Here is a 144,179-nt window from a genome sequence, read left to right on the forward strand (position 1 = left end):
TCCTGAGGAACAGCCACCATAACCCGTCACCTCCTGCGCTTCCCTCTTGCGTGTCTAGCACCTCAGCTGTCACCCCATCCGCCCATTTCCATTTCCTCAATTTGTTTTATTTGGTATCAAAATCATAATTTATTTCTCAGTTGCTTTAGAGCAGATACTTCTTCTTTGACTTTCTTTTTGGTCCAATGCTATCTGTTTTATCTTGATCTTGTGCCTTGCCTATATTAGGGACAGAGGAATAGAAAAACGTTAAATTTCACCAATCCTTAGGAGACCTCCTTGATGGCTGAGCTAACTTCTTGGAGAACAATTTTCAGTGACTTCAATTATTGATTTAACAGACTTGCCTTAGAGGTTACTTTGGCAACAATTTAAAAATAATTTGTGAAGTCAGAAAATGGAAATTTTACAAAAGAACAGAAAAATTGCATAGGCAACTTAATATCAAATTAAATAGATAAAAAATCAAGGACAAGGGGAAACAAATAATATACAAACTTTTATTCAAAGATAATTCAAGACAGACATGTTTTGGTCATTTTTAAAGTAAGATTAATTGAAGATCTCGGAAAAATTGTATCTGATCAACACACATCGCTACTCACAGAAAGTTCTGTCTTCTGTTAATAGCAGCTAAATTTATACACACAGAAAAAATTCTTAAGACCATGCAAATTCAGTTGAATTCCATACATTCATTATAATTCATCAAAACCCGCATTAATATTCATGCCAAAGTGTTACTTTAAGAAAAAATTAAAAATACACACCAAAACATGACCAAGATTAAACCAAAGAAAATAATAAATAAGCATAATTTATATTTTATTTAAAAAAGTTTGGCATCACACGTATTCAAGTGTGTTACACCATGTTCATTCCTCAGAAGTGGCATTTTAAGTGTTAAGCATTGTTAAATATCAAAAAATACAACTCTGTTTTACAATGTGTACTGGCATAATTCAAAGTACTGTGCCAATTATAAATAGTATAATCAAGTTTAAACATCTTTTCAAACATCTTTAAAGGAAAGCATATAGACACACATTTATATGCACACAATTTATTATACTCATGTAATCAAAGATATTTTATAAAAGCAAACAGTTTTATCCCTCAACTAGTTTGTATACTTAAATAGATTTTAATACCTGTTCAAAGATTTTCAGTTCCTGTGTATACAGATTTTCAGGAAAAGGAATAAAGATAAAACTAAATTTTACAAGAACACATATTACTTTATCCTCCTTCACAAAATAATCCATAGTCATTCAAGGTTGATAAGAACTAGTCTTTATGAAAACAACTGTTGTCTAAAGACTACAGAATAAGTACTGCAGTCCAGGTTGCTTATTAAAATTCAGTCAGCTGCTGCTCATTGCAGAAAAAGCCTACACAGTGCTTCTACCAAAAAATAATCTTCAGTATCTGAGGCCAAAAAGGCAGATGATCGTATCTTCTGCTGAGACTTAAAGTGCAGCTACAAGTGGAGAAGTGCTAGATTCTGAGTCACTTCAGAAATACTTGTGGAAGCCTGTTTCTCATGTGTAAATACGCTGAAAGTGTCCTTCGGGCTCATAATGGTTTATCAATAACCGTGACCCCTGAGCAGACAAATGAAGAAATCAAACAGAAGTCACAGGCAGCATTCTGTATCTCTGAGGAAATACTGAATTCTTTATTACTCAAGCAACAGGGACTGAACAAATCATGATGTTTCAAAATCTCTTTCTTAAACTTTAGTACTACTATCATTTTAATCTAAATGACCGTGAAATCTCTGTTTAGTTATGAAAGAAAACTACATCACACTATATAATCCAGAACTAGTCTTTTGCTCTTTGTAGTTATAATTAAGGCAAAATACCGTTACTCAGGAAATACCAAAATCCACTTAATACTCAAAAGGACACAAAGAAACTTTTGGGAGTGACAGATATATTCATTATCTTGATTGTGGTGATGGTTTCATGACTATATACATAAGTCAAAATTAATACAATTGTACACTTTAAATATATGCTATTTATTGTCAGTTATATCTCAATGAAACTATTAAAAAAATTCACCTAATTTTGAGTCACATTCTTCTGGGATTCTACTGTATATAGTTCTTTTATTAGTTGTTTTGGATGATACATAAACAACAGTGATGGTTAATTAGTATAAACTTTTTTCTCCACTATTGGATCAATATTAGAATGTTTCATTAACATTCTAATATTTAAAGCAATATAAAGATCTATCATCAGAATAATTAATATACAACACACAGTTTTAAAGACTCATCATTATACTTATTAAAGAGTATTACTATTTCTCTAAGAGAATGGACAAAAAATGATATTTTATAATTCAAGCAGTGGTATGCTTAAATAAGAAAAATTACTCCACAGCCTCACTATAATACTATCACATGGAACCCTGCCAGGGCAGATGTTGTAGGGGGGTCATAGTTCTTGGATATCTGAGTAATTAAGGACTTGACACATAACTGAACTTCACTCCACTGCATAGGAGCCATATTAAATTTTATTATACAACTCTGCACTGGAAAGATCTGGGATTTTGAATACAAATGATTGTAGAATGATAAAAGAATACTAGTGCTTTATTTCAGAATGTACACATTCAAAATTAATTATTTTAAGAATAAGAAATAAAACATACTTTGAGAAAAGATTTTCTTCTTATAACAGAAAAATATTCTTAATATAAAAATCATAATGATGTAAGTTTTGTATTATAATAGAAGACTGTAAGAAAATTACACATTACCTGCATAACTTCTCCCTGTGCTCATACAAGATGACACAACTGTCCATTTATCAGTTGTTGGGTTATAATATTCTACCGATGCCAAATTACAGGAACCATCATCCCCTCCAACTACATATAACAGACCATTAACTGCACAAACTCCTTAAAAAAAAATCACAGAAAGAAAACAATTATTTAAAAAATTTAGATGAATATGAACATCCCTATACATGTTTGCAGAGGTGATCCAGAGATGTTTATTTCCTTGAAAGGGAGCGAAAAGAGAAGATGGTGAACATAGAAATAATTCCTTTTATATGTGAGTCTAATACCACTTCTAAGCTCCTACTCACATCACTTATGCAGTAGTTGCTTAATAGATGCATTATTTCATTTAATCTTCATAATAACCTTTCTTATAGATTAGAAACTATTTTAATCCTCATTTTATTTAAAAAAAAAAAAAAAAGGAAGAAAAAAGAAAATTAAAGGTCAAAGAAGTTTAGTAACTCTCCCCAAGTCAGCTTCCTAGGGAATCCTAAGGAAAAAAATATATATTAGTAGAAGGTAAAAATGATTCTGAATTTTAATTATTACACTGAATAGTTAATTCTTTTATCTCCTTTAAAAGGGGAGAACAATATTATTTATTTCATTTTTAGAACTCATTTTCCTTGCAAAAATTCAAAACATCTAGAAAAAAATAAAGAAATAAAGATCACCTCTAACCCAAACCACTTAGAATAATGACTATTAAAATCTTGATCTCTACTCTTGCTGACTTTTTTCTATGCATATATACTCAGACATTTCTTTTTTCAATCCCAAAGAAGCTCATACTATACATGTTACATTATTACTCATCCACTCCCACCAAATAATATACCTTGGACATTTCCCCAAGTTAATAAATATAGATCTGCATCATTTTTAATGTCTGCATATGATAATATAATAATTTATTTGTCTTTTACTGATGGATATTTCCTTATTTTCAGTTCTTTTGCTCTTATCAACGATGTTGCAATGAACAAGGATCCCCTTGCATACTTTTTTACATACTTTTGCAACTATTTTCTTAATATAAATTTTTAGAAAGAAAATTGCTGAGTTAAAAGGTAAACACCTTTTAAAGGCTCTTTATTCAACTTAATTTTTTAAAGCATATTTAACATCCTTAAACAAGGTTCAGGGCTATTATAAATTGGTACTAGAGAGCATCAAAGAATCTAGAAGAATACTGCCCACACACTGATTTCTGTAATGTTGTAGATAGTTTTGCTAACATGATTAACAGATGCTTGCAGATTTTTAACAAAATAATGAGCCCAAATTTCTATACAGCATTTAAAAGTACACTAGCAAGAGTATCTTCTGTGCAAATGGAGTGGATCTTCTCTACTTAAATTCAATTGTGTTACTATCCTAGTCTCTTCACAGGCAGCAAACTCATACCATTTTACAGTAGTTCAAATACTTGAAAAGTAAGAGCCAAATAGCGCTGCCACACAAGCTTCCTAAAGCTGCTGCTTGTATAAGTATGCAGATCTCAATTCTACTCCACTGATAGATGACAAATGACTGTGTGGAAACAGAATGCATACCACCCCCACACCATGCCCAAAATGGCTCTGCTATCATGGAAGGGATAAGTAAGAGGGTTATGTTTTCCTAAAGAGCTTTCTCAGTTAGGGATACTAGAGGCTCCCAGACTAGAGGGCATGCCACTGCAGAGAAGGAGGCCAGTCCCCACATCCATTTGATACATATTAGATATACATTCAAAAGACTTCAACTCTATTAATCCACTGATGCACAACAACAAATTCCTTTTAGGCAGGTGGGAGCCAAATTACTCTGCCAAAAGGACCAATTTTCCCGCAGTGTTTGCTGATTCTAGTCCATTCAGTTTAATTCATCACAAATCAGATACATATTGAGAACCTATTACAGATGTGCTAAGTATTATAAGACTGTTTATAATCTAATTCAAATTTACTCCATTTTTCCTCCACTCTTGATATAACTTATCATACTTATGAAAAATTTTGAAATCTGACTTTTAAGTTGCTTGCTATTTCAACTTTGTGTGGACATTGTCAACTCTCTTCATTTAAAATTGAACACATATCCTCCTCTCTTTGCCAGCTTAACCCTTTCTTCCCAATTTAGGTGGTTGGATGAGGTCCTAGGACCATAAAAAGGAAGGGGTTGGATAGATCTTATCAGAAGTTTCAGATTATCAGAAATATGGAAGGAGGGTGACATTTTAAAATACTCTCTTATAAGCTTATATAAATAATTGAAAAGTAGTGTGTTCAGTAGGATTATCTTGTAAATTATAGAAGGAAATTATTCAAATTCCACTGTTTACATGGAAAATAAATATACATAACTTGTTGAGAAGGAAAAACAAACTACAGACTAAGCTTTCATATTTCCTTCTCTTCCTGATGATTACCAATGAAGAAAGCTCAATTAACTGTTGTCCTAATCAAAGTCTGAAATAACGTGTCAACAGAGACTTAGGAAAAGTCTCTTTCCTAAATCCTACGCTTTCCCACAAAATTTTCCAAAAAGCAGAACAATAGCTCTGAATATGCAAATTATCTCCTTATTCTTCTGGCTAGAAGTAATGAGCTAATTTTGATTTGAAAATAATAAAACATAGGTCCAGAAAAAAGATTATTTCAATTTTTAGGAAAATAATAATGGAAGTTCAAATTGCAAATAAATTTCCTAATCCAGGCAAGCACAAGCACATATTACTGTGGCTTTTCTAACTTACCATGTCCTGGGGTCAAGCACTTATTCTACTTGGGGCCCAGATCTGTGGGTCTTACCATGGCGCTGGACTATCCACAGCTGAGAGCTTTTTAGGACCTCACCAAATACAACTGATTGTATGAGGTGCAAAGTCGAGTAGAATTATAAATTCTGCTGTTGCTGACAGTCCTTGTAGTCCCATATACTTAGTCTCCCTTAGTAATCACATTTTAATTAAAGAGAAATTAAGAAGAGCATTGTGTGTGTGGGGGGGGGTCATCTTGTAACATCTCCCATGGTGTACAGAATCATCAGGAATGTATTGTGGACTATGGGAAATGGCATGAAGATAATGGCATTTTAAAGAAGACTAGCATTTCCTGAAAGACTGTCTAGCTATCCTGAATCTATCTTTCATTTGTATTTCCCTTCCATGGATCTTCTTTTCAAGCAGTTAGTTACCTAATCTTTAGGACCTCTGCTTTCTTAAAATTATTTGTTATTGTTATTGCTTTAGCTTTTCCATTTTCTAGAAATCCTGAACTGTAATAAATTAGGATTAGCTTATTCAGGCTTCCCTTTCAGATTCAGATAAACAACTAGCTTTTTAATCTGGTATAAATATTTACTCAACTAGACTAAATTCCCTGAGAACTGGGATCTCCAATAGGTGATACATGGTAGGCACTCAAAAACGTTTGTGGTAAGAATGAATGAATTCAAGCATCAAATAAAGAGGGCTCTTCCTCTAATTTAGTCTCCACACTCATTACCAAAAGGTAGCCACTAGTAGAAATTATAAGTTAACTGAAGTTAATAACAATAACAAGTTGTAACACCCTGCTATATTCCACACACTATGCCAGACATTCACTATATAGGATTATTACATAAATTTCTGCCTTTAAAGAGCTAGTCTATTAGGTAACCCAGATCAGTAAAAGAACAGTGGAAATACACAGTGATACTAGTAAAACTTTAAGTACAATTCAATATAAATTTCATAATCGTAAACTAGACAGATACCTGCATTTCTTCTGCACATGTTCATATCTGCAACCTGTCTCCATGCATTGCTGGTGGGATCATACACTTCAACACTTTTTCGTACTAAAGGGCCATCATGACCCCCTACAGCATACAATAAGTTGTTTAACACACCAACACCTAGAAAACACAGAAAACCTAACTATAGTAGAGTAAAAGTGACAAGAAATTTATAACATATTAGGTTTTATTCAAATGACTTGTAATGAATAATAGTTTAAAAAATTAAGTCGATATTAAAGCATACACCTAAGAAATGGAAATGAACAGAACTGACAGACAAGAATCTCAGTAAGAACTATTATTCTAAAAAAAGAGGCACGTGTTACATTTCAAATATATTCCATTAAAAAAAGAGGCATTTCAAATATAAAAAAAGTAATATGTAGTTGAAATACAGAGAGGGGAGTCCTTTAACACAATCTTTTTGAAAACAACTTTCATGATAAAAGCATACCAGGATTAAAGCACAAAATTTGTAAGAAATGGATATGAAGAGACTTCATTATTAAGCAAGTTCCCCAATTAGCACTAAAAACAAAAAACTAAAAGGAATGCCAAATACTATAAATAATTAAATGAAACAGAGAAAAAGTTTAATATAACACTTAGAAATTAAATTTTCAAAGTGAAATTTAAGTGCAGCTAACTAGCACTACATGTATAATTCAAGAGATATTTAAGTGTCATTAAAATCAGTATATAATACATTTTCTGATAATATAAGGAGATGCCAATGAGTCATTTCAGTTGTTTAATTCTTTTCCATCATTTTCGTGCTTCAATTGCTAAACAGGTTCCTATTTACCTGCTCCACTCCGTCTGGTGCTCATTTCCGCTATATAGGTCCACTCGTTTGCTGTAGCATTATAGCACTCCACCGTGCTGAGACACTGACGTGAAGCTCCATCATAACCCCCTACGGCATAGAGCAAACCTATACACGGAATCACAAAGAAAGCCAAATTCATAAAACGCTATTTTCTCAAGTCAGAAAATACTATATTTTCCTCCATGGTAGCAGAGTTTCCCTTTCAAGTGTTACTGATTTTTATGAACTATTAAGATCTTGCCTAATGGTGATAAGTGGAGTTACCAAATCACAGTACGAAGATCTGCAGGGTATATATAATGATATTAAGTTAACATTTTCATCAATAATCTGACTGATAGAACAGAAAATACACTCATTATAGTCAAAGAAGCCAATCACAAAAGACCACATACTGTATGATTCATTAATATGAAGTGTTCAGAAGTGGGCAATTTATATATAGAGAGAAAGTAGAGTAGTGGTTGCTGAGGGCTGGGGAGGATGGGGTTGACAGCTGAAGGGGAGCGAGGCTGGTTCTTGGGGTAATAAAAATGTTCTAAAATGAATTATGGTGATAGATGCACATTGAATTGTACACTTTAAATGGGTGACATGTATGGTGTGTGAATTATCTCTCAATAAAGCTTTTAAAAAAAAAGTGCAGAGAATTATACCCACAGTGGGGGAGGGGTGGGAACCCACAAATCTGCCCAAACAAATAAAAAAAAAAATCATACCAACTTATAGCTTTTCTTAAGCTCTGTTGGGGGACAAAGTAGGATAAAAATAAGTAACTGTAGCAACCCATTCCTTAAATGTTAAAGAGCCTTTCTCCAGATATAAAATCTTGCATATATGCCATATGATTTGTTCCCCAAACAACTGTAATAAGATCAGATAACAGCTCTATATAGGTTAGAGAGAGAGAGAGAGAGAGAGAAAGGGGAGGGAGAGAATGAGGGAGAGAGGGAGAGTGGCAGAATGGGAGAAGGGGCCTCCTTCTGACCTCTATATAGGTCAGTTTATATAGAAAGCTAATTTTTAAAAGAGGATAACTAAAATTTTATAGTAACTACTACTTTCCCTTTTTAAATGTCATCTGCCGGCCTATTTAGAAAACCGGTGTTTAGATTATCGGAAGACGCACTCCTAACAATCAAGAAGCCGTATGTACCTGGAAATGTTCACCTGAAAGAACTGTGAGCACCCACCTCCAACAACACCGACGCCAACACTGCTCCTCCTCGTGTTCATTGGAGCCACGTGAAACCACTCGTTAGACTTTATGTTATATGCTTCCACAGATGATAAACCTATAATAAAGTACAATGCTCTTCATTTCCTCCTCTAGAAAAAATTTAAGGTAATTGTCCTTTTATATACATTATTAGGGAAAAACACTTCAGGTATGTTAAATTGGGCTAACATTAAAAGGCGAAAATGATGGAATGTAAACATATCAATTACCTGATAAACAGAAATAGCTTCTTTTCAAGAGGGCTCATACCCAAGCCACTGACATTTATTAGCTTTTTAAACTTGGTAAGATGATTGATACTGATGCATGAGAAAGAAATATACTTAGCACTTACATCTGGATGGAATTTTTTAACTTATCTTTATAATACTTGTTAAAACACTCAAGTATCTCCTAATTTTGCCAAAATTTGTTCCATAAATGTGATTAATATATTAATTCTAACAGCTGTGTAAAAACAATGAAAAGAAAATTACCTGTACTCCCATCGAAGCCTCCTACAGCATATAACAATCCATTTAAAACAGCAGCCCCCAAAGTGCTTCTCCGGTCTCGCATGTTAGCAACGCTGGTCCACTGATCCTTCACAGGGTCATAGGAATCTACAGTGCGGACTCTTAAGGAGCCATTAAAGCCACCAACAGCAAAAACGAGCCCAGCCATGTAGACCATTCCTGCAAAAACAATTCAGCAGCTGATGAATATATGACTGAACCACCACCACTATCTAAAGACTGCTTTCCATAAGTCTACAGCTGTTGTCAGAATATAGGTTACTCTTAGGAGAATCCTGACTAAATAGGTCGTAGGCAACACTATTTATTAACAAGAATATACAAAGACTACATTGTCCTCCTTTCTAAGGTTAAAAAACACAGTGGCACAGGGTGACGTACTATTTTGACTCTTGGCTTTTTCAAATACTTATTTACAGACTTAAATAATAAGCCAATACTTTCTAACTAGTTGAACCTATATATATCTCCCATGGCTTTCAATTTTGGATTTTCTAATCTATAGGTTTATACTTAATTTGTATAATGTGCTCTTAGTTGATCATGTTAGTGGGCTAAACCACTAAGGGGTAGGTAAATTGCAGTGGCTATTTTTGTAGAATCCATGAGCTAAGAATGGTTTTTACATTTTTAAATGGTTAAAAAACAAATAAAAGATCAAGAATATTTCATGACATAAAAAAATTATATGAAATTCAAATTTCAGCATCCATAAATAAAGTTTTATTGGAACATATGCCCACCCATTCATTTATGTAGTGTCCATGGTTGCTTTCGCACTAGAGTGGCACTTGAGTAGTTGTGACAGAGACCATATAACCCACAAAGGCTAAAATACTGACTCTCTTATCCTTTAAGAAAAAGTTTGCTGACCCCTGAGCTAAGGAGATGTTAGGGGATCCCTGGACAGAGAAACAAGATTGCTAGACTCTAGGTTTCAACTACCTTTCTACTTTTCTGAGCTTTTTCATGCTGTTGTTCTGATATGAGAAGCTCCTCTCACCATCCACTCTGCTTTCCTCAAGTTTCAAGCCCCAATGAAAGTTCCACACTTTCTCTGATGCCTTCACTGAACCGCTTTAGCCTGAAACGATTACCTCTAGCTCCTGAACCCCTATAGCAAATAACACCTATTTTAAGGTTAATAAATCTTACATAGTCTGCAATATCATTGCTTTCAATTGTTCAACTTTTTGTTGTTCTTAAATCCTATAGTGTTTATGTCATTGCCCCAGCTTGAGGGCACACACTGTGCCGCACGATTTTCAGAATCCCAGCAGGGAGAACAGGAATCACCAGCTCAAGTGTTTGACTAGCTCAGCATTCATACGATGTTATCAGGTGAGGCGTGCACCACTACCCCCATCTCACTCTCTGATGCTGTATCCCCTCAGCCCCCAAAATATATATGGATGTGTAGTCCTTCATATGGCATCAAGACTCTACAGTTCAAATGAAGCTGCCTGTGTTGGCAGCTCCCCGTCAAGGAAAGGAATGATTTTTCAGTCCCTGATTCAATCAGGAAACAAATACTTAAGCTACGAGCTGGTAAATCCAGAGTGTCTGAGGAGAGCTGTAAGAATGAAGAATTTAAATAGGCAGAGAACCAGCAAATGATTAAGGGTAACCACTAGATTTCCTGAGCATCCCCGATAGAAGCGAATGTGGTAGATTTCTTGGGAGGGCCTGGGGGCCAGTGAGCAGTGACAAAGCAGGCACATATTTCAGCATGAAAATGTCCTGTATCCAAAATCATAAGTAACACTAGGGAATGTTCAGCGTGGGAATTTGGGCCATTGCAATGTTCGTTTTCTTTTTTCTACAAACACAACAAAAATCTATCATCTCATAGTCACAGTATAGTATGCTTACCAAGTATTAGGGTATTTCAGGAGACAAGGAAGAAAAAAATAAATGAATCAGTCTGTGATCAACTATCAATCTACGAGGTGAGATTTCTCCCAAACACTCTGGGCAGAGAGGGTTGAACTAAAAGAACTGATAACTTCCCCAAAGTTACAGGGAACCAAAGCACCCAGAAGTCTGAGTAGATTGGCCAAGATTACACAGTTAAAGGGCATCAGCTCTAATCTGAAGGAGATAGGGGGATGAGAGCACAATGAAGGAAAATTTACTCATGAACACTACACTCTGGAATGGACCCAATCCAATGACTTCTGGTGTAATGAAAAGGAAACTACCAGGAATCAGATATGAATTAAGAAACCAGTTATAAATATCATGGAAGATTCCATTCCCAACAGTAACAGTAAAGATAAAATACCTAAGAATAAACTTGCCAAGAAACATACAGAACCATGTGAAGAAAATGTTAAAAATCTACTAGAGGACATAAAAGAAGACATGGGTTCTATCCCTAGTCCTTTAACTAGTCCCATCGCGTATTAAAACATATTATAAAGCACGGTAATTAAAACTGTTCTGTTTTGATGCATGAGGCAAGACAAATCAATAGAATAGAACAGAAAATTTAGAATAAAACCAACTAAACGTAGAAATTTAGTACATGATAAAGGCCGCATTTCAAATGAGCAGAGACAGGTAGATTAGTCGATAAAAGGTGTTAGGCCAAATGGCTAGTCATTAAAAATACAAAATCCACACTTTACTTCTCATATCAAAAGAAAGTCCAAATGTTTTTGATATTAGTATAAAAACTAAAACTGTAAAGGTACTAGAAAAGTTCATATTTTTAAAATACAATTTTGTGGGCTGGCCCCGTGGCTTAGCGGTTAAGTGCGTGCGCTCTGATGCAGGCAGCCCGGGTTCGGATCCCGGGCGCGCACCGACGCACTGCTTCTCCGGCCACGCTGAGGCCGTGTCCCACATACAGCAACTAGAAGGATGTGCAACTATGACACACAACTATCTATCTACTGGGGCTTTGGGGGAAAAATAAATAAATAAATAAAATTAAAAAAAAAAAAATACAATTTTGTTCCAGGGGTGAAACCTAGCAGACACCACCTTAACCAAGTGATCAAGGTTAACATCACCAGAAATAATCATAATAGCCTCAATCTAATCGTGAGAAAACATCAAACCCAAAATTGAGAGAGATTCTTCAAAACACGTGACCAAGTACTCTTCAAAAGAATCAAGGGCATGAAAGACAAGGAAAGACTAAGGGAACTGTCACAGATCAGAAGAGACTAAGAAAATATGACAATGAAATGCAATGTGAGATCCTGAAACAGAATAAGGACATTAATGGAAAAATTGGTAACATATGAATGAAGTCTGTAATTTAGTTAATGGTAATGTACCAATGCTAATTTCTTAGTTTTGATAATTATATCACAGTTATGTAAGATATTAATATTAGGGGAAGAATATACCAGAACTCATTGTTGTATCTTTGCAACTCTTCTGTAAGTGTTAAATTATTTCAACATAGAACGTTTTTAAAAAACATAGGTATGTGTGTACACACACGCAAATAATTTTGGAGTAAGGCTTTTCTACCTAGGAAACAAATTCTTAAGTCCAAAGACAAAACTGATATACAGGACTGCATAAAAAGGTAAAACTTTTACAAGGCAAAAATAACACAAGTAAAATCAAAAGATACAAGATTAATACAAATAAATATTCATACCACATTATGACAGACAAAAAGGCTACTTTCCTTAACATATAAATACATCTGTCAAATCAATAAAACACTATAATAAAAAATGGCAAAAATCATGAACTGACAATTCAGAAAGATGTTTAACTTTCTTCATAATAAAAGACATACAAAGTGAGATGAGACAGCATTTTTCACTGACCAGATTGGCAAAACTCAAAACAGTCAATTACAAGGTGTTATCAGGAATATAGGGAAACTGGTACCTTCATATTTTACTGGTAGTGAAAGCAGTAATTGGTGTATCCCCTTAAGATACCCTTTGAATCAGTAATCCCAGTTCTAGAGTTTTATCCAACTAAAATATATTAGCATATGTATACAATGATGTATGTATACGGAATTCACTATAGCATTGTTTATAACATAATATTAAAAACAATTTTAACATTCAATTAAAAACTAGTAAAAATTATACTACATCCAGACTCCCCCGCAAAAAATATTAGACAGCTCTTAAAAAATGAAGTAACTCTATGCTGATATGTAACACTCTCCAAGATGTACTGTTAAAGTGCTACCATGATAGAAATGTTCCATTGCACTTAGAACTCATTTTGCTACGGGAGCTATGAATTATGGATCCACGTGTGAGTCCCAGGATGAATCCTTAGAGTTTGCAACTGCCTTCTCCCAGTGCAGTTTTAACCAAATAAGGTCTATTTCAACAAATGTTTGTAAAACGGATGCCTAGCAGAAGGCAACTGTAGCTTATAGCTAAGTCAGGAAATCTCCTAGGAGTCAGGATCCCAACTTAAATATTCTTTCTCAACACTTCAGCAAAGGTAACTAAGAAAATATCCAGCAAATCGCTAGCTCCTCCACCTGCTACTAGAGGATCCAAAAGCTACGTCAAGATGAAGGCAGAGCAGCTACTCCCATCAATGTCTTGTGAGTTGTACGAGATTCATGAATCATCATTTAACCACACAGCTATTTTAATCAAAGCTTTTCCGCTAAAGATTCTTCTAATTAATAAAATAAGACCTGAGAGAGAAGCTCCCAATGACCCAGCAGTGGGGAACTGACCATAGAGCATCATGCTTACCTGCCCTGCATCTCCTGGAAGGCAACTCTGCTACTTGGTGCCAACGCTCTTCTTTAAAGTCGTAGCATTCCACGCTTCGGATAGCCTTTGGTGCTTGGCCCCCAACCACCACCATCAACTGGAAGGGCAGAAATGTAAGCACTTGAACGAACAACTATTGCACAGTCAGGAATTTAAAATGTCTTACAAAGACACTGATGTGGAGAGTGTTAGAATGAAGATGGGAGGGTGAGCTGGGGAAACAACCAGCTAATCAACATTTAACAAACATCAACAAAGGGGGCACATGTTAGAACTACAATTCTATCATCTAGCACATTTAGTCCAAAATAAGGATTTCAGAAACTAAAATAAGTTTCTGATCCTTCAAGCAAAAGCAGTATTTAAGCCAAAAAACAGCAGGCAGTCAGCACTGGCAAGGCTGCAGTATGTCATAGGGCTTGCTATAAACTGGATCCTGGCTCTATAATGACCAGGGATTGGATCTCCACAATCTAGGAGAGCAGATAGAAGTGAAATTTATGTTAGTGGGGAGGTGAGGTGAAAAGGACAATAAGGTATTAAAGGAAAGATGGAAGAAGAAAAAAACATCCTATTAAAAAGGAGGAGCAAATGAATTGGAGTTCACAAGAGAGCACAGATTCCTGGATCTCAAGTAAAGAGAGCTCCCTTGATGCTCCATAAATAAAACAACCTAATAGGACAGATAATGGAGATACTAGGAATCATAAGAAATAAATGCACAATAGTCTAGTGCTGAGAATAAATGAGGTCTATAAATTTCTTCAATTTGACTCAATCCAACAACTATTTACTACGTATCATCTGTATTTGGCCAGAACTGTGCTAGGTGTTACACATAAGAAATATAAGACATGGTCTATACCCTTCAAGAACTTATAGATCTCACTAAGGAGACAAGACCCATGAAGTAATTCAAGAACAGTATGCAATTATATATGACCAAAAAGCTATGTGATTAGTATAGACGTTAATTGCTACTGCTGATCAGAAAATATAATGTCATAATTTAGTGAAAGCTTCCTGGAGGGGGTGGAACCTTTAGAGACAGATGGAATTTATCGGTCAATGTGTTTATCTTTGACTGAGTCCAAACGGGCACTCTCTGGCAACACTGAAAACACAGCCGTCAAATCAGAAAAACATAAAAGTTAATGACGTCGTGTATGGAAAACGGTAAAGAATGACAAAGACCTTGGGGGAAAGATGAGATGATGACAGGAAAAACAGATGTTCAAAAGAAACAAAAAATCAAAACAAACAGAAGATGGAATGACTCACATATACAAAAAGGGGAGGTTTGCAACCTTGACTGAGCAATGACCTACCTGTACTTAGAACCTTAGAAAGATGGGTACATAGAAAACACGACTCTTGAATCAGAGTAAATCCCAAGTTTCCAAAAAGAAGCTTATTTTAGTAATTTATTAACTGGAAGTAGAAGTAAATTTAAAGGTCTTAAAAAGAAGACTGAACATAGACCAATTATACGATTACTTTTTCAGATCTGCTACTCTTCTAGTATTAAATGCAAATAAATAAAAGGAAGAATTAAGAAAGAAAATATCCAATACCCTCCCCTCCCATCACCAAAGAAAACAAAGGGGATGGGGGCAAGGTTGTAAATTTATAGAGGTGGAATAGACAGTAATATCAACCCTGTATCTAGGGATTTATAAAAGATTGATCTGTATTTAAACTTCTAAACTCTGCCTAGCAGTTAGACAACAGCTGAAAGAGGCTTGGTTAACATCTCTGATGAAGATTAATTTAAAAAAAATCTCTGAAGGGAGCACTTTTCAAAAACTCCTCGAGAAACAATACTGGTTTATTAGATTTCATTATTCTCAAACTTTGAATCTCATGATTTCCATGTAACTGTTCACTTTTGCACATGAAAACGAGGATGGAAGGGAAAACATTCTACTGAGTACAGAGAAATGGCAGTAATATCTGTCCTTTCCTCACCCAAGAGAAGAAAAACAGGGTGAAGATCTGGGACTCCAGGAATCAGAGATAATGGAGACAAGGAAGAATGTATAATGGGAAGACAAGAGAGCAGGGATATTTGTAAGAGATCAAGAGACGGTGCTACTGTCACCAAAAGAGGTGCTCACGACTCTGACACCCCAGTTATTTGTAAAAGACACCTGACCTCATTTGAGAAACATCATACTAATTATGCTAATGGAAAAGAATAGAAAACTGGGAAGATCTTTTGAATGGAAAAGTTAAATGTGACATACTTAAGGCAAAGGATAGGAGTTAAACTAATTCAAGTGACCATCCTGAAGCGTAGGTCAACTAAACTTCGTTCTTTCTTTTTTTTCACCTTTTAAATATTTATTAAAAAGCTGTCTCCTGAGAAATCGAGTTTTATAATTTTCCAATTGGAAATCTCAACAAATATCTTGGGTAAAATATAGAAAAATATATACACAGAAATAACATGATAGCATTTGTAAAACTGCAGATTCCAAAGAGAAAAAGAGGCTAACAATAAAGTACAGCAGCAAAATATATAGTTTTTCGTTATGATGTCCAAATCAAAGTGGCTTCCACAATCCCAGTGCTGTTTACTGAAGATGCAAAACTAATGTTTGAGATATAAAAAGAATAATGCATGCAAATTTGTATGAGTCCACAGAATCAGAGCCTAATAAAAAAGTACTAAGAAACTGTCGTGGTAGAAATGTTATCAAAACATTATAATACTTTCCTCAGCACTACTAACACATTTTGTCTGATGTCACATATCATTGTTTTCATAAAACACATCATTACTATGAAATATGTGAGCATGAGAAATTTATCTTTGCCTTATTCTTGCCTACACACTTAGAATTAATCTTGACTATAACCACTCTAAAATGAGAAAACAGTGCCGTTGAAAGAGCACCTGACACAAGAGCCTTTTCAAAAATATGTGTAGATAAATAAACTTTGAGAAGGGACCATGCAAAGGCAAAGTCAAAGCAACAGTGTAGCTCACTGCTATCTGCCATGTCTGCTGCCTCTCCTCCCTAGCCACCCTGATAGAGCAGAATCAACAGAACCTTCATAGATCAGCATACACACCACAAAACAAAGGCTAAAGAATTAAGAAATCCCAAGTACAATACAGTTAGAAGGGCCACTCCAAAGTCACAACCAGAGAAGCCCAGAAACAATATCAACTGAACAGATGATCACAACACTACAAAAGAGAAAATAAAATACTTGATAGGATTTTACTAAGAACTTTTCACAAGGTTTTCAAAAGTGACAGGTTTATTCCAGAAATTAGAAAAGAATTAGTTTTCACTCTAAAGGTCTCTGCAGCATAGCTCAAGACAGCAAAGCTAAAGATGCCAGAAGAGGGAATACATAAATTAAGAAGAGATCTTTTACAAATGTGAACTGTTTAAAAAGTGTTAAAGATAAAACTATTCAGAAGGAAGCTGAAAAGACTAGCATAAAAGAAATAGTAGTTTAAATGAGCTAAGACTATGAACACTTTTTATAAATCTATTTTTCTGTAAGAACAAAAACTGACACCAAATAATATGGACAAATATGAAGTAATGAAGACTTATAAAGATGGCTACTTATAAAAGCAGGTAAAAGGGTATTTGGAAAATGTAAACATTTATAAAATCAGCAGACCCAGATGGCATGCATACTAAGGTGTTAAGGGAACTAGCTAATGTACTTACTGAGCCACTTACAATTATTTTTGAAAAATCTTGGAGAACTGAGGAGAGATCAGAAAATTTAAAAAAGGCAAATACCAATTTTCAAAACAGGATAAGAAGTGAATGCCTTGTAAATACCTTTTAAGTGATAATAATTCTCAGTAAAAATTTAGACTATGTTGAGAAAAGCATTTGAACTTCTAGAAGCCAACAAAATGATTAGTTACACGCAGAAAGATGTTTAAAAAAATCATGCCAAATTTGAATCTATCTGATCCCGAATCTCATCAGATGTTATACGCCAAATTACTTATTTTTGGCTTAGGTAATAAGCATAATCATATGGTCTGAAATTTTCTACAAATGGACAATGTCAGTGAGTGAGTATTTCTAATGAAGTGTCACCAGGGAGAGTGCTGAGGTCCATTCTAAATTATTTACTAATGATCTAGAAAAAAAGGAGTAAGTCGCACACTGGCAAAATCCACAGTTGGTTCTAAATTGAGAACTGTTGTTAACACTGGGCAAAACAGAAAAACAATACCAATACAGATTTGAAGCAATTAAAAATGTAGACTCCAAAAATAAAACTTGAAAAAACACTAAATAAAAGCATTAAAGTGAAAGAATTGAAAACACATAATTTAATGGAAAGGATAGAGTAATAACTAAAGATGATATAAGAAAACAATGGATAACAGATTCTTATTTCTTAATCCATCACTGCCCCAAACACACACAAGAGCTAAAAATAAATATGCAAATAAAAGCATTTTATTTTGGATCATTCTTATCAGACCATACACAAAATGGTGCTTAAGGTGTTGGTCGTCTAATACCATAAAGATGCAAACAGAGCAGAAGGAATTGCAAACAGAGAGACAGAAATGAGGGGTTACTCTGTAAGGAAAATTAAATCAGTAAAACATGAATGGCTTCAACTAAAAAGATAAAGATAGAATATGAACTTTCACACCGGAAAATATGAACATTGGAGATCTGGGAAGACATATGGGAAATCTACACTGAAATGGCTACATATGATGTGTGGGTGAACCATCAAATAGTGTTCAAAAGGGAAGAGGCAGGAAATGAACTGAACAAGCCAGTTATCATCCTTAGCTCTAACATGTAATTCTGCGAAACTACTCCGTTTTCAGTTATTATCTAAACATGTAGCACACAGAGAAATCTTTCCTAGCCTGATTTTCCTTTTTAAAATAACCAGAGCTAATAAAACTCAGAAGGGACAAAAACCAGTTGCCTTCTGTTCCAGAAGAGGGACGTCATGCAGTTTATAAGGATTAAACAATCCCCACTCTCCACAGACAAAATCAATCGAGAAGTTGAATTACATACACCACAATGAATTCCTAGGCACATTTTCTGTTGCAGGGAAACCAAAACAATAAAGCATGGAAATTCAGATGAGTAAAACTGTTAATAGCCTCACTAACGGGCTTTCAGATGAGGTAATAACAAGTATGAACAACAGATCCTACTTTGGGAAGGTTCATGGGTGTCCTCAGTCGGGTCCGGACACTCTTCATTAATATACGCTGCTCTGTTGGCAGCAAATGATACTTCATAGCTTCAATGAGGTAATCTTTGCACGCACTGCTGTTCTTGACCAGTGCCTCCTCTTCAACCCTCTGTAAGACGAAACCAGACACACCTCATGAGGGGACAGTTATTTCATGATAAAACTGACAAAGAAACAGAAGTAAAGAGGAGGAAAAAAGCAATAACTAGCCTCTCCAGTTCAGTCTGCAAGTTAACAGAGGAAAGTTTGTAGATATCACTAAGAGAAAAATAAATGAAGCAAAAATGCTCAAGTATCTGGTCTGCAGAGAAAAATATATATAAGTAGTAACGAGAAGAACTGCAATGAAAATTATATACTTCAACGTCAGCGATAGAATAATCTTTAGGTAGTATTGTATTCACCCATCTCTTATCTTTAAACATCAAGCCAAACGGTAAGTAAAGCAAGAAAAAAAATTTAGATAATGAGTCCTTCACGTGGGGTAGGCAATACTAATAAATTAAAGACACATTTTTCAAACACAAGGCAGCAAATAAAATATCTAGAAAAGGGATTCAAAATACTTTGTAACAGTGTGCCTACACCACAAATAATTCTTGTCCTTGCTATCCCTGACCTCAAACGCAGAAAAGGTTTTTTCTGTTCATTTTCTTAAGAGCAGAATACCAATGATTATACAGATGATAACAAATAATGAGGCTTTGAAAAATCCTAAAATGTTCAGATCTAATCTCTTAATAAAGAAATGTTTCCTTAGATGGTTTCAATTACAAAAATGTTGAAATGTTCCTAATAGGATGCTAATAATAAAAAAGTAAATTTAAAATTATTCAGACACTATTGAAGATCCATTAATTCCTATTTATTTTAAGTAACTCAGTTTCCCATAGCTTGGAAATAAAGACAGAAACCAAATGCATGCCACTGTGAAATTCTGAAATAGAATTACACAGTATTTAGATAGGACGTCGAAATTCCATTTCTGTAGGGCAATCCCAAGAGGCTATGAAAAGGAAAGCAGAGAAGATGCAGAGGAGTGACATAGAGCCACAGGTGCATTTATTTTTTATTTTTATTTTTTGTGAGGAAGATGAGCCCTGAGCTAACATCTGATGCCAATCCTCCTCTTTTTTCTGAGGAAGACTGGCCCTGAGCTAACATCCGTGCCCATCTTCCTCTACTTTATATGGGACGCTGCCACAGCATGGCTCCACAGGCAGTACGTCGGTGCGTGCCCGGGATCTGAACCAGCGAACCCTGGGCCGCCGCAGCAGAGCGTGCGCACTTAACCGTTTGCGCCACCAGGCCGGCCCTCACAGGTTCATTTATTTACACATACTGAAATGACCACAAATACCGCTTTGATAAGTTCTAGTACTTGCTTACCCAAATCAGAAATAGGGGGAAGCAAATTTCTAAGAATGGGGAGTAGCCTAAGAGGGAGCAGCTGCCAAGGACTGCAGGTGCCTTGACTGTCCTCTGTCCTGCGCCCCATGGATCTGTATTCCATAGCTCTCATTACTTTGTAACAGGGATCTACATATCATAAGCCCAGTGACACAGTGCTACATGCATTCGTGTGTTTTGCATATGCTTTTACCTGAACTAAATATTCTCGAGGAAGCAATGGTAACCGTACATGTTCCATCAGCCGAGCCATAAATTCTTGCCTTACATCCTTGTCATGGTTCACCCAAGCTATTACTGCTTCAAATACCTTACAAAAAAATATGGTGAAAAGAAAAATAAGTAATAAGTTATGTACTAAAGCATCTAAATAAAATATGATGAGACTATGTTTTATACACAACTCTTGCTAAGACACCCAAGTTTAATCCATGGCTCAAATTTTTTCAAAATCCTAACTTGTGACGTTCTTAAAAAGCCATTCACTCCATTTCTTTCTTTCTTTTTTTTTTCCATCTGGTATTCGGTAAGTACTTCATTTTTTTCCAGCTTGAGATACAATTTACAGATAACATTGTGTAAGTTTAAGGTGTACAATGAGTTGATCCGATATATTTACATACCGCAAAATGATTACCATCGTATCTTTAGTTAACACCTCCATCACGTCACATAATTACCATTTCTTTTTTGTGGTGAAAACATTTAGGATATACTCTCTTAGCAACTTTCAAGTATACAATACAGTATTGTTAACTATAATCACCATGTTGTACATTAAATCCCCAGAAGGTATTCATCTTATAACTGGAAGTTTGTACACTTTGACCAACATACTCCTACTTCCCCCACTCCCTAATCCCTTGTAACCACCACTCTCCTCTTTGAGTTCGGCTTATTTAGATTCCACATAAGTGATATTATACAGTATTTATCTTTCTTTGTCTGATTTATTTCACTTAGCATAATGCTCTCAAGGTCCATCTATGTTGTCACAAAAGGCAGTATTTCCTTCTTTCTCATGGTTCAATAACATTCCATTGTGTGTATATATATATGTACATAATATATATATATGTACATAAATATATACCACATCTTCTTTATCCATTCATCCGTTGACAGGCACTAGGTTCTTTCCAAATCTTGGCTGTTGTGAATAATGCTGCAATGAACATGGGAGACAGATATCTCTACAGTTTTCATTTCCATTTCTTTGGATATATACCCAGAAGTGGGATTGCTGGATCACATGGTAGTTCTACTTTCTTTTTTTTTGGTGAAGAAGATTAGCCCTAAGCTAACATCTGTGCTAATCCTCCTCTTTTTGCTGAGCAAGATTGGCCCTGGGCTAACATCCATGCCCATCTTCCTCTACTTTATATGTGGGACGCCTGCTACAGCATGGCTTGATAAGCAGTGCATAAGTCCACACCCGGGATCTGAACCTGCTAACTCCGGGTTGCCGAAGCAGAGAGCACAAACTTAACCACTATGCCACTGGGCCAGCCCCTGGTAGTTTCTACTTTTAATTTCATAAGTACTTTTATGTAATTAGTAAGTACTTTTCATTTGGTATTTACTAAGCATTTCACCAAGTACATTATCTAATCTTTTTGAACTTGAGTGGTAGCTGTGATAATCTGATGATATATAATCTAATTCACTGTTGATAACCTTTCCAAATCAAATTTGGTTCTACTTACCTAGATTTAAATCTCAAGTCCCTTTGGAATAAAACACCGAAAATAATAAAGCAAAGTAATATTCTGGAATGCAAATCATGTACCCTTATGAATAACTCATTCTTGGCCTTTTCTTTCAGTTTACAAACAAATGTTGGACCATACATTTCTAAATCGAGGGTCTGCAGAATAAATTAACTCCCTTTTTTTACAATAATAGAATATATTAAAATGTAATATTTTGAATTTTTTTAAAAAAACTAAATAATAAGGGCATTACAACTGACAACATATACATACCTATGAGAAAGCCAATAAGCTAATATGAAGACTGTATCTGACCACATAATATCCTTCGAGACTAATGAATATATAACCCAATAATCTTTAAAGGGTTTGTAGAAAATGTTTGATGATATGTAAATGGATTATTGGAAGCAAAAATCAGGTTATTTTGATGCAGGAATAGAGCAAGAAACTACAAAATAATCTACATTATAATTAACATGTCTCTTTAATTCAAGCCATCAACAAGTATTTACCAACTACCTCTAGGTACCAGGTGCTAAGGATAAAGAAGATCCTGTCAATTCTATCTACTGTTTCTCGGCTCTACCTTCTCTTCCCCCGTTTCTACCATCTTATATCAGCTCCTATTGCTCACTGGGTGACTTCACCATCCTCCTATCTGACCCTCACTCCACTTTTGGTCCATTCTGCACACCACCACTGTGACAGCTGGTCTCCAAAGATGGTCCCCTAATAAACCACATCTCCCAATATCCATACCTCATGAAGTAACCTGCCACAGGGAATCTAAGCTGGCCCTGTGTAACCAAGAGAATGTGGTGGCTGTAGTGCTGTGTGACTTCTGAGCTGGGTCATAAGAAGCCTTTCAGCTTCCACTCTGGCCTCTTGAAATGCTCATTTGAGGGAAGCCAGATATCATGTAAGAAGTCTGACTACTTGAGATCACCATACTATGAGAAACCGAAGCTAGCCCCAGAGGGGAAGAGAAGAGGAGGGGTGGAAGAGGGGCGGGGGAGAGGGAGAGAGAGATACCACCAACCCCCATCCCAGGAGCCAGACAAGTGTATGAAGGAGCCATCTTGGATATTCCAGACACACAAGATGCCACATGCAGAAGGACTGAAGCCCCAGATATATGGCTCCAGTAGAACCATGCCAGCTATCTCCAGCCACTGAAGCTACCCTAGCTGAAGCCCCAGACATTGTACGGCAGAGACAAGCTGGCCCTATACACCCTACATGAATTCTACCCACAAAACTGTGAACATAATAAAATGGTTATTATTTTATGTCACTACATTTTCAGGTGGCTTGTTATGTAGCAGTAGAAAACCAGAACAGCCTTAACAACATTTCTAAAATGCAGGTATTATCATGGCATTCTTCTACCATTTAAAATCCTTTAAAGGCTCTTCACCACCAGGATAAAGTCAATTGTCTTTAATATGGCTGAGAAGACATTTTATTATGTCATCTTCCCATCTTTTCTCCTACCACTCGGCCAAACATATTCTAAACTCTAATCATACTGAACCAACTGAATGCAATTATTCGTTCACTGCTCTTTACATTTGCTTACTCTGTTCCCTCTACCTGGAGCGCCCTTCCCATTCTCACTCAACCCTATTTCCCTGGCAAACTTTATACTCATTTTTAAAAACTTGGGTCATACATCCGAGCTAAGCTGAACTCCCACTGCCATCCCAGGAAAGACTGAATGCTCCTACAGTACCCTCTAAAGCATTCTGTAATCATTTATTTACCCCACTGGTTCTCCCTCTAGTTTCCAGTAAAGAATTCGATTTCGTTAATCTTCTTATATCTAGGACTCCATGGCGGTATCTGATTCCTGGCAAGCACTCAATACATGTCTATTAAACGTGAATAGTAATGCCTCTCTCTTCTCTATATTTCTGAAGTGCTAAGATTATACATCTCACAACTACTTTCACATATTTTTTCATATGGTAAATATTAGAGTAAATATGTCTTTCTACTCTCAAACAGAATGAATACCCTTGGGAATAGAATGCAAGTTTACACAATTTTAAATGCAAAGCACACAAAGGAAAAACTCAAGTTTCACTTCCTCCAAATGCAGCGTGTTCACAAGCTTCTGAGCCCTGACTCCTACGGGCTACAAAACCCACCCAAAGGAAGAAACCCACTACGCAAAGCTTCTCCCTCCAACTACACGAAAGGTGTAGGTGGGTGAGAAGGGCACGCCAAAACGTGGAGAGACAGAGGCTACACGCAGCTGCAGCAGCGGCACAGCGCTCTGGGAGGGAGGAAGGAAGCACCGGCAGGGGTGGGGGGTAAGCAGCAGGGGACGAATCTAAAGGAAGAGGACAATCAAGGATGTTCAGTCTGGAACCAGCTAAACTTTGCCCCCTGGGAAACTTCTTCCAACTGACATGATGGTGAAATCACTTTGGTCTGAGAAATATTGCATTTAGATCACAATTCTTATAGGCATCTGGCTGTGGGAAGAAATCCAGCCCCAAAGGACACTTGCTTCAGACAGTTTAATGTTGTAAGCTCTTGCTGGGGGGTCAAGTACACAACTCATCTAACAACTTAGGGAACCTCCTAAGGAGTGAAAAAACATTAATTTACATAGACAATCAACAAGTCAACTAGTCTTAACTTGAAGATCAAAGATTACCGGCTATCACTACGCATATGGGATCACAAAGCTACAAAACAACGTGAAATAAAGAAAGGAAAAATACTACATCACTGTACACTGGGAAAAGAAAAGTACACTTACCTTCTCTTCTGAGGAAATGGTAAGCTTGTCACTTGATATTAAGCTGCACACTTGTTCAATGCCGAGATTGAGAAATTCTTCACTAAGTACGACATCTGCAAAATGTTGCTCTGTTTGGAGGTTAAAAAGAAAATCCATTAACATCAACATTCCATTATCATAGTTTCAAACTGCTTAAAAAAGAGGCGTTTTTCTTAATCTAACCTAAGAATGAGAAAATTAACTGTACTTCCTCAAGGCAAGAACTAACAAGACATGCCCAAACAAGCTCACCTGGGGAAGTGGTCTTCCACTTCCAAATATACTCCTCTAAAGGGGGAAAAAAACCTATTAGTATAACCAATGACTTTAAAACTTAAAAAAAACTAATCAGGGCTGGCCCCGTGGCTCAGCGGTTAAGTGTGCGCTCCACCACTGGCGGCCCAGGTTTGGATCCCGGGCGCGCACGGATGCACTGCTTCTCCGGCCATGCTGAGGCCGCGTCCCACATACAGCAACTAGAAGGATGTGCAACTATGACATACAACTATCTACTGGGGCTTTGGGGAGAAAAAAGGAGGAGGATTGGCAATAGATGTTAGCTCAGAGCCGGTCTTCCTCAGCAAAAAAAAGAGAGGATTAGCATGGATGTTAGCTCAGGGCTGATATTCCTCACACACACACACAAAAAAAACTAATCATTTACAAAGTAACCTTTCCTGCAAACCCAGCTCTTGTTTATCAAGTATGAGCTCACAAGGAAATGCGGTGGTTTGGGCTTTGGAGTCAGACATTCAGGGGTCAAATCCCAGCTTTGCCATGTGATAGCCCGTAAAACTTTGGGGAAGTTAAGTAATTTCTCTAAGCCTTGGTTTCCTTATCTATAAAATGGGAACAATAAAAAGACTTTATCTAATAAAATTGTGAGGCTTAAATAAACTAACTGGTTTCCTTATCTATAAAATGGGAACAATAAAAACACTTTACCTAATAAAATTGTTGTGAGGCTTAAATAAACTAACGGTTTATAAAGCACCTACAACTGCGTGTGGTAGAAAGTAAGGATTCAATAATTTAGCTCTTACTGCATTGTGATCCCTAAGTTCTCAAGTAAAAATTTGCCAGGAAATCTAGCTATTTTCTAGATCTTTACAATTAATCATATTCTAATAGCAATTTTTTTTAAAAGGCTTTTCTAAGGCGAAATAAAGGATTCATTTCAAATATGTTTCAACATACCACACAAAAGATTAGTTGGCTTCCCTTCCAGAAACACTTGAAAAATAAAATCTGCATTTACATAAGCCCTATGAGTAACTATTCACTTTACAAAAGGTTCGTCACAAGATGACTTTAGAAATAACAAGCAGCTCTAGGATAATTATAAAATGATTAGATTTAGAAAAATCCCACAGACACACAATTTTTTGAAACTCAAAGTCTTGGTCAAGCAACGTACTGCACTGAAATAAATATGAAAATGAAGATAAAAATGAAAAATAATGAAAAAGACAAAAAGATCAATGGAACAGAATAGAGAGCCCAAAAATAGACCCAGACAAACACAGTCAACTGATCTTTGACAAAGGAACAAAGACAACTCAATAGAGAAAGGATAGTCTTTTCAACAAATGGAGTTGGAACTACTGGACATCCACATGCAAAAAAATAAATCTGGACACAGACCTTACCTCCTTCACAGAAATTAACTCAAAATGGACCACAGACCCAAATGTAAAACACACAACTACAAAACTCCTCAAAGATAACATAGGAGAAAAATCTAGGTGACCTTGGGGTTGGTGATGATTTTTTAGAGAGAACACCAAAAGCATGATCCATGAAAGAAAAAACTAGTAAGTTGGACTTCCTTAAAAAGTTCTGCTCTGGAAACAACACTTATAAGAAATGAAAAGATAAGCCACAGACTGGGAGAAAATTTTTGCAAAACACGTCTCTAATAAAGGACTGGTATCCAAAAAAGTTCTACAATAAGAAAATAAACAACCCAATCTAAAAATTGGCAGAGGATCTGAACAGACACCTCACCAAAAAGACATATACATGGCAAATAAGCATATGAAAAGATGCTCAACAACATACATCATTAGGGAACTGCATTTTTAACACATCAATGAGATACCACTACATACCTATCAGAATGGTTAAAATCCAAAATAATGACAACATCAAATGCTGAAAAGGATGCAGAGCAACAGGAACACTCACTCATTGCTGGTGGGGAGACAATTGGGTAGTTTCTTCCACAACTAAAAATACTCTTACCATATGACTCAGCAATCACACTCCTTGGTATTTACGCAAATTTCTATGTCCACATAAAAACCTACACATAAATATTTATAGCAGCTTTATTTATAATTGCCAAAACTTTGAAGCAACCAAGATGTCCTTCAATAAGTGAATGGATAAACAAACTGTGGTACAACCATACAATGGAATATTCCTCAGTGATAAAATGAAATGAGCTCTCAAGCCATGAAAAGACTGGAGGAACCTTAAATGCATACTACTAAGTGAAAGAAGCCAATCTGAAAAGGCTATATACTGCAGAATCCCGACTATACGACATTCTGGAAAAGGCAAAACTATGGAGATACTAAAAAGATCAGTAGTTGCCAGGAGTTTGCTGGGGGAAGGGAGGAGATGAGAGAGATGAATAGGTACAGCACAGGGGATTTTTAGGGCAGTGAAACTATTTTGTAAACAGTCAATACAGACTTCTGGTTTCTGGCTGCGCAAGTAAGGAGCTTGGAAGTCGACACTCTGTCCTAACAAATAAAAAGCTGAACACACTGAAAAATCAACAACTCTTCTAGGATCCATAAGAGAGGTGAGGACACAGGGCAAACCACTGTCCTCAAGACTGGAGACATCAATAGGTGAATACAGCAAGTAGTGGCTTCCTGGAGCAGAAACTTGGGAGCAGAAACTGCAGGGGGACCTGGAGGAGGAAAACCTGAACTGTAATTCACAAACTGCTGGAGGCTCAGTGTGGACAACTCTGAGAGTTAAAAACTCTAGGGGGACCCCCACAATATTTCAAAATTTACCTCCAGGAGCTCAACCAGGTTTCCACAGTAAATATCAGAGAAAAATCCCCTCGGGCTTCTGGAGGAGAAATGGAACATTTTGAAATACCTAGAGTACTCTGTTCTTAACAAGGCCTGCCCTCAGGAAAAACTAGTTAACCAGAGCCTCACCTGCTGGGGTATTATCAGAGCCTAACTGACCTGAGGAAGGGAAGTACCCACCTTCAGCCCACTCTTGCCATCCTGTCCCACCTAAGGAAGGAGAAAGACCTAGGAAATACTTGTGAAGTTCACAGTCCAGAGGCACAGGCTCACTAATAAACTGAGACCTAATTGTAGGACTAGAGAATGCTTCCCCACCCCTACACCTCTCCACCATATTACTAAAGCCCTATTACAACAGTTCCTTTCACTGGGTACATCACATCCATCTATCAAGAAAAAATTACAAGGTATTCCAAAAGGCAAAAAACACAATTTGAAGAGACAGAACAAGCATCAGAACCAGATATGGCAGAGATGCTGGAATTACCAGAAGGAATTCAAAACACAACTTAAACAACTATGATTAATATGCTAAGGACTCTCATGGATAGAGTATACAGCATGCAAGAATAGATGAGCAATGTAAACAGAGATGGAAATCCTAAGAAAGAACCAAAATAAATAAGTAAATAAAATGCTAGAGGTCAAAAACACTGTAACAGAAATGAAGAATGCCTTTGATAAGCTTATTAGTAAACTGGACACAGCTGAGGAAAGAATCTCTGCACTTAAGGATAATGGTGAATACACCTCATTACACGTTGCCAAAACCCACAGAAAGAACAACAGAGAGTGAACATGAAAACACACTATGGACTTTAGTCAATAATGTATCGATACCGGCTCATATATTGTAACACATGAACCACACTAATGCAAAATGTTAACAACAGGGGAAACTGTTGGGACAGGGGGCTGAACTTGGACTTCCTGCTCAATTTTTCTGTACACCTAAAACTGCTCTAACAAAGGTTATTAGTTAAAAAGAATGCACTGGGGCTGGCCCCATGGTGTAGTGGTTAAGTTCAGCATGCTCCACTTCAGTGGCCCAGGTTCTCGGATTCAGATCCCGGGCGCAGACCTACACCACTTGTCAGCCATGCTGTGGTGGCAACCCACATACAAAATAGAGGAAGACTGGCACAGATGTTAGCACAGGGCTAACCTTCCTCAAGCAAAAAAAGAGGAAGACTGGCAACAGATGTTAGCTCAGGGCAAATCTTCCTCAGCAAAAAAAAAAAACAAAAAAAGAACACACTAACAAAGAACAACATGAATGACAAATTGGTAATGAAACATGTAACTGATGGAAAGTCAAACTGGTAATTGAAAAAATACAAACTAAAGATTAAACTTAAATATCCACTTTTAAGAGATATCCAGTCCTTATGGCACAATATTACTTCACAATAGTACTTCAAAACCTAGAATGAATTTTTTAATAGGGTTAGGCTTTTAAGAAACTATCATGATTAATTACAAAGGTCCTTTTTATATCTAAAATACAATCCTATTATTTCCTGACCTCACAGGAAGTTCATATAAAAAATTATTTCAAAAATGTTTTATACATAAAGAAATAAGGAAAAACTTTTTCCAGTAATTGGATTTGCTTTTCAAAGAAGGGACATAAGAAAAGCATAAAGAGATTCTTTATATAAAAGTTCCAAAATGTTGAGAAATAAATTCATTTTAATGAAAATTTGGCAAACAGCATGTAAATTTTAAAATATGTATATACAGCAACTTGGAAATTCAACTAGGAAATAAACAGTAGCCACTCAACAAAAGAGAAGCTAATACAAACCTCTTTTTTCTAGTCATAAAAAATTTTCACCTCCAAACATATGTCTATAATGATTTTGTACCAAGCTTCTGTGAATTTTAAATCTGAATCAAAGTAAGAGATTTCTGGCCTCCTTATGCTTTTCATTTGGGGGAAAACCTCCCCAGTGGGAACCAACAGAACAGAGAGAACACAACTTTTCTATATCACGACTACACAAGTTATTCTGCCTCTGCTTCAGAGATCAAAGAAATGGACTTGCTGAAAAACAAACTTGGTGATTTTTTTAAATGAGAAATTACATAAACTGAGACATAAGGGCATTAGTAAACTCTGCCCAAAGTCAAGTTTGGGATCTGAATTCCTTGTGTACTCTTTACTAGTGTATCAAAGGAGGTTAAGAGGGCATGGAAAATAGTCAGCTATTACAACTTTATTGCTAAAACCATAACAGCTGTTAATCAAACAAAAGAACCCCACCTCCCACACCAAGTACAAAAAAACTGATCTAAAGGAAAAGTAAAGAAAGAAATGGTCAAATAAACTTTCATTGTAGACATACACATATTTTTAAATAGTTAGAGCTCTCACATACTTTCCACTTTAATATCTGGACAACCTCTCCTCCTTAGTAAAATCTTTCAGTATCTCATGTTTACACCTCCATATGGAGGTTTCTTTGGGAAGGGTGTGGGAAATACATAGAGCATCACTAAATATGGAGGGCAGTATTTGGCAACATCGGGGATAACTTAGTTTACTTTAGGGCCTACCTTTCCTCTATTTATACTGTCTGATTCTTCAAATATTGCCTAACTAATAGGCAATTTAATAGGATTGTTGCCTGTAACACACTCCCTGGGGACCCAGATGCACCAGATAACTGGCTGAGTCACTGTAGGGCACTCTAAGGCATGCGTGATATTTTGAACTTCTTTGGCTATGCAATTTGTCCTATGAATAATATTCTTGATTTAATGTCACCTAACTGGAGCATTTATCAGTCTTTCCCACTCAAACTGAAGATTCTACACACTTACCTACAACAACTCACACAATTTGTATAGCTTGACTCCATCCCACAAAGCAGCATGGCTCATGGATATTAGGGCCACCATCCCTGGCCCAACCCTCACTCCCTGTTTCCAGAATGGCTTGTAAGTTGATGCTGCCAACCATGTTTCTGATGCCAGGGTTTGCAGTTCCCTTTGTTCCTCATCAACCCGTGCTTGCTCCGCATGATTCTACCAACCTTAACACTTTAACCAATTCACTTAGTATCAACCTAAAAATATTAAAAATAGTATCCAAACCTATTATAGTATTTTCAAAAGCATCTATTATTTCTTCTCTTGTAACCCTTGTGCTATAAGAAAAAAGATTTAGTGAAAAACAGTTTGGTGACTTCTGGTAAACAAACACTACTGGAAACTGGGAATAGGGACGTGAATTAATTATTACTCAGTTAATGAAATATTTTTAATGAATAGCCAAGAAAATATATACAGCACAACTACACAACATATTAATAGACTCTTCTCTAAATGACAGAGTATTCTTTAATCTACTACCTTCACAATGGTCATTCTCAAACTTTATGCTGAACATGACAGTTCCACTGTTGCCATCAAACCACCCTGATTTTGATTTGGGGCTAGAATGGAACTACTGTGAGAAATATATAGAGTCATGTTCCAAAATGGATAAGATTCATTATCACAAGAAATAATTACACATTTGTGTACATGTACACACCCACGTGCACAGACACACGCATACAGTGGTCCCTCAGCATCCACAGGAGGATTGGCTCCAGGACCCTCCCATACCAAAATCCACAGATGCTCAAATCCCTTATATAAAATGGTGTAGTATTAGCATATAACCAAGGCACATCCTCCTGTATACTTGAAATCATTTCTAGATTACTTATAATATGCAATACAATATAAATGCTATGTAAATAGTTATGCTATATTGTTTAGGGAATAATAACAAGAAAAAAACCTCTGTGCATGTTCAGCACAGATGCAACCACCGTAGGCCTTTCAATCTGTGGTTGGTGAAACCAATAATAGCCAAGATACGGAAACAACCTAAGTATCTATCCTTGGATGAAAGGATAAAGAAGATGTGGTAAAAACATATATATAGTAAACATATACACATACAGATTCATATACACAATGTAATATTATTCAGCCATGAGAAGGAAATCCTGCCACTTGTGACAACATAGATGGACCATGAGGACATTACACTAAGTGAAATAAGGAAGACAGAGAAAGACAAATAGTATGTGATATCACTTATAGGTAAAATCTGGAAAAGCTGAGCTCATAGAAACAGAGAGCAGAGTGGTGGTTACCAGGGTTTGCGGGGTGGGGGAAATGGGATATGTTGGTCAAAGGGCACAAACTTGCACTTACAAAATGAGTAAGTCCCGGGGATCTAATGTACAGCATGATGATTATCATTAACCATGCTGTATTACCCAGTTGAAAGTTGCTAAGAGAGTAGATCTTAAATATTCTCACCACAAAAAAGTAATGGTAATTATGTTTTGCTATTGAATTGTATGAGTTCCTTATATATTTTGAATATTAACCCCTTATCAGATATACAATTTGCAAATATTTCTCCCATTTTGTAGGCTGCCTTTTCATTTTGCTGATTGCTTCTTTTGCTGTGTACGAGCTTTTTAGTTTTATGTAGCCCCACTTATTAATTTTTGCTTTTGTTGCTTTTGCTTTTGGTGTCATATCTGAAAAGTCATTACCAAGATCAATGTGAAGGAGTTTACCCTTTATGTTTCCCTTTAGGAGTTTTACAGTTTCAGGTCTTATGTTTAAGTCTTTAATCCATTTGAGTTAATTTTGGTGAGTGTTGTGAGATAGGGGTCCAATTTCATTCTTCTGCATGTGGTTATCCAGTTTTTCCAACATCATTTACTGAAGAGTCTACACTTCTCACACTGAATATTCTTTGCTCCCTTGTCAAATATTTGTTGATCGTGTATGCAGGGGGTTATTTCTGGGCTCTCAATTCTGTTCCATTCGTCTGTCTATTTTTATGTCAGTACCATCCTGTTTTCATTACTATAGCTTTGTAATATAGTCTGAAACAGATAGTGCGATGCCTACAGATTTGTTCTTCTTTCTCAGTATTCCTTGGGCTATTTGGGGTCTTTCGTAGTTCCACACAAATTTTAGGATTGTTTTTTCCATTTGTGTGAAAAACACCACTGGAATTTTGACAGGGATTGCACTGAATCTATAGATAGCTTTGGGTAGTATGGACATTTTAACAATATTAATTCTTCTAATCCATGAACATGGGATAACGTTCCATTCATTTATGTCTTTTTCAATTTCTTTCATCAGTCTTATAGTTTTCAGTATACAGCTCTTTTACCATCTTCTCGATTACATTCATTCCTAAGTATCTTATTGTTTTTCATGCTACTGTGAATGGGATTGTTTTATTTCTTTTTCAGATATTTCATTCTTTATGTATAAAAACTCAACTGATCTGTGTGCTGATTTTGTATCCCCTGTAACTTTACTGAATTTGTTGATTAGTTCTAACAGTTTTTCTTGGTGGAATCTTTAGGATTTTCTATACATAAGATATCATCACAAAGATAATTTTACTTCTTCCTTTCCGATTAGATGCCTTTACCTCTTTATCTTGACTTCTCTAAGACTTCCAGTACTATGCTGAATAGGAGTGCTGAGAGTGGGCACCCTTGTCTTGTTCCTGTTCTTACAGGAAAAGCTTCAACATTTCACTGCTGAATATGATGCTAGCTGTGGGCTTGTCATATATGGACTTTATTATGATAAGGTATGTTCCTTCTATACTCAATTTGTTGAGAATTTTTTCATGAAAGGATGCTGTATTTTGTCAAATGCTTTTCTGCATCTATTAAGATGATCATATGATTTTTATCTTTCCTTCTATTAATGTGTATACCACATTTATTGATTTGCAAATGTGGAACCACCCCTGAATCCTAGGGATAAATCCCACTTGATCATGGCATACAATCCTTTTAATGTGCTGTTGAATTTAGTTTGCTAATATTTTGTTGAGGATTTTTGCATCTATATTCATCAGGGATACTGGCCTGTAGTTTTCTTTTCTTATAATGTCCTTATCTGGCTTTGTTATGAGGGTAATGCTGGCCTCATAAAATGAGTTTAGCAGTATTCCCACCTGTTCTGTTTTTTGGGAGAGTTTGAGAAGCATTAGTGTTAATTCTTATTTAAATGTTTGATAGAATTCACCAGTGAAGACATATGGTCCTGGATTTTTCTTTGTTGGAAGGTTTTTGATTACTAATTTAATCTCTTTACTTGTTATTGGTCTGTTCAGATTTTATATTTCTTCATGGTTATATTTCTTCTTGGTAGGTTGTATGTTTCCAGGAATTTATCCATTTCTTCTAGGTTATGTTGGCATATAAATGTTCATAGTAGGGCCGGCCCCGTGGCTCAGCGGTTAAGTGGTCGAGCTCCGCTGCTGGTGGCCCAGGTTCGGATCCTGGGCGCGCACCGACGCACCGCTTCTCCAGCCATGCTGAGGCCGCGTCCCATGTACAGCAACTAGAAGGATGTGCACCTATGACATACAACTATCTCCTGGGGCTTTGGGGGATAAAATAAATTAAAAAATAAAAAATAAAAATAAATATTCATAGTAGGCTGTTACAATCCTTTGTATTTCTGTGGTATGAACTGTAATGTCTCCTCTTTCATTACTGATTTTATTTACCAGAGTTTTCTTTTTTCTTAGTTAGTCTAGCCAAAGGCTTGCCAATTTTGTTTATCTATTTAAAAAATCAGTTCTTGCTTTCAGATTGATTTTTTCTATTGTTCTTCTGGTCTCTATTTCATTTATTTCTGCTCTGACCTTTATTTCCTTCCTTCAGATAACTTTAGGCTTAGTTTGTTCTTCTTCTTCTATATCCTTGAGGTGTAAAGTTAGGTTGTTTATTTGAGATCTTTCTTTTTTCTTAATGTAGGCATTTATCACTGTAAACTTCACTCTTAGAATGCTTCTGCAAAAGCACTCCATAGGTTGTGGTATGGTGTGTTTCTGTTTTCATCTGTTTCAAAATATTTTTTTATTTCCTTTTTGATTTCTTCTTTGACCGACTGGTTGTTCAGGAGTGTGTTGTTTACTCGCCACCCATTTGTGAATTTTCCAGTTTCCTCCTGTTATTGCTTTCTAGTTTCATAACATTGTGGTCAGAAAAGATATTTGGTATATTCGGTATGTCGTCTTAAATTTTCTAAGACTTGCTTTATGACCTATTATATGATCTATCCTGGAGAATGTCCCTCGTGTACTTAAAAAGAAGGTGTATTCTGCTGCTGTTGGATAGAATGTTCTATACATGTCTGTTAAGTCCATTTGGTCTAAAGTATAGTTCAAGTCCAACATTTCCTTGTTCATTTTCTGTCTGGATGACCTATCCATTGTTGAAGGTGAGGTACTGAAGTCCCCTACTACTATTTTATTGCTGTCTATTTCTTCCTCCAGATCTGTTAATATTTCTTAATATATTTATATGCTCCAATGTTGGGTGCATATATATTTACGATTGTTATATCTTCTTGATGAATTGATCCCTTTATCATTATATAATGACCTACTTTATCCTTAGTTACCATTTTTGGCTAATGTTTCTTTTGTCTGATATAAGCATAGCTACCCCTGTTCTCTTTTGATTTCCAGTTGCATGGAATTTTTTTCTATCCCTTCACTTTGAGGCTATGTGTGCCCTTAAAGCTGAAGTGAGTCTCTTGTCCATATATTGGGTCTTGTTTCTTTAATCCATCCAGCCATTCTATGCCTTTTTATTGGAGAATTCAATCCATTTACATTTAGAGTATTATGGATAGGTAAGAACTTACTAATGCTGTCTTATTAATTGTTTTCTGGTTATTTTGTAGTTCCCTTGTTCCTTTCTTCCTCTCTTGCTGCCTTCCTTTATGAATTTCTGATTTTCCATAGTGGTATACTTTGATTCCCTTCTCCATTTTCTTTTGTGAATCTACTGTAGGTTTTTGCTTTGTGGTTACCGTGAAGCTTACATAAAACGTCTTAATAGATATAACAATCTATTTTGTGCTAATAACAACATAACTTCAACTGCATGCAAAAACTTCACCCTTTAACTCTCCCCACGTTTGATAGTTTTTGATGTCACAATTTACCTCGTTTTATATTGTGTATTCATTAACAAATTATTGTAGCTATAGTTATTTTTAATACTCTTGTCCTTTAACCTTATACTAGAGTTATTAACATCACCATATAACAGTATTATTCTTAATTTGACTATATACTTACCTTTACCAGTGTGTTGTATATTTTCATATGTTTTCATGTTACTAATCAGCATCCTTTCATTTCAACTTAGAGAATTTCTTTCACCATTTCTTGTAAGGCAGGTCTAGTGGTGATGATTCCCTCAGCTTTTGTTTGTCTGGGAAAGTCTTTCTCTCTCCTTCATTTCTGAAGGACAGCTTTGCCAGGTAAAGCATTCTTGGTTGGCACTATTTTTCTTTCAGCACTTTGAGTATATCATCCCACTCTCTCCTGGCCTCGAAGGTTTCTGCTAAGAAATCTGCTGATAACTTTATAGGAGTTCCCTTGTAAGTTACAAGCTTTTTTCCTCTTGCTGCTTTTAAGATTATCTCTTTGTCTTTGATTATTGACTGTTTATTACAATGCATCTTGGAGAGGATTTCTTTAAGTTGATTTTGTTTGGTGACCTATAAGCTTCATGAACTTGAATATCCAAATCTTTCCCCAGACTTGGGTAGTTCTCAGCCATTATTTCTTTAAATAAGCTTTCTGCCCCCTTCTCCCTCTCTTCTCTTCTGGAACTCCAATGATTTGCAAATTGGTCCTTTTGATGATATCCCATAGAGCACATAGTCTTTCTTCATTCTTTTTCATTCTTTTTTCCTTGTTTTCCTCTGACTGGATAGTTTCAAAGTTCCTGTCTTCAATCTCACTGATTCTTTCTTCTGCTTTATTAAGTCTGCTATTGATGCTCTCTATTGCATTTTTCATTTTCTTCATTGAATTCTTTAGCTCCAGAATTTCTGTTTGGTTCTTTTTTATGATTTCTATCTCTTCATTAAACTTCTCATTTATTCATGTATTGTTTTCCTGACTTCACTGAATTATCTTTCTGTGTTTTCTTGTAGTTCACTGAGTTTCCTTAAAACAGCTATTTTGAATTCTTTTTTTTGGTGAGGAAGATTAGCCCTGAGCTAATATCTGTTGCCAATCCTCCTCTTTTTGCTGAGGAAGATTGGCCCTGGGCTAACATATGTGTCCTTCTTCCTCTACTTTGTATGGGGGACGTCACCATAGCATGGCTTGATAAGCGGTATGCAGGTCTGCACCCAGGATCAAAGCCTGCGAACTTCACACCGCCAAAGTGGAGCACATGAACTTACCCACTACGCCACCAAGCTAGCCCCTTGAATTCTTTTTTTTTTTTCAGGTTTTTATTTAAAATTTATTGTAATTGGGTCTGCATAAAAGGAGGGGGTGAAAGGTGGGGAACATGCAGGGGACACAAGAACATGATGACATGGCCAGGGCCAGAACTTCTGTCGTGGGGCAGAAGGATGAAAAGAAAAGGCCAGGGCTGGAGCTGGGGTGGAAGAGGGAAGGGGAGACACTGCAGCTGCATTCTCCCCACCCCAGGAAGCACCTTTAGGCCCTGGATCCCCCCATTTACCCTGGCCCCCTAGGATTCCATCTCTTGTCCTGCCTCTGGCACTAGTGGCTCCTTTTTTTGCTCCCCTTGAATTCTTCATCATACATCTCTATGTCTTTGGGTTCAGTTACTGGAAGATTATTGTGACCTCTTGGTGGTATCATGTTACCTTGATTTTTCATGTTTCTTAGAGTTGTGTGTTGCTGTCTTCACATCTGAAGTAGCAGTCATCTCCTCCAGTTTTTACTGCCCTTTGAGGTTTTCTCAAAAAAGATGTATCTGGGCCGGCCCCGTGGCTTAGCGGTTAAGTGCGCACGCTCCGCTGCTGGCGGCCCGGGTTCGGATCCCAGGCGCGCACCGACGCACCGCTTGTGCGGCCATGCTGAGGCCACATCCCACATAAAGCAACTAGAAGGACGTGCAGCTATGACATACAACTATCTACTGGGGCTTTGGGGGAAAAAAATAAAATAAAATAAAAGGTGTATCCTTCTATGGATACACCTCCTCCATGTGTTTTGTTCCCTTTTGTGGCAGAATTCTTAAGCTTGTATGCCTTCTCTCAATTCTGCAATGCACCAAGCAGAGTGCTGACAGCCTCTCTTTTGTTTTCTCAAAAGTGGTGCTACAGCTGAAGCTTGTGGTCTCTACCTGGCCCACAGACTCAGGCTTGCTTTTTGCACATGCTCGTTTGCCACCTTCCAAAGCTTGCTCTCACTACCACCTTTGGAAGCACACACACAGAGCTAGCTGCACAGCTGGAGTGGGGTAGGCACGTGAGGACTGGGAGTGCCCATGGGCCAGCTGAGGGGATCCATAGGTGGAGCTTTCCCCCAGCTCATGGGCAGGCTTCTTGACAGAATCCATCATGCAGTTAGTAGGATCTGTGTCCCCTTAATGCTCTCTGAAAGTCCTATGTGCCGCTTTTCCAGACTCTTCCTGTTCCCCAGTCATGGAGCTCTCGATTTAGTACTTTGGATGGGGCCAGAGAGAACTGAGCCTCTTTGGCAGCATCCACACACCTGGGGAAACTGGTTGATCACTCATGTGCTCTCTCTTTCCCCCATAAGAGGAATCACAGGCTGAGAAAGATCTCTCTTGGTCCCATGCTATGCCGCCCTGGGGCAGGGGCAGTGCAGGTCAAGTCAAAGTGTTCCTCTTACCCACTTCAATGTGTCCCAACTCATATATACGTGTGTGTGTGTGTGTGTGTGTGTGTGTGTGTGTGTATATATTTTTTTTTTTGCTTAAATGAAGTACTGGATCGTATCCTCTAGAAACCTAGACTCCTACAAAGGCTCTCTAGTCCATGAGTGATCGTCTAGGTCAGTGCTCTCCAGGGGCTCCTAGACTGCAGTCAAGAGGAGCTGGAACTGGTTCATGGGTCACTTCAGGGTCCTCAGCTGGGACTGAGGTCTGTCTCCCTTTATCCAATGCATGGGTGGGCAAAGCTCCTTCCAAGTCTCTTGGCACATGGTGCTGGATCTCACAGCTCCCACAAAGGCACTTTGTTCACAGATGGATGCAAAGTATTTGTTGATGGCAGGAGGAGACAAAAACGAGGGACATCTTATGCCGCCATGATCAAAACAATGTTTTTAACCATATGAAAACAGCAATTAAAATTTTAAAAACAAAGAAAAAATAACAAAACTGGGCCAACTAGTTTCCTTCGCAATAAGAAAGAAAAATGTTGCTATAGAAAGTCAATGCATTTTATTGTCTTGATTTCAGTGGACAAATATCTGCTACGCTAGAAAAGAAAAGACCAATGGTTTACCCTCCCCATCTTGGGCCACTGATCTAACTTGCTGGTCTTCACACCAAACTTCTTTAGGGTAGATCTTAATACTGAAGCTTCTGCATTTTGATGCACACCCACATCTTTATCTGTCATAACATAGCCTCTGGCCTACCTATCCCCTGAAATTGTTCTTTGGAAGTCCTTTTCTTAGGATTAGTACTTCTCAATCCCTGTGCAGTGTTTAACTTTGATGACACCCTCTCCTAGTTTGGATTCTATAATACTTTTTTCTACCTTTCTGACCACTCAATCTGCCTCCTTCAGCTCCCTAAAACTGTGTATTTCCTATAGTCCTGCCTGCCCTGAGCCTCCTTTTCATTTTCTGCTTGTTCACCCTTAACTATCTCATCCACATTCATGTGTCCCCAGTTATCTTCAACTATCACCCCAGTGTGGTTGCTCCTAGACCCAACCTCTCTCCCAAACCCCAATACTTGGATTTCCAGCTATCTGTTAGTCTCCCTATGATCTAACCATCATGGCTTTCTTGAACAGACAGATCTACCCCCACACCACGCACCCAACAACACATACAAGCAGTCCTCTAGAACCCTCACATTGTTCACGGTCTTAGGCCACTTACCGTGGCCTGTTTTGAGCTCTATGGTCTGATTTTTTTTCATCATTGTGCATTTTTTCAATGATGGCTTGCTTCACTCCTTGGCTCGATACTTGACAAAGATTCTCTGGATGTGTCTGCTGATTATCTCCTTAAAATGAATCAAGTTCTTCCTCTGGCCAAGCTATCTTTGGCTATTGCTCATCATCTTGTCCAGCCTGAGAATCCCTAAATTGATACTGCACTTCACTGCTGGTTCTCCCTTGAGCAATCAAGACTAAGACCCACCCACATCCCAAATAGTGTCAGTGCCTTCCTCCAGACAACTGCTTGACCTCCTGTGTTCCTTTTTTGTCTTAATGGTTCTACTATCCACACTGATTTCAAGGCTAAATGAAGTCTTAGCCACAGCTGATTCTTTACTCCTTCCCTCTTTTTTGTTACTGTGGTAAAAACATACAACATAAAATTTACCACCTTAACTATTTTTAAGTATACAGTTTAGTAGCATTAAGAATAATTCACTGTTGAGAAACAGATCTCCACAACTTTTTCATCTTGCAAATCTGAAATTTTAGACCCATTAAACAACTGCCTTTTTAAACTCCCTCCGTCCCTTCCTTTCTAATAACTTCCTAAAATAAACTGTTTCACAAATCCTGTTGATTCGTTCTCAGTAATGCCATAGGAAATCATAAGATTTAGTGATGTAACGGATCTAAAAGGTCATCTAACACAACTTTTATCATATATAAGAGCAACCTCTAAAATTTTCATATCCAGTAGATATCTGGCTGCAGTTTGCACACATCAACAGATAGCAAGGCAGTCACATCATTCTTGAACACTCACTATAAGTTCCTCCTTATGTTGCACTAAAATCTTTCTTCCTCTTATTTTGTAGCATTGATGCTACTTCTGTCCACCACAGAACAAGATTAATCTCTCTCTCTCATGAAATTCCTTCAAACTTTTACAGAGGGCGATTACATTCTCCCGAATTTTCCTTCTATGGTCTATAAACTAAGTCTTTCAACCACTCCTTGTACAACTTGCTTTGAGGTTTTCATCATTATCATGGCTCTGAATTCAGGGCTTCAGTTCATCAGTCTCTCTCAAAACCTATAACCCGAAAATGAACTCAAATTCATAGATATGATGGTCTAACCAGGGCAGAACAGAATGAGATAATCACCTTACATCTTTCTAGACACAATTATATTATTGATTGCTATTAAATATACTATCAACTAAAACACTAACATCTTTGGATTGGTTTGGCCAAGAGAAGCCTAATACTTGTCACAAAGCCAAGATGAGAAATTCTTCCTTTTCACTAAATGCTTATTCAGCTTACTGTACCTCACTAAGGTACCGTAAAAATTAGCAGCTACTGCACACTGGCAATAAATATGCACACACTAAAATGTACCTACTAAGTATTTACCTAAAATGTAATGCTAAAGGGCAGATCATCTCAGAGTCTGTTTCCTCTACTCACATCCAGGGTCAGTTCCCATATCCACAATCTTGCTTCAGTCACCCCCTCTCTATCTTCATTTCCCTAGTCCTCATTCTGTTACCAACCTCAACTATTGTTTCCAATCCTTCACTCACATGTTGACAGATTATTCTGTTTATAGCACAGAGCTTTCATTGTGACACCAGTAATTTGCCTTTACTAGTTTACCACTGCCACCGAGTAAAGCCAACCTGGTTATACTGGCATTCAATAATCATTTCCTTCTCTCTGAATAAATCCCATAAGTGCAATAGGGCATAATTCCTAGTAGTAGAGACTATGCCATGAATATGCAATACACATTAAACACATATATTTTACATATATACTATACAGATGCATTCTTCCTTGTATATAAGGATTCTCTTCACTCTCTAGAGCAGCTGAACTTTCCTGTTTGCTTCTCTTCTGCAAATAAAATGACCTTATCAAGAAATGAAAAACAATCTCTAGAATTTGTAACGCCAGGTCGACAGAGTTCATCAGCTCAGGTCCTCATCCCAACTTAAGTCCAATGAAATCAACAAGAGAAGTCCAAAGTTTCACTTGTTTTGTTTTGAGCCCTGTGATAAGGTACAAAGTACCCTTTACATTTGATTTCTAAACACTAAGCACCTTTTTGATCAAACCTGAATGCCAGAGGGGTTCCTGTAACTCCTCTATCTAGTGCAGAATCCCGTCTGAGAGTGACGGTGAGTGCATGAATAACAACAGTATTTTAGACCCACAAACAGCTCATCCATGAGAAACAAAGTATTTTTGGGAAAATAAAAATATCTCTAGTCTTCATTTCCCTAATTAATAAAATGAAAGAGTTAGATGAGACAACTGGTAAGGTTCCCTACACGTACTAACACTGTGATTCTTTGATTTTGAATACTATTAGTCTCCAGGAAAAAATAACTTCACACATATATCTCCAGCAGTTCCATTAACACAGACAGTTTTGGTGAAACCAGAAAACATCTAACTCATGTCAGCTACAAAAACCATCAAAAACGCAGAGCAGAGATTACATGTAGTTTACTAGGTCATAAATGAGGACCATAATGAGTGCAAGAACATAAAAATGATTAATTCTTTTAACAAGTGTCATTTAAGGCGACATGAATTCAATCAGGAAGCGCTATACATAAATGCTTTCACAGTGCTCCAAAGGAAGAATCTTCTGTATCAGTAAATTAACATTGCAATAGACCCTTGAATAATCAGCATCTATTCTTTAGTATGCATATCACATAGTCAAGGCCAGTAATACCATTATTTTTTTTTTTTTTAAATCAGCCCAGCTTTCTTTTTTTTTTTTTTTTTTTTAAAGATTTTATTTATTTATTTTTTTCCCCCCAAAGCCCCAGCAGATAGTTGTATGTCATAGCTGCACATCCTTCTACTTGCTGTATGTGGGACGCGGCCTCAGCATGGCCGGAGAAGCGGCGCGTGCCCGGGATCCGAACCCGGGCCGCTAGCAGCGAAGCGCGTGCACTTAACCGCTAAGCCACAGGGCCGGCCCAGTAATACCATTATTAAAACCACCCTCTCAACATAAGTTTCTTTCAAGAGGGCAGCTTTCAAAATCATGGGCTTATTTTGACAGATGTTTACCCCAAGCAGTGATTCCTAGCCTAAATTATAGAAGGGTGAGCAAATGATTGAAGTAAATTGATTGCAGAAGAAAATGTTATGGGAACTGCTTTTACAGAGAATAAGCCATAATCTGGATACGCGAAATTTGGATGTGAGTTAACTATTACTGCCTATAAACTCCTTGTAAGCAGGGGTTAAGTTGTATTGAGCCTGTTATCACCCAAGCAGTTTGGGGAATGCCAGGCAGATAAAGACGGTAGCTTTAAAATGACTGACCACTGACTCTAAGGTGAACAGCCAACAGATGGCTGGGAGAACCAAGACCAGAGAGCACAGACTTATGAGGAAATACAAGAGCATGAAAAGGCAGGAATATGGTCAGCACCAAGGTTGAGACCTTGGAGTTTCAAATACCAACAAGATCCAACATGCCCTAGAATTGTGTTCTAAGGTGGCAAGTAGGTTTATGGAAGAAAGATGGTGGTCACAAGGAACTATGAACAGAGTCTCCAAGGAGCCAAAAGTTACAGATTTTGAAATCGCTGATGGCAGAAGAAACAAAGTATAGAGGGAAAAGACAATCTAGGTGTTCAAGACAGAAGTATGCCTGGAGGCCTAGAGAGAAAATGGGCTGCAGAGAGAACGCTACAGACCGACAGCCAGCCAATGCAGAATCAAGCACGGTGACTGTGACCGAACAATAGTCTGGAAGTCGTACCTTTCCATCCACCTTTCCAGTGAGTCAGGGGGAGTGGCCCCTTAAAAAGAAGTTTGCCCCCAACATGCAGGTCTGGGGGAAAAGCAAAGTAAGACAAAGGGAGATGGGACACACATGAAAACAGTTGGGCATATAAAAAAGTTTGACCATTGTACAAGCATAGAGGAAAGGCTAAAAGTAGGGCAGTGTCAGGGGCCTGGATAGGCCTAGGATGCATTGACAGATAACAGTTAAGAGCAAGAAGAGAATAAGAAATAAACTGAAAGCACGTCAGTGGCTGGAGAGGAGGACTTCTTCACAGGCAGTCCTGTTACTAGGAATGCTGAGTGTTTACCAGTCCCACAATTTCAGTAAGCACGGGCTTCAAATGACACTGCAAATTTCCCCAAAGGTCAGTTAGACCTGATATTAACAAGCTTCTTAGGGGCCGGCCCTGTGGCTTAGCAGTTAAGTGCGTGCACTCCGCTACTGGCGGCCCAGGTTCGGATCCCGGGCGCGCACCGAAGCACCGCTTCTCCGGCCATGCTGAGGAGGCATCCCACATACAGCAACTAGAAGGATGTGCAACTATGACATACAACTGTCTACTGGGGCTTTGGGGAAAAACAGGGGGAGGACTGGCAATAGATGTTAGCTCAGAGCCGGTCTTCCTCAGCAAAAACAGGAGGATTGGCATGGATGTTAGCTCAGGGCTGACCTTCCTCATAAAAAAATAAAAAAAAAAAAAGAAGCTTCTTAAATTTTTAGTGTGGGGAGTGGTGAGATGTAGGAATGACTAAGAATCTGACACCACTGTCTCCTTTAATTTGTTTGAAATTCTTGCACTTCAACCACTGACAACTCTTGGTTATCTATAAGGAAGGATAAATAAAATTTATATTTCAAGTTATAATTAAAATCTAACTTCCAAAAGAGTCTTTTGCTGGGACTATTAAAATGCATCTAAACTGATAAGTTTAGTTTTTATCTCCTCTATATTTTTAGCCTGGTGAAAATGCTAAAAACAGAGGTCTTAATGACTTGGGAAATGGTTAAAATATGGACACTACTCAAAACATGAGAAGGGAGAGAGTCCACAAACCAGCATTCTCCAAACAAGTCATCCACTTGGAGTCAAGTGTGAAAAATTTTACCTTTAGGTATGAGGCAAAAAATACTTTCATACAACTTTTAGCTAAGAAAATAATCATTCAAGAGCATAATAAAGACTGACTACAGTCCAGAACACCATGCCTCAACACACAAGTCATTTAACCTGGTTGGTCTGGTCGCCCACAGTTGTCACTGATTTGAAGCTGTTCACTACAGGCCCTGGAGAAGCAGTGTGGGCCGGTGTACAGGCTGTGACTGCCAGCACCACGCTGCTGAAGCCACGAAAACACCCCCGGATGAGCAGCATGGATTCCATGTGCTCCCTGCTCAGACTCTCTACCCTCCCCACTTGGTTTCTCACAATTTTACATTCTCTAAAGATGCTGATATTATGAAAAATAAGGACGAGTTCACAAAAGAGATTTCCATGGAATACCTTAATTCTCTGACTGCACCTGTACAATTTAATTTACTTGTAATGAATACTAGAGAGCTCATTTCCAATCTGCAAGAGAAAGGAATGAAGCAGATCTCATGTCCAGAATCTCGGGTGAGTTTTCAAAGGATAAGGAGTGCTCTAGTCTCTTAAGCACAGCCATACCTTGGATCAGGAAGTAGCCTGAGGTTATGCAAGCCTTCTTCCCTTTCCCATGCTTTCTCTCCCTCAGCCCCTCTTTCTCCCTCCCTTCTTCCCATGTATGTATGTACGTACGTGTGTATATGCGTGTGTGTACTAACTCTTCTATTACTATTTATTTCTTCCTTTCCTTCTTCCTTGCCTAAATAGGCCTGTCACAGGTCCTACTCAGCCCATTGCCTATGACAGCGAAAAGAAAAAGTAAAATATTAACTTTCTCTATCGCCACTGTCCCCCCTCACTTTCCCAGATCTTTTCACATGCTATGTGATTTAAACTTGAAAGTAATTTAGGAGTTTGGGTAGATTTTTCTGGAAACATAAAGTGCTTGAATTGTAAAAAAACAGAGAAAAAAGGGTGAGAAGGAGACAAAAATAAAATTATTTGTTTACAGCAGAAAAACAGAGCTATAGACATCTTCTTGCATGGACTCCTCACCTCTCCACCTGTTATTTGCTTAAGATAAAAAGAACAATCAGGGCCGGCCCCATGGCTTAGCGGTTAAGTGCGGGCGCTCCGCTGCTGGTGGCCCGGGTTCGGATCCCGGGCGCGCACCGACACACTGCTTCTCTGGCCATGTTGAGGCCACGTCCCACATACAGCAGCTAGAAGGATGTGCAGCTATGACATACAACTATCTACTAGGGCTTTGGGGGAAAAATAAAAAAAATTAAAAAATTAAAAAAAAACAACAATCAGATATTTTCACTATGAAGAACAATTTTTTTTTAGTATTATACTAGGTTATTTATTTTAGAAAGTTTGTTGGAACTAGTTATCAATGCAACAAAGATATGGAAATACGTTCATTACATGAGGTTGGTCACCATAATTTTATTTATTTAAAATTATAAGGATGAAATATACACATAAAATATTACGACAGAGTTGCTTCAAAATATTACAAGCGGATACAAAACTTCATTAAGCTGCAGACTTATGATTTGTGCACTATATGTAAATTAGACTTCATTAAAAAGTTTACATAGGGGCCAGCCCGGTGGCGCAAGCGGTTAAGTGCGCACGTTCTGCTGCGGCAGCCCGGGGTTCACTGGTTCGGATCCCGGGTGCGCACCGACGCACTGCTTGTTAAGCCATGCTGTGGCGGCATCCCATATAAAGTAGAGGAAGATGGGCATGGATGTTAGCCCAGGGCCAGTCTTCCTCAGCAAAAAGAGGAGGATTGGCATTGGATGTTAGCTCAGGGCTGGTCCTCCTCACAAAAAAAAAAAAAAAGTTTACATACAAAAAATAATAACAGAGGAGGGGGAAGTAAAGAGGGTCTAATTGAAACAAGATTATCCATGAGTTGACAATTCTTAAAGTTGGATGATTAGTATTATTCTGTGTGTTCAATTTTCCATAATAAAAGATGTAAAATGTTACTTAAAAACTTAAAAAACTCAAGCAAATAAAAGATTTAGAAGCATAGTATAAAAGCAGTGCATCCTTTAAAACCAGACTTTGATTTAAAATACAGTGCATTAAAAATGAAAACCAATTTTTCTTTATAATTTTGCTGAAAGTGACAATAATTTTTCCATGAAAAATTCTTGGCATAATTATGAAAACAGACTCTACAAACTAAGACATAGAGGTGTTTTAATTCCGGTGGAAAATTCTTCATATTTTGTAGTATACTACAATAAATTTAAGATTGTAAGAGAAAGAAAAAATCCGATTATCTCCTAAAAACACAGTAAATGAGCTAGTTCTGATACGAGTAAAACTAAGAGTTCTAGTACCTCATGTGAACTATGCATGAACAACTTTTGCACTAATCTTGCTTTATTCATTCTCTCCCAGCCCCTCTCTCTTAAGAGTCAGTAACATTTATCAAGTACTATGGAGACAAGCAGCAGCCCAAGAAAAATCTGTTAAATAGTGATTGCTTCATGCAGAAAAAAACTATCAAAAAATATACAAGCCTCCTTGGTTTTCCTAATATAAATCACTTATAACAGGCACATTATGTCTAGCAGTTAACGATCTTATGGATTTAGAAGGAATATTTTCTATTTAGCTGAAGAACAGAATTGGTTGCACTGGATCCAAATTTCTCTTTGGTTTTTCCTAAAATACTTCATCCCCCTCAAAAGGATTACCTGAATATCATTACACATTATAGGCATTCCCAACTTACAGAAAGGTTGTGTTCTAAAAGTTCATCCGTAAATAAGCTTTTGGGAACTCAGATCACATTTTCCCACTGAAACAATTTCATAAAGGGTAGTTAGGCCAATCAGGTGGCCCCAGAGAAATCTATGAAGCTCAAATTTACTGGACCTATTACATTTTACTGCAACACTGTGGGTTTTTTTTTTTTTCCAACTAGCCATCTTGTACCATTATTTCTTTGATAAATGCAATAGGGATTCTAGGAATGCTTCTCCTCTTTAACGCTCTGTGTGTGTGTGTGCATGTGCACACATACGCGCACACACACCTCGCCTACCCAGGTCTATGTGCCAATGCAGCAGAGTTTAGACGAAGGACTCTCGCATTTGAAGGCTGGAGGAAGATGGGATTCCAGAGCTTTTTAAGGGGCAGTGGTCATGGAAAGTTCTATAGTAACTGTTCCTAGTGGGTCTCACAAATACAGGACAGAGACAGTGGATTATAACTTCCACCAGGTTTATCTTCCAGAAAGATAGTATTAAAAACTATAAACGTCCTAATAATCACTTTTAATCTGTATTTTTTAAATGTTCATAAACTCAGAGCAAAATAAATTATAGGTTACTTTTGTGTACTTTAGCTACATCCAAAGTTATAACAAGAATCTCTCCTCCCCAACTGGAGAGATGGGGGATCTGAGGGTCCTAAGGAGCAACCAAAGTGATGGCTTCCTTACCAACAGCAGCAGGCCTTCCCTCTTCCACAGGGAGAGGATGCCAGCAGGAGGTGCCAGAACCCAGTGTCTAAGGAAAGGGCTGCCTATATTTGAGATCTACTTTTCTACTCCACCCAAAGGCATCTAGATTTCATTGCTTTGAAGATTTTTAAGCCACAAGATCGTTTTCATGGATGCAAGAAAAGGGTATAAAAAGCCACAAAGATAAAATGACAATTTCATATGCAAACACTTTCTCATATGCCTATTAATTTGGCAATTTGAAAGAAAAATACATAGGAATCCAATACTTGCATAAAACTACCTATTGGCCTAATACCCATTTATAGTTGTTTTTTTAAGTTTAGAACTTTATAAGCATGCTTTAACTATGCAGTGTTACCATTGTAAGACTGTAAATGTATCTTTATAAAGTCCAGATCCAGAAACATGACATGACTTCCAGAAATCACTATAGAATCATACCAGAACTCAAGAGTTCCAGATTCCTCCCTGTCTCAAACTCGGCCGAGGTCAATTCCACTTGCCTGCATAGGTGTTGGCCTTGTTCAGGAGGTCTGTGCATGCGTGCATATCAGCGAAAGCACGGATTCCTAAGCAGTTGACAGGGTGAAGCTGAGATTCCAAAAATTCACAGCAAGTCTTCTTCACATCCTGTAACTGTAACAGACCAGCTGCTGGGAGAAGTACCTGCAACATACCAGTAGGCAGGGTTAGGCAACTGGTTGGAAAAACACTGTCACTACTGACTGGTCTACATAGGGCACAAGAGGTCCAGCCATAGCTTACGATCTGCATCCAGACCCAAACATTCCATAGAAAAGTAATATGACAATTATTCGCAAAAAGAGTAATGCCTTCTCCCATTCCCCATAATCTCTATGGAATCTTGCAAAGGTCTTTCCTTGATCACAAGAATGTAATAGTTATCAGATCATATCAGATTAATGGTTCTTCTACAAGCATAAACAAAATGTTCCTTTGAATTTTAAGAACATAAATTATTCTATAGGTGCTATGGTTCAGTGAAAATGATTTTGTTCCTTTAGTTAAAGGAGTCGTGAGCTTCGATGATTTGTGGGGGAAGGGTGAGCCCAGAGTAATATGTACCACAACAAAGGCTCATTTTGTTCTTCTACTGTCTCAATAACACAACAAACTGCTTTCCTCAGGAGGTAGAACAATTTTAAATTCAATAGTCTGTAGCTATAAGTAGATAGTTTCTCTAAAATACAATATATGTGCTAAAAAGAAAAGCAAAAGGTACTTGCCTAATAATAATTTTAAATAACTTTTTAAGTGATATTTTTATTAGAATAACTCCAAGAAATTTTGTATTAATTATGGGTTATTCTCTGGAATTTAACCAGTATCTTCACTATAAATACCACGTCCAACACTACAACTGCTTTTCAAATTGGTAAATAATGGAAACATTTTTGCTTGTGAGTGCATTAGTATGATGCTATGTTAAGGACCATATTTGAAAGTCAAATTAAGGAGGAAAACTTGATAAAAAAGAAGTTCTCAAACATCTGCTGTTCTTTTATAAAAGCTAAAAGAAAAAAAAAAAACCTCAACTATTAGAACTATGGTCAATTTTAGAAAAGATTACATCAGCATAAAAAAATAAAGCCTAATTTCCTTCAGGAATTGACTTTCACATACGCCACGCTGTAGCCCAGAGAAAAGAGACAAGAAATAGTAGTTTTAAGTCTCTTTTACAATTTTTCTAAATCTCTATATAAGTCCTAAATGCGGAAGAGAAGGAGCATTCATGTCTTTCTGTAACACAAACTACTCTATTTTCTTAGAGGAACCACAGAAGCTGTAACTCTCAGATCTAAAGCTGTGTGCATATGCGCCCACATGTACACAATCAAATGGCCATGAATTAAGGACTAAGAGGATAACTTTTGGGGTTTTAGTCCAACTCCACCAATTGATATTAGTTTTCACTGAAAACATGGAAACGGTATCTAGAGATAAGGCCTTTTCCTTCTGAATTCAAGAAAAATAAAGTGCAAATAATGCTGTTTATAGCCAAACCTTTTGTTTAATATGGATAGTGTGTTTCATTATGTTATGAGAATGAATCTCCATGGAAGGCTTTAGTTGTTGATAATTTGCAAATTGGAGGTTTCTCTACACTGCTATAATTGTGCTCTAAAGTAATGTAAAGTACATTCCAAGATGCTTAACAGTGCAGCCATTTAATTCAGCAAATATATATAGTTAGAAAAGTGGTCTTCAGTGTAAGATTCAATCTCTGGGAAATTGTGCACAAATAGTAATGATCATCCACCTAATCAGCATTTTCCCAGAGACAACATAGTGTAGGATAGTAGTATTCAAATCAGTAAAACAGAAAGATAGGGATCCTTGGGGGAAAAAAATGGCTGAGCAGAAACAGCCTCACTCATGCATTGCTGGTGGGAGTGGATACTGGTTCAACCTCCATGCAGAGCAATCTGTCGACTTCAATCAAAATTATAAATGCACATATCCTCTGACCCAGCAATTTAACCTATAGATACACTAACATATGCACAAAATCTCACACGTACAAGACATTCATTAGAGCATTATTGTGGATAATAGCAGAAGTTAGAAAAAAGCCTCAATGTCCATCATAAGGAGACTGGTTAAATATTTATAAGCATTCATTCAATGGAATACTCTGTGTCATTCAAAAGAATGAGGGAACTATATGAATGCAACAATTTCTAAGATATATTCTTAAGTGAAAAAAATCAGTGACTGGGTCATACTATGCTAACATACACACTTGTGTACACATCCATCTAAAAAAGCAGCTACAGCAGACTTTAAAATTTTATTTTGCTTCATTGATTTCAACTTCATCACTACCAAGTCCAGATCTACCTTGTCAGGAGACTGAAACTCATAAAAATGTAGACTCTCAGACTTGGAACGAATATAACAAGTCATGTAGGCCAGGGATATAAAAGTTACTTCAATTGTAGGCCATGTGGCTAGAAATTCACATATAATTTTTTAATGATGTAATGATGAGTCAAGTGGTTCCATGCTTGGCAAACATATATTAAATATACCTTAGATATTAGTCAAATGTATAAAACGAATTTATTCATATTTTCCTTTTGTCAGCAAATCCTTCAAAAATGCCTTGGTTTTATGATGTAACTTTACTAGGACTAAACTTCAATAGCTCATAATTATGTAATTGACTACATACAGCTTCAAAAACAATTAATAATTGGCCCAGGCTTACTAACATGACCCCTGGTGACCATCAGTCACTCATGGTGAAAACAGAAAAGCGGCTGGGGCCACACCTGTCTAGATTACTTTGTGTATTAGTTAGATAGCCAGCTAAAACAAAGCGAAATAAAAAATGCTCAAATTTCAGATGAACCGTATCCCACAATCAGAACCACTAAACAGCTGGAAGCCTATGAGCTAGATGCCTTGGGATCTAATCAAATCAAACTTCCTAATTTGTTTGATGAAGAAACCAAATCCTAGAGAGGCCAAAAGACTTGACCAAGTCCTATAGCTGGTCAGTGGAGAGCTAGGGATATAATCAAATTCACCAACTCTGGTCTATTGTTCTTTCCACTACCTTGAGCCCCATCTCTAGGTGCAGAACGAGGTGTCCGTCTGATTTCTAAATCTCCAATACTGTTCTTTTCAGCAAGAGTAATAAAGACAATAATCACTTCAACAGCGCATTCTTGTAGTTGCTTCCATTTACTGAGTAATTACCACATGAGGCACTGTGCTAAGCACTTGGCAGGCAATAATATCTCATTATCCTCATCATACACAAGTGAATACAGAGGCTAGAGAAGATGAGTAACTTGCCCAAGATTACACACCTGGTATGGGATAAGTCGAGTCTGCTATGAGCACAGAATTAACCAAAGTGGGTATAACGCTTTTAGATGGCACACAAACACTCTCACGTTAATAGTTAGCAATATGTTTTTAAGTTACCTTCTATTTATTTCAATAATATAAATTCTTTCTTAAGTAAATTTATTTAAGCAAAAATTGAGTCAATGTAGAGAAAAACATTCAATATTCCACAGTATCAGCGGTACAGAATACAGCAAAATCATACAGGTGGCACACAAATTACTAAACTTGAGAAAACCCCGATTTGGGAGATCAGATTTATTATTCTAATCTTTCAATATTTGATATCATTCTGATTCCTGTGGTTTTTATATATATCACTGAAAAGAAAGAATGTGCTTTCATCTGGGGCTATCACAATCCCACGGCTTATTTTCTACAAGGTGGATAAACTGAACTACTATTAACAAATGTGGGAAACACCTAGAAATGTAAAGAGGTAGTTTCTTAATTTGTTATTTAGGTCACTAAAATATCTTGGGCATTGTAATTAAGAGGTCTGAAGAATAAATTTGTGTCTTTAAAACTAATTTTTCTGTGCTCTCTAGAGCAAAAGAGCAGTTGAATGGTGCTGCTTCTTGTATGAAGAGCAATTCTATTGATACAATAACCCCCCAGCCACATTTCCATTTGCTTCATTTTCCATATGCTTCACCAGTATTAACCCTGAGATTGATGAAAATAACCCTAAGGCACTCTAAGATCCTGAAGTGTATTCCAAAACATCAAAGAAAAAGCAATTATATTTGCTATATATTCTGAATGTTAATGATATATTCTAAGAATCTAAAAGTGATCAATTCCTACATAGTGTATATACTGAGGGAGGGCCACATTCCAAAAGCTAAAACATCTCTCTTGGGCATTTTGAGCCCTAAAAAATACATAAAGAAGGCAATTTGTCTGGGGGCCTCACCTCTCCTTTCTGCAGCTTCCTCCCTACATGTTTCTCCTCTAGTTCTATTCCATCAACCCCGAGCTTCTCCACTCAGAGCCGAGTGTTCTCACCATGATCTCGGTCCCTTTCAGGTCACTACTAACAGCATCGCTCCATTTCATTTGTTCATAACACTCACCACCATCAGAATTGATCTTATGTATCTGCCCCCATATTTACTGTCTCTCTCCCTGCTAAAGAATATTTGCTCTATGACAGTAGGGTCACATCTGTTTTACCCCCTGTTGAATCCTCAAGTACTAGAAGACTATGTAGGTACCCAATAAATGAATCAACCTGAATGTAAATTGATTTGTTACTCTCGCGACTATATATATTTTAAACAAGATACAATTTTGGATGTCCTTTGACCCAGAAATACAAACTCTATTTCTAGAATGTGTCTGCACGGGACACTCGTGTCCTACTGCAAATCCTCTCAGCCTCACCTCTTGCTCAAACCGCCACTGCAGCGACTAGATCCCAGCAGGCTTTGGTCACCTTGTGAAGATGTAATTTAACAGCACCTCACCCCAACCCCTACCATAATCTCTCTCTGGCTTCCTATGCCGGGAATGCACTCACACCTGCACAATCTGCAAGCACAGGGGGAACAACACCTGTGGGGACACCTTGCCCAATGGAGAATGGTCCAAAGGAAGATGATGGATAAATGTTTCCCACTTTTGTTCCCCAAGCAGACAGCTCGAAGACACATTTCATAAGTCTCCTCAAAAGGTCCTTGTGAGAATTAACATGTCACATTTAGCTGTGGCCAGATCTATACCACATTTTGAATGGGTTTTCCCTCCTTTCCAGTTCAGTTCCCCATTCACTCATTGTTGCTCCCTTAAAGGGAGCACTTTCCAAATAAAGTAACTGCATGAAAGCCTTGCTTTCAGGAGAACCCCAGGCTACTACATTACACATGGAACAAACTGTGAATGTGAATATAGTTAGTTATAAGAAAATTAATTATAGTGCTGCTTATAATAAAAATGGAAAAGAATTTAAATGTCCAATAACAAGAGATAGATGAAGTAAATTTTATATTATCAATAAAATTAAATGCTTTGTATAAGTATTAAAAGAGATATAGTAGATAAATATTTAATGACTTAGAAAAGTATTCCTAATACACTTAGTATAAAAAGGTAATTTCTAAACAGAATATACAGTACGATCTCCTTTTTTGTAAATACACATACACATAAACAGAGACAGTACTAGAGAAGTATACCACAATTGTTAATAGAGATTATCTCTGGTTAGTGGTACTACGGAGGCTTTTTATTTGTATTTTCTAAATTTTCAATAATGAATATGCACCATTTAAATGGTCACATATTATTTAAAAGAAAGTCAGGGAGAAGCAAGTAAAAGAATGCCTTTGTGGATCTTTAGAAGTCTAGCCAAGATAGCAATGGGTAAGGGGAGGCTATTTATTTAGTGACTATCGCCCACCACTCACCAGAGAGCCCCTCAGTTGGGCCTGTCCTCTGAGTACCACGAGTCTGAAAGGCCTTTGATCATCAAGCTAGTGTTTTGTAGAACTTAAGACTCTACACGTTACTCTTCTTGTTCATGTGAATAGCAATATCTTTAAATGTCTGGAGAAACATGAAGTAAAAGAACACGGCCAGCTGATTAAATAAACTTAACTTCAAATGCTATCATTTTGTTAAATAGAAACAAAATACCTACATCTAGATATCTTGGTTTCCAACATATGGAAACACATAAAAGCCTAACCATACTGTGATGTTTTCTGCAATAAACAAACAAGTGGGGGGAAAGCTGCCACTGATGAGCAAAGACAAGTAGAACACTAGACATGGAAGACACCCAAACCAAACAATTAGCATCCATATGACACTCTTACACCAGCTGCACATTTTAAAGGAAGATGCTTTCATCCCACTTCACGGTGTTTGACAAGCCAAATTACATGTAAGATGTTTCGCTTAGACAAGTACACTCCTTCTGCTTGGCTATTAGGATCTGTAGTTTATTTTCAGCTTGGGCATTGACTCCATAAGAGGAAATAATTTATGTAGTAAGCCTTTTAAATACCAAGCCACTAGCAGTGTGTTTGTTAGAAGAGACTACCAAGGGGTCTGACTGCTCCATACTCAACATTTCCAGGTGTCTGCGAAAACACGCAAACATGAAATTCACACCTCAGTCACTGTTAACTTTACAGTAAGTGCACTGCTAAAAAGCAGATTTTTATTAACTTCCCAGACATTTTACATTCATGGCAGAAACACCTGTTTATTAAAGTGCAAGAGGCTTGTGCGCCAGGAATGACATGAAAACAAAGAAACAGCTGTTCAAAGGGCATGGGCAGATGGAAGAAATTATTCCCAAACTTAAAGAAGCTGTATGCTGTTGGACTAAAAAAGTCTCATTATGAAATATAACCTATAACTTTCATTAACATACATCTTCTAAAATCTGCATTTAGTCCCCAATTTATAAATAAGTCACGTTCTACAAGTTTATTTTATTCAATTGGCTGCTTGATACTCATTGCACTTTATGCATAGAAATAGTAATAAATTATATTACTAAATTATTATACATAATATTACTACTTGACTGCTGTGAACTCAGGGGGTATTGGGTGCAGGAAAGAAGGAGGAAGAAGGCTTCCTTCCTCTTTCTGGGACGTAGGCCTGGCCCGGTACAGAGTTTTGAAACAGGAAATGTCTGTCCTTGGCATCCTGCCACCTCATTCGAACTTCTACCTCAAAGCCCTAGGCCTTGGCGACGGGGAGTCAGCCTTCTGCTCTGTGCACCCGGCTATGATTCTCCATCCAGATCTGCCTTTCTTGATTGCTAAGTGTTTCATCCTCTAAATACACCTATGTCCCCTCCCTCCTCCCAACACACCCCTAACTCAAGCTCCATCCCTCAGGATAGCTACTGCCAGCAGGGTCAAAAGGAAAGCCATCTTTTTATTAACTCACATTAATGGTTAATAACACAAGACCTTCCAGGACAAATCCTTCCAGAAGTATTTAAAGTTTTAAGAGAGGCTGACTCTTAAGCAGAATACATCTGTAATTAACGTCATTTCCAATGGTATAATAAACGGAGTGCAAAGAAAAGGTAGTACGGAAGAAGACATCTGGGGCCAATGTGACTGTTTGAGGCAGGCTGAAAGCCACCTCTCCTATACTATCCTTTTTACAGCCTCTTCTTCCATTATTTTTAACCCAAGGTTTCTCTAAAATTTGCAACTTATTCAACAGTGGCTCAAATGTATAATGAAGCAGCATCTACCTTGTAGAATTGTTGAAAAAATGAAGCAAGTTGGTCAACCAATCAACACAGTGCCTGGCACATGACTAGAGTAGCACATTAGCTCTAATTCAAGGCTGAACATTCAACCCCATTACAACAGAATGCCAGGATTTCCTCTCTCCCTCACAAGATGACGTTCTACACTGGATCATTCACAATAAGCCTGAGGTTGCTTTCTTTTTTGATCAAATATTCCAAAAGTAAAAGACATAATCAGGGACAATTTGGAAAAGAACAAACACCGCATACAAAAATGGGAAATATATTTGATACTTCACTAGTTATCAAATATAAATTAATGAGAGAGCACATTTTATGACTACTGATACAATTTTTTTTTTAACAACAAAGATTCGGGTCAAGGTATAGTAAGCCTTGACCCCTAACATATTTTCTGCTGTCACTGTATACTAGTCAACTCTGTCAGAAAGCAAATAGGCAACATTCATCAAGAGCTACCAAAAATATAAATTTTAAAGCCTTTGATTCTGGAAGTATGTTTCTCGGAATCTACCCCAAGAAAATAGTGTAAAAAATCGAATAGGCCACGTGAATTTTACTTTAGTATTATTTATAAGATAGGGAAAAAACAGAAACAACTAAAGAGTGAACAATATGGCAACAATTAAGTAAATTATGTTAAGCCCACATGATGAAAAATTATAACCAATGACAAGGAAGACTAATAATGGTTTAAAAAACCTAGTATTTCTAAAATATTTGCAATAACATACAATATTATAAAATTAGACACACAGCTATAATCTATAATCATATTAGAAAAACTTAATAGACATGAGACATCTCAAAAAACTCTGAGAGTAAGGCAATATTGACAGAGACAGAAACAACTAAATGTTTCCATACGATTTATTTTTTCTAACACATAGTGGACGCAAATAAAGAAAGTAGTCCACTGGTCTTAATGACAGCTTGGCTCCCTGCCCTTGCATCCATCAGTTTCCTAGCTGGCAGCACTGGGTCTGGATCTAATCCTGTCTTTAATCAGAGAGAATGTCTGAGCCTTAACTAAGCAGCTCAACCCAGCTGACTTCATGCCAATGCTGATGCGACCTCAGGCACTGCGATCCTCTGTTCCCCAGACCAAAATTCCAGCCCACTTGCCCCTTGCTGCCACTAACTAGGGCCCTTCTCCTAGTGGGCATCAGTAACCTGGCCCTACTTTGCTGTGCCCTGACCAGTTTTCCCAGAGGCTGAAATCCCGCCCCTGGTCCCTGCCCAGAAGATGTAGGGTGCTTGTTCCCAGGCTCCTCTCCTCCTGTCCCATTCCTGCCAGGAACTCCTGCCCGGCTCAGCTTCATCAAACAGGGCCTGCCTATCCTATGAGTGTTCCTCTATTATTTACTTAACAAATATTTATTGAGTGTCTAACGACTACCAATCACCAGTCTAGGTTCTAGGGATATGGCCATGAACAAAATGGACAAATATACCAGCCATCCTATAGCCTAGATTCTAAGAGGTGGCACTTCTATTCAGGAGGGCCATGTGCGGTTCCCATCATGCCAGCACTCCTGCCTTTCAAAGTGGTCTTGGGATCTCTAAGTCTAAAGTCCACAGGCACTGAAGGACTCAGCAGCTGTAGATATTAATCCCCGATCTGTCACCAAGTTCCTATAAAACCTCTGAGACAGAATAGAGTTAGTATGAAAAAACTGGCCACAAGCTCTAGAGTCAGAAAATTCTGGCCTTGAATCCTGGATATGCTTCATGCTCGCTGTGTGACCCTAGAAAATCACTTAGCCCCTCTGAGCTGCAATTCTCTAATTTGTAAAAAACAACCCTCTGTCCAGGATGTTGTGAAAACTAAATGAGGTCAGTACTTAGCAAAGTGACTGAAACACGGAAGGCAGGCAGGCCTTTCTTCCCAAATGAATACTTTATTCTATTTCTACTATCATTTACCAGAATTAATCCACCCTAATCTCTTCCCCTTTAGTACCTCCTCTTGAAAATCACCACAAATCAAAAACATGACCGCTGGTCTCTAGACTAACTGAACATGCCCTTTACGCCTATAGATCAAAATTTCCTTCAGCATCTCCACTGGATCCTCCAGGATTTTTCCTTTCCACAACCTCAGATTTTCAGGAATAAAGAACTGACTAACACACTATCACTGACCCCACACCCACCTTCCAAAAACAGAACTTAAACTGGTTAGATCAGGGTGGTGAGACCAAGTCATCAACCCACTGTCTAAAGAAGAAAACTGGGACCAACAAGTACCTTCGTAGGCTTCAAAAATATTTTTTAAAAAATTAAAATATAAGCAAGCAAGTTTAAGGGGCCAAGATTATCAGTTAACTTAAAGAACAGAGGTAAGATGTAAGTCTCTTCACACAAGGGACTAACGACAGCTCTGGCTTTGCAAAGGTACTGTGTGGATATATTTACAACTGTGGATGATAATCACCAAATCAACTGACAAATATAATTGTCAAAATAATTTATCATTGTCTCCTTTTTGTGGCAGTCAGTCCCTAGACTAGGGGAAGTCATGCAAACAGCTCCCCGGGGCACTGCATCCCTTTATCCCATACAACTCCCTCCTCTTCCTCTCCTCCCCTCGTGCTTTCCTCTCTTCTCTCTCCCTACCTCCTGCCTTTCCTTCTATGCCTCCTCCTTTTTCATCTTCTTTCTAAATTGATTTATATTGTGCAGAGGCCCCCACAGATTACCAAGTTTATTTCAATGGAGTTTTTTCAAGGCTGAACAGGTTGCAAATAATTTTTAAAGGTTTTTTTTGTTTTCTTAAATATAATGCCAAATCAAAACACACAGACAGGCATGCACGCACACACACACTCTCACACGGTTAACACATTCTTATGTCTTGGACAAACAGCTCTTTTTCAGTTGCATGTTATTTTTCACCAGAAATTATTTTATATTCTCTCCATCCAACTCTGTCTGTAATCAATATTCATACACTATCTCTTAACTTTGTTTCTCAAAGCCTAGGCTTGACATGAAAAAAAAAAAGCAATTAGAAGATAAGATCAAATTATTGCTGGAGAATAAAAAGTGAGAAAATACATGATAAGAAAGCACAGCTTAAGCAAAATAACAGTAAAATAAAATCATATTTAAAAAACAATTAAATAACTTGATCCATCTTACTTCTCATCTATCAAGCCTCTCCCTGACTCCAACTAGAGCTTAATTATAAAATATGTCTTGTTCTCAATGATCCTTATCAAAGTGCTTTAAGTCTTATTCATAACAGCCAAAAACTTTAAACACATGTCCATCAACAGGCTAAATCCACACAATGGAATACTCAGCAATAAAGAGGAACGAACTACTGAAACATGCTACAACACAGATGAATCTCAAAAACATTATGTTGTGCCAAAGAAGTCAGCCTCAAAAGAATACATTCTGCATGATTCTATTTATATGAAGCTCAACAACAGGCAAAACTCATCTATTTAATAGAAATCATATCAGTGGTTGCAGGGAGTAAGGCATGAACGATTTATTGGGAAGAGGCTTGAAGTTATAAACGCTGTTTCTTGATTTGGGTGTGGGTCAATGCGTGTATCCACTTGTTAAAACTTAGCAAACAGAACAGCTAAGATCTCTGGTATGTAAATTATACTCTACCAGGAAAAAAGAAAAATGAGTGCTTTAAGTCTACACTAAGAGATTAACCAGGGGCTGGCCCCGTGGCTGAGTGGTTAGGTGCATGCGTTCCACTACTGGCAGCCCGGGTTCGGATCCGGGCACGCACGGATGCACCGCTTGTCCGGCCATGCTGAGGCGGCATCCCACATAGAGCAACTAGAAGGAAGTGCAACTATGACATACAACTATCTACTGCGGCTTTGGGGAGAAAAAGGGAAAAAAAAAGAGGAGGAGGATTCGCAACAGATGTTAGCTCAGGGCCGGTCTTCCTCAGCAAAAAAAGAGGAGGATTGGCATGGATGTTAGCTCAGGGCTGATCTTCCTCACAAAAAAAAAAAAAAGAGAGAGAGAGAGATTAACCAGAGGTCAGAGGAAGGCATTTATAAATTATCAAACAAATTTTTTTAATGGAAAATAATCCTATCTGATAGAATCCAAAATAAGAAAGCAAATCAAAAAAAATCAAATGTATTTACACGGCCAAATTTCTACAGTAGTATGCATAAAGTTAATTTAAAATAGCAGCTTGTGAATATATGTCAATGATATAGCTATACTCTATTTCCACAAGAAATAGAGTTTTCATAAATTATATATCCTGTGGAAAGGCACAAGTACACTTAAACCAGATGATCAGAAGCACATAAATTTCACTAACCTGAAAATGGGATTAAAACATCAAGGTCCAAAATGTAATAATATTTTTAAAAATTGTATGTTAATAATGTTAGGGTTTATAAAACCTTTGGCTTATGTCAAACCAAATATGCCAGAACCACAGATAATTTAACAACTCTAGGCTCTCATCACCTAAACTGGTGTGGAGAGACAGACCCTCAACACTGGCAACAAGCCTGATGCAAACGTGCTACCCCCTACACAGGCTCCAGACCTCAACAACAGGAGGCAAAGACCTAACATGATGAAAATAAATCCACCTAATAAGGACTTTGATTTATTTCTAACTTTTCTCATCCCTGCCCAAATTACTACAAAGTTGCTTTTAAGATGCTAAGTCATAATCAGGAAAGAGTCATTTTTTGTTCATCGAGATAAATGCCTTTTATGTACCACATGAAGCTACTTAAAACATGAATTGCAAAAGGACTCAACCATGTGGACATCTTCAAAGATTTTATATTTTAATAATATAAAGCCACAACAAGTAACATAATTACCAATGCTTCTGGAGTACCTAGCTTTTCTCCAAACAAGAATTTAAAAAACCACTTCAAGTATGATATTCATCCAGTTTTATTAGATGTTCTTATAATAAAGCTTCTAGATTTTCTTAAACTAGCTAACTTCAATGGCTTCTTCCATACTAAACTTTAAATAAGCTTTTCATCTGTTTTGTACTTTTAACTTATATAGAGTAAAACATAAGTAACGCATGAGTGGAAAACGGATGTTCTATTCGGTCAAATATTTTGATTAAAATTATGAGGATTACCAAGTTCAGACTTAAAAATATAATAAAATACAATTAACATCAAAACTCAATTGCAAATAATTTAAAATTTTACAGTAATTATTAATGTAAAAGAAATTCATCATTTTGTGCCTCTGGATAATAATGATAAACTAAAATTATCACTATTCTGGTAAAGTGATAAAATACTAGGGTTAACAGATTTCTAGGTATTAGAATGTCAGATAAATTCACTCCAATGATAGGATTTCCCATTGCTATGCCATAAACACCACTAATCCTAAAGGTTTGAGTCAAGGCATTTTAATGTATTTTTTTAAGTTTTTACCTACTTTCCAAGCACATCATCTGCCAAACCCTTTTAGTTACAAAGGACTTACTCTCTGTCTCATAAAACAAACAGAACACGAATGGAAAAACGATAAGCCTTCCATAGACTCTACTGGGAGAAATATCACTTTTCCTCCAGCCATCACGTGTCAAACCAATGGAAAAGGATGATTATAAATCAAAGATATAAAATGGTACAGTAATCACCCCAGAGCACTGCCTCCACACTGACCCAAATACACAAGACTTGTTGGTTGCTGGGTGGAAAGAAATCTATAGCAAACTAAGAATCTTTTCTCTTTTTTTTTGGTCACAAATATATATCCTGATTCAGAATATGAAGAGTGAGGGAAAGGTTACATGAACCACTTTTTACCTAGGGATCCCAAACAATCTCCACGAGGTCTTCTTCTTCCTCATGCCCTCAAGTCTTTTTACACTGCCCCACTTCCTATTCCTGCCTAATACTCATAAGGGCACTTTAATATTTTTACAAGCTTTAACTGGTATATTTCACAGCATTTCTATGAGGTATCAAAGCATTACTAGCCTCAAATAATAGCTGCAAAATAGACAGCAAGGTTAATGTCTTCTCAAGGCCATTCTTGAAGTCAATGGTAAATTCAAGATTTGAGCTCTGAATTCTAATATGGTAACTAGCCAGAGTCCACTGGATCATGAGGTTTTCTAGCAGACAGCCAATCTCAGGGCTCCTCATTATTTTCTGAGTTAACAGTAATTTAAATATGCAGCATTATACTCAAATAATTTTATCCTAAGATGCCACTAAAAACATTTACAAAACCGCTCAGTAGATATTTTTGTTCACCTTGAAAACGAGCCTTCTACTGAACTCCTTTGGTACTCAGGCAACTTCTAAATGTGTGGTTGAGAATGGAAAATGGTCATTCAATCAAGACAACTAAAAGGTAGATCTAGAACATGACTGTAACTAAGCTTAAAACATAATCAAGTGTATAGTTATAGTCTGTCAGAGAAATTATTTTTAATACAAGGTACGAAATGGTCCTATATTATTCAATTTCCATATGGAGTTGGATAAGAATTCAAAATACTCGGGCGCCCTGCCCTCTACTTGAGAATCCTGGCCTCAACGAGCCACTGTGGCTGGTAGAGTTTTTCACATCCTCAACTGCTTGAAGGCAGAAAAAGACAACTACCAGATTATAAAATGTTCAGAAATGGGTTATCTGAAGAGCAATTATTTGTCAGAGCTTTCCTGGGTACCACACGGGGTGGACACATTGGATTTGATGGCACTCAATCAATATTCTGGTCACTAGAAATGTATGTTTTGTAGTAGGATGATAGTTCATTAGGCCCTTCCTTATCCAGTTGAAGTAAACTCCCCTTCTCTGTGATTCTATGCTCACCAAATGATCCTCTGATTACTAATTCTATCACTTAGGTACCTAGATCCTGGGAATGATGCACACTGGATAATGTATACAAATAAATAGTCACTAGAAACACTTATTACCCTGTAAAGGTAATAGGCTGTGAAAGCTCTCAGGAAAGGGTTGCCTGTCTTGCTTGATACTGCATCACCACTGGCTCTAACATCGCCTGGTATATAATAGATACTCCATAAATTTTTAAGGAACTATTACTGAAAACTGGAATTCATCAGAAGCAATACCAGCAGTGGAAAAATGAGAAAGCTCAACAGCTCAGAAGTAGCAAAGGGAAAGAGCAAGCCATGTATAAAAAGCAGTAAGATGGTTATTAATCCTTACCTGATCTGGCCTGGTCTAGCTGCAGATCTTAAAAGGCTTAGATCTTCAAGTTCAGTCCAGTTCAGTCCTAAACTAATCCTGATCAAGACTGCAAAGTTCATTAGGAGCTACCCAGCGTTTACAGTCTGTCATTAATTTTGCTGCCCTAATGTGGTGTGCTCCTCGAAGCACCCTCATGATTACCAACCCACAAGGTGAGCCCTAAAGCCCCACAGGACTGGGCATGGCCCCAGATCCTGGGTTTGCTGTCCAGTCCCTAATGGGAATATAGACTCTCCACGATCCCAAGCTTACTTGGCTGTGGGCATTGCAATCACTTAGCCCTTACCAAGTGTCTTTCTAGACAAGCTAAAACATAGGAGCTGTAGACCTGAATCACTGTTCACTCAGGGAAGCTCTTCATGGATCAAAGACACTGTCATAAGCCCAAGAGCAGGCACCACCACCACCACCATGAGACTCCTGCTGCCATACCCTCTGCAGCACCTCATTCAGACCTGAATTTGTCACTCATCCTTGAACATTTACAGTTGGACTACAAGCTACCCTCAGTTTAAAAAATATTTACTGAGTGCTTGCTCTCCCATATCAGTATCCCTGGCCCCATTCATTTCTGGCTCAAGCCTCAACTCCAAGCCGGCTTTCAGTGAGGTCCCAGCATGTCACACTTCCACATGACTGACGTTCCACCAGCTCTTTTATAAGCAGAACTATCCCCCTTTTATAGACAAGAAAATGTAACTCAGAGAAGTTAAGGAATTTGGACAAGGTCACATGGTATTTAAATAGCAAAGCCAAGTTTCAAATCCAGTCTAAGTCTATACTCTATTATGCTTTGTTCCTTGTTCCCTTTTTGTAGCATCAGACCTAGCACAGGACCAAGAACTCAGCAGATCCTCCATCAATGTCTGTTGAACTGACAGATTATCTTCAATATCCATTTTTAAAATAAACATCCACCTAATGGGAATCTCATTTCAATGTTTATCTACCCAATGCAGAAATACACGCAGTAAAAGCTCTCTTTACCAACCTCTGCTTACCTACTCACCTGATTAACCAACTCTCCCCATGCCCAACCTCTGTAAAGTGGACTCGCTAAAATCCTTGCACACTTCTGCCCCTCCAGCTGAGTTAAATTTTATCAACTCATACATGTTGGATTTGCTCCCAAATCTGTTTATGACACTTGCATATGTTAGTGAAATTACATAATTTAAATAAATATATGTAATCCAATGAAACGTGAGTGTAAAAAGAGAGCTGTCTCTATGAAAACTAAGTTGATTGCTTTAGAATAACTTGATCAATGTGTTACCGCAAAAAGAAATTTTTTTATCAAATCTGACGTGGGAGGAATGAAAGAGAAATTGTATAATTCAAAGATGACTTGCATTGAAATTTCTTTTCAAGTGCCTCAGTTCTTGCTGCACTTAAAAAATAAAACTGGAAAATTAGAATTGATGCATCCTTAGGGCATGGTATGTGCAAGAACGAGCATGTGGCTCTCCAGGCAGCTGACCATACTTATTTTTACAACAAAAGATGGGCGTACAATTGCACGGTTACATGTTTTAGGTTAAAATAAAATATTTAGGGTATATATGTATTCTTTTTTAATGGTTTCTCCACTTTAACAGCCTTTTTTTGATTAAGTGGTCAACCATATCAAATAGGCCTCTCACTGTGGAAGCCCCTCCCTTTAATGCCCTCCTTTTAGGAACACTTTATGGGTAAAGGATACAACAGCATACTGCCAGCCCTTCTGGTTTAAAACAAACAAAAACAACCTGCCCTATACCACCAATAAAATGGACACACTATATTGAATTTTCTACAGTACTGAGACCGTATTAAACAAACACTCCAGTGTGTTTATTACCAATAATTATTTTTAAATGTCTCTTGAAAAATTCTTATTTAAATTCAGTTCCTTTTCTAAAAGGATGAGATTTTCTATCTTAAATAATATCAATTTATGCAACATAGAAGTTTCATGAACTGTTTAAAACTCATCCATTCAAAATTATCAGATGCTTCTTAAATTCTTCTGAGATAATAAAAGTTCTAATGGAGACAGAATCTGTGAAAGAACACTCATAATATTAATTTTGGAATAAGAGCATTTACTTACATTAGCACTGACTATTAACATCCTTACCTTTGTTTTTCACACTTAGATCAAACGAAAAACTCTTATTTACTTTTAGCAAGCCAAAACAAATACCCAAAAGCTGAGAAGTCAAAATGTATGTAACAACTACAAATTTAGCAAAGAAGTAAATGTTCTAAAATATTCAAAATCCCTAAGATTCTCCAAAGATGTTAATCAACACATCAAAGAAGAGTAAACCTTCAATAATTTTTGGATAATGAAAAAAATATTTTTTGGTTATAAAGATATTTTTATTTTCAAATGTATAAACTCTTTTTAAGCAACACTAGTTAATGATAACTTAATAGTTGCTGTGTGATGTTAAACTGATTATTTAACCTTCCTGAGCTTCCTCATTTGCAAAATGGAGTAACACCTATCTAATATGGTGGTGAATATCATATAAGACATATGCAAAATGCCTAGCACATACCTGAAAATAAACCCATGTGAAAACCCTACATATATATAAAGCCAAGTATTCTTAATTGTGAGGGAGAGATTAAGTACATGAATTCTCTGAAAGTGTAGGCAAAAGTTGGTACATATATGCTTACATGTACTTTACTTGGGAAAGGGTCCACAGTTTTTCATCAGATTCTCAAAAGGAGTCCAGGACCCCCAAAAGTTTAAAAATCTACTTTATGGTAGCTTTTGGCTTTCTTTTCTCTGTTTCCAGATTTATATGGTTTATAAAATTTGATTGGAAACTCTGGACACAAGTCAAATTTAAATTACTCAACAGCAACAACAAAAAAGTTCAATTAAAAGCATGGTCATGATAGGACATGTATTCTCCTTTTATTTCTCTTTAAAAACAATAAACAAATATAAATTTATTTGGCTCAAATTATTCTCCAACCTTGCCATAAATAAAAGCAACTACCCAAACTCTAAACCAAAGTTTAAAAACTTAAACAAAAAAAACAACAGTAACATACACACACACACAAAAGAAAAATCAGAGAAACCTTAAACAGCCAAGAATTAAAGCCCTATTACTTGTATAATACAGTAGCAATTGTTCCTCCTTTGGACGTTAATTTTTCAAATTACTTCGTTCCTTCATTCTGACTCAAAGTGAACAACCTTCACTTCAATTAAGCTACTACATATTTTTTAAATTTATGTAATAATGAGACTGTGTGGTATCACAGAAGGGACCCTAAATTATGAATCAAGGAAACTGGGATTATGGTCCTCTTCTGTCACCAACTGACTCTTTTTTTTTTTTTTTAATTTTTCATTTATTTATTGATTTTTCCCCCCCAAAGCCCCAGTAGATAGTTGTACGTCATAGCTGCACATCCTTCTAGTTGCTGTATGTGGGACGCGGCCTCAGCACGGCCGGAGAAGCGGTGCGTCGGTGCGCGCCCGGGATCCGAACCCCGGCCTCCAGCAGCGGAGCACGTGCACTTAACCACTAAGCCATGCTGCCGGCCCGCACCAACTGACTCTTAAGACAGCTGGACCTCAGCATTCTATGGTACTGCTTCTACACAAAAACACGCAATCCCAAAGAAAAGACTAAGATACCTGCTGTCATAAAATTGTACTTTATTACTAAAACAGAAACTTGCAAAAGGGGGGGTCACCTGACAAGAGATTTGATTTGATTTGATTCTAGGTCTAATAAGAAAATATACCTACAACAATAAACCTTTGAATGACAGAAAGTTCTGTCCCCAGGGTCAGCACTCTCAAGGCACACAGACTCAGAGCAGGGCTTCCAGTTAGGGCCATTTAAAACTTCAGCTTAACATTAAGAAGACGACCAGATACCTCTACCATACTGTTTCTTTCCTTAAGGTGAACAGCACTTACAAGAAAGATTTAACAAAGTATAGACAGACAAAAATACACAAAACAGAGGAAAGGGCAGTTTGGTGTATCTTGAAAGGTAAACCTTTGTTTTGTATTTTATTGAAAAATACTTGCTATGGAAAAGGTAGCTTATTTTAATCGATTTTATTTCCAAACTGCCTTTTCCAAAACAAGTATTTTTCAATGGAATATAAAATAAGGCTTTATATAACAAAATATTCCTATGTTGAAGAGACATCCCTCTTCCAAAAAAAAAACTATACAAACGTTGAGCATTTAATAAGTCTGCCAAACACAGCTCTTTGAATGTATTCCTGTAAGAACTGAGCAATATACACAAAAGGCAAATTAGCATGGCAAGAGGTTTTCTGAAAGGCTGTAATGACTAATATTTCAGGACTGGAACACAATAGTTATTAAAAGAAACATAAGAGGCATTCTCTTAGTTCCTCATAGGCCAATGTCTCCACCGCAAGAACTACTACAAAGAGCATTCAGGGCTGAATTCACACAGTCTAGTCTCTTAGGCCTAAATCATCTTTTGCAACTTTCCACCATGTGACACAGTGTGTGAATCAAAGAAACCAATCAGTAATTCACTTGTTGAAGGTCAGAGATAGGGCACGATAAGGCCCACGCACTCAAATGAATAAAACGAAGAAGCAAAAAGAAACCAAGATAAGGTCTTGTTGAGAACAATGCCCCAGAATCCAGCAAACAGCCCCACTATACAGAGAAGACCAAAATGAGATGACATGTAGGTTCTGTTATCTCATGACACATACTAAACACCGTGCTCCATGGTAAAAAAACGTTCACCTAGCATCTGATTCATACCTTTATACACAATTTCAATATCAACTAGGATTTGTCTAATGCCTTACCTCATAAACGGGACTTCCAAGCAAAGGCTCATGAGGCCATCCGGGAAAGATCACCAGGAGGCCTTACTACTGCCAATATTTCAGATTTAATAATAGTATGTCTTAAAGTGCAAAGATTTCAGTCTCTAAATTCAAATGTTTTATAGCATATTTCAACCAATTACAAGGGACAAGAGATTGAACCCCTAATTTCCTATTTGTGCAAGCAGAATTTAGAGATTATTTCTTAAGAAGTTAGTCCTAATTCTTTTTGTTGTCCTCAAAACAGTTTACCTGTTGGAAGGAGTATAAATAAACAAAAACTTTCAGATGGCCATTTGGCATATCTACCAAAAATTAAACCATGCATGTATCCTTTGATCCATCAATTACATTTTGAGGAATGTATCCCATCAAACTTTTGGATGCAAATATAAAAATGTTCATTTGCTGCAGCACTTTTGTAAAGGTGAAAAATCATATATGCTGATTAACATACAGGATACCACACAAAAGAATGAGCTGGACCCATATGCTCTGACAGATAAAGAACTCCAAGACACTGTGTTCAGTGAGAAAAGCAAGTTGCAGAACAGGTATAGTAAAAATATACTTATGTCATGAAAACTGTGTGTGTGTGTGTCTAACTGCATAGAAGATGGTCTGAAAGGATTCACAACAAACAGATAACAGAGGCTAACCCTCTGGGGAAGGAGAGTGGATCAAATGTATGTGGGTTGGGGTAGGCATGAAGGGAAGGGCAGTTTTAAAGAGGGACTTTCCCTTTCTGTTCCATATATTGTCCATCTATACTATTTAAACATTTACGTCATATATATAAAACTTTTGTTCTTTATAGAAAGTAAAAAAGACGCAATGTCAAATTTTAGCTAAACTTCAGAATCACTTAGAGAGGATGCTGAAATAGTAAAAGAAGTAAAGGCTCTTGGCAGTCAAAAACATCCTTTGTAGACTTCAACCTTCAAGAGAATAAAGAAAAATGTGGGCAGCATCAATCGGTAGTTATAAATGAATACAACAGTGTTTTCATAAAAGAACAAGCAACATTCAGAGAACTAAAGGATTTGTATCCTAGAACTTTAAGAATATAAAAGATCCTGAAATCAGAAACATTATTAAAAAGATATAATCATTCCAAATGTCTCTTGGAAACGCAGTTTTAACAAGGAATTCTATTACTTTGGTACAAAATGTATACTGTGTGGGTACGCTCTTTTGATTTAAAAAACTGGCATGTATAAAGAGCTAAATGGTATGAGGTAACTGTTTACTCTTACCTGTACGTTTTCTTCTGTAACCTGAATTTCTGCAGTGTAAACATAATCAATTAGCATCCTCAGGGTCCAGCCGTCTACCTCTTTTATTCGAACTCTCTTTGCTCGGCTCTCACTCATCTCACCTAAAACACAAAGGAGTAAGAGTGACGCTACAGCAAGACACTGCTGCGGAAATACCAACGCCAAGACAGACCGATCCATTTTTTTTGCCACTCACTGTATTCAGTAGGCAAATGATCAGCCACTTTTTGCAGGTCTAAAACATTCCCCTACCTCCACTAAAGGCTTACCTGAGCAAATCATAACATGTACTTTTGTTACTCCATGTACCTGACAATCACATCACAAGAGATGCGCCATGTGTCCAACTGCATGAACTACAATACCTGTGGCATTCAATGTCCAATGCTGTCCACGCTTTTTTTTGGTCCACGCTTTTGAGCAGTTTGCCTTCTTTGTGGATTGCTACTCCTGACTAGAAGAGCCACAACGTTAACCCCTCTGGCTAACAGTAAGCAGCACTTAACGCAAAGGACCCACTTGGTCAGCAGCATTCATTCAACAAGCACACCAGCGCCTGCCATGGACAGGCGTGGCCCACGCTGGACACAGAGGCTCTGCCCTCAGGAGGAGGACACAACCCTCCAGCAGGCAACAATTAGAACACAAACTACATAAGATGCTGAGGAAATGCAAGACAAAAGAGGGATCATAAAAGGGTTAGGCAAAGGCAAAGGCTTGAACAGAGATCTTCTAGCCCAGTTCCGCTCCTCTTTGTCATATGTGGGAAAGGGACTTCATCCTGAAGTCATTTCCATACCAGCACTTATTACTAAACCAGGTAACTCTTCCACATCACTGCCTGCTAAAAAGTGGTACAAGACCTCCCTCTTAATACCCACTGAACTAACGAAGCATTCAGGGATCACAAATAATATCCTCTCTTGTAGAAAGAAACATGGAAGCAGAAAAGAGAAGCGATGTCCCCTAAACCAAGAGCAAGAAGCAGGTTTGAGCCCTCATGCATGGACAACAGAAAATGACCCAAGAAATAGGGAGACATTAGCAATGGAATGGTAGGGAAAGAAAACTTCAATAAAAAATAAAGAAAGTCTAAAAATAATGTTGAGCACTATGGGAGACCTTAGCAAAAACGTTTCATTCTAGAGTTCATTAGGTGTTAGAGATAAAAGCATGAGAAAAAAATGCCGCCATCCCTCACCTTCACCTTCATCCAGCTTCTCCTGTTAGAAAAACAACACAATGGCCTCAAGATTTCTTGAAAATTCATTTCTTTTTCAGATACAGTGAGCTGTCAGCAATTGTAAACGATCAGAAAAGCCTATGGGAATCCATAATTACACAATATCCTTTGCAAACACAAACCCTGGGAGGAGAGAAATAATAATAGTGATGTACATTTAACTGCATGCTTCCCTGGAGATTATCTCTGACAAGATCTCAGAAAGAAGCTGTTCTCCTAAGAGCTGAAATATCTCAAAAACTACCCTGCTACTTCCCAGGGGGAAAAACAATCATCGGTATTATAAGGGAAGGCAGATAGTTAATGAGAAAGAGGTTCATACGCCTATATAGCAGGAAGACAGTGGACTGAGTTACGTGTCTGCTGCCTCAGCACGATTTTTTCCTCCCCTCAAAGAAAAGGGGGGAAAAAAGGAAGGTTGAGGAACATGGAAATATAATTCTCCATCTGTATATAAGGCACCTTCCTCTATCCTACTCTCTTTCTGGATCTTGTAGATAGATGGGATTTGTATCATCTGGAACTCTTTTGTGCCCAAAGTGAAGCACTTGGACTTGGACTTTAGACAAAGGTCACATCTAATTCATCCACAGGGCCCCTGCGATGTGAGAAGCCCTGCAGGGTCCGGGGCCACACAACCATAAAGCCATGGACTTAGCTCTCAAGGAGTGAACTCACCCTTCAGGACTCAGGCACGACTCAGCTTAGACAAAAACCAGTCCGACTTTAATTTACGTATACGACTGAAAATAATTAATCCTCTGCCAAGCGGTTTTTAATATTATAGTTTTTAAGGTATTGCTATAAGATGCACTTTGCTAATTCATATATTCCTTATGTGTCATTTTTTTTTTGAGGAAGATTGGCCCTGAGCTAACATCTGTTGCCAATCTTCCTCCTTTCTTCCTTTTTCTCCCCAAAGCCCCAGTGGATAGTTGTATGTCATAGTTGTACATCCTTCCAGTTGTTCTATGTGGGACGCTGCCTCAGCACAGCTTGATGAGCGGTGCGTAGGTCCGAGCCCAGGATCAGAACTGGTAAACCCTCGGCTGCCGAAGTGGAGCGCACCAACTTAACCACTACACCACCGAGCCAGCCCCTTATGTGTCATTTTTAATATTAATTGTTTCTCTCCCCAGAAAATTGTATCAATCTACTTTCAACAAATTCAATCTCCATCATATACTGCTTTAGAAACGTTTTAATCTTTATTTTTCATATTAATTTACAAAAACAGTAACAAATCACTTGCCACAGATTGCATTTAATAGCTTACAAATTCCAGTAACTACTAATAATCAAAACACATACTACATAGACCTGTAAAAGCTATTTAGATCTAATTCTAGTTGTTCTGTATTACCTTAGCTACTGCCCTTTGCTGTGTTTATAGAGGAAATCTTTAAACAGTGGTTTTGTGAGATTTCTGATAATACATTTTAAAAAAATATCCAATGATACTGTACAGAGTTTATCTTGTATCATTTTTAACTTCCCATAGTCTCTTTGGATGCCAGTATTTTATCTCTGTGTTTTGATCACGTAGAACTCTGAAGCTATATTAGGATAGCCACACAGACATCATCACTAAAAACCTGAGAGTCATCTTTGACTCTCCCCTCTTCCTTACCCACCCATTCCATCATTCACTAAAACCTGCAGAATTAACCTTGGACAGATCTCCAACCAACCCCCTCACTCCTCTCCATCCCTTCTGCCACTGTGCCACTGGGGCTCCCATCACCTCTTGCTAACAGCACCGCAGTAATCTCCTAATGCTTTCCCTACCTCCAGGACAGACTCCACAGATCTGACCATGGCACTCAAAAGCCTTCAGCTGCTCCCAGTTCAAGCATGCAAGCCCCTTCCACATGCCCACCCCTGCTTCGCTATCCAATCTCCTCTCTCTCCTCCACTTCTAGTCTTAAAATATATCAAGAAAGAACTTTTCACAGTTTTCCACACACATCGAGCAATTTTCTACCTTGATGCCTCTGTTGGGCTTTGTCCTCTTTGTCTCCCCATGCCCTCGTTCCCCAGGCTAATCCTCGTACATATGTCAAGATTCAGCTGGAACCTCTCCAGGCAGCCTTACCTGGTGGTGACCCAAGGCTGGGTTAGGCTCTCATCCTGGGGACACTTGGGCACCTCCTGCAAATCCACTCTCATAATAATACCTACTTCTCCCCACCTGGACTCTTGAGCTCCCTGAGAACAAGGATGACGTCTTTCCTATTTCTGTAGCCCACAATGCCTGACATATGGTAGATACCCAATAAATATTTGTTGGATGAATGAATGACTAGAAGAATGAAAAGTAAAACAGGTGCCAATTCAAAATCTAGCATCTTTACTTAACATAATTAATAACACTTAAATTAGTTTTGAACATGGGTATTCTACCTATGAAGGATTTCGGTCAACAAACATTTATTGAACATTCACTACACATTCCAGGCAGAGCTAAGCACTTTCAGTAGTGAACAGTGCACCATCTCTACTTTTTTTTGAGAAAAGAAATGAAGTGTTCCAAATTGTAAATGCTTACAGACATACATATGGATACAAACATTTCCACCTCAAGGACCTTTAATCAGGACCCAGCACAAACTGGTAATTTTTATTTATCCATTATGAGGTTCTAAAAAGTGAACTGGTTTAAGAGGGCAAACCCTAAGATCCATTTCAATTAAAAAATCCTATGACTCTAATTTCAGTTACTGTTTAGCATATAAAAATATGTGGGAAAAAAACATACAAGTATAATACAGAAGCTTTTACTATGCTGAAATCCTAAGAAGCAAATGACAAGTTTACAGCCTCATTTAATAAACAAATTTTATTCCATTACTCCACTTGACATGATTCCACATGACAAGTTCCACTTGTCATCTACTTGAATCATTATTGCCCTTTTGTTTGTTATTAGTCTTGGGTTACAAAGAAGCTACTGACACCCATTGATTTTCATTCCAGCCAGCTGACCCAGATGTCCCTGCCAGCCACTCTCTACGGTGGTCATGATACATAACTACCCAATTCTACAACTAATTTAAGGGAAACACAGTAACTGCGTTCCCCTGCCAGTTTTGGTCTAGTTTGAGTAACTTCTGGAAAACGTCTCCTAGCTCCTCCTCCTTCCTCTATATGTTGGGTCCACTCTGGTGGACATCTTGTATTCAGGAAGGGAAGGAACCTTAGGATAAAATTTTTATTGAGGACAGCAGGGTGGAGAGACAGAACGAAGTGGATTCCTGATGAAATTCTCAAGCTGCAGATCCAATCATGATGATGCCCAGCCTATTTTCCAGTTATGAGACAATACATTTCCTTACTATTTAAACCAGTTTAAGTAGAGCTCTCTGTTCTGTGAAGACCAAAGCATTCTAACTTAGGCTCATTATATACAACATCCTATTTAATTTTCTTCACAGCAGTCAGTGATATCAGAAATTATCTTTTCTTTATGTTCACTCTGTCTGATCTCCTCTCCCCGAGAATCATGAGAACAGAGATTTGCCTGTCTTGTTCATCTCTATGGTCCCCAAAGCCTAGGATAATACCTAGTACACAGAAGATGCTCAATAAACATTCCTTGATGAATGAAAGCATGACTCTCAGACAAATATAACCGTTCAAACAATTTTTAAAAAAATATCACTTCTTAATCATTCAAATGATAATCGATCTTTTCCTAATTTACTTTACTGAATCAAATTCAATATGACAAAAGAAATCATCAAAAAGCACAAAAAAGGGGTAAAAATAAAAATTCAATATTTCCCACTAGATTTCAGATATTTTAGCCTGTGGCATCAAATAAGCCTCAAATGTATTTGTAAGAGAAATAGCCTTTTAAATGCCACATTTGTAACAAAGAAGTAATTTAGAAACACAAGAACCCAATTTGATATATTCTTTCCTAAGTGACAGTTAAACAACCTGGCCTCGCTCTATATAGGCCCACACTTCGCAAAGTATAAATTTGTGACTGTATCACAGAATTGCTTTTTACCTTTCTACTCTACCCAAATACTTGGAACTACGATGAGTAATAATTCTTTTTTAGGTGATATAATTTGAATGAAAAATTCACCTGCCGTTTATGGTAGATTAAAAACAAGGGCCAAGAAAGCACATCTGTATATTCCCCATTTCCTAAGAGGTGAGTCACAGAAAACAAAAGAAGAGTCGGGGGTAACGCCCTGTGACACCACAAACATTTCCGCCCCCCACAAGCCCCAGTAGATAGTTGCATGTCATAGTTGCACATCCTTCCATCTGCTGCATGTGGGACACGGCCCCAGCATGGCCGGAGAAGCGGTGCGTCAGTGCGCGCCCGGGATTCGAACCCAGGCCGCCAGCAGCAGAGCGCACGCACCCAACCGCTAAGCCACGGGGCCCGCCCACCACAAACATGTCTGATCATCCACTGAGCACGAGAAGATAAATAGACAGGGTGTAGGAGGGGATGGAAGCAGGCAAAGTTCTACTTGGCCTCACTATATTTTCTATAATAGAGTTTAACAGAGCTTCAGACCAAGAAAATAGATAAAGAAACACTGGACTCATATTCTAGAAAATCTTAAATGAATGTATGTACACTAAACCACCTAGACCAAATTTCTGTATCTTCTTTACCAAATCTCTGCCAAACTGTTGACTATTCAGTGGACTCAAAAAAAGAAAACATACAAAGATTGCAAGAAAGGTAAATAGCACCTATTGCTGAAGAACCATAAAAGTTTAGACTAATAAGCATAAAAAGATGCTCAACATCATTAATCATTAGGGAAGTGCAAATTAAAACTACAAGAGATGCCATTTCACACCTAATAGAATGATTACAATGGAAAAAAAAGACAGAGAGCAGCAAGTGTTGACAAGATGTGGAGAAATGGGAACCTTCATACATTGCTGACTAGAATGAAAAATGATGCAGCCACTTTGGAAAACAGCATAGCAGCTTTTTATAAGGTAAATTATAAATTTACCATATGACCCAGCAATTCCACTCCTAGGTATCTACCCCGAGATATAAAAATATTTGTCTGCACAAAGAATTGCGCATGAATGTTCATAGCAGCAGCATTCGTAATAGTCCAAAACTGGAAAAAACCCAGATGTCCATCAACTAGTGAATGGATAGTCAAAATGTGGCACATTCATACAATGGAATCTATTTAGCAATAAAAAGGAACAAACCGATGATATATACTATGACATGGATGAGCCTCAAAAACATTATGTGGGAATAAAAATGTTCTAAAATTGATTTATGGTGATGGCAGTACCACTCAGTAAATTTACTGAAAATCATTGAACTCTACACTTGAAATGAGTAAGTTTCATGTAAAATATGCATCAGTCAAGTTGTTAAAAAAAACACAATTGAGGTACTCAATGCACATTTTATATGTGCCAGAAATTAACATAGTATCCCTACTTTGCATCTATATTAGCACATAACAACCTAAAATTTGACCAAGTATTCTCAGGCAGAAACAGGCTGAACTGCAAGAGGTATCCACCTACCAGTTAACTGAGATACACTAGGAATACTTATACAATCAAAATGTCTTCAGGGCCTCATTCCGATCATTAGGCAAAGCTCACATATTCATAGATTGCACATCAGCTAAAACATGAAGAGTTGAGAACCATTAGACAAAAAAAAAAAAGAGGGAAACTGAAACATAGTTTAGATTATAAAGTAAACAGAGAAGAAAGATAAAGATATAATAAGATCTCCCATCTCTAGCATCCACGTCTCTGAATGTCTAAGGCTCAGGGAGTTTGGAGATTCTACATATTGCCTTTTGAGGGGAAAGGAAACTGACCTTGATCCTATAGTTTTAAGTTAATCACTATATTTTTGTAACTGTGGAAAATAAAAAAAATAAAAATAAATAAAAATTTTTTTTAAAAGTCTAAGACTTTCTCAATCTTTTATTCTGACAGTATATAAAGTAAAGACATTTAGGAATTGAGAGTAAAAAATGATGACGACTGTGATAATTAGTGCCAACATTAATGGAGCATTTTATATGCGCCAAGTAAAGTGCTAACAAATTCACATATATGATCTTATTTAATCTTTAAAAAAATCCTAGGAAGTGAGTAATATCATCATCCCCCTCTTCCAGATGGGGAAACTGAAGCACAGACTGATGAAGTTATCAGTGATCCCAAAAGTCCAAGGAATTCCAACCAGGAAGTGGCACTAGCAGTGTCATCTGAAGGAAGGCCACTTACAGGAGACAGCACTTTACTAGTGAATTTCTAAATTAGGCCAACACATTCTGGATTGAACCCTCCTCTTACAAGCCTAGAGATTCTGTTTAGAAAAGTGTCCAGGAATAATAAATAAAATATATACCAAGAGACTAATGTGAACCTCAGGATATAAGAATTTGACTAGTCCCACTTCATTAGTATTGACTTTTCAAATCGACTTCAGCTAAAGGCACCCTCCAAAATCACTTCCCCAACTTGGCTCACAGCCCCTCTGCTATCCTTCCTACATTCTTGATTATTTAACTGAGTTCAGGAACAGAAAGACTGCAATAGGCTGAAAAGTGAAGCAGCCTCCAGACTCCTCTCTACTCCCAAAAACACAAGCCCATTCTCTCCACACGGCCTTCTGCACTCATCTTCATCTGTGTAAGCCCTTCACAGCCATTAGGTCTCAGGAAATGTCAGCTCGGCTTCTCTCAATGCTGCCCATCACAGTCCTCACCATCTGTGTCTCTGCCCTGGGCAAACAGATCTTCCAAACACTATTCTCTATTTCAAGTGTGCACATCTCACCTCCCCAATGACTGAATAAACTACTGGGTGGGAAGCACACTTACAGTGTTTTGTATTCCATAAAGTATCTGGCAAAATACTTAATAGTTTTTAAAGTATGAAAGGCTTTGTATTTGTGTTTTGTTGTAGAACTACCTTTGTATTTATAAATATTTTGTTTGTCTTACCAGTACTCTAAGATTATAAGCTCATTGTTGGAAAAGAGAATAACTTCATTTCTTTGTATAGGATTATATATTTTAAAAGTTTTTTTAAAGAATGAGGTTGAAGACTTCAAATGTAGCAAGCACAAATTACTTTTTTTCCAAAAGTACTCAAATCATTCTATACATTTTTACAGTTGCCTAAGTATCCACCCTATTTTCTTATATTTCTGAATCAAAGGACATTAAACATCTTTTTGTTCACTGTAAACACTGGATGAAGCAAATGTGAAAATCACTTGAAAAAATGTAAAATATAGTGAAAGCACTTTTCTTTTGCCAAAATAATAAAGTGCCAAAAGCTATTATAAATGTCAAGAAAGTAAACTGAGCCAGTATATGTAAATATAAACGTAAAGGGGGAAAACTGAGCATAAAATTGTATGTGTATGTGATGCACACATACACACAACATGATTACAACAATGAAAACCAAAGATGAGGAGGAATTTAGAACAGAGCAAGAGCACTTTCTTCCATCACAATGCTTAATTTCATAAAAGTAGAATGTTAATATGGACAGAAAAGCCCAGATCTGTATACATTTAAAAAATACTCACAACTAAAATATTTCATACCTGTAAACATGGCGTGAAAATAAGGACTACAGGCGGCCAGCACCACTCTATGAGCAGAGATTTCCATGTCTTCAGCCACAATTGTGACATCGCACAGCAAATTTTGACTGTTTACAAAGCAGAGAGAGGAAAAAATTTTAATGATACTAATGATAAATGTACTGAGCATCCTATGCAAAAATACCACAGTAAAAGGTCACTTTTCTTAAGTTGAGACTAACTAGAAACTGCTATCCTTTAAAACAGGATTCCTAAACATGAAGTACATTGAAAACAGTCATGGGCACACGTGTACGGTGACGGATGGCAACTAGACTTTTGGTGGTGAACACAACGCGGTCTACTCAGAAGTCAAAATATAATGATGTATACTTGAAATTTACATAACGTTATAAACTGATGTCATTTCAACAACAAAAAAAATTATAAGACAAAAAAAAGAAAACAGTCATGACAAAGGCCCAACATGCCTTGGGACCTCACTCAGATTCTTGCCTTTGTCTAACAGAGAAATATTTCTAACCTTGATTACTGATTTTTCAACCTATAGGAAATTACTGGAAGCAAACCATCAACGGGCTGTATAAGAGGAGGATGTTTGAATGAAGAACAGCATCAGCAGGAGTGGCAGACGGCAGTCTGACATTGAGATGAAGACAAAATAAAACATATGTAGAAAACTAAATTGGGTCAATGTATCCAAAAAAAAAAGACATTTAAAATGACCCTGGGTCATCAAGCAAAGGTAAAATTATATTCAAGTCCCCCTGCTGCTTAAAAGGCATTTGGGTATTTGAAGCTTAACTTAGATCGTTTTACCAATGCAAAATATCTCATTCCTCAAGTCCAGAAAATATTACCACATACAAAATTAAAAAGCATTTTGTTACCTTAAAACAAACCATTATTCAGCAAACATAATTATACCTTTAATTCTAAAATATTCATTTTAATTCATTCCAAAACATGTAGTGAACACTTTTTATATGCTATATAAGCTGCTAGATGAGACTCTCCAACTAAATAAAAATGTCACAGAATATCTTTTTGGCAAAAAATGTTGCTGACGCTTATTCCGGAACAAGCAAGAAGGCTCCAACCCTAAAACTGAGCTTACTGGTAGTCATATCATTAATGATTGAAACAGATGTGGTGAAACCAAGTCCCTTCCGCACCTCAAATACCCAAGCCACTTACTTTATGTGCATAGTGTACACAGGCCACACTTGGCACCTCCTCCATTAGTCTGCCTATTTCCTACAAGAGTGGTCTGTCTGCTTCTGTAATTTTCTAGTAGCTTACAAGCAACATTTTCTCAGGAGATTAACCAAGTCCTTGAAGTTTTCTACTTTTCTACACTGCTTATAAATTTGTTTCTGTGGAGTTCACACCAAAACTTTTAGAGACTCTATTGGCATCTATTTTCCCTCCAGTCTAAGAGAAACTGTAAGGAAAAGGAGTACCACAGCACAAAGCATGGTGCTGCATTCCAGGGCCTCACTGGGGTGAGCCTGCCACGCCCTTTAGACTGAAGCACAGCTCATGGGTAGTGCCGATTTAATGGCTCACGATGCTGTCTGCGACATCAGGCAGGTCTCACAGTAGAGGCATAAAAGGTGACTCCATGTCACTAACTTATGATTCCTCCAGATCAGTGTGGAAAGAAAAACTGACCAAGTCCACTGCCTGCTCTGACACTATAAAACCATTCTGCAATTCCATGAATTCCGTGGGTTCACAAATCACCAGGGTGGGAAAAGTCAGTGGTGTTTTCAGGAGGGGACTATGCAAGAGCTTTACCTGCATGCATTATCTCATTTAGACCCCACCACAATCTTATGAAGTGTTATTATGATCTTTACTCCCAAAATGTATAGCTGGGGAAGCCAAGGTTGAAGATGAATAACCAGCCCAAAGTCCTCACGAGTGGCAATGCCAAGATTCCAAGCCACAGAGTCCAGCTCCAGAGCCTCTTCACTACTGCACAAAACGACCTAAGCTGTGTGGTTTTAAAACTTGTTAACACTTGAATAAAACAAGGAATAGAAAATATAAATTATAAATAACACCAGTTTATTATTTGACATACTATATACCAGAAACTATTTTCTGAAGTTCTACATATAGTTTACAAAAGGCCCAATTTAGTGGGCTTTTTAGCACTAGCTCTACAAGAATATTTAGAAAAATCAAATTCAACAAAGCTCTCCCAGATCATCTCTGCCCTTAAGGAGACTAGCAAGGACTAACAATGTAAAAATTACAGGATAAAGTGGAAAGATGCTATGGGAATAGGGGAGAATCCAAAGCAGACTGGGGGTCAGAACAGGCTTCCTGCAGCTACCGACCTGAAGCTGAGTTCTAAAAACAAGTAAGCTTAGCTGGATGGAGACGGAGCAAGAGAACTCCACACAGAGAACAGTATGTGCTGTTGCAGGGAGGCCTGGAGCAAAGCACAATGAGGAGCTGTGGAACAAGAAGAGCGGGGAGAGAGAGAAGGGCGTAAGCGAAGGAGAGGAGAGCGGGTGGGACAGGGGTCAGCAGAGCTGCTCACCGTGTCTCCAAAATAGGGCCATCTGGGTTTTCTCACCATGACCAGAGGATCTGGACACAATCAAACATGAGTCAAGTGCATCTTTATGCCTATTTTTCTTTTGTCAGTAATCCTTCTTAGTGCTCTAGTTTCAAGATGGAACTTAAATGGAATTACACTTGAATACCTCAAAATCACATAATTAATTACATTCAGCTTCAATTACAATTATTAATCGATCCAAGCCTTCTCGCACAACACCTGCTGGTTGTCACTTACATAATTAGCTCGGCCTTACTGGCTTATTAGTTGATTAGTTAACTAATAAGGTAAAAACACTGCCAAACTAGTATACAGCCACACCCTGGGCTGAGTCACATGGAGTCTCAGGGCCACGTTACAAATCAAGGACATATTTAGTTTTAGTGTTCAATTTATTATCTTTTTGTCTCCAGTAAGAACATATTTTAAAACAGCACTCAAAGACGAGAGAGAGCTGACTAGCCTTCTTATCTTTCAGCCAGTGTGTGTCTACTGAGTCTGGCCCTTACCTCTTTCCAAACGTGCATGCTCATAAAAGGCTGGATGACTTGTGGGTGAGGACAAGAGAGTTATAAATGAAAAGTCTGGCAATAAAAATAAGAGAAACTTGTTGTAGCAGCTCATACCCAGAGTCTACATGGTGAGTTTCTAAGTTTATGTTCCTATTATTTGAAATCTAATGAGGGAATGGTCTGTAGAAGGAAAGGGCTTTCAGAATGAGTTGCTACTTAGCAAAATTTGCATTTACTCATTCATTCATTCATCAAATATCCAGAGCAGCTACTGTGTGCCAAGCACTACGTCATTTACCACAATAAACAAGATCGTGTCTTTGATAGCAAGGGCTTTACAGTTGAGCACCAGAAACAGACAAGCTAACAGGTAATTACAAAATGAACTTACGACTATTATGATGGGGCAGGTGTGGGGTGTTTGAGAACAAGACACAAGAGAGGCCAGGCCCAACCTTATGGAAGCTTTGGAAAAGAAGTCGCTTCCAACTCAAATCTGGAAAAGAACAGGAGTTACACAGGCCTTATGCAAAACTCAGTGGCACAGAAAAATCAAAGGCACTCCATCTCCTAAAAGAAACATCATAAAAATTGGTCCTTCTCAGGAAAAAAATCTGCTTTGAAAATTAACGAAACATGCCTGAACACACCAAGATATCCTTTGGTATTCTGAGACAAAATGAATGAATTCCTAAGACTAGAAAAACCGATCACTGCTGGGTATACATCTTCTTGAAGTAAAATGTGCCATGAGGCTCTAAGATATCAAAAATAATTAGTAGTCACATGAAACGCGAATTTACTTTCTACTGTAAGTGGGGGTGGTGGGGAGAGGACACGGCATCTGTCCACCTCTAATCCTCAGGTGCCAGGGAAAATGTGGAGGCACTTCCTGCCACATGGAGTGGATTTGGAAAAACAGCCGAGGTGCCAGGATGGTGAGATGAGCTGTTAGCCAGAGTTCATGGGGCAAACACAAACCACGGCCTAGGAACACGCCCAAAGCCATCTCTGGAAAAGCATCAGGTTTTAGGACAAAGAAACAAGAGCAAGACATAAAAACAACAAGGCAAGAGGTCAGAAGCCGAGGAAATTAAAAACTGGACGGGAAGCAGAAGGTAAGCCAGACGTGGTGCTGCTATTCACTGAGTGTGGGCTACTTGGCACGTAGGGAGGTGGGGTAGGAAGACAAGCTGTTTTAAAGGTGAAAGGCTTCCTGACTGCTGACCTAAATTAGTCATATTTAACTAAACCTAATATAATTGACAATGTCATTTAACAGACAAAGCAGATGCAACTTGGCTAAAATGTCAATAATCTTAAAGAACAACAGAACTCCACAGTATCACCATTGTCTTCCTTCTTTTTCTTCTTAAACCAAGATGGCTTGAACTTGAATTTCTGTGGGAGTTAAGGACAGGGAAAACCTAGATGTTGGGTTTAATAAGACTCACCACCACAATAAGAGTCCTGAAGAACAGCACAGTCTCCCCAACAGATCTGCACTCACTGAGATTTTTACACAGGAAGCAGGAAGTAGTGAAGACAACTTAGAAAGTCAGAAAAAAACCTACTACAGTCAGTGATTTAGAAACTGCTTTAAACTAGTAAAGGGTCCTCGAAAGAGAATCTATCATTCTTTCCAGATAGAATTGAGATAGAAGAATGACAGGTAAAAATGACAAAACAGAGCCACAAGAAGACATGCGGGAAGGCATGTTACTAATGCTTATCTGTAGGGAAGCGAAGGGAATGTCTCTAGATTTGAGGACTTGCAAGAACACTTGGTCACAGTTGAGAGGAGAAGATGAAAAGAACAATTAGAAATAAAGTGAAAGAAGATATGAGGGACAGAGAAAGGGCGGTAGGGAGCGGGAAGGGTAGAGAGGTGAGGAAGTTAAAGGATTTCAGAGGGGAAACAGTAACGCAGAGGTGAGTTTTGGAATGTGTGGGTGAAAAGCTTGACGACATGGTAAAAAATGTAAAACAGGTACAAAGGAAACTTCCTCATTAAAAGTTTTTTTCAAAAAAACCTGGTAAAATAAATCACAAGGTAGGTACTCTTAGCTATAATAACGTAAAAGAAATAAGCCCAAGTCAGATCTGATTTAAGAGGGGCTACTGAAGGCAAACGCTGAAGCAGTGCGGTGTCTCACACGGGCTAAGTATTCAGCAACGTGGAAAAAGAAAAAACCAAAGTTGGGTTAGTAAATTCATTTACTACCATCCATTCATCACCTTTTAAAATGTTTAATGATTCTATCCACGCTCAATAAACACCACTTAAAAAGAGATCCATCACAAATGCTTAAGGAACACTGTAGAAGACTACCAGTTAAATTGAGACTGTAAGCTTCAAAATCTCTCTTAAATTTTCTCAACAAAAAAGTTGGCTTGATTTGGGGGCTCTTCCAAACTGCTCTGTCCTTCAAGAAATGGTTTATATTCTACTCTAGTGCAACATGAAAACAAAAGAACCTGACGATGTTTTATTACAGAAAAATATATATACTGTATAAACTAGTGATAAGAAAATTCACATCCTATCTAATTTCCTAAAAATCTCTTTGAAAGCAGTGATATAAAGCTATGAAGAGAAAGGCAGATTCACTTCAGCGTGTTGTTTAATTCACTTGCCATCTAAACAACAAAGTACAAATAACCAAAGAAGAGCCACAACTCAAACGTTTCACAGATGCACAGCAGATAATCTAATCCTAGTGGTGATCTGGGTCCACCAAGTCTAAAAGTCCTGGGGGAAAAATACAATAAGCACTCCTTTGAGAGAGAGCTGCAGGCTCCTTGGTTTAAATTATCTTCTGGAATGTAAGAACTGCTCTTACAACTGAATGACAAAATATTTATGACTTTTGTACAATATATAGGTGAACATTTGAATTGCTTCATATGATTTATCCCTACTGAAAACTTTCAACTCCTAAATATAACTTAAGGATCAAAATGATCTTCCTTCTAAACAAATAAGAGGTTAGCCCCCACTAATACTCACTGAAATTTTTAAAGCTCAAGTACAGTCTTAATCCATATTCTAGAAAATAGAAGTTTTGGGGGTTTTTCTTAATTTATTTTAAAGGCAAAATGCTACCTTTTGACAGTTCCTGTTTTGGTATTTCAAAAAGCTCACAGTCTAATGTTCTCAATAAAACTTGTGTCTGGGATTTAGTCTGCTTCTTTGTCTCTTCCATAAACCCAATACGGTGTGTTGCACATAACAAGCACTCTGTAAAGATCTATTGGTTTGATTTTGAATATGTTAGTGTTTTGAAAAAATCCTCCCCTCTCCAGCCCAGGTTTGGGAAATCTAAACAAAGATGCGTTGCTGTCTAGACCTGTCCCTTTACTACACTGCCAGGTTGTTCCTCCATCATCATTAATCTTACAATGCCACTCTGTTTCTCAAAAGCCTTCACTGACTCCCACTGCCCACACGATTAAGTCCAAATTCATCGCGCTATTTAAACGTGCCACAATTCTGTCCTCTCACTTCCTAACCTTTCTACACAGACTAGCCAGAATGAACTCTTTTTTTCTGAGGTAACAGTGGTTTATAACATTATATAAATTTCAGGTGTACATCATATTTCGACTTCTGTATAGACTGCACCGTGTTCACCGCCAAAAGTCTAGTTGCCATCCATCACAGTACACATGTGCCCCTTTTCCCCTCCCCCCATGAACTCTTGATTCACTTTATCCAATAGGTTACGTTTATCCCCTCCCTAGCTCGTGCAATTATCCAGACCAGGAACTGCCTTTCCTCTCCCATCCCTTGTATGAATCCTACTGCACCCCTGTCAGGCCCAGCTGAAACCACCTCCGTGGACCGTGGTGGATTTTTCCTGTGACAATCCTCTTCAGCACCCACATTTTGCACACAATCTTCCTCCACCTCATCCTCTTCTCTGTACATCTCCTGCAGCAATCGAGAGACACTCAAAGGGCATGGGCCAAGTCTGATACTATTTTTGGCTCCCACACAGCCTTTTGGGCATGCTAGCTGATTTCAAAGGAGAACCAGGTGCTTACAAACACTTGCTGAATACACTGCCTAGAAGTGACCACAGGGTTTTTAAACCAAATAATTTAAGTTATTCAAACTGATACTGGGCTGGGACATAGAGCTATAGCTTGGTCTTCTGTTTAAAAAACATCAAAAAACTAGTTTAAAGAAAATTTCACACTCGTTTTCTGAAAACCATATTAATTCTATAACTTAAACCTTACAAAACTCCTGTCCTCCCACTCCCACCACACCTTACACCAACTATAACTGGAAAAAAAGTGACTTTTATTCCTAAAATTTCACTTCCATCAGCCAAAGGTTCATAAAAACACTCTCTAATGTACAGCTATTAATGTACCAATTAGAGGTGACAGCCCAAGAGCAGAGTGGTGAGAACAAGGAAGTTCTTGAACAGAGAAGTCATGAAACCACTCTCAGCTACCTCTTCCTGGCAGCAGGAAGTTGATACAAGGACAGGAAACAATAAATGATTTTCAGCTGTACAAGGAGGAGGTCGCTTCAGAGATTTTTTTTTTTTTTTTTTAAATTACTCAAATTGGCTCTAAGGGGTAAAAGAGAAAGGAATGACATTAAAAACAAACAAAAAAAGGTTCTGATGAAGCCCAAAGACAGTTCATTTCTTAAAACACTATTGATTAGTGACTTCATTAAAACATCCTGGTTGTAGACCTGGCAGCCAACACTCTCTTGCTATTCAAAGGTCATTCTCTGTTCTCAAAGTCAGCATCAACTACCAGCCTGGTGACACACAAGCTCTTGAAATGGTGCAACGCAAAGAACAAGAAGGTACTATTTCACAGCCGTACAGCTCACACCCAAAATAAGCCAAACAGGTGAATGAAGGCCGGAGCTAAATAACCCTAGCACAAGGACACCACAGGACATGCAGCAGGTAAACAGGAAAAAGTCTCACAGGCTCAGAGAATGTCAGAGCAGCAATGAACTTGAGACACTCCATCCATCCACTCCTCACATTTTATAGTGAAGGCTCAAAGAGGTAAAACAATTGGCCCAAGGCCAAAGAATCTGTCCCAAAACTCAGGTCATTTACCTCAGGGGAAGGAGCCCTACATGTTACCTTCCCTGCAGTTCAGGGAGTCACGGCTGGATCCACAGAGATCCACTCACACACCCCCAGTGGAAGGCCACTGCTACTGAAACCCACAGGAGTGGAGGGGAAAGGAAATGTGAACAGGCCTATTAAAAGTAAGTCTTTCTAGGGACTGGCCCAGTGGCATAGTGGTTAAGTTTGCACTCTCCGCTTCGGCGGACCAAGGTTCGCAGGTTTGAATCCCAGGTGCAGACCAACACACTGCTCATCAAGCCACGCTGTGGCAGCGTCCCACGTACAAAATAGAGGAAGATGGGCAAAGATGTTAGCTCAGAGCCAATCTTCCTCGGCAAAAGAGAGATCTCACAGGAAAAAAAAAACCAAGTCTTTCCAGACTTTTCCAAGAAAAAGAAAAGTCATTAAAGATCTCAGTCTTAAAATAACCAGATTGTTTTTCTTACTTTTCTTTCAGTTCCACTTAGTACTCACTGCATTTTACATTCTAATAACTACTGCTGCAATAGGATTAAATCAACTGAAACAACACAGCCAGACCTGCTGGATTATCCCAGCTATACAGTCTCTCAAAGACTAAATGAAAACCCACTTATTGAAAAAGTTGTCAGAGCAGGACTAGAAAGCAAATCAGACCTCCAATATTCAGTTTAAGTTTCTCTCGTCCCTCTCCAATTCACTCTCCATCCAGAATCCAGTGCGTTCTTTTCAAAATGAAAATCTGATCATGTCACAACCCTGCTTAAAACTCTCCAGTGGCTTCCTCCCATGACAACTCCTGCTAAAGACCAAAATGCATAAGGCCCGAAGTAAACTGGCCCCTACCTGCCCACTCAGCCTCCTCTATTGCCGTGACCCCCTGGCCATCTTCATTCCAGCCACCCCTCAGTTCCTCCAATGAAGCCAGCACTCTCCACCACACGCCTGGGAACTGCCATTCCCTGTGCCTGCAACGCTGTTCTCTAATCTCTCCCACCCCCACCCTGACTTCATTTCCTTACCTCTATTTTGCTTTCAGATCTCAGCACTACTACTCCTGTCTTCTCAAGGAAGCCTTCCCTGACCACTGTCATCCACCTTCATAGCACCAAGCAGCCCCCCTTTGGAGCACTTACTGCCATGAAAATTTACAGTGAATTATATGTGTGATTCTTTGATTAATGCCTGCTTCCTGCAGTCAACCATAAGCCCATGTCTATTTTTGCTCATCACTGTATCTCCAGGATCCAGCAGATAAACATTTATTGAATCTTTAATTTAAGTAAAGAAGAACCAAGCAAATGATGGACCTGAAGGGTGGGCTTTTAGGAAGACATAGCACAGAGAGGTTAAGGGAAAGTTTAAATCTCTTCCTCCTTCTTAGCCCAAGCTTTTATATATATGAAAGGACCTTCACAAATCGAACAATGGGAAAAAAATACATGTCTTTCACAAAATGCTAAGAAAATAAAACCAATACTGTTAATATATACATTAGTCTGGTTTTTTTTTTTTTTTGCTTGAGGAAGATTTGCCCTGAGCTAATATCTGTGCCAATTTTCCTCCATTTTACACGTGGGACACTGCCACAGCATGGCTCAACGAGCAGTGTGTAGGTCCACACCCGAGATCCAAACCTGCAAACCCCGGGCCACCAAAGCAGAGTGCATGAACTCAACTACCACGCCACCAGGCCAGCCCCTACATTAGTCTTTTTATTTTTTAAAAAAAAAGCTACTCATTCTTCAATCAAGTTTTAAAGTCACTCTTTTCATTGCAGCGACTCTTAACATACTTGAGAATTACCTCACAATGGGCAGATTACTACTCCTCAAAACTACTTCCACCACCACCACCACCACCAAAAAGAGTTAGATTTTTCTCTAAAAGTGTTCTTTCTATATTCTTTGCAATGATAAGTTAGAAACCCTAGACAAGCACTGTTCAATAAAAATATAATGCAAGTCACAATATTCTATTAATCATAGTAAAAAAATAAAAACTAGTGAAATTACTTTCAATAATATATTCTATTTAACCCAAAATAGCCACTATATTATCATCTCAAAATGTAATCAATATTTTTAAAACAATAAAATATTTTACATTCTTTTTTAGTACTGTCTTGGAAATCCATTATGTATTTTCTACTTACAGAATATCTCAATTCAGACTAGCCATATGTGGCTAGTGGCTACCATACTGAAGAGAGCAGCCTTATATCATTCGCACTTCTGCCAAATTATTTGCTCTCTTCCTCCTCTAAAAAACTTGCAGGAAAAGGTTTTAATGTTCTCTGAATCAAACGAAGCAACAATGATGGGTGGAGAGTAGATTCACTATAAACAACTGAAAAACAAAGGGAAGCGACCCATGGTTACGTGTATATTAATGTAATGATACCTTCTTAATTCGTTCATGACTTTAAAAGCTTTCTTCATATGCCAAGGATTCACTGTCACAGGGCAGTGTTTTTCGGTATTATCATCTTTTGAATCGAGAGACTTCTGATGACCCTGCTTTGTGCATCTGTACATAAAAGAAAAGAACAAAAAAGAGAAAAAGATCTTATTAAAGATAATTCAGTTCAGGCTTATCACGCGACAAGAGATACAATGAATGCCGCCCACCCACTCATTTAAAGGAAGTCTCACAGTATATCCCAATGTAAGATTAAGACACAATTCAGAACGCTTTCTGATGGTCACTAGGATTTTAACAAAAAAGTGAGGAACTACTCCCTGGTGTCCAAGTTCTGTTAAAAAATAAGCAGAGAAAACTCACTAAGAGTGGTTAAGCAGATACCTCCAAATAAAAATGCTGAGAAATGATCTTCTCTGTTAGAAATTAAACTGCTTTTACAATCTGCTGTAGTCATACATTATTTACAAACCAAGACAGGAACAGGATCATATTTTACACAACCTTCAGAAACTTAGAATCTGATTTGAATTTTGCTCTCTACCTATGTATTTTGGACCGACTCTAACCAAGAGATTAATCACGTTAGCTAATCTTTACCAAGTATTTACTATATAGCAGCCACTGTGCTAAGGGGTTTACTTTCATTTGCTTAATCTTCTCAACAATTCTGTGAGCTAATTAATTATTACTATCCCCATTTAACAGATGAAGAGATTAAGGCAAAAAAATAATTGGGTAACTTCATAAATGGTAGAGCTTGGTAAAAGTGAAGCCACTCTGATTCTTGAGCTCATTCTTTTCACTAATGCTCAACACTATTTCCTACATTAAGCAATAGATATTTAATTTCATACTTAAATTTATAATTTTTAAGAGTACAAGGCTATATTATATATATTCCTGCATGAATTAGTCTTTTCAGGCTTGGGGGCCAAAAAATTAAGAAAATCAGGGTACCATGTGGGGGGGCGATTAACTGCTAATGGACAGAAGGAAACTTTTTGCTTTTTATTTTGTTTTGTTTTGGTTTGGTTTTTTTGTAAGGAAGATTAGCCCTGAGCTAACATCCGTTGCCAATCCTCCTCTTTTTGCTCAGGCAGATTGGCCCTGGGCTAACATCTGTGCCCATCTACCTCTACTTTATATGGGACGCCGCCACAGCATGGCTTGACAAGCGGTGTGTTGGTGCGCAGCCCAGGATCCGAACCTGCAAACCCTGGGCCGCCGAAGCAGAGCGTGCTCACTTAACCTCCAAGCCACCGGGCCAGCCCCGTTTGTTTTTGTTTTTGTTTTTGTTTTTGGTGAGGAAGACTGGCCCTGAGCTAACACTTGTTGCCAACCTTCCTCTTTTTGCTTGAGGAAGAGTGGCCCTGAGCTAACATCTCTGCTCATCTTCCTCTATTCTCTATGTGGGTCGCCACCACAGCATGGCTTGATGAGTGGTATAGGTCTGCACCCGAGATCCAAACCTGTGAACCCTGGGCCGCCAAAGTGGACTGCGCTGAACTTAACCACTGGGCCATGGGGCCAACCCCACAAGAGAACTTTTTAAGGAGATGGCTGCACAACTAGAAATTTACTAAAAATCACTAAATTGTACAATTATAATGGGTGAATTTTATGGCATGTAAATTATATCTCAATAAAGCTATTAAATAAAAAAATCGGGATACCAAATGAAGCCTAGAAAAATCATACATGTATATAATACATCTCACAAAGAACAACAGGCAAACATCATTAGCTACTGCTGCACTCTTTGCCACATCTCTTCCTTTCCTGACCCGCTTCTCAAAGGATGATTCATTTTTAAAATGTTATACTTCATTAATTCATTCAGCGAATATTTTTTGAGTGCCAACTACGTACCAAGCACTATTCTAGGCACTTGGGATACATCAATGAACAAAACAAAGATCCCTGTTGTCACAGAGCTTGGAGTCCAGTGGGGAGGGAGGGAGAGGAGACAATACACACAAATCAGTAAAGTAGGCGGCGCATTAGAAAATGATAAGACCTGTGGAAAAAAGAAAAAGGGCAAGGTAAAGGGAGTCAGGAGTATGGAGTGATGTAATTTGCACTATTAAACAAGGTGATTGAGGCAGGCTGAATTGAGGATCAAGATTTGAACCAGGACTAGGAGGTGACAGAAGGTCCAGACGGAAGAAACAGCCAGAGCAAACGCCAGTATGTGCCTGGTGTGAATTGTGAGACCAGGGCTGGGGCGGGGCAGGGGGGAGTGCCAATCACATAGGGCCTTTGGCTTTTACCCTGAGTGAAATGGGGAGGCACTGCAGAAGAGTACACAATCCAACTTAGATTTTCAAAGGATCCCTTTTGGCTGCTGGTTGAGAACAGTCTATGCGGGTCAAAGACGCAAGGCGGGAAACAATTTAGGGGACTAATGCAGGAGGAGATGACAGTGGCCAGAGCAGGGTAGTAGCAGTGGAGGTAGGAGCAGTGATGAGAAGTGACTGGGTTCTGGATATTTTTTAAAGGTAATGCCAACAAGATTTGCTGACAGAATGCATGTGGCATACCAAAGAAAGTCAGAACGACTCCAAGTTTTTTGGCCTAAGCAACTGGAAGGATTGAGTCTCCGTTCCTTGAGATGGGAAGGCTGCAAGTGGAACTGTTTTGGAGGTAGGAAGAGCAAGAGCTCTGTTTTTATACACGTTGGTTTTAAGATATTAGACATCCAAGTGAAGATGTCAAATCAGCAGATGAATATTGGAGTCTAGAGTTGGAAAGAAAAATCTAGCTGGAGATAGAAATGTGGGAATCACTGATTACACAGATAGTACGTGAAATTCAGACACTTGAACATTAAGGTAACCTCCAACATTAAGCATAGAAGTTATCCTTGCTCGCTCCCCCACCCCCAGAATCAACACTAGTTGAGGCACCTGATTCTTCAAGGGCTTGCCTACTAGAAGTGGACATCAGTCCCACTTTCCCACCACTTGAGTTTTTAAAGAGGCTGACAAATGAATTAGTGCAAGACACTGCCTCCAGTGGGTGAGTCCACAGCCGGAGTAGGAGAATGGGATGCTGTACTCTATTCCCTGTGGCCTCTTCTGTGTATGTGTGTGTGTGTGTGTGTGTGTGTGTGTGTGTGTACATGTGTGCGTGCACGTATTTAGAGGGATGAGTTACACCTGGCCTAAGAATAAAAGCTAGTAAGTCTAGGGGCCAAAAGATGAAAGAACAACCAGATCTGGTGAAGGAGACTCGGGAAACAATTTATAGTATAAGACATATTCTCATAATGCCATTTCCCACCATCCTTTCATAAAGAAAACAGTAGGAAAAGGGGGAAATTAGGTAGATATATGCAAACTTTCTCACCATGTAACAGTGAATGTCCACACATATAGCAAGTTAATAATGTTTATATCTGCTTCTGGTTTAATAACTTAAAGTTTACAACAGAGGGAAAACATAATATTGAGGATTGGCAGAACTATCATAGAAGGCTTTCCAATGCTCAGAATGGAAGCAAAAGCAACTATGCCATAGAATGAGTATCATTAAGAGTCTGGGGTATTTATATTTGCTTAAGAAATTAGGAATTAAAACTTTCTGCACTAGAGAATTAACTTTAAGACAGTTATACAACAATCAATGTCTATATTGGTGTTTTCTGAGAGCTATTTTCAGCTTTTGCTTTTTCTGATGTACTCTTGAAACTCTGCAAAGAGAAGACTTTATTCAAAGGCTTAAAGGAATAAGTAAGAAATAACACTGGATTTTTTTAAAGTGTTCTCTTACTGAGAGCCACTTAGAAATACAGCACCCTGCCACACAGGTCTACATTTTCAACACTGAAGTCCTTTCCATAATTTTCCATTTCCTATGTGGTTTTGCATTAGATGGTCTTTCATTCAGAAGTAGAACTGAGGGCCGGCCCTGTGGCTTGGTGGTTAAGTGCGCGCGCTGCGATGCTGGTGGCCCGGGTTCGGATCCCGGGTGCGCATCGAGGCACCACTTCTCCGTTCATCCTGAGGCCGAGTCCCGCATACAGCAACTAGAAGGATGTGCAGCTACGGCATACAACTATCCACTGGGGCTTTGGGGGGAAAAATAAAATAAATAAAATCTTAAAAAAAAAAAAAAAAAAGAAGTAGAACTGAGTAACAGAAAATGACACAAGGTGTGGAAAATGAACATGGAAGCAGCTAAATGGGAGAGAAAGGTTTACCCTTTAAGTTACACCAGTTAAGTGCAGAGTTACACCTTCTCCCTGCTTCCCTTCTGAAGCAAAGAGCTAGTCTTTTCCAGAAAAGCTCCTCATTCTGAGAACTCTCTTCTTTAAAATATCTGGAGGAGATACTTTCTCAAGTTTCTTTCACTTTTAAGTCTTTCCCCAACTCTACACTCCATAACCAGTCTTAAAATTATCCAATAGCCTATTGTCACAAAACATACTCTAGAACAGTTGAGGTTTCCAAGGGTTTGGATCCCATCACATGACTATGCTTTATAATAGATAATCCTAAAGCCTTCCTTCAATGACTGACTCTTTTGCAAATTTCCAGCTGTGGGCAAGGTTGGCTTCTCAGACCAGGTAACTTTCTAACTCTGCCTAAGAACATACTACTGACAATACCTGAATTCTCGGTGGAGGAAGCAAATAAAGAGTCTAACGAGGGCTGTCTCCCTCAAACAGTTGCGATTCCATAACCAGGCAAAGGTTTAAACCTACTGCAAAAATTTTGAGGACATCTTAGAAATGAGGTTCAATTTCTTTAGATGTATATTATTTGCTTTGGACAGTGATTTCCAATAGAGGGGACAGAAGGATCAAAATGACCCAAGTAATTTTTTCAAACTACATAGAACCATCCCTCTTCACGTGAGAATTCAGGCAAGCCCTTTATATAGGACTAGGTATATCAGAATGACATCATCTCCAGCAGGAGGGGTGAAAAGCAGCTATTTATAATTTAAAAAAAAAAAAAAGGATGATCTAACCTGCCCCACCACCCACTTACCTCCCACCCCAGGGCAATCATCTCAAATTGAGAACAAACACTTTAGAAAATATGGGTTGTTTATGTTTTTAGGGTTTTCTGGTAGAAACAATGCTATAATCCATGTAAATGATGCAGCTGCAAAATTTAACAGGGGACCAGACATTTTCACATTCAGGACACAAATACTTAGCCCCTGGGTGGCCACCATCTCTGCTCTCCCCTCTGCCTGTACACCTCAAAAGCTGCAAGACTCCCCTGCTTGCGATGAGTCACCCACCACTACTCAGAAATTTCTGCCAAGTTCACATCAGCAGCTGTTGTTTTCAAAGTCACCATCCATGCCATCCTGCTCTGAAGTTTCTCTATTACTTTATAATGTCTCTTCTATTTTCTCTGCTGTCTTCCTAGCTAAACTTGCATTCAGAAGCTAGTTATCGCACCAACATTGCTCCCATACACGAGCCCAGGATATCAGAAGTAGAGACTCAACCATAACTAATATTTTAACTAATATTTGTTATATCACTCTACAGTTTCCCAACAAAATGCTCTCACAACCTTCAACTCACCCAATAACCACCATATTACTTACAGGTTATCAAAGTAGAGGACTTGCTCCATCGAAAACATGTTTTGGTTTGTGGTAAAGCTGTGGTTTCGGTTTTTGCAAGTAGCTAAAGGCAAAGAGACATGCTTTGCAAATTTTCTTCAAGTGTTTGGAATTGAAACTCTTATTAGGTACAGAGCCAGTAGACTAACTGTAATCTATGAACATATGGTCATATTACCAAATAAATATAGTTTTAAAAAAATGTTAACGTGTGCCCTATAAATATGTAAGAACTTGTATTATACCTTCAGTATGTAGACCTTTAGAACTGAATATGAAGCATCTTGTGAGATAAACTATCTCCTATCCAGTTACAGAACACTTTACAGACAACATCATAATAATGCCATAAATACATTAGTATAGTGTATATATTGCTAAAAGTTATGTTTCCAACTTCCCAGAGCTGGAAAGGAAATGTCTAGAAAAGCTGGAATGCCCAATTTTACCAAAATGGATTAGCAGTGAAAAAGCAGAGCACTGAACCTATTGGAGGACAGATGGAGGTACCACATACCACCCCTTTTCTCCCCTAGGCCTTGGTTGTGTGGCTTTATGTTAAGTGTGTGGGCAAGCACTGGCAGGAGGAGGTGGTTGGCATGTCTGAGGTGGAGAGGTTGATGGAAGTTGGAGTATAACTGCTCTCTGATAGTAGAACAATAGAGCTGTAAAAAGCTCTGCTTCAGTTCAACTGAGCTCGCACTCCCTCGTTCCCTCCCACCTACATGACAAACAGCACAATCAAGTACTTTCTGTCCCTGACAGCGACTATTACCAGGAAAGGGACCAGGGTAAAAGCCTGTCTTAACGCAAGATCAATCTTATTTTAAAGAATATGCTATAAACAATTAACAAAGCACTGCCAGAGTGAGGTATTTGTGAAGTGTTACAGTAGGGTGAAGGAGGTTGATGATCCATTTCAAACATTTCCATGTCTTTTATCATTCATATTCCTAAACTTTCTTTTGCCACTTTTCCTAGCTGGTGAGAGAGCGCAGCAATATGACTTGGCAATTCAGTTGACTGGGCTACATTTTCTAACACTTGAGTGAAAAGGGCCAGAATCAGGTGGAAGACCTGAACTGTAGTCCCGGCTATGCGAAATACTAACCAAGCGACCTTGAATCGGTCACTTGGCCTCTCTGGGCTTCACACTGTTTACTTACAAAATAAGTTTTTGTTATTCCACAAATATGTGTAATATGGAATGTAATATGAAAGTCCAAGACAATAATAACACTTCACCTTCTTGCCTCAGGGAGCTGTACAAACAGTAAATACTATATAAATGTAAACACAGAGTTAAGAAGAAAAATGTTGAGGTTAGGAGCTAAACTGAATATGGAGATATATTTTTATAGATTTTATTGGCCTTCCTCATTTTTATTTGCAACATTCAATTAAAAGTTATTAGCGATACTCCAGACACCATCGCTGTTAATAAATCAAGCAGGTAAGCACTGACTAGATGCCTGCTGCATGCCCTATACTAAGCGGGGTGAGGGATATAAAGCAGGCTGAACACAGGAGCCTTCTCCAGTTACTATCTAACTGGGGAGGCACATCTGAAACCACCGGGGAACGGCACAAGTCAATACACAGGTGCAAGATTCCGAGTGACCAATTACAAATACTACAGGAATGCAAAGAGGAGCTGGAATGAGTTGGAGTAAACAGGGAAGACTGTGAAGGAGATGGGGCTCCAACTGGGCCTTGGAGGAATTCCAAGTTGTTTTAACTGGGGGCAGGATAAGGAAAGGCTGGAGACTCCTGGCTTATGATAAGGCAGTTTACCCTAGGAGGTTAAAGCACATAATGATTTTGAACATTAAGATAAGGCCAAAATGCTAGAGGGCTGTGACTACCTGGCTGAGATATCTGGTTTTGCTGAGTCCTTTGACCCGACTCTAAGATGCTGGGGGGTCAAAACAGTAGGTGGACTGAAAGGTGAGGAGAGAATACATAGAGTTCAAGAAGAGAAAAAATTCAGGTATCGAGTGATGAACTTTGTTGATCAGAATAGCAGCAGTCAGAATGGACACTTGAAACCAAGACTCTACAGTTTCTGGGAGCTGATAAGATGTGGAAGATGATGAAAGAGAAAGAAATCAAAGGCCATTCCAAGACTTCGGGTATCCGAGACCAGAAGAATGATTACTCCATTGAATAAGTGGAGATGTTATAAAGGAAAATCCATTCAAGAACAAAGATTATGAACTCAGTTTTAGACATGTTGAATCTGAGGTCTGAGCTAGGAGTAGATGTTCTGTACGAAGCTCAAAATTCAAGACTGAAGCAGAGATCTAGAGCTCAGGCTTAAGACACAGATGGAGCCACAACTTAGTGATTAATAGCTGACTGAAAAGAGGAATTGGCCAAGGCCTGTATCTGTGAGGAACAGCTACTGCCAAAGAACAGTAATAGAAGAGAAGCCATGTAAGACAAAAAAGTGATCAACAGAGAGAGGTTCGAGTCCCAGTTTCTCCTCTACTTGATAAGCTTGGGAAAATAATTTAACCTCTGAAAAAAGATAATAACAACAGACCTACACTATAAGGTAGGTTGTTGACAAGATTAAACAAGATAAAGTAAATCACATTTAACAACCTAAAAACTAGAGGAGGAAACCAAGAAAAAGTAGTGTCATGGAAAGCAAGATTGTTTCTCAAGGAAGGATCAGTGAAAAGAACTGGCCCAAAAATACTTCAGCAAATGCCAATAGTCTGAAACATAAGAAAGAAAAGTGCATCACACACATATTGACCCACCCACTCCAGTAATTGTATTATCTATTTGTTTACTATCAGTTTCGACCATGAGGAAAAGGACTTTGTTTTGTTTTCTGAGATATCCCCAAAGCCTGATCATAGTAGGCACCCAGTAAATACGAATAAAAAATCCTGAACTCCCTTACTATAAACAGTAAATACATTTGGAATTTGGTAGAATTCTATAGAAGAGCATCCGAAAGGCAACTTCATTCTCTGTGTCACCATGAAAACACCTTCCGCCTGATTTTAAGAACGAAGTTCAGTTGTTTTCATAAACATTCCTGGTGCAGTTCCATAAGAGCCACAGATGAGTAAAAGTAAAATGTGCCACAAAAGCACATTTATTAATATTTATTGAATGCCTACTGTGTGCATTAGAAAATGTAAATTAGAAACAAGAGGTTTGGGGCTATTTGGTGGGAAGGCGAGGAGTGATTTCCCAGCATCAGAAAACTGTAATACTATTACACAAATGCTACCTGTTTCCAGAATCTTGGAATCCTATTTCCAGATCAGGAAATCAGGCACTTTACAAGTTCCCAAACGCACGTCAAAATTTTCCTTATATATGACATTTCTTTCAATGCACATTGATTCATACGTTTTCTTTCAACATTACCTTGTGAGCCATTACTGCTCCTAAATATTTTAAACATCTTTGTCTATCACTGAGGAGATTCACCTATGAGCTGAGAGATGCCCAATTTACATTTATGACTAGTTACACGAAAACAAGAATACGTTCTAATGGGCTAGAAAAGACAAACAAATGAATATTGGGGTAACCCACGGAAAAGTTCCAAATTCATAGTAATTGAATCTTAGACTTAGAACACTAAAGGTTATCTGGTCCAGTGGATCGCAAATGTCAGGCCTCATTAAACTTTTTACTGGTCTGTGACAAAACGAGGACAATGTAGTAAGTTTTCATATAACTAAATTACTTCAATTTAAGGATTAGCCTTTAGTCTGAGAGTATGTCCTTTGTATTTGGGGAGGGACATTAAAATGGGCTTTCTTTTACAAAAATATGGTAACATCTTTGATAATTATTACATTATCAATTTTTTTTTTTTACTTGGCAAAACAAAAAACTTAGCAATTCTATGTTGGACTTTAATTTTTTTTTAATTTTACAGGTTCTTGAAATCCAAAAGTCTGAGAACCTCTGCTCTAATACAACCAATCTTGTGCCACCTGAATCCCTTAGAACACGGTCAACACGATGTTTGTCTGCCGATACCTGAACAACTCCGATGACAAGAGTCTCCAGTGATGCGGAATCATCAACTGAAAAAAGATATGGTTGTTTCTGCGGCATGTTTACTTAGTTTTGTGAAGGAAAAGCAAAAAATTAAGGCCTGTAGCGAGAAAGCCAACTCGTGAAAGAGGAGCCAGTAAGAAAACAAGGGCCAAGAGAACTGTTGAGTGAGGGGTGGTGAAAGGGATGAACTTCATCCTATACCTCATAGGCTTCCCTCAACTTAATCATGATGAAAATCCTTTACAAAAATAACTATAAAAGCTAGAATGTGTAAAACATTTCTGAGGTCAGGGCTGATCAATTTACATTTCCTTTTGCATATCTCAGTTTACTGCCTGAAATTCCTTTACTACTCGACATCTAATTCTTAGTTGTACACCTTTTAGGTTGGATCGGAGGCAAACGTCCCATGACATTTGTCACCCAGACCCTAAAATGCAACAGAATCTAAATGCCACATATAAGATGCAAAAAAAACAATAAGCAGAGCTATGATGCCCAATGACAAACAATATGAGAATTAAAAAGGATGAGGAGAACTTGGAGGCAAGGAGTGGAAAGAGCACAAGAGATCAAAACCTAATTTCAACGAGCCCATCCTGAAGGAACTAGGGAGCGGGGGCACAGTCGCCTCTACCCCTCCAAGACAATAAGCTAATAGGCTGAAGGGGAGCAAAGTGAGACTTGAAAACAAAGTAAAACTGGCTGTTAAAAAAGAAGCACACGCCAAGAGCACCACACACAGCGCCAGGCACAGACAGGCATTCAAATATTTGCAGAATTAATGAATTAATAAACAGACACTCGCACAAAGAGGATCTGAGTCCCTGCTTCCAATCACATCATCCAAGGCACTTTAAGGCCACATCAAACATTTTTCTTTGCCTTAAAGCTCAGGCTAAAAATCTAACCTTACGAAAAGCTGAGCCCTCCCAATAACTTCCACTGGCCTCTGTCCTCGCCCAGCTCTAGCCCAGTGAGGTCCAATGATGTTGCTTCCCAAAGACACTGCCTGCATTTCTCAAATCCGGCCCCCATGATTCAGGTGGAAGGAAAACACAAGTTCATGGGAGTGGAGGCAAACAGGCCGAGGGGTGGCAGGGAAAACTATTTCTGATCTACAGAAAGGTAAGTGACACTCCAAAGAGCTCTGGAATAAGAGTTAATCCTAGACAGACCAAAGGAAAATAAAACTTATTTGTATTTAGTATTAAATGAACAGAAACAATAAAAAGTCTCACCATCTTTAGCCACCCAAAATTAAAAGAAGTTTTAACAATTCTTTTCTGCCTGCTGGCATTCCAGGCTTTCCAGTACATCTCAGCCTGTCATTGTTTCAGCATTATTGATGGAGTATCAATACCAAAGAATTGTGCTAGACGCCAAAATCATGATTAGTTGATCTGTCCAAGATTCAGTTTATCAATATTTGCATGCACACATCTATTTCACTTTTAATTATTTCTATTTAAATCATTTTCTATGTCTCTACACCCTCCCTCCAGAGCCTGCTTTCCCACACCCTTTTTTTCACCTGCATTCTAAGATCCCCTTGTTCTTTGCTTTAGTTCCCTCTGCTCCCAAAGTAAAAAGAGACTGCAGAGAACTGATAACAAGGGGGCAGGTTTACCACAGATAACATGCCTACCTGGTATATTGTATACACTATGTGCTGTCTATATACAGGTAGCATTTCCTGCCTTCAGTGCCTCTGAGCCTGGACTGAACTCATGTGCTGTGCTGTGCTCAGGCTGCTGATGCTAACAATCCCCATCACGTTTCCTAGGGGTTCAGGAGCTTTCCCAAACCTGCTGAAGAACCAGACCAGATCACAAAGCCCTCAAGGCCACAGCAATCACAAAGCAACTGAGCCCCTTGCTTCTACCAGCCCAGGAGGATCAATTCAAGAGTCTTATCATCTATTCCTTAGAGCCCCATGACCTGTTCCACTCAAGCTAAAAATTCTGTAAGGCACTTTTGGAAAATATAGTTCCAGGATCCTATTAGCTCTCCTAAAAGGACTCAACATCAAAAAATTATTCAACCCAAGCCAAATATCCATATTTTGGCTGGAATCCCGCCAAACAACCACAAGAGGCTGGTGCAGTACAACTGCCATGGACTGAAGCTGGCCAAATCCAAGTGAAAAAGGATAAAGCTCCATGAATAAGCTCTGGCGAAAAGGTACACCACTCTTCAGAATGAGGTTTGTTCACGGTCTGAAAAGTCAGATGCAAAGGGCTCTCGTTCCTTCATAAAGGTTAAACTAAGAAAAGCCAATCAAAATTGAAATTGTCAAAACTCCTGGGGATTTATAGCCCACTTTTACCAAATACTAAAAAAATATATATTGCACTGAATAATGTAAATTTTCAATATCTCCCACAAAATTCTTCAGCTGTTATTATTTCTGGAGGGTAATTTTGTTGCAGGTGATCTTGAAGGTATGTGGGTACGAAGGAAAAGCCACCTGTGCCTGGCAAGTCGCTACACTCCTAATGTGCCCAGGGTACCAAGGAAACATAAGATGCTCTGATTTCTGGACACAATTTTCTGCAGTGCCAGGTAAAAGAGGTCACATGCCCTGAACAGCCGCGGCTCATTTAGAGTGATGTAAAAGCTTCGGATATTAATTTTGCTAGAAATTCGGAGAAGCAAGCAACGTAAAATCAATTCATATAGACACCGGGCGTCTAGTACTTTCCAGCTGCTTTTTTTTTTCAACAGACTCCCGTGCACCATATCTCCATCCCTTAGAAAGGGGTGGACAAGCTGGGCACCAGCAGCCCATGCATTTCAGAGGGGTACACACATGACAGAGTGCCCAAGCACAGCCCCATCCCGAAGCTTCTATTCGCCTGGGATGGGGAAGACCCTTCCTGGAAATCCTGGGCAGCGTTTTAAGTCGCTGCCTGGCCAGGCTGAGTTTCCGTCCGCGTCCGCCTCAGGACTGCGGGAACCGCGCCTCGTCACGCCCCGCAGCTCCCACCTCCCGCCGCCCCCGGTGGCTCCGGGCGTCCTCCGCCGGCGGGCACCGGGCGGCCGTCCCCGAGCAGCGCCCACGGCCGGCGACAAGCGCCGCAGCGGCGCGCTCATCCGCAGCGGCACAGCCCGCCCGGCCGCTCACTCACGCGGGAGGCAGCGGCGGCGTCTCCATTGTGGCTCCTCTCGGGCTTCAGAACGCAGAAACCGACCGCCGCCGCCAGCACCATTCCAGCCGCGGACGCCGGCACTGCCCGCCCGCCGAGCCGCGTTCCATCCGCCCCGGGGGGGCGCCGCGCTCGCCTCACCGCGCGCCACCAGCCGCGGCGGCGGCCCCCGCGGCCATGGCCCGCTCGGCCGGGCGCGCTCCGTGTGCCTGCGCGGCTCCCGCGCTCGCCCGAGTGCGGGGCGGCGGCGGCGGCGGCGGCGGCGGCAGCAGCGGCGGCGGGACGGACGGGCGCGCCGGCTCAGCCACTTCCGGGTTCGGCCCCGGCCGGCGCCGACGCCGTGACCGGACGGCGCTGCGGCCTCCCGCGGCGGCCCGGGACCCCTCCCTCGGCGCCTCCCTCTTTCTCTGCTGCCGCCGCTGAGGCTCAGGCTCAGGCTGCTGTTGCTGCTGGAGGCGGGCGGGCGCCAGCCGGGAGCGAGGCGGGCGCGTCCAGACGCGGGCGGCGCGGCGGGACGGGGGCGACGGCCGCCCGCGGCGGGGACTGTGGGTCACCCGGGCGGGGGAGTTAGAAAATGGGAAGGGGTGCTGTCTGTGCGGGAAGAGGGCGCCCGAAAGCACAGCAGTCGCGCTCGCGTTGACTTATTGCTCTGCTTCACAAGCGTGTTCACATTATTCTCTTAGATTTGAGCCTGTGCCCAGGGAGATGGGAAGGGTAGGCAGAACCAACCACTTCCTCTACAAATGGTGAAACTGAGGCAAGAAGAAATGAATTTGCCTGGCCCGTGTCCCAAGCAAGAACCTGGGCCTCCCTCCTCAGTATGTGATCCGTTTGTTGGACAAGTGAAGTGCGCACCTAGTAGGCAAGGTTTTGGTACTGGGTGGAGGATAGAGAGCAAAACCAGGTCTCTGCTTGTGCAGCTGTCGATCTAGACGGGCTAAGAAACTATAAACGAACGATGCCTGCAATGAGGAAAATCGGGGTGAGGAGATGGGCTGCTATTTTAGGAATGGTCAGGGAAGGCCTCTCAAATGAAGTCATTTACACAGAGATGGCATAAAATGAATCTTGAGTAAAGCAGAGAGTTCTCAGGGCAAGGGAAGAGTAGTGCAGGGACGCTTATGCAAAATCTTGCCTGGCTTGTTGAGGAACAGGAAGGAGAACAGTGTAGCTGGTGGTTCTCCAAGTATGCCCACTGGACAGCAGTAGCATCTGGGACTTTGTTAGAAATGCAGATTCTCCAGGCCTGCTTCAAATCTAATGAATCAGAAACTCTGAGGGTGGGGCCCAGCAGTCTTGCTGTGACAAGCCCTCCAGATGATGCTAAGGTTGAGAACCTCTGGTGTAGCTGAAGCAGAGTGAGGAGAGGATATAGTGAGCTGAGATGGGGGGGAGTAGTGACATCACATAGGCCTTGCAGGTCATCATAAGGGATTTGGCTTTTGCTGAGAAGATAAGCAACTAGAAAGTCGTGAGCAGCTTAATCAGATAATTAAAAGGAGGACTTTGCTGGGATTTGTTTTAAAATACTCCACCAGGCTCCAGCCCAGTGGCACAGCCGATAAGTTCTCGCGGTCAGCTTTGGTTGGGCTTGGGCGTTCGCGGTTTGGTTCCTGGGCGCGGACCTACTCACCACTCATGAAGCCGTGCTGAGGTGGTGTCCCACATAGAAGAACTAAAAGGACCTATAACTAGGATATACAGCTATGTACTGGGGCTTTGGGGAGAAAAAAGAAAAAGGGGAAGATTGGCAACAGATGTTAGCTCAGGGCCAGTCTTCCTCAAAAAGAAAAAAAGAATACACCATAAAAGAGAGGATGAAGAATAGAAGGAAGAAGATGGGCAAAATGTTAGTTTTTGATGCTGAGTGATGGGTACATGAAGGTGGTCATCATTTATGTGTATTTATGTGTAAGTTTTAAAAGGTTAAAAAATTATTTTTTTAAAAAGATGACTGGTTGCTATAGGAACAATATATGAAGGGAAACAGGAGAGCCAGCAAGGAGATTAGCCTAGCTGGGATGAAAAATAAGGATGGCCTGGACTAAAGTCAGAGTGATGGAGAGAAGTGGTCAGATTCTGATTCTATTTAGAAGATAAAGCACGCAGGAATTGCTGATAGATTAGATGTGAGTATAAGAGAAAGAGCCGAGTCAAAGATGACCCCAAGGGTTTTGGTCTAGGCTCTTGGGAGAGTGGAATTGCCATTTACTGAAATTGAGGGGATAGAAAAGAAACAGATCTGGTGGGGAGAGGGGAGTATTTGTAGTCTCTGATTTAGACGTGGTAAGATTGAGGCGTCTGTTAAATATCCACATGAAAATAGGTGTAGACAATTAGATATATGTATCTGTGGTGAACATAGTGTGGAGGTTGTGAGCACATACATGGTATTTAAAATCATGGGACTGGTTGAGATCAACTAGATAATGTAGCTAGAGAAAAGAGGAGGACCAAGAAGTGAGCCCTGGGGCACTCCAACATTAAGCCGGTAAGATGAAGAGGATTCAGCAAAGGAGACAGAAGGAGCAGGAGAAGTGTCTTGGTAGCCTAGTGAAATGTTCCGGGAAAAGGCAATAACTTAGTATGCCTTAGCACGAGCTATCCTCTCTGTAACCTCATGGCGTTATTGATCCACCATGAGTAGGGCATATATGATGAGTTATTTCTCTAGTGTTATTGTTGGATTTGTTCAGATCCATAATAAAACTTCCTACTTTATATGAAGTTGTTATAAGACCTAGATGAAATAATCTATATGAAGCAAATAGCAGTAAGTGTATAATGGAAGCACTGAATAAATGTTAATTGCTATTATTATTTCTACACATTTCCATGACCATCAGTTATACCTAACTCAGCTAGGAGTTGAGGTTAAGTGCTGGACCCAAGAGATACACGCTAACTTAGGTTTGACCAAACCTTTGGCCTGACTTCCTTCTTCTGCATGCAAGTTGAGTGAGCAGGGCTGTTTGATTAGCCATTTTAGGAGTTCTTTTGGAAAAAAACAAAAAACCCTTCTATTGCTTTTGTAACTTAGTGTTACATGTACAAGTACAGAAAGTAAAATAGTGTTATCTATACAAGTAAATACTAAAAAGTGAGGATATATCAGTCTGACAAATGGACACACAACTCCAAACCATAGCCCGTTTCACATCTTCCTCTAGATTCGTTTTATCTGTTACAGTTCTCTGCTTCTTAAGGGATCCAGGTTATCTAGCATGCTAAATGTCTAACCAAACCTTTTCTTTTCCACACCCATCCCTAAATTTGTAGGCTTTACAAGTGGACTATAGAAAAGAGGCCGTAGAAAAAAAAAGAGTATTTTTTTACCCACAGCTTGCTAAGAATTCAGTGTCAGCCCACAGCTCTAGTATCCTAGTGTGGTGGCCACCAGGTAGATTTGAAGACAGTCTGTGTTCCTAATCCAAGTCTCTGTCTTGGACCCCATTCCCTGCAGAGAAGAGGAAGAGCTGAACCCACGACTCAGACCCTGGAATTTCGATTAGGCTCAGATTTAATCAAGCATCTCATCTAAGAATCTTGAAGCAATTTGAAAATATTAGTTAATCAACACTGAACCTTTGTTGTTTTCTAAAGAGACAATGATGGGACCCTTGGCTTTCAGACATTAGCAGACCTGCCTAAGATCGGTAGCAATTTACGAGGCCAAAGTTTCCATTTTCATCTTTGTGTGGGCCAAGGAACCTCACAGAACTGGTCCTCGGCCAGATGCAGTCTCAACGCTTAACCCTGTCTCACTATTCACAAGAAAAGTAAACGAAAATGTTTGATGGACACAAATCCATCACTACTATGGGGAAAAAACTTTTAATATGTCTTCCTTTGTTTGCCAGTTTCACCATTTTCTTAAGTAAAGTTCACAAAGGATTAGGAGTACCTACCCAAGATCACCAAGGACTTCTCGTTTCCATTTCCCTTGGCATAAGAACTGACCGGGTATGCAGAGGTGTTTGACCTCTCCTTGCTTAGGTTATTAGCTCCACCCATCTATTGATTATTCTGTGGATGAATTCTTCACTCCCCACAGAGAGGTGAGATCTTACAAAAGTCCATGCATTTGTTACACTGTTGAAATAGAACAATTCCTTAACTATATTAGTAACCATAACCTAAAGCTAATGTAAGTGATCAGAATACATCAATTGTAATGAAGATGGAAACGTGCAGAGGAATAAGTCCACGACAGTCACTGGTGGCAAAAATTACTTCGATTGAGTTGAAATCAGATGTTGCAGTAGAACTAATGACATGACATGGCAGGCACGAACACATCACATGGCGAGAATCTGGGAACTGAGAATTGCTCTTGTAAAGAAAAGACTTAATTTCACCAACGAATATAAAACTACAAGATCCTGTTTTTGAAATTCCTTCCAGTGTAAAGAGAACAAGTGTAAAAAGTGTCCCTCATTCAAAAATAGGGTGCTAAAGAAGATGAACTTCTAAAAAGTCTTATTTTCTGTCTCAAAGAGTTAGTCTAAAATACATTACTTGAGTTGTTTTTCTAATTTTAAATTAGAGTTTTTGCTTTTATTCTTTTGATTTGGAAGCAGCTTAGGGTATGTAATATATTATGAAACATTTCGAAGTATTCTTGTGAGACTTTGCTGTTTAGCAAATGGATTTGTCAATACATGAAGGTATTTATTACAGGCTTTGTGGTGTTAAATGGGGTGATGTGAGTCTTCTGCTCGAGACCAACAGAAAATCTTTAATTGAAGGAGTCTTTCATTTCTGAGTCCAGTTTACTCTACAAATGCTTGCTTCCTTGTTTTCATAGTCTTTAAGGTACCAACTTTACTTCCAACACAGCACACCTGCCCGTTATCCTGTATCGGAGGTTCCTGGAGAAATTAAAGCAAATTGTTTGCTGCAAAGTTTAATTGGAAATCTGTTGCAATAGGTACAGGAAGTATCCAAAAATAGGCTTCACACTAATGTATATCAGGTAAGCAGTTTCTCTGTGCTTTTTTAAGAAAAGGAAATTTACTTAATTTATTTTTACTTGCATATAGTTATATGGTATCTATTTATGTAGTCTGGTGATGTAATACCTCATTGTAGAATTATCTAGGACTAAACATCTTTCTACAGAGTCAGCAATGCTGGGGAGAGGAAAAAGGAAGTAAAAATTCTTGATAAATTATGCAAAGCATTACTAGCTTGTTGTCATTCATCTCAAGTTATACACATGCACGCACAAACTCCTATCCACAGCTCCTGATGGTCCATCACAGCTGACTGTTAATAGCACGGACCCTAGGTGAAATTGTGAAATAAGTTTGGTTTTGGCATTCTCATTTTCCTCATTCTGTTCCCTTTTTTCCTTTTGGCATCAATACATCTACTACCTCTGACCCTAACCCCCTGCACGTATCTGGTGTCCTCTCCATCCCTAATCCAACTTAGAAATTGTCTGTTATCAGTTAACAGAATGATTAGTAGATTACATTTCAATATAATGGCTTTAATAGAGTAGGGCAACTTCATATTAGTACTATTTTAGCCAAATAATAAATTCATGCTCTATCCTCTAGTCTCCTTCCTCCTAGAATGCATTCCAGTGCCTTCTGTATTATTTTAATCACCACATTTTTGACGACAAAGTGTGACATTGAAGTGTGTCTTTTTCATTAATAGAGGTATTACTGTATAATACTGGGAAAGAAATGCTTGAATAAAGGACAATGCTGAGCGAGGAGATGAAAAATATTCTTCTTAAACTCTAGAACTTTTGAGACCAAACCTCTGGGAGTTTGTATTACTTGTTCAAATTATTCACATGGTAATATGAAAAGATGTCTTGAATCTCCACATAAATCCTAAAATTTGAGCTCAGCCCAAGTCTTGGAATTATTTTTGTAAGTAAGGATCCTTTGCCAAGAAATCCTTTCTAGTTCTTAATCTGGTACTAGTCAGCTTCTGGGTGCAGGGAAGCATGTTTAATGCAGGATATAAGTGGTTAGTCAATTCCTGAGGCATCCATATTTCTTCATTTTCCTTGTTAAGATCTTGGTAATAATCCAACCCAAGAAATAGAATTGAATCCAGGCTGTATATGTATGAGAACTATTCTTCACTGAACTAAAAATTAACCTAAGCTGCCATTTTGAAGTCTTTGTTAAAAGCCAACTAAAATTAAATCAGAAGAAAAATATTCCTAGTCATATTTTCTGAGGCAAACTGATTCAAGCCAATCTTAATTGTATTATATCAGCTTTTTTCTATGCCATATAGGGAAAATACTGATCACCCTATTTTAAGTTGCAGCTACCCCCTGCACCCACGAAACTCCCTAAACTCCTTTTCTGATTTATTTTTCCCCAAAGCACTTACTACAATTTGACAAACTATGTGCTTTACTTATTTATTTCATTTATTGTCTCTCTTCTCCCTTGGAATGTAACCTCCAGGAAGGCATGGATTTTAGTCTGTTTGGTCACTGCCGTATCCCCAGGGCTTGGAAAAGTTCTGGCATATAGTATGTACACAATAAATACTATTGAATGAACAAACTGGCTTGATTCATTGTATACACTAGCCAAAACGTTCACCTCCAGGAACATATGTTCTAACTTGCATGCAATGTGCATTTTAACAGCTATATATTAATTTTTATTCTTTTTTACTCTTGGAAGCATAAAATCAATGCTCCCCAGAAATAAAAAAGGCACAGAGAACCTTTCTTTGATTTTAGTCAATCAGCCAACATTTACTGAATGCCGTCTTTGGTGAATATGCAGTGATAGGTGGGGAGTGTGGGGGTAGAAATAATAAAGAGCTTAAGGCAAAAATTCTGCCTTTAAGAAACCTATAATTGGGGCCAGCCCGGTGGCATAGTGGTTAAGTTTGCACACTCTGCTTCGGCAGCCTGGGGTTTGTGGGTTCAGATCCCAGGCTCAGACCTACACACCGCTCATCAAGCTATGCTGTGGCGACATCCCACGTACAAAATAGAGGAAGACTGGCACAGATGTTAGCTCAGGGATAACCTTCCTCAAGCAAAAAGGGGAAGAATAGCAACAGATGTTAGCTCAGGGCCAATCTTCCTCACCAAAAAAAAGAAGAGAAAAACCTAGGCCGGCTCGGTGGCTTAGCGGTTAAGTGTGTGCGCTCCGCTACTGGCGGCCGGGGTTCAGATCCCAGGCACGCACCGAGGCACCGCTTCTCCGGCCATGCTGAGGCTGCGTCCCACATACAGCAACTAGAAAGACGTGCAACTATGACATACAAATATCTACTGGGGCTTTGGGGGAAAAAAGGAGGAGGATTGGCAATAGATGTTAGCTCAGAGCCCTTCTTCCTCAGCAAAAAGAGGAGGATTAGCACGGATGTTAGCTCAGGGCTGATCTTCCTCACAAAAAAAAAAGAGAGAGAGAGAAAAACCTATAATTTAACTTGAGATGAAAGAAATAAATCCAATGTACTAAACCAAATTAATTAAACAAAAATACCAGACAACAAGGTCTTCGCAAATAAGATGAATACTGACTTCAGCACTAAAGAAAGAGAAAAGCACATAGTGGGAAAAGAGGGTATGTTCAGTGGACAGCAAAGGGGAATTTTAGAAAAATGATTCCAAGATTGGGGTAATAAGGAATAAAGCTGAGGGCCAGCCCTGTGGCTTAGCGGTTAAGTGCGTGCGCTCCACTACTGGCGGCCCGGGGTTCGGATCCCGGGCGCGCACCATCACACCGCTTCTCCGGCCATGCTGAGGCCGCGTCCCACATACAGCAAGTAGAAGGATGTGCAACTATGACATACAACTATCCACTGGGGCTTTGGGGGCAAACAAAAAAAGGAGGAGGATTGGCAATAGATGTTAGCTCAGAGCTGGTCTTCGTCAGCAAAAAGAGGAGGATTGGCGTGGATATTAGCTCAGGGCTGATCTTCCTCACAAAAAAAAAAGAAAAGAAAAGAAAAGAAAAGGAATAAAGCCGAGATGTCAATGTTAAGGTCAGATTCTAGGGCCGGCCCCGTGGCTTAGCAGTTATGTGCGCGTGCTCCACTACTGGCGGCCCGGGTTCGGGTCCCAGGTGCACACCGTCACACCACTTCTCTGGCCATGCTGAGGCCGCATCCCACATACAGCAACTAGAAGGATGTTCAACTATGACATACAACTATCTACTGGGGCTTTGGGGGGGGGGGCGGAAAAGGAGGAGGATTGGCAGTGGATGTTAGCTCAGGGCTGATCTTCCTCACAAAAAAAAAAAAAAAAGGTCAGATTCTAGGGATCCTTGAATGGATTTTAGGCTTTCTGTGAAGTAAGTAGACAAGTACTGGAGGATTGTGTCTGTCTGTCTGTGTGTGTGTGTTTGGCCAAGCAGTAGAATAAATAAACTCTACTGTAAGTCTTTTGATCTGGCATTGGTGTGCAAAATTAAAGACAGGTAAGAGAGACTGAAAGCAGGAAGATTAGTTGGGAAACCATTACAAGAGTTATGTGTGAGATGATAAGCTTGAAGTCGTGTAGTGTGCTATCAATGAAAAGGAAAAGCCAAATGGCAAGGATGGAATAAGCATGATTTGATGACTAATTTGATGTGGGAGCAAGGAAGATGAGGTGTCAAATATCCCAACATTCTGAACCTGAGAATAGGGTGATAGAATTGCTAAAAAGAAGAAAGTCACATGGGGTGGATGATGCTGTGTCTGGTTTTAGGCCTGCAGAGTTTGCAGTAATGGCAAGATATCCAAGTGAAGTGTCCAGCAGGAAGTTGTAGAGACGCCAGGATGAGGACGATTGGTACAAGATAGAATCACTGGTAAAGTTCTTTGCCCTTGAAGAAACTGATCATGCAACTTTCTGTGGCGAGTTACTTTGTTACAAGATGCAAACTCTCCTGCATGTTCTCCACATTTCTCTCTGCATAGGTGGACATCCCAGTGTTGCTTTCTTAATTTTAAGTTTTAATATTGGGCAAATAATACATGATTACATTCTTAGAGTGAAAAATCACACCATAAAGTGAAAGTACCCACTGACCTCTCCCCCAGTCCCCTCTCCAAAGATAACACATTTTAGTGGTTTCATATCTGTTCTTCCAAACATTTTTCTATGCAATTACACACATATGTGGTTCATATAGAAATACATGGGTTTGTATTTGTTTGTTTTACATAAGTGGAATCATGCTGTATGGTACCATCAGCCCATTAGCATCTGCTAAGGAAGCCTTACTGCCAATTTGCTGTAGCCATGGGAAACCTAGGCAGGGAGAACGCAGCTGCCAGTTGCCAGTACTTGCAGGATTTTAACCGATACTAATTCCAGGGAAGATTTTGAACGTCAGAAGTTTGGCTGATGCATTAGATTAAATAGTACCCTGCCAGACAATTACTCCATTGCATCCTAGTACCACAGACAATTTTTCCCTCCCCTCTCACCAAAACACACACTCTCTTTTGGAAATCTTATTTTTCCTCTAATCCTTAGGGAGCAAGATTCAAAGTCACTACTTCTCCAGGAAAAATTCATTTTTTAAATTGGATTTACATCACCAGAAATCCTTAGTATTTCTAAATTCTGTATTTCTGTTTTTTCATATCTTTTGTTCCAATCTGTATTTTTTATCTCCATAATTTTTCCTTCCAGTTACCTTGCCTAAAACAAAGGCTTTCTCTTCAAAACTCAGGGTATGAGGAAGATCGTGAAAAGCTGAGTTATGGTGGATATCTGTTCACTGTATGTTGGTCAAAAGCTACTGAAATTTTATTCTTTTCTGTTTCAGTTCCCTGTTAAACCTTCCTAAAACCATAGTAATTACATGCCTACTTATAATGATTTACTTTAAAGCATGTTTAAATATTGCAGCAACGTGCATTTATTTAGCACAATCCATTTTTAAAGTTCTAACTGTGGGAAGCTATATAAGTTCATAATCACAGTTTATTTGCATGTGTAGTATTTTTGGAACAGTGAAGTACCATACTTTGGGGGGGTGGAATGAAAATAATTTATGTATTTTTAAATGAACTAAAGTTTTTTGTTAATGTTCAGTGTCTAGGGTAATTTTTAAATTCATTGGTTCTATTTTATATCATAAGCTATAAATAAAAATATCTTTAGACAGTGGAATCTCACTAACGTGGTTTTCAAAATCCATGTCTTGTGGCCACACTAAGTACTTCTGTAATTGTGGTGATCAAATTATCTTGGAAAGCTTTTTCCCTTATACTGAATTCCATACAAAATAATTTTCATAATTAAGTGGAGGTGTCTTTCAAAGGATCTGCTGAAAATTGTATTTCATCAATAACTAATTATAGTCATGTTATTAGAAAGTATAGCTGAAGCCGCTTTGGAAACTTTTCCATTCCTTTCACCTGATTTCATATGGGAGTATGACCGATTCTAAAGGCATTCAGGGAATATTTCAGACCTTTCTGCAGTAACTCATTCCACACTTTTACAGTCCTTTTCAAGATTTAGTACCTAGCTCTGTGTTTACCTTGGGGAGACATTCGAAAAATAACCTGCCTGGGAATAGCTCGCCCACCATGATAAAATGAGATATACATACTGAAAATTATAGGGGAATATGATTCATGAGTGAAAAGATAATTTGGAGGTGGGATTATCCCAGAAACACTATCTGGAAAAGGTATAATTTTATCTGGGCTTTGGGGAACATATGGGATTTAGATCAGTAGAGAAGAAAATGGAGCAGTTCCTCATATAGGGAAGGAAAAGAACAAATAGTGGACCTGGCAGAAATTATAAGTCTGCCCTAACTGAAATTCAAAGTAGTAAGTAAGATTGGACAGGTAAGACAAGGTGTTTTCCCAGGGGACCCCCAAAGCCTGGTTGAGAGGTGGTTTGAAATTGATCTAATAAGCTAGAAGACTGAAGCTTTTTAACAAAGGAGTAAAATATGCAAGCAGTACTTCATTGAGATTTATCTGGCTGAAGTGGACAGACTGAGTTGGGAGTTGGAAGATTTTAGAAGGAAGAACATTGATTAAGGAGACCTTAGGGCCGGCCCGGTGGCGCAAGCGGTTAAGTGCGCGTGCTCCGCTGCGGCGGTCCGGGGTTCGCTGGTTCGGATCCCGGGCGTGCACCGACGCACTGCTTGGCAGGCCATGCTGTGGCGGCGTCCCATATAAAGTGGAGGAAGATGGGCACAGATCTTAGCCCAGGGCCGTCTTCCTCAGCAAAAAAAGAGGAGGATTGGCGGATGTTAGCTCAGGGCTGATCTCCTCACAAAAAAAAAAAAAAAAAAAGGAGACCTTACACATGCATCAAAAGTTTTAAAAAATAGCTGTGTCCTGTGACACAGCGATTCCACTTCTAGGAATTTATCCTAAAGAAGTAATTATAGATGCATATAATGGGTCAGCTACCAGAATATTTAATGCAATATATTTATATAACAATAAATTGGAAACTTAAATTGACCAATAGATGACTGGTCAAAAATTATTATAATACCACCATATACTGGACTATTATGGGACCATTAAAACTGATAGGATATAAGACTACTTGCTGTCATAAAAAGATGATATAATGTTAAAAGGAAAAAGAAGTTACAAAATACTTCGTATATCATGATCCTATGTATGTAAAAGGGAAAAAAAAAAGGGGTGCGTGTGTGTGTACATCTCTGTGTGTAATTGGTGATTTGAGCAAATATGACATATTTTGATTGTGTAGAAAATGGAATTTTTGTCTTCCATTGTCCTTTTAAACTTGTATTCGTTGGTGTTCCTGCCTTAAGATGAAGTGAGGAACAGGCCCATCACTCTCAGATAACAAAAAGTCCTTCAGCCAATTATAGTCCTGAAAAGCCCCAACTCAGTCTCAAGTAATAGTCAAAATTCCAAACGTAACTTTGTGTTAATTTTTCTTCCCTCGCCAATCTTTGACTACTTCAGTCTAAAATCTTGTGGGGGGAAAGTTGGAGAGGGGGTGAGATCCCTCTGCAATATTCTTTAGACTTAGGATGGCTATACAGGACATTTGAATTCTAGAACAACCTCTGCACCTCAAACTGGTACATTAACCACTCCAATTTTTCATTACCTCCTATGAAGAATGGAACTAATAATACTTTGCCTACCTACATCTTAGATTTATTATGAACATCAACATCAAATTGTACCACGGAAGCAGAATTATTTTGCAGAGTTAAAAAGTACTTTAGCAGTGTATTATCAAATACAACCCACTAGACTAGGGATCCAAAACCAAATGCCTACAGGGGGTCAGGAAGGTAACCTAAATGACTAAATCAGGCCAGGTGTAAGATGATAAATAGCAACTGGCATCTGACCTTAACGTTGGGGAAGCAATACATAGCGGTAGGGAAGATGGCGACTAGAGATGGAGAGCTCGTGCCCAGTGACAGGCAGCAGCTGCTCCTCAAATCCGAAATATGTAGAAATATAGGCCATGTTGGTAGATCCTCTGATATTTCAAGGGAAGCTAGAAATTCTGATTTTTATGTGAAATCTAATTTTCCAATGTTGACAACTGATTTAAATATCAAACACCACATAGACTAACAATGTATGAGTTGAACTAATAATGAATAAAGGCTAGAATCAGTCCCCAGGATATTGCTTCATAATTCTGCACTAGACTATAAACAACTTGAAGGCAGAAACCTTGACTTGTATCTCTGTGGTCTCAGTATCTTACACAACGTCTGAAGTATTTGGTGCTTAATAAATGCTGGTAAAATGATGGAAGCATGATGCTAAATTGAAAGACTATTTCTGCTGGTGAAGACATCAAACAACTCAACACTTCCTTTGTGTAAAGGTTCTTTTTATACATAGTTTAATTGTAACAATCCTTCCTTTTATTTTTCCCGACCAATCAAAGTAGAGTAGGGGGAAAAAGGAGAAGAAAGCTTAAAAGAATAGTCACGAAATAAGAGACTAATGTGAGCAAAGAGATAAGTTAAATAAATAAAATCATACGATGTTTAGTTATTCCTGGTGCTCTACTTAATCTCCTTAAGGAGGTTAGATGGGTCTGATCCAAGTGGGTGGATTTAGCTAACTGAAAAGATAGGCGAGAAGAAGAGCACCATCTAACTTAGGAGATGGGGGTGTTGTAGGGACAGTGGGTAGTCAGAGAAGACTTCCTGAGGATGTGATGTTATTTAACTCAACAAGTGATTTAGTTCAACAAATACCTATTGAGTGTTTACTATGGAATATATCAGCAAACAAAAACAAAGACCTCCAACTCTCGTGGAACTTATAGTTTAGTGGGGGTGACAGACAATGGACATAATAAATTAGAAAATTATATAGTATGTTAGAAGGTGTGATAGTCAATCTTATGTGCCAGTTGGCTAGGCTGTAGCCCTTAGTTATTCAATCAAACACTGATCTAGGTGTTGCTGTGAAGGTTACCCTAGATAATCTGGGTGGGCCTGATTCAGTCAGTTGAAAGACCTTAAGAGTAGAACTGAAGTTTCTCTAAAGAACAAGAAATTCTGCCTGTGTACTGCAGCTTTAGCTCATGCGGGCAAGTTCTAGCCTGCCCTTCCTGACAGCCTGCCCTGTGGATTTTGGATATGCCTAGCTAGCTCCCACAGCTGCATAAGCCAGTTCCTTGCAATATATATATTGCAGTGCCAGACACTTTTCTAAATACTTTCCATGTACCATATAAAAACTCATTTGTTTTTGTATCAGTTAACTATTGATAAGTAACAAACCACCCCAAAATTTAATGACTCAATCACCATTTATTTGCTAAAGATTCTTTGCGTTGGCAATTTGGGTTTAGCTGGGAAAGTTCATCTTTGCTCCATGTAGTGTCAGCTGGAATCACTCATATGTTTGCTGTCACTTGGCAAGTTAGCCAGGCTTCTTAGTCCTGAATGACCTCATTCACATGTTTAGCAGTCAACTGAGGGGGTGGGGTCTTCTCATCACCAGCCCAGCAACCCAGGCTTCTTCGGATGGTGACTGGATTCAAAAAAGCAGTAAGTAAGATAATGCAAAAACTCAATGTGCAAGCACTTGTCAAACCGCAGCTTCTGCCATTGGCCAAAGCGGATCACACGGCCAATCCCAAAATCAGTGTGGAAGGGACTCCACGAGGGCGTGGTTTCAGGGAGGCATGATTTACTGGGTTTGTCATTACTTCAACAATCCAGCACAGTCTTTATAAAAACCCTATGAGGTAGGTACTGTTAATGTCCCCATTTTTGTAGAGAAGGAAACTGAGGCCCAACAAGGCGTTAAGTAACCCATACCTAGTATGAGGCAAGGCCAAGATTTAAACCAAATCTGGCTCCAGAGACTGCGCTCTTAACCACTAAGCTCTTCATGAGGAAAAGCCATGGGAGTGAGACCAGAGGGCTGAGTAGGCGCAGATCCTGATGGGCCTTCAACACCGTCAAGACCCCATCCTCCAGGTCAGTGCAGACTGCGATGGCAGTGGGTGGAGAACTTGTGCGTTAGGATTCCTGGAAAAAGAAGAGAGAGAGGCTTTAACCAAGAAACGGAGTCACAGTCATAGGCTGGGAGAAAACAAACCCTGAACCAAACTACAGAAAGCATGAGGAGCCATAAAGAGATGTCAGCACCTGGAAATCAACCCTGAAGAAGGTCAAGAGAATGGAGTGAGAACAATGTGTTCTGCACATTGTGTGGACAAACTACAAGTTAATTTTGCATCTTTGGGGGTGAGGTACACCTAAGAAATGATATCTACTTTTGTAAGAATTTGTCTGGAATCATGGTCATCATAGCAGAAATAAAATTCAGTCTTACTCCTTTTTTGTGAGGGTGCGGGTGTAATGTAAAAACCAGGAATAGTGGATGTGCTGAAATAACAGTGAGCAGCTTTGAGCAGCCTCTGAGTGTATTTATAGACATCAAGCACACGAAACACGCCCACATCATACACCCTCTCCCCAGGAATCCAGGATGTATGAAGAATAGTACAAGGTGTACATTTGGCAGTCTGTACCACACACGAGGCATGCAAGGCATAATAACTTAAAAATCCTTTATAGTAGCTGACCAGTGTTTTATCAAAGCTGTAAAATGAATGATTGGAAGGCTCATAGACAGAATTGTTTTAAATGTAAGATTTTTCTTTTTTCAAACATTGGCACTAACATCATCTGTCTGAATCTCTCAAGGTCAAGACATTTTAGTTGTGGGGGCCGGCCCTGTGGCTTAGTGGTTAAGTGCGCGCACTCCGCTACTGGCAGCCCGGGTTCGGATCCCGAGCACGCACCGACGCACCACTACTCCGGCCATGCTGAGACCGCCTACCACATACAGCAACTAGAAGGATGTGCAACTATGACATACAACTATCTACTGGGGCTTTGGGGAGAAAAAGGAGGAAGACTGGCAATAGATGTTAGCTCAGAGCTGGTCTTCCTCAGCAAAAAGAGGAGGATTGGCATGGATGTTAGCTCAGGGCTGATCTTCCTCGGAAAAAAAAAAAAAAAAAGACATTTTAGTTGTGACCTCAAGTGAATGGATTGAGAATAGGAAGGCAAAAGTTTGGAACTCTTCCTTTTTACTCCCTACAGTTCTCTACCATCACTTTTAACAATAAAATATATTGCTTTTATGATCATGAAAACTTAATTTTTTAAAAGAATAGTAGTCTCTCTAGACAGAATTGTCTGGCTCTGTCAGTGTGACAAAAAGAGGACTAAAGGGTGAACAGGAAGGACAGGCACTTCGGTCAGAGGGGCACTCTCCCAATGCCCCATGCCGCAAAGATTTACAAATGAAGTTGTTAGACTCTAGGACCAAATTCCAACCGATAATAATCTCTAGGCATGAAAAACAGGGGCCCAGTGGCCTTTTGATTTGTCATCTTTAGAGGCAGTGGAGACATACATCATTTACCAGAAAAGTCCTCACTTCTTCACTCACCAGAAAAAAAAGGGAAAGAAATTACTGAGACCCAGGCTTAGAACAGATAGTACAAAAGACTGAGGGCATCTGCTTTCCTGTCACCAATTTAGTGAAGTGCAAAGAACAGAAGAGATTGGCAGAGACTCAGAAATGCTAAATATGAGAGAGAACATAGGCACATGCCTGCCTTTGCTATACGAAGGATTCCTCCAAGTTTTTAATGCAGCAAACATTTGCTGAGCACCTACTCTGTGTCGCTGAGCACTACAGGGAAGTCACGGGTAAATAAAACCCAGCTTCTGCCCTCAAGGAGTTGATGACTTGACCATCCATCGCCTTTGTTTTCCAGGACTTTGCAGCAACTAAAACGCACTTCGCTATTTCTTGGAATTGGATTCACTTATTGGTTTTATTTTATTTTGGTCTATCTCTGTTTCTACCACTAGTTTCTCCAGATATTTGATGGGTGGTGGACTTTATTTTTTACTTGAAGTCTCTCACATTTGATTTTCTGGGAGAAGAAAAGACAGATTAACAATATGTTATCTGTTGGGATGTTTTCAGTGACTCACTCCTCAAGGTTTCTAAATCCGCAAAAACCCACTGATAGCAGAAAACATCTTTCTCAGAGCTGTTAATTCCTCCTTTAGGTATGAACCGTCTTTTCCCTTTTAATGTAAGTTCATAGTGAGTTTTCCCTTACCATAATAATAATAGCAGAAGTTATAAAGCCATTCTTTCTTACTTTTAAATTGTCAGCTAGTTACTCTACCTCTGACTACTTTGGCTCTGTGACACCTAGCAACCTCACATGAAAGGTTTCAGTTGCATCTCTTACCATCTGGCTAACTGGGAAACAGAAAAGCTGAAGTCGTCTGGTGTCTGGTCTACCACAGGTCCCTAGAATTTCTTTTCTTTTCTTCTTCTTTTTTTTTTTTTAGCTTTTTGAATCATAGCAGGGAGCTAATAGAATGCTCTGAGGGGAAACCTTAAATAATCTAGTGCCTGGATTCATAGGAACAGAGAGAAAGAAAACAAGTAGAATTTATGAAGGTCATTTATTGTAAAGAAGGAAGAAGGGATGAGACAACGGCCCATTTCATTTTTTATCTGCTCTTTTCCCTCCAGCAAGAGAACACTCTATGTAGAACACCCTTCCCAGCCTGCATATATGTCAGTGGTGCCCTTCAGGGTGAGCCTCCCTCTCTTCAAGCTCAAGGAGGCCTTTGCTGAGAAGCAGCCCAGGACAGGATAGTAAGCCAGGACAAACAAACAAACAAAACAACACAAAACTGTTGTTCTGTTAAATTCAGACAGAGTTCAGGAATCTGTGGAAATTCAGAGGTGAAAGAGACCACTTTCAGTAAGGAAAAACAAGGATGGAGTAACAGAGAGGGTGGCTTTGAGTTGAGCCTTGAAAGATGACTAAGATTTCCATGGCAGAGATGGTGGATGGGGAAAGATAAAGAGCTTCTCTGCCATGGTGCGAGCTTGTAACTCCATGTCCCTGGGATCCGATATCTTCCTTTCTAAAATGAAGATTTGAGGATCTGGAAGGTTTCCTCCCAATTCATATCTTGTTCTGGCATGCAATTCAGATTCCAATTGAACTTTGGCTAATATTTGCCTGGAGATCTTTCCCACTCACCTTCTCTTTTACTCTACTTTTTGTCTTTCTCCATTTCCTCCTGTTTATCCTCTTTAAGTTAATAATGAAAAGATCATAGGGGCCGGCCCCGTGGCTTAGTGGTTAAGTGCACGCGTTCCGCTGCTGGCGGCCCGGGTTCGATCCCGGGCGCCCACCGACGCACCGCTTCTCCAGCCATGCTGAGTCCGCCTCCCACATACAGCAACTAGAAGGATGTGCAACTATGATGTACAACTATCTGCTGGGGCTTTGGGGGGAAAAATAAATAAATAAAATTTAAAAAAAATAATAATGAAAAGATCACAGTTTATATAAGTGTATTTGTTAGCCATTGCCATGGTTATGCTGTGTATAAACCGCCCCACAGTTTAGCGGCTTTGACATTAATTCTCAGGCTCACAGGTTTCCGGGGTACCTGCTCCAGCCTGAACTTTGCTGGGCGGTTCTGCTTCATCCTCCAACCTTAGTAGGTTCTACTTTGTTCTCATTATCACTTTCAAAGAAGGTTTTGGATCCTTACCTTTGTCTACACCATCTTCCAACACATTGCTTATGTGGGAAAAGATACAGATAAATATTCATTAGCTAAATCAACACAAAAAACACAAAATTTTCCAGAATCTTGTTTAATGTTGAAATGAAAGTTCTAGAAACAGCTAAAATCAAACCATAAGGAACTGCCGTCTGGACTGTTTTCCACAAGGTTTATACACATGACATGATTACCATTCTTGTGTGATAAAAGTAATTATGAGGGTTCCAGTGATATCTCATTAAATAAACCTAGTATTTAAGAAGATGGGATAATTCTAGTGTGGCAAGATCACGACCTTTGTACTTTTTCTGAAGAAAGTGTTTACTAAGTAAATTACTAATGGAAAAGAAAATCCAGAGGGAACTATCAGCCTTCCTCAGGAAGTCCTCTTGAGCACTCTTGAAATTCTATGGCGGCTTCTATTTGCATGCGAAAGATGAACAAATTAAAAATGATTTTTATCTGTTTGTTAGAACAGGTTCAAAAGAAGCTATCCTTGGAAATTTTGTGGGAATTAGCCCATATTCCAGGAGAGCTTTAAAATACAAACTTGTAGATCTCAAAAAGAACTTTGTAAATCAGACTTTAATTCACTTGACTCTTCCAGATAATTATGCTGAATTAGAGTTTTCACTGTGTTAAGCAATTTTACCCACCTACTGATGACTTACAACAAAGCATTTTGGGAGGGATAGCAAATGGAGAATTACTTTGGATATTTTTTACCCAGATAAGTCAGTCTGGACAAACTTCATTGCATAGTGATCTAACTATACCACTCTATGCCACACTGGGACCCAGCTGTACCACACTGCCTGAAAAGAAAGGTCATGAGAAACACAAAAAGGTTCTAGCATTATCGTTCCAGAAGTGACTCTGCTTATATCTTAAATCTTCCTCCATTGGCTAGAGGTGGAATGTCCCTGTTTGTTCTCCTGGGAACGTATTTCTCTAACATGTCAGTGTATACTATCATGCAGCTATGCTATTTGCCTCCAAATAACATATGCTTTTGATTACTCTTTGTAATTCCAGTTTCTGGCAGCAATAGATTTGTTACCTTACAATGTTAAATCCCTGTGCGTTAGAGTGAACAGCATTTTAAATTTATTACTATACATTCAATTTTATGATGATTTATTGTTAATGAACCTGTGTTTCTTTATAAACTTAAAAATCAAGTAAATTTTTCTTAATTTTCTCTCTTTCCCTTTCTTCCTGAGCTCATTCACTCTCTCTCTCTTTTATTTTCATTTTTCTTGTCTTTCTTCTTTTTTTTTTTTTTGAGGAAGATCAGCCCTGAGCTAACATCCATGCCAATCCTCCTCTTTTTGCTGACGAAGACCGGCTCTGAGCTAACATCTATTGCCAATCCTCCTCCTTTTTTTCCCCAAAGCCCCAGTAGATAGTTGTATGTCATCGTTGCACATCCTTCTAGTTGCTGTATGTGGGACGCTGCCTCAGCATGGCTGGAGAAGCGGTGCTTTGGTGTGTGCCCGGGATCCGAACCCGGGGCCGCCAGCAGCAGAGCGCGCGCACTTAACCGCTAAGCCACAGGGCCAGCCCCTCGTTTGTTTCTTATTACCAAATCTTTCTCACTTTACTTTTCCAATCACCTCTAGGCCCAATCAAAAACTTTAACCTTTTAGAATTGCCACTTGGCAAAGGTTATGTTTTATCTGTTTCAGTTCTGAAATGCAGTGCCAAAGGTTTCAACTGAACTCAGCCTTTAATCAAGCTAATCAAGTCACAGATTAAGCTTTCCAAATTCACAGCTTGCTCATGAACTAGACAAGTATGGGAGGGGGAGGAAACTGGAACACTCTGGGTACTGCGTAATCCTCCCTGTCCCTCTGTCACCTCTTCTACCAAGAAAATTTTCTTAAGCTCCTCGCTAAATGACCAGCTCTTTTTAACTCTCCCTCCTTTACAATAATCTACAATATTAGAGCATTTCAAACTTTTTTAACCTACAGCAGTTTTTTCCAGAGTTGTACCTTTTGTAGTTGTTTTTTTTTTTTATAATTTTATTTATTTTTATTTTTCCCCCAAAACCCCAGTAGATAGCTGTATGTCCTAGTTGCACATCCTTCTAGTTGCTGTATGTGGGATGCGGCCTCAGCATGGCTGGAGAAGCGGTGTGTCAGTGCGCGCCCGGGATCCGAACCCGGGCCGCCAGCAGCGGAGTGCACAAACTTAACCGCTAAGCCACGGGGCCGGCCCTACTTTTTGTAGTTTTATTATAAAAATCAGAGTGTTTCCCTCAACATATAAAATTATAGTATTGAATTCTTTTCCACTTACACCCACCTAGAGATTCTCATCCATCCCTGACTGAGGAGTGGAGGGGCTGGGGTTGTCTTTGTACCCTCCCACATGGCCCTCTTTGAGAATCACTGATCCAACAGTACTGCTCCTTAAAGCTTGGTTAGTAAATCTGCCAAAATTGAAAAAGAAATTCCAGAGAGTAAGTCGTTATTGTTGTACATATTCCAAATTGCATTAAACTAAGAGTTAGGGCTATAAATAGTGAATTAATTGGTCCCTGGGGAATATGTTCAGGCTTCTATGAGGTTCTACGGTGGGTGCTAAACCTTGCAATAATGACTTTAGATTTTCCAGCTAATAAAAACTAGCAGCCCACAATAATCCTTGTGTTTCCAATCGTGCTAAAGGGAACTTAAAGAGCTGTTTGCCTAGTCTGAACAAGTTTTCAATCCTTTTTCCAAAATACATGGTTCTGCATTTCAGTTTTATACTAAATTGACTTATGCACATTCTTGAAAAAATGAGATCCAGAAGTTAGTGATTAACGGATAAGGCCTAACAACATTGGAACAATGTCGTAAGCTTACCTTCTGTCAGCGTTTCTCTGACCTTGGGAACTTTGGTGTTTCCAAAACTGAGGTGTTTTTTTTACCTTCCTTGGCAAGACATTGAGGTAGAATTTGTCTATGAATATGAAACATTGAAAATATTCAAGTTTACACATGCGTTTCATTTGTGGGACTATATTTTTCCTTTTAGTTATCAATATGCAATAAGCATATCCACAGCATTTCTTTCCTTTTTCCTAAAAATGGTTTATCAATATTATCTCATTAACCCTTACTGCCCCCATGTGGAGTAAGGCAATGTTCTCTCTTTTTAAAATTGAGCTCAGCAAATCTTCTAGAAATCAAAGTTTGTCTAAACTAAGCAGTATAACAATGTTGCAACTGGAAATAGAAGTCAAGACAGCAGAGTCTAAAATTTCTCAATCAACTTATAGTAGAATATAAAATTTAACTCAATATATATATAGTGTCAAGGAAGCTTATTTAAGACAAAATTTTCTTTAGAGGATGCCTGTTGGCATCATGATATGAAAAAAATAACTTCTAAGTAAGTATATGTGAAAATTTATAAGAAATATAAAGCGTACGTTTGTTGCCTCCAATATCATGGAGATCTTGCCTAATAGTTCTAGTGTTCAGAAATGCTTCAGGTCAGGGAAGGGAAGACTAAATCTATTTCTAAATCTGTTCCATTCCCTCTGGAACATAATACCATCTTGAAATATATTTGATATTTCAATTACCAATCCTTGTTTCTTTGCCAGAAGTATGTTTCTGGCAATGGTGTGCGATGTACTTGGCCTTGCCCTAATACTATCTTCTGCCTGCAAATGTAGGTTTCCTTCATGGCAGTCAATGATGCTTTACAGTGATGCTTTTCCTGGCCTTGTGAGATATCATTTTTATATATTTTACCACAGGAACATGTGCAAATTCAAGGGATTTAAGTTTCTGAACAATGAATGTCACTTTTGAGTATAAGTGTAATATTTTTGGTGGTAGAATGTTTAAAGGGATACATGGACACTATGGGGAACTCTCTGAGGCCACCTTGTTGGGTATGGAGTTATCTGATTCTATATGAACCACCCTGTTTCTAGTGTACTAAATACCTCCCAATATCTCCTCTAGCCACTGAGCTTTTTTATGTTTTTCTTTAGGACTGAGGGTGTTTTAGGGGAGGAGTATCCTTAATGTGATTGCTACTCCCATTTCTATGCCGAACTGCTAACACATGCATTGCCATGCTGAAAGGAGCTGCATTTAGGGCATTGTGTTAAAACTACCTTACTGTTTTAAAAATATAATGTATGATCATTATAAATAAAATTCTAACATGACAGAAAAGTACAAAGAAGAAAGTAACAATATACCTAGATCTCATCACCAGAGGAAAAGTCTGACAGTGTGGTGGACATCCTCCAGACATTTCTCTATGCATATCTACACATTTGTAGACAAATGCAATTTTACATAAATGAAATCACACTGTATATGCGATTCTGAAACATGCTTCTTTTCACTCAGTCATTTGTCCCAGACACTTTTCCATGCCCATCAATACAGAGCTATTTTTTAGTTTTATGGGCTGCAGTATAGGCCACTGAACCCATGTACCATAGTTTATTTAATTATCTAGGCTGTTTCTGAATTTCTACTATTATAAACAAAGAACAATGAGTATCCTTTGGTTACCTCTGTTTTCACTTATTCATTTAGTTCTTTTGGATAAATTCCTATATGTGTGGTTTTTGGTCATTTTTATGCATGTTGCCAAAGTATCCTCTAGAAATATTGTACCAATTTATATTACCACCAATAGGCGTGAAAGTACTGTATCATTTCCTGAAACCATCTCCAACTCTAAATGTTATTAACCTTTTTAATATTCGTCAATTGGACCAAAAAATGATATTTCATTGATATTTTATTTGGCTAGTCTTTGATTCCTAATAAGGTTAAACATATCCTATGCTTATTGGTCATTTGAAATTCTTCTTTTTGTAAATTTTCTGTGTATATTCTTTTGTCATCTTTCTTTTGTTTTTTTCTCCCTACATATGATTTTTTTTTATTTTTAGCCCTTTGTTATGCATTGTGTTGCAAAACATTTTCCCAATTTATCATCTGTCTTCTTCCGTTCTTTATAGTGTGAGTTGTAAGTTTGTTTTTTGTTTGGTTGTTTGCAACACAAAAGTTTAAAAAGTCAGAGTTACCAATCTTATCCTTTTTGGTTTCTGAGTTTTTGGGACATAATTTAAAAAGACCTGCCATATCCCAAAGGGAAAAATATTTATCCATTTTTTTCTTCTAGTACTTCTCACATTTCATCTGTCTCCTTACATCTAGATCCATCTAAAAGGTATTTATGTGTAAGGAGATGAAATTTTGATCTGTTTTGTTTTTTCCAAATGACTGACTTATTGTCCCAAACTCTTACTGAATAATCTTTTTTTAACCATTTATTTGGAATGCTACCTTTATCATATAAATTAATATTTATGAATATATCCAGCATAGTGATTAAAGCATTGTATTTGGAGTAGACAGATCTCAATAAAGTTTGAATATTTTCTTCATATAGCGCTTCTTGTTAAGGTTTTCTTATGTAATTTACATTTTGATTGCTATTGAAATTGACGTGTTATCTGTCAATATATTTTATAACTAGGTATTTTTCGTATATAAGCCAACTATTAATTTTGTATATATAGTTTAAAATCACCTGCAAAAATGATAATTTTGCTGCTTCCTTTCCAGCTCTTATTTGACTCCTTGGCTTAATTTATTAGTGGCACTTCTATTTTACTTCAGACTTTAATGAGTTAAGGAAATATTCATCTAATTTTACTTTACTAAGTGTATTCATTAAAAAATGGATGTTATATTTTTTTAAATGCATTTTTGGCATCAATCAAGATGATCATACAGTTTCTCTCCTTTGACTTATTAATATGGTGAATAATATTAATAGTTTTTAAAGCTATAAGCTACATTTGCATTTCTGGAATAAATCCCACCTGGTCATGGAGTATCAGTCTTTTAATGTACTTTTGGATTCTGTTCAAGATATGCAAGATTATTTTTGTGTTTATTTTTTAATTTTTTTTGTGAGGAAGATTAGCCCTGAGCTAACATCCATTGCCAATCCTCCTCTTTTTGCCGAGGAAGATTGACCCTGGGCTAACATCTGTGCCCATCTTCCTCTACTTTATATGTAGGACGCCTGCCACAGCAAGGCTTGGAAAGTGGTGCATATGTCCGTGCCCAGGATCCAAACCTGCGAACCCTGGGCAGCCGAAGCGGAGCATGCGAACTTAACCACTAGACCACCAGGCCAGCCCCTGTGTTTATAATTTGATTGTAAACAATGTATTTTTACAGTCCCACCATTTTTTTTGGTCCTGCCTCAAGTAGTAACTTTGAAGTCAATCAATTTAACATATTATATGTGTTATAAAATGGAACTACTCTCACGTGTAAATTCACATCTACAGAGTGAAATAGTCTATGTGAATTTGCTTAAACAATAGTTTAATTAAATTAAAATTTTGAAGTCACAGGTATAATCCCAAGAGAATTGAGACAAATGGCCACCCAAAATGTGTACACAAATGTCCATAGTATTATTCGTAATATCAAAAACTGGAAACAATCCAAATGTCCACCAATTGAATAAACAAAATGTGATATATCCATACAATGGAATATTATTCAGCAATAAAAAGAAATGAAGTATTGATACATGCTGCAACATAGACGAAAATCTTAAAAACATGTTAAATGAAAGAAGCCAGTCGCAAAAGGCCATATATTGCATAATTCCATTTGTATGAAATGTCCAGAATAGGCAAATCCATACAGACAGAAAGTAGATTAGTGGTTGCCAAGGACTGTGGGGAGTGGGGAATGGGGAGTGACTACTAATGGTACAAGGTTTCTTTTTAGGGTGATGAAAATGTTCTGAAATTAGATAGTGGAGACAGTTTCACAACTCTGTGAATACACTAAATATCTCTGAACTGTACACTTTAAAAGGCTGAATTTCCTTATATGTGAATTGTATCTTAATAAAATTTTTATATATATAAGAAAGAATAAGCCATAAGAAACGATGAAATCCAGCCATTTTTGACAACACAGATGGACATTGAGGGTATTATGCTAAGCAAAATAGGTCAGAGGGAGAAGGTCAAATACTGTATGATCTCACTTACAAACAGAAGATAAAAACAACAACAAATACATAGAGACAGAGATTGGATTACCACCAGAGGGGAAGGGGGCAGGGAGGAGGGCAAAAGGGATGATTAGGACATGTGTGTGGTGATGGGTTGTAATTAGTCTTTGGGTGGTGAACATGATGCAATCTATGCAGAAACAGAAGTATAACAATGTATACCTGAAATTTATACAATGTTATAAACCAGTGTTAGTGCATTAAAAAAATAAATAAAGAAGCTAAACCAGGGGAAAACAAAAAAGAATTATATGAAGGAAAAGTATTGAAGCCACAGATGGGAAGCAATTATTTACTCCTTTTTTTTTCTCTTTCTGAAGGTTAGCCTAGGAATTTTGAAAACTCCTGTTGAAAACTGAAGCTTTGCTGTAAGAGAAACAAAGAACGCTCTAAATCTCTTGACTAATGCAGACCGGGAAATTTATAAGATTCCCAACCACCAAGGATAGTTTAATTTTTCTGGTCTATAAAATTTTGCTAACAAAGGGCTGTACATTTTAGAAGCTACAAATTTAAAACACATTTGCACAAATCCAGCTGATTTTCTGTATGTTTCTGCTCTTATTACAAAGGTAATGATAAATCTGTTGGGAGAGGGTTGGCTGTGGAAGGTAGGTAGGAAGGATCTACAAAGAGTAAAAAGGAGGGGGGAGTGTAGGAGAACCATGGTGTGTGTGTCAGAGAAGAGTGCTCTAATCCATAAACATTTTCTCCAGGCATTATTCCTTCTTGGAAAGGCTACAGTCCCTGCTGTCAGACCCCAGAACTATCCTGAGGCACCTGGACCTCACTGCAATCCTAAAAGCTCACATCAACTCATGCAAGTCATCAGTCAAGACCCAAGGCATCGTTTTGTTGTTGTTGTTTCCTAAAGGGTCATGTCGCTTCACACAATCAGTCAGAGTCTGGTCTAGTGATCTTTTAGGAAAATGTAATCAACTCTGTGTTTAATACTTAATTCCCAATTCAGTAGGGTGTGTTAATGAACACTGACTAACTTGGAAATTATAATACTAGAGGGTGCAGTAGCACTGATTTCAATTCTCACACAGGAAAAATTCTACCTCTATGTTTGCCTTCACCTGCAATCACTGTAGATGCAGCCAGATGTCATTGAGAAACTTGGATTTAATTTTTGAAATACCATTTTAAAGGCTTTTATTATTGAATTGCTATTAAGGCTGGGTATCTGTGTTACAGGCATGCTTTGGGAAACGACACTTGGAAAATGTGTGTTGTTTATAAACAGTACAGTACTACACTACTAACACTTCCACTACTCCTACTAGTAGCAGTAGAATAATAATTATGTAGGGCTAGACATGTCCTTGTCCAATATATATGGAATCTATTATTTAAATAATAAAGAGGGATAGGATTCCTGGTAATCAATCTAATAAAGGATAGCTGGAGCATTTATTATGATGACAAGTATCCCAGAGGGGGAAAATGTTATCAAAATATGCCTTCAAGGATGAAGATGTCACTATTTATTCAATTAGTGGGCAAAAATTTTAAGATTTCTCCTGTAGTGATGATGAATTCGTACTGACCTGTTACTACTTTCTTGCCAAGATTCTCTCATAAGGGAAATAATTGTGTGACTATGTGACAGCTGAAACATCATACCTCATTAGCCAGAAGTGGGTCACACAGACACCCCTACATGGAGGAGATTGGCTGGGAAGATCACACAGCTGTGGTTGGGGTTGGGTCAGCCAACCAACAATGTTGGCTCCACCATCCCTTCCTCACACTTTCCAAACCTCGCTGAACTCAGTGAAGCTCAATGATAGGGAAAAGCACAGAGATAGTTGGAGGCTCACATAAAAGGAAGAGTACCAGGGCCAGCTCGGTGGTGCAAGCTCTGCTGTGGTTGCCTGGGGTTCGCCAGTTTGGATCCCGGGTACGCACCGGCGCACTGCTTGTCAAGCCATGCTGTGGCGGCGTCCCATATAAAGTGGAGGAAAATGGGCACGGATGTCAGCCCAGGGCCAGTCTTCTTCAGCAAAAAGAGGAGGATTGGCAAATGTTAGCTCAAGGCCAATCTTCCTCACACACACAAAAGAATAAATTAAAAATAAAAGGAAGGGTACCTATTTCACAAATTACCTAATAATCAATTTTTACTTATAAAAGCTTAATGGTTTTGTTACTGCACAAAAGTGGAGTTCCCCTACCCAATGCACATAAAAAAAGCCAATTATGGGGCGGGCCCCCTGGCTTAGTGGTTAAGTGTGGGTGCTCCACTATGGCGGCCCGGGGTTCGGATGCTGGGTGCGCACAGACGCACCGCTTCTCCAGCCATGCTGAGGCCGCGTCACACATATAGCAACTAGAAGGATGTGCAACTATGACATACAACTCTCTATTGGGGCTTTGGGGAAAAAAAAAAAGGAGGAGGATTGGCAATAGATGTTAGCTCAGAGCCGGTCTTCGTCAGCAAAAAGAGGAGGATAAGCATGGATGTTAGCTCAGGGTTGATCTTCCTCACCAAAAAAAAAAAAAAAGCCAATTATTGGGCCCGCCCAGTGGCATAACAGTTAAGTGCATGCGCTCTGCTGCAGAGGCCTGGGGTTCGCATGTTCGGATCCCTGGCGCACACCAATGCACAACTTGTCAAGCCATGCTGTGTCAGTGTCCCATATAAAGTGGAGGAAGATGGGCACAAATGTTAGCTCAGGGCCAATCTTCCTCAGCAAAAAGAGGAGGATTGGCATCAGATGTTAGCTCAGAGCTGGTCTTCTTCACACACACACACACACACACACACATGAAAAAGCCAATTATTACAATGAAATCTGGCCATTTTTGACAACACGGATGGACATTGAGGGTATTATGCTAGGCAAAATAAGTCAGAGGGAGAAAGTCGAATACTGTGTGATCTCAGTTATAAGTAGAAGATGAAAACAACAACAAACAAACACATAGAGACAGAGATTGGATTACCACCAGAGGGGAAGAGGGCAGGGGAAGGGAGCAGGAGGGCGACAGGGATGATTAGGACACGTGTGTGGTGATGGATTGTAATTAGTCTTTGGGTGGTGAACATGATGTAATCTATGCAGAAACAGAAGTATAATGATGTACACCTGAAATTTATACAATGTTATAAACCAATGTTAGTGCATTAAAAAAATAAAGAAGCTAAACCAGGAGAAATTGAAAAAGAATTATATGAGGGAAAAGTATTGAAACCACAGATGGGAAGCAATTACTTACTCCTTTTTTTCTCTTTCTGAAGGCTAGCCTAGGGCCAATTATTACGGCATCAGCTTTTGGGAAAAGAAAACAGCTTTATTGCTAGATCTATCTGCAAGAAGACAGGGGACATATGCCCTCTGATCTGTCTCCTCAATCCAGGGCTTGTGGCAAAATTAATGGGATGAAGGGCAGGGCAGTCTGAAGTGTGGAGATAGATGATTGGAGATCAGGAGAAGTGAGGTAATAGATTATCTGCACAAGCGTAGTCAAGCTTCATGGCTCTTCATAGGACACATGTTCACAAAATGGCAGCATTACCATGACCTGAGGGTGAAGTTTTTAACTTCTTGACATCAAAGAGGTCACTTTTCGAGCATTTGTGCAGCCCCAGTTGACGGGTTGGTGGTCGCAACTGGCCTGAACTGGACAAGGGGTCTCAGTTCCTGAAAAAACACTCTTAATTATTCTATTGATAAGATGGAGTCAATTGAATTGGTCCTAGAGGGCCCATGGTTATGGTTTGAAGAATGAAGTTAAAGAAGAAATCAGTTACCTGATTTCAAGACTTTCTATAATGCTACAGTAATCAAGAGAGTATGGTATTGAAATAAGGAGAAACATATGGATATAGATTAATGGAACAGAATAGAAAGTCTCGAAATAGATCCACATATATATGGGTAAGTGATGATCAACAAAGATGTCAAGGCTGATTAATCAAGAAAGAATGGTCTTTTCAACAAATAGTACTGGAACAATTGGACTTCCATGTGGGAAAAAAAGGAACTATATACGCTATAAACAAACATTAACTTGAATTAATGTAAAAGCTAAAACTTCTCGGGCCGGCCCCGTGGCTTAGCGGTTGGGTGCGCGCGCTCGGCTGCTGGCAGCCTGGGTTCGGATCCCGGGCGCGCACTGACGCACTGCTTCTCCGGCCATGCTGAGGCCGTGTCCCACATACAGCAACTAGAAGGATGTGCAGCTATGACATACAACTATCTACTGGGGCTTTGGGGGGAAAATAAATAAATAAATCTTTAAAAAAAAAAAAAGCTAAAACTTCTGGAAAAAACAAGAGAAAATCTCTGTGATCTTGCATTAGGCAGGTCACAGTACAAACCATAAAAGAAAAAAATTGATAAATTGAACTTCATCATAATTAAAAACTTTTGATCTTTAAAAGACACAGTTAAGAAAATAAAAAGGCAAGACAGAGAAATTCTGAGTTTCATTTCTTGCAGGTGCCCTGGAGGCTATGATTTGAAGAGATTGTAGGACTAAGGAAGCACTCATGCACTATGGATGGGAGGTAGATTCGTGCACATTCTGAAGAGCAATCTGGCAGTACTTGGTCAAATTAAGTACATGTGTACTTAAAAAAAGTACATGTGACCCAGCAATCTGCCTCCTAGGTATTGTGGGAGATCAAGATTTGGCCATCCTAAAATATATCTCTTTACCTTGATTGTTTTCTCTGAGGGACAGTTGACCTCCCCCACTAACTGCCTAAAGAATTTGACATGGTGGCTCCTTCCTGGAACAGATCTTCTATCATGATGGCTGGAAAGATAATGTAGGATAAATGTTACAATAGGAAAGGCACCAACAAGCCCATGTTATCAGAAGTTCTGTCTCTCTGGCCACATTCTCTGGATGGCCCTGCAAGGAGTTGCCAGATAATCATTTACATTTATAAGGGATATCTCCATTTGTGAAGGTATCTCCCTCTCTGTATTGGGAAAAGGGGGGATGGCCTTATTTCTAGAGACTTATCAATGTGGAAGTTGAGGCCTTAAATCTGCATAATAACCTTACTCTTGTTTACTGTGCTTTAGTGGTAATCTCCTGTAACTGACTCCCCCCAACCCCAACATCCTCCTCTGTCAGGCTGAACATGGTATTTAAGACGAGAATTTCTGCTATTGTGTTGAGAAACACAGTGTCCCTGCTTTCTCCCATGTATACATGTTATTAAACTTGGTATTATTTTCTCCTGCTAACCTGTCTTGTTAATTATTTGGCCAGCCATAAGAACCTTAAGGGAAAGGGCAGAGGGAGATTCTCCCTCTTCCCCTGACAGTATCTACCCTAAAGACATTCTCACAGGCCCATGAAGGGGCATGTGTAACTACTTTCATTGCAGTACTGATGGTGGCAGAGGTGGTTGGAAGCCACCTGAGTATGGGGGTGGGGATTAGCAAACTGAGGTGGATGCATAACTTGAAGTATCCCAGTTAGAAGTAAAGGACCAGATAACACATAACAATATGGATTGTCCCAACAACCAGTGCTGACTGAAAAGAGCAAGAAACAGAATGAGATGTATTATACATACCACTATGTAAATCAAAAATACATGCATGCAAAACACGTGATCTCATACAAACGAAAGGACATCCCTTAAACATATTAGAAAGTCTGTAGGAATGGAGGCAGGGAATAGGTGTGGAAAATCAGCATAAAGGGGTGTTAAAAAGAAAACCACAGGCCCAAAGTGGCATCACTCATGCTAACGCCCCTGGTACCAAACCTAGATTTAATGCCTGATCTCATTGCAGTTTCAACCTCTCCCAGAAATGTAATCTTAATCGACCAGTCTGAAATTTTCTGGTCGAGGACCAGTCAAGTAATCTGTGAGGTGGGCCCTCTCCCTCCCCCTAGAGGACGCAGAGGTAATCTGTATAATAAAACCTGTGCCAGTTCCCTTCCCCCCAAAAAGAAGATATCCTGACACAAAGTAACTCTTTCTTTTCTTTGCTAATAGCTCACTTGCCCCACCCTTCTTCCCATAAAAACTTCCACTTTGTACAACCCCTCCGAGTGCCGTTCTAGTTACCAGATGGGGTGCTGCCTCATTCATGAATCACCTAATAAAGCCAATCAGATCTTCAAATTTACTCAGTTGAATTTTGTTTTTTAACAGGAAATAAATAAAACAAAGAGGGGTAGAATGAAATGAAACAGTGTATATGAAAGCAGATTGTGAATAGAGGAGGAAAAATAATTTTCACTCTCTCCTTCTAGGTTCTTGGCTGAGATCCCCTATAATAAAAAGACAGATTAACAGGAGAAAAACAAATTTAATTTCATATGGAGCCCCACAAAGGAATGAGCCTCAAAGACGTCACCAAAGCAGGAAACTTTTATAGTGACAAGAGATTTTCACATATTGAAGTATATGGAGTAACTATTCAGGTTCAAAACTGATTTGGCCTGAACTAAAAAGCCTGACTTATGGCCTATCAAACATACATTGTACATCTGCTTAACCATTAAAGTAAAGAGTACACTGTCTTAAGACAAGAATGCATACTTCCCCTCCTACACCCTATTGTTAGCGCTCTATTGGTAACCCCTGAATTAGTCCATTTCCTGACATCATGGTCACATTGACCTGTTAATTTGCAATTGAATACCTCTTTGAAACTTTGATGAAAATGTATCCTGGGTGTGTTTAATGTATATTCTTTGTTCTAAAATGATATAAGACTGGACTGTAAACCATGCTTCTCCGGAACAGTGTCTAAGGACTTCCCGGGTTATAATCCTCACTCTGGCTAGAGTAAACTCACCTTATTTCTCTTATCTATAGAATGGTTATTGGTTATTTTGCATCAACAATACCTTTTAGACAAAGAAAGAATAAATTTGTAAAGAATTGACAAGACAAAGGGGTTTAGGTTAGGAGTAGTAAAATGCTGAAGAAGTAACAAGGTTTGTTTACGTAGTCTTGGCCCTATTCCCTGTCTCTGATGATAAGGGTGCCTTCTACCCTCCTGGTACAGGGAGAGTATCTTTCACATGGGAGATTTATCTTCTGCTTTCAGGGGAGAAGGGCAAAGCAGGGGTGGTGTCAGAAGGACCTTCCTGCTTCTGCTGTTTTCTCAAACTCCTTGAGCTTAAGATATTTAATATGCCAAGGTGCCATATTATGGGGTAACGTGTCCTGAACCCCATCAATACTTACTTGGCGCAGAGTAGGCAGCTCAATAAATGTTAGTTTTCCTCCTTTCCTACATTCGTTTGTGCGTACCGAGGCACAAAATTAGTAATTAGGGATGGGAGAAAATTGAAAAACCCAAACATGTGATAGGGGTGCAAATAAATACAACCACCACATTGGAGAATAATTTGCCAATTCTTAGTAAAGTTGAAAATGGGCATACTCTATAACCCTTCCGTTTCACCTCTAGATAGAATATCCTAAAGAAATTCTTACACATGTGTGTCAGACGTGTTCAAGGATATTAATTACAATATTGCTTGCAATGATGAAAAACTGGAAATACCCCAAATGTTCATTAGCACGTAAATAGATAAGTTTTGAGATTGTGGTATAAGAAACATTTAATCCTTTGTCCCTTGTTCCAGGCACAGAGCTCCTAAAACCTTTGGAATTTCCTGAGCGATAGAAGTGTCTTTTGGAACTCATAAGGAGCCCCTTTTGAGCGCACCTGAGTTCATGCTAATGAAGTGACTTAGGATAGGGCCCCTAAATAGCCTCCAGATGGGGCTGGTCACCAGAAAGACCAGTGATTAGAGAGTTGGAGCTTTCAGCCCCACCCACCGACCTTGGGGGAGGGAAGAGGTACAGGAGATTGAGCTCTATAAAAATTCTTGAACAAGGAAATTCAGAGAGCTTCTGGGTTGGTGAATAGACACATCAAAGTGGTAGGAGGGTAACGTACCCTGGGAGGGCATGGAAGCAAATCATATATACATATATATCTCTCTCATCAATTACAATCTTCAAATCTGAAAACAACTCATCCTGGTAGATTCTATTTTCTTTATTTGACAGAAGAGAAAATGGCCATTTTGCACCCATTAGGATGGCTATTTTTTTTTTTTAAAAAAGGAAAATAACACGTGTTGGCAAGGATGTGGAGAGACTGGAACTCTTGTGCATTGCTGGTGGGAATGTAAAACATTACAGCTGCTGTGAAAAACAGGTTGGCAGTTCCTCAAAAAGTTCAACATAGAAATACCATATGACCCAGCAATTCCACTCCTAGGTATATATCCAAAGGAATTGAAACCAAGGACTCAGACAGATACTTGTATACAAATGTTCACAGTAGTGTTACTCACAACAGGCAAAAGTGAAAACAACCCAAATGTTCACGTGAATGGATAAACAAAATATTCCTCTGTAACAAGGAATGAAATTCTGATACATGCTACAACCTGGATGCAAGTTGAAAATATGCTAAGTGAAATAAACCAGACACAGAGAGACAACTATTAATTACAACATTGCTTGTAATTAATATTTTATTGCATTTTATATTTGGTTCCTAGAAGAGGCAAATTCATAGAGACCGAAAGTAGAATAGAGGTTATCAGGGGCTGAGGACAGGGATGGGGTATTATTGTTTAATGGAGATGGTGCTTCTGTTTGGGATGATGAAAAAGTTTTTGAAATGGATAGTGGTCATGATTGCAGAACACTGTGAATGTACTTAATACCACTTAAAATGGTAAATTTTATATCTATTTTATCACAATAAAAAAAATTTAAGAAAGAGTGCGAATGACGTTCAGAAGAGTTAACTGACTTGCCTGAGGCTGCCTCACTCACAGCTGTCAGAGTTGAGATTCAAACCGCCCCCAACTGGCCCCAGAGCAGGAGCTTCCTGTGCTCCACTGCGCCCTACAGCCTCCATCCTCTGGTCGTCTCAGCATGGGAGCTGAAACAGCGCAGAGAGGCGCCTCTGCCACCTCAGCTGAGAACATGCGCATCAGGCAACTCAAATTTTCAAGGCTCTGCACATGTTCACGAATGACCACGGAAGCGCCATGAGTGTTGATTTGGGGCTTAAAAACACATTTTAGCAAGTAGGCCGATTCGCAAATACGGAATCTGTGAATAATGAGGGTGGACACAATTTACTAAACAGTGTTTTTAAACTTGGCAGGTTTTGAAAGTGATTTCCAACAGATGGCTACAGATTTGGGTAAGGTGCAGAATCTCGTCCTGGCTTTACTTGGATGGACACTTCTTCAGCCATGAGAAAAACATCCAACTGGTATTTACGCTCTTTTATGCACTCGTAAGAATCACCTGGGGATCTTGTTAAAATGCAGATCTTGGGCCTCAGCAGAGGTTCAGGTGATCTAAGATTGAGCCCAGGAATCTTCATTTCTAAAAGCAGGCACAGGTGATTCTGACACATTTTGAAAAGAAAATATATAGAAATTCTAAATCTAGCCCCGCCTATTGTAGATGCAGTGAAGCCTAAGGCCAGCAGTAACACATCTGTAGTCAAACAAATTTGGATTTATTGGCTAGGCTCGTTGCCACCACGGAGACCACACACCATGAGAGAACTATAAGTCTATCTCATTATGAAAGAGAAGGAACTTTCTATGGGAATTTGGCTTGTGTTAAACGTTTTGAGGGAGGATTCAAAAAACTAGGCATTTGCCGTGGATTGACTAGGTGCCTCAAGATACTCAAAGGTGGGTTCGGAAGCAATTAACTGTTTTTCCAAGTTGTTTTTTTCCTTTTGTGTGTTAAGGAGTTGTAACCACCAGCCATCCTGAAACCGACCAAGCCTCACCACAAGAGCTATGCCCCTGACCTTTGCCTTATTTTTAATGCAAAGATCTCTCCAGGAGGAGCTTAGGCCTCATTATGTGGAAGCATGTTCTCCAACTGAGCCTGTGCAAGCGAATACCCGCCTCTCCCTTTTGAATATTCATTCCCCTACCAAATAAAAGTTCCTGCTTTCCTTTGTTCCCAGACGCCATGACTTTGGAAATGATTCTTCATGGTCCCCTATTTGCTGCAAATACACTTTACTTTGTGCGACAACTTCCACTGGTGTAGAGTTTTATTTAACTCACCAGGAGGCAAGCCCACTTGGTTCGGTATCAGGTGCTGTGGGGAAGTAAGAGCAATTCTGTGATTGGGTATCTTAGTCTTTTTTTATCTAGAAGGCAGGAGAAATGAGGGGCTAAATCTGCAATTTGTAGAGAACCAGGAGTTACTCTGCTAGGAAAGAGGGCATTTGATCATTTTTACGGTTTCAAAACGACCTTGTTTTTTGTTGAGCTCAGACACAATTACAGAGTGATCTTGTTTTTGTTTCTCTTCATCACTGACACTGGATGACCTCATCTAATACTGGTGCTCTAAGAGCTTGTTTATACTCAACAGGTGAGCATCTTGGCCTGGCTGTGAGAGACATCAACCGTAAGGCCCCGTTGGTAGTACCAGGCCAGGTCCCAGCTGTTAAGGGTTGGTTTTTGCTTTTTATCTTCTTGGACACTGGTTGTTTGTCCCGTTCCCTCCTTCTTCCATGGTCCTGTCACTCTCCCTTGTCTCCTTTTTGCCAATGTCTTACCAGATTCAAGTTCAGACACTGGGAGGAATAGTCCTCGCTCACCGTTCCTTTCACAATCAGCTTGTCTAATATACACATAAATTTTTCCATGCTCAGGTGGACACCAGCTCCCATGTTTCCTGCTAGTACATTTACAATCAACAGAGAAAAATGCTCCCCAAACACTTGCTTGAAGTAAGTGATATCACTTAAAGCGAGGTGATACTTTAAGTTGCTATCTTAAGGGCAGAAATTTTGTCTTTTATATAGTTCTTGGCATATCGTAAATGTTAAGCAAATATGAAATTGGGTATGGTGGTGATCTCGGGGAGAAAAAAGAGGAAGCAGCGATGTTAAAAGGAGTCAGAGGTGTTTAATTTCATTTTAAATCCTCAGAGAAACTATAACCACCTCTAACAAACACCTCTATATGAATTGTAGTAAAAAGATGTGGATTTAGTGATCGTAAGGTCATTAAGAAAACCAAAACATATAGTTTAGATTTTTTTAGAAATACAGAATCTACTACTTTTTAAGAATCTTAGGATAGCCAAATTCAATTTTCCATTGGTTCTCTGTCTGCCTTGCTAATGGGTTTGCATGGTGATGCAAATGGATGGTGAAACCTAGATCTTTGTAAATGAAGTGATGGTTACCATAAATATGCTAATTATCAATAACTATAAATGCTTAAATTTAGGCATTCTCAATATGCTTTTACTTGCTCAGAATCTGGAGAGTAGAAATGTCAAGTGTTTACATCATAAAAAATCTGATTTTCTCATTGAAAATATCTGTGTCCTTAACATATATTTGGGCAACATTCCCCACAAAAATTTTCTTTCTTCATGTGTGAGGAAGATCAGCCCTGAGCTAACATCTGTTACCAATCCTCCTCTTTTTGCTGAAGAAGACTGGCCCTGGGCTAACATCCATGCCCATCTTCCTCCACTTTATGTGGGACGCTGCCAGAGCATGGCCTGACAAGCCGCGTTGGTGAGCGCTTGGGACCTGAACCCTAGGCTGCTGCAGCGGAGTGCACACACTTAACCACTACGCCAGGGGGCCGGCCCCTCCCCACAAAAAGTTTTAATAAAAACTTTTGAATTATTACCCCTGTAAACCAAGTCTCTGAGAAGTCAAAGTAATGAACTGTTTTAGTGCCTGAAGAAGAAAATCCACTTGTACCAAAAAGGAAAAGTAAACAATTGGGATGAAACTAGCACAGGGGAATAAGACAAATCAGATCAACCTGGCAAATGAAGTAGCTCTGGATAATCTATTCATAGCAGCTCTTCAAATTACAGGTGATCTTAGTTCCTCTCTGAAACAATACACACTTACAAAACTCTACTTTAAAAGGAAAAAATCATGTAAGCATATGTAGAATACCTCATTACTCCCTTACTATCTTTACCTCTTAATTTCTCCATATGTTGTCTGGAAAGAGAAATATCATAACATATAAAGAATCTTCTCTTTTTTTTGAGGCTAGATTTATTTCAATCTTGACAGTCACATTGAAGCACGTGGTTACTCTACAAACGATCCAAGTAAAATATGTATTTTAAGATCTTTACTGGTGTGTCGACAATATATACCAGTTCAATAAAACAGTTTTATAAAAGGAAAGCCATATGAAGTAGACCAGTATGGGACAAATGTAAGTGTATTTTAGTTTTGATGAAAAACTAAAATGATAGACTTGACTGCTTACAACATATAAAATTGAAGTGTCTACCACATAATTATTTGCCAGTCTTCTCCATAAGAGTCCGAAGATTGGAAGTATGTTCTTTTCATTCCATTTGCCTTTAGTCCCATTTTAGAGACATACAGGACAAGTAAGAAATTTAGTCACCAAGCTTAGATCTTAAGAGAAACAAGTTTAAAGAGAGTCTAGGTGGATCTAGATATGAATGTGCAGAGCCAACTAGGCTAGGGTACACAGAAGTAGGGTTTGTGGATACATTGGAAGGTGTGGGAGATCAAGATTTGGCCATCCTAAAATCTATCTCTTTACCTTGATTGTTTTCTCTGAGGGACATTTGACCTCCCACACTAACTGCCTAAAGAATTTGACATGGTGGCTCCTTCCTGGAACAGATCTATCATGATGGCTGTAAAGATAATGTAGGATAGAGGTTACAATAGAAAAGGCACCAACAAGCCCATCTTATCGGAAGTTCTGTCTCTCTGGCCACATTCTCTGGATGGCCCTGTGAGGAGTTGCCAGACAATCATTTACATTTATAAGGGAAATCTCCATTTGTAAAGGTATCTCTCTCTCTGTTTTGGGAAGAAGGGGGGATGGCCTCATTTCTAGAGGCTTATCAATGTGGAAGGTGAGGCCTTAAATCTGCATAATAACCTTACTCTTGTTTACTGTGCTTTAGTGGTAATCTCCTGTAACTGACTCCCCCCAACCCCAACATCCTCCTTGTCTTTGGTTGAACATGGTATTTAAGACGAGAATTCCTGCTATTGTGTTGAGAAACGCAGTGTCCCTGCTTTCTCCCATGTATACATGTTATTAAACTTGGTATTATTTTCTCCTGCTAACCTGTCTTGTTAATTATTTGGCCAGCCATAAGAACCTTAAGGGAAAGGGCAGAGGGAGATTCTCCCTCTTCCCCCGACAAAGGCACAGTTCTCTGTGGCCTCTGCCCAGTTTTCCAGCCATACTTGGACTTTGGGGCCTCCGAGCCTTCAAGGTCCTGGGCCTCTTAACTTTCATACAACAAACTACAGTTCAGGTACTTTGTTGTTAAAATATACGTAAACTTGTGACTCTGATCTACAACCCTTATTTTCCTGGCTTTTAAAGCCAGATGAATTGCTTATGTAATAATTAAAAACAGCAACATCTCTGTTGAGTTTACTTGGTGAACAATAACCAAGAATAATACAAAAGGAAAAATATCCTAATTAGGGGATGGAATGAAAAAATGCTTCAATTTCATGAGTGTATCATTGGAATTTATATGTAAGTAGATGACTTACGTATGTTTATGAACTTAAAGCGCTTTTTCTGCAAGACGCACATCTACAACAACTTTTGAGAGCAGACATGTTATGAAATAGCCCCATCGCGGTAATGGCATTTAGGTGTGTTCTCTTTCAGGGTTAATACACTATAATTTTACTGAGTCTGTTCATGTGTTTAATTGCCTTCTGTTATTATTTGTTATGCAAGAAATCTAGCCAGAGACAAGTGAATTGGAGCAATTATGTTTGGCTTGCATTCCTTCAAATGAGAACAGAGCCTACTAATTGCAATGAAGTTCACCCTTCACCTGCGCCTTCAATAATCTGCCTCAGACCATATTTGCAGGCAGAATAGAGGGCTTGGGACATTGTTCAGGTAAACCAGCCACCCAAAAATAATTTGGAGGAAAAAATGTATTTTCTAAAATACAATATGGCTACTAATTTACACTGATTGGTTTTAGATATGCATTTTATTCATCAATTGTTTATAAACAATTGCTCAGCTCCTCTCTTAGGTAGTTAATATTCATGTGATGATACGTATGTGATACTAGTTATAAAAATGAAAACAATGGTTAGAACTATGTGGAAAAGACCGAATCAAATTGAACTGAGTCTTAATATTTAGAGAATCATTGTAACTGTATCTGAGCAGCAGGACGACTATCTTCATGTGATTGCTCAATAGATGGAGATGTCAATATACTGCAGCCAGACTTACAAAAGAAACATTTTTGTGTTTGCGATTTTATCATGTTTACACAGCAGCAGCTTTGGTGGGGAAAACTAGAATGTAGATCACTTCCCCACGTCCTTGTCAAGACTAGATATTCTCCTCTCTTTCTTCAGTTTTTAATGTTGATAGTTATAAAGTAACGCTGGCTTTCCTTCTGCCTTTCCACACCGGGTCCCCGCTGTGGTTGGCCCAATAGGCTGCTCAGTTCAGCTCACAAGGGGCTCCAGGAAAGTGGCTCTAGGTGGGCTTAGAAAATGCACAGAGCTTCTAATGGGTCAGAGTGTCTACTCTGCAGTAATGCTGGTTTTATTTTTATTTTCTCACTGTTTTTCCTCAGTAGTTAGGTATATTTATTTCTAAAATATTTCTTATACATTTTACTGTCAGTTTTAGCCCTATCATTTAATTCCTCTTCTATTACCAATTCCTAAATTTAGTTATTTGATGTAATTGTTAAATTTAATCTCTTTGTAAAAAAGGATCTATTTTGGATTTACATTATGTTTAACTTTTTTTCTCCTTATATTTATTTTAGACTTACTTTCCCATTCTCCAATACATTTTTCTTAGTTTAATAGTATCTTAGTTTTCTGACCAAGAGCTACTTTGAATTTGGTGTTACTAGGGTCAGAGTTAATCTTTGGCTTATCAATAAATATAATTTTAACTACAAAAAAAGTGTCTTAGCAAGTTTTCTGTTCAGTTCCATCCATTTAGTATTGTCTCTCTTTCTATAGTATATTCTCTCTTTTTACGTGTATGTTCATACATTTTTTTATCCCTTTAAGGAAAGAAGTTCACATTTGTAGTTTTAACCTGGAAGTTAAAAAATCTCACATAATTTGAATGCTCAGTCCTCAGCATTTTTTGTAGACAAGATTGGAACGATGACTGCATTACAATGACCTTTTAGCATGCTTTGTGTTACCTTGATCTTTTTAAATATCAACAGAGAGTCAAGGCTTTTCTACCAAACTTGGCTCATGGAATTGGAATTCAGCCTTAAAACTGCCTCAAAATAAACGAATAGGCAAACAGTGGCATAAAAGTAATGTATAAATGTGTAAGGAAAAATCGGTTCAAAAGGAGAAGGCTAGAGAAGCATTGTTTAAAAAAAAACTTTGGAAACCAATAATTTGCTTATCTGATATTATTATCTTTAATTAAGTTTCTATTGATTCCACTTATCATACTGACTGCCTGTGTTGGATTTGTGGTTTTGTTCCTGATCGAGGCTCGTCTTGACCTGCATATCTTGGAGGCAGTTCCGGAATGCCTGGGCTGAAGATCAAAAATAAAATAAAATAAAATAATTGTAAGAATTCAAAATCTTAGGGAAGAACGCAATAATTAAGACACATGGTAACTAATGTTAATTGTTGCTTCGCTTCCTGATCCTCAAGTGTCACTAAGATCTCTGTTTTTTGGCTGGCCTCTTTACCTAGTTAATACCCAGGTGCCTCTGAGAGTATCTTTGCTTTCTGGAAAAAAAAGTTCCAGGCTCATCTTGATTTTTCCTGCCACAAGACATAGGATCAAATATTTTGAAAAATTCTGGTTCTTTTTTGACTGAGAACAATATTGGAGAAAAAAGAAAAAACAAAATTGGGCGCTGGAATGTACGTTCGATTTTCTACATGACTGCTGGAGGGAGGCAGGATGACATCAGAGAAGACACTCCTCAAATGACTGTGGTTACAGCAATAATTTCCTAAAAAGAACAAACAATGAATTCATGTCAATATTTTCATTTTATCTCTGCTTAAGTCCCTTTTGTCTTGTTCTGTTAAGAGAGCTTACTCTTCCACTTTAGTTAATGGAGTTCTATTTTACACTAACTTTAACATGCCATCTTATAGACTGTCACACCTAACCATGTGTCTTAATTATTGTGTTGTCCCCTAACATTTTAAATTCTTCTGTTTTTTTTTTTTTTTGATCCTTAGCCCCGGAATACTGGAATTGCCTCCAATGCATGCAAGTCCAGAGAGTTCTCTCTGTTCTCTTATCGGTATCACCAGAAACTCCAACTATCTTAAAAACGTAAAGAAACCCCCATCCTCCCTCAGGAACAGAACCACAAATCTGACCCAGCCTGATAAATAGAATAAATACACACTTAATTGAAGAAAATAATATCCGACGGACCAATTGGTTCTCCAAGTTTGTTTGTTTTAACGATGCTTCTCCAACTTTCTCCTTTTAAGCTGATTTTTCCTTTATGCTTTTTTCCTTATGCTTGTGCCATTGTTTATTTCTTTACATATTCATTTATTTTTAAGGCTGTCTTAGGGCTGAATTCTAATTTCAGAAGCCCTTGAATACATGAACGTTATCTCAGTGTTGCACAACCCCAATGATCCACGCCAGGCAAAAAATAATCTGAAAATAAAACTAAATTATAGCTAGAATCATTGGAAAACCATATTAAATGGGATAGAGGATTCTCTTAGAAAGTTTATTTTGAACAACTTAGGTTTTATTTATTGTTGACTATGCTGTACTCCACAAGAACCATTTTATAAAAGACAGAAATTCAGTTGAATTATATCGTGTTTCCATATTCAAATAACTTTTAGATATTTCCCTAATAAAATTACATGCAATTCCCAGATGCCTTGACCCATCTACAGAAACTTGTAGTCCAAGAATTTTTTAACTCAGAAAATTATCTATAGATAGTTTTAGCACAACATATCCAGATTCTTGATGGATTG

At 38.7% G+C, this 144,179-nt stretch overlaps 1 protein-coding gene across 2 annotated transcripts; it reads right to left on the reverse strand.

Annotated features, from left to right (window-relative positions):
• Positions 1-486: 486 nt before the first annotated feature.
• Positions 487-102,314, reverse strand: KLHL2 (kelch like family member 2). Of its 2 annotated transcripts, XM_087437450.1 has the most exons (15): positions 102,041-102,314; positions 89,268-89,393; positions 78,688-78,794; positions 69,833-69,954; positions 48,901-49,063; positions 24,994-25,103; positions 20,702-20,818; positions 19,058-19,207; positions 13,861-13,978; positions 9,122-9,319; positions 8,599-8,700; positions 7,382-7,510; positions 6,553-6,693; positions 2,779-2,922; positions 487-1,604 (listed from the first exon to the last, which is right to left on the reverse strand). In XM_087437450.1, the coding sequence occupies exons 1-15, from the start codon at positions 102,064-102,066 to the stop codon at positions 1,576-1,578; spliced, it is 1,782 nt and encodes a 593-aa protein (XP_087293576.1). In that variant the 5' UTR covers positions 102,067-102,314; the 3' UTR covers positions 487-1,575. The 2 variants fall into 2 exon arrangements, with proteins under 2 accessions (XP_087293576.1, XP_087293577.1); XM_087437451.1 differs by lacking the exons at positions 78,688-78,794; positions 89,268-89,393; positions 102,041-102,314 and adding an exon at positions 71,055-71,160.
• Between the last annotated feature and the right edge of the window lie 41,865 nt (positions 102,315-144,179).

Source organism: Ceratotherium simum, chromosome 12 (genome assembly GCF_057802395.1).
Source record: "Ceratotherium simum simum isolate JZ-2026a chromosome 12, ASM5780239v1, whole genome shotgun sequence".
NCBI classification, from domain to species: domain Eukaryota; kingdom Metazoa; phylum Chordata; class Mammalia; order Perissodactyla; family Rhinocerotidae; genus Ceratotherium; species Ceratotherium simum.

Excerpts from the sequence above, each read along its gene's own strand:
- KLHL2 (XM_087437450.1), bottom strand. The coding sequence starts at position 102,066 with ATGGAGACGCCGCCGCTGCCTCCCGC. Across the intron at positions 78,795-89,267 it reads GTCATGAACGAATTAAGAAG|TCAAAATTTGCTGTGCGATG; the intron begins GTATCATTACAT and ends CTTTGTAAACAG. Across the intron at positions 2,923-6,552 it reads CATGTGCAGAAGAAATGCAG|GAGTTTGTGCAGTTAATGGT; the intron begins GTATCTGTCTAG and ends TTTTTTTTTAAG.